Source organism: Myodes glareolus, chromosome 6, assembly GCF_982192425.1.
Source record: "Myodes glareolus chromosome 6, mMyoGla1.1, whole genome shotgun sequence".
Taxonomy (NCBI): Eukaryota; Metazoa; Chordata; class Mammalia; order Rodentia; family Cricetidae; genus Myodes; species Myodes glareolus.
This window is the reverse complement of record NC_142031.1, coordinates 6,668,944-6,810,085: the sequence shown is the minus strand read 5'-3', so window position 1 is coordinate 6,810,085 and position 141,142 is coordinate 6,668,944. Positions and strand designations below refer to the sequence as shown.

The following is a 141,142-nucleotide window of genomic DNA, read 5'->3' as shown; positions in this document are numbered from 1 at the left end:
GTTGATCTTCAGCTGTGCGGAGGTGAAGGACAGCGATTCTCTGGGTACCCGCCCATTTGTAAGTCGGACTGTCTTGCTTCTGTGTGCTGAAACACACTTTATAGACTGGCCATGTCTTGGTCCCTTCCGGTTTAGTCCAGGTGGGTATCAGACCGAGGCAGCCTGAGAGCACTGCAGAACAGGAGAGCTGCCAGACCCCTCCTGAGATCTAGGTGGCATTTAGGTGACCTTGACAGTGTTGCAGAGAGGAGACTGAGAAACTTGAACAGAGTCACCTTAAATGGGACCAAGAAGTGAACTGCAGTTTTGGGTTGTTTTATTTCTTTTTAACTCCTTTTAACAATACATTTTTTTATTCCTTGTTTGAGTGGGGATACCCACGCATAGAAGTTAGGAGACAGCCAGCAGGAGTTAGTTCTGGCCCGCTTTCTATCCAGTGGGTCCTGCTCTGGGGTTCGAACTCAAGTCCTCTGGTTTAGTGGCAAGCACTTTAAGCCATCTCTCTGGCCCAGTTAGTCTCGCTAATGGTGCTAAATCATTACATCTTCCACGGAATTCTTTGAGACAGGGTTTCATGCTGTAGCTGAGAAATCCTCATGATTTAGAAAGCATATTCCTCCCAAGTGCTGGAATCGCGGGCACGAGCCGCCAACGCTCAGCTGTACCTTCTGAGCATCTCCGTTTAACACAAAGAATAAGCTGGGGGCTGAGGTTGCACCTCTATAGGAGAACACTTATCCAGTGTGTGTGAGGCCTTGGGTTCAACGCCCAGCACTAAATAAAGACGAGAAGAAAGAGCAATGGATTGTGTGTCCGTAGTCGTGAGATTCACGGGAAGATGCATGGCAGGCAAGGACTCAGTGCCTTTAGAAATCAACGCGAAGTGGGTGGCCCAGGAGAGAAAGATGCTTGCGACCAAGCCTGCTGTCCTGTGTTTAACCCCCAAGGCCCATGTGGAAGGAGAGAACTGGACTCCCACAACGGATCCCCTCACCTCCACACTCCCAGCGCAGCAATGTCCTCACACTCATACTCAACGGACTAACCAATGAATAAACGTTTGCATCAATGCAGGGAAGAAGGCTGGATATAGCTCAGTTGTCAGTGTTTCTCTAGGGTCAACAGGGATGGAGAAAGGTTGGTGGGCCTTCCTGTAAGCCTAGCATTCGTGAGGTGAAGACAGGGAAGGTTGGCGGTGCCTCCCCGCGGTCGGCAGTCACTGAGCTCCACCCCCAGAGCTCTGTTTATTGTTTCATTTTTATATCTCAGACAGCATCTAGCTAAATGGCCAGGCTGGCCTTGAACTCACTGTGTAGCCCAGGCAAGCCTTGGGCCATGGTTCTCCTGCCTCAGCTCCCTGAACAGCTGGAATTACAGGCTTGAACCATCACGCCTGGCGAGATTGTGAGTCTGAGACCAACCCAGTCTTATATAGAAGTTCACGGCCACTGGATGGTGGCGGCACACGCCTTTGATCCCTGCACTCAGGAGGCAGAGACAGGTGAATCTCAGTGAGTTTGAGGCCAGCCTGGTCTTCAGAATGAGCTCCAGGACAGGCTCCAAAGTTATAGAGAAACACTGTTTTTTGTTTGTTTGTTTGTTTGTTTGTTTGTTTTTGTTTTTTAAAGTTCAAGGCCATTATGAACTGCTAGGTGAGACTTGCTAAGAAGAAAAAAAGCAAATCAGCGGCAAGCTGAGTATTCTACTGTTTGTCTAGCATGCTCAAGGCTTGGGGATCCATCCCCAGCTCAAAGTGTGTGTGTGTGTGTGTGTGTGTGTGTGTGTGTGAATCAATAGCATTGCACTTTATTACAAGAAGGGGACGAAAGACCAAATCTGCTCTGGATGACAGAGATGGGGTAGTCCTGCCCACTCCGTCTTGATCCACATCCTGGGTAGGCAGCGTTGCCGGTGGACAGGTCCAGTCCTGGGGCTCAGCTCCCCTTTGCACAGCTGCGCCCATCCCTGTGGCTTGTGCTCTTGTGCATCTTGCTGTGGGGCTGTCTGCTGGGGGTGGGGCTGTTCTCCTGGGCCTGGTGTGCTTTACAGGGCTCTGAGTTAACAGCAGGATTATACCTGATTGCCCCGAGCTTCAGCTAGACGGGAGGAATGCGGTCCATTTCAATGTTTAAATCAGGCGGGTTTTCCAATGCTGTTTTGACATTTATTTTTGGTAACAACAGCTCAAGTCCCCTAAGATGTGGCAGTGGCCTCAATGTCTCATGTCATCTGAAATACGGTGCCCCCCCCCCATATCCCATTTGTGATCCAAAGGCCACCCAAAAGGTTCAGAAGGAATCCAGTTTACCTTTCTGAGAACCTCTGCTCAGCTTAGTGCCCTAGAGCCTTGCTTGGGTCACTTGGATCCACCTCTCTCTACAAGTTAGTACCTCTGTCTGTCGGGGACACTGCTATTCATTTGTTGTTGGTGAGGAGCAGGGTCCTTCAGGGACATCCCAAGACTGCCACCCCTTCACTGAAAGGAGGGAGGCATTTCTCCTAGGGAGGGAAGGTGGAGAGGTATGCTCCTAGGAGCCCCAAAGCCTTGGAACTGGGTTCACCTTCCTAACTGCACTGTCTTTTTGCTTCTTTAGGTCCTCGTGGCCCAAAGTGGCTTCCGTTCCAGCACGTTCCTGTAGAGCCAGAGAAGCGCAGCCCGGTGAGTGCTCTTATCTCTCTAACTGGGCATCTGGAAGCTTCCTAAGTGCCATTTCTGACAGCACAGCCCCATTAACAGTCTTCCGACGATGGGGTGGGGCTAAGCCTGCAGCTTCCTGCATCCCCACAACTCTGTAGGTCTGTCTGTCAGCAGACAGGATGATAGGGCAGGCAGGACAGAAAGACCTTGTCGTGGGGAATTGTGGGAGCCTTTCCTGGTAGTTTCATGTTGGAAGTATTCTGTCCTAGGATCTGGGATCTGATGCTGTCATCTCTGACTTGCTCTTTGGGCCTCTACTGTCCCTTTGGAGTAGGTTTACCTTGGGTGGGCAATCTTAGAGGAGCTCTATTTAGTGAGTATCCTGTTTCTGTCCTAGGCACCTCTACAGAATCTCCCTCATCCCCCGACTCTGGGGTCTCAATGCCAGGATGTCTCCCTCTGTTCTGCACAATAACCCCAAGTCCCTCCTGGCACAGTCCCCGTTCCGTTCCCTGATGAATGGGTGGAATCCTCAGGGAACATGCATGAGAGATCAGCTGTCTGTACTGATGCTTGATTTAGGAGAGAACTGTTTGCCTTCTGTGTTCCTTTGGTGAAAAAAACAGGGGTGTACAGGGCTGGGGTAGGGTGGGGTGTAGAGGGCTGGGGTAGGGTAGAGTATAGAAGGCTGGGGTAAGGTAGGGTGTACAGGACTGGGGTAGGGTGGGGACTGGGATGCAGCTAGGCGGACAGAGCACTTACCTAGGCTTGTGCAGAGGCATGGGTTCCAACACCAGCACTGACTCAACCTGTATAGAGGTACCCAAGGAGCAGATCCAGAAGGGTCAGAAGTTTAAAGTCAACCTCAATTACATAGTGAGCTTAAGGTCAGGTCAGTCTGGACCACCGAGACCACATCTTCAAAAAAAAAAAAGAAAGAAAGAAAGAAAAAAAAAAAAAAAGAACGCCTAACGTGGTGCCAAACACCACTTGACAGGCAGAGGCAGAAGGGCCGCAGTCCAGGCCAGCCTGGTCTACATTTTCAGCTCCAGGATGCTCACTACTACAAAGAGTGGCCCCTGTCTCAAAACAAAATGAAACAAACAAAAACAACAAAAAAAGGAAAACCTGAGACCCGTGAGATGACTCAGTCTATAACAATGCTTGCCAGGGCTGGAGATATAGCTCAGTGGTCAAGAGCACAGGCTGCTCTTCCGGAGGACCTAGGTTCAATTCCCAGCACCCACATGACAGCTCACAACTGTCTGTAATTGCAACTCCAGGAGTTTTAACACCTTCACACGGCACACATGCAGGCAAAAACACCAACACACATTTAAAAAACGAAAAGTGCTTGCCGAGGAACATGGTGACCTGAGTTCAGGCCCCAGAACCCACGGAACCACGGGGGCTTCATAAACAAGCATTTATGTGAGGGACCTGCTCCTTCTGTGCACTTCTCCGCAGTGCAGAGTCCCTGAGGATGAGGAGGAACCTGTACTAGGGAAGCCGCTGTGGTGGCAGCAAGGTGCGCTGCCCACTCAGGGAGGGCTCCATATCAGGGAATATATATATATCCTTCTATAGTGTAATAGAAGGCTGATGTTACACACACATCATGTTGCTCATGTTACAGATGAGGAAACTGAGGATCAGGAAGAGTAAATAAATGTTTCAAAGGATACCGTGAAGCACCTAAGTGGGTAGAAGCAGAGAACTGACTTCCAAAAGATGCTCTCTGATTGCCACACAAATTTGCAAGTTGTCCTCTGACCCCGCCCTCAACACACACTATAAAAATAAACAACTAAATGTAAGAAGAAAAAAGAGAGGAAGGAAGGCAAATATGTATGGTGGTACACGTTTGTAATACCAGCTCTAGAGGCAGGAGGATCAGGAGTTCGAGGTCATCCTCAGCTACACAGTGCTTTTTAAAGAGAAAGAAGAAGGAAAGAAGGAAAGAAAGAAAGGAAGGAAGGAAGGAAGGAAGGAAGGAAGGAAGAAAGAAAGAAAGAAAGAAAGAAAGAAAGAAAGAAAGAAAGAAAGAAAGCAAGCTTGGAGTGAGTTGGGGGCAAGTTCATCCAGGTTTTGACTCTCGGTGAAATGAGGGCCCACGGGAAGGTTTTCCATAGATGAGTGATGTGAGCTGCCCCCCTTTTATATAAATCACTCCTGGACGCTTGCTGTGTCAAACTTTACCCACTGAGCCATCTTGTCAGCCCAGATCTGGGGACTGCATGGAGCTGGGGAGGGGACAAATGTGATGCAGACACAGAATTGTCTTGACCAGTGGGGCTTATGTATCTGTACGCTTATTGATGAAATAACTGCCCATCTAGCTACTGACTGATAATTGATTCTGTCCATGGTCCCTGATTAGAAAAAGGCAGCTTTAGGAGCTGGCAAACTGTCAGGACCTTAGGGCTGCTGAGTCTAGGTGTCCAGTAAACAGTGCTGGGGGCACGGAGAACACCACTGAAGTTGGCGCAGTGTGCCAGTTGCTTTCGGTTTTTAGTCCGGTGTGATCTGTTTGCCAAGCCAAGCCGAGATGGCTTTGTTATCAGAAGCAAAGCCTGGAGAATTGTACTTGATGGTGGCCATGGATCTCTACGTGCCCTGTAGGCTCCTTGGAGCACCTCTCCCTATGCCACACGTACACAAGCATGCACATATATGGAAACACAAGTATGTGCACACATATGCAAACATAAGTATGACCATATGTATGTTTGAACATACATATGAAGTATGTTCAAACAGTACTCCAATGTGAGGCAGTAGTGAAGAAAACCCCTCTTCCACGTCACTGTTTTTCTGCGATGTCCAGTTTGGGGTGGTATCTCTGGAGTCCTGTCTGAGAGATGGGAAGAAACAGGCTACCTGGCTTTCTGTTGGCTCAGGGCCTCAGATCAGGTGCAGCCATAGGATGCCTGATTTCCTGTCCCCTACCAACAGATGAGAGCCAGTGAACTACTTTGCTAGCACTGAAGCAAGCATGGTGAGCACCCATTTCTCCCTTGAGCGCTGGGCAGGGTCAGAGGCTTCAGGGGTTGCTTACCACCAGGGACCAGAGAAAGAAAAATTCGATGCAAAGTAAATTGGTTGAAATCCCACTGGGATCCCATAAACGCAAGGCAAGCGGGCAGCACTTACTCTTGTTTCAACCTGTGTAGCATGAATAATAAAAACTCAGAGACAGATATTGGGATTCAACCTGAAGGTCAGAAAAGCAAAACAGCCAGTCACTGGCTCTTACTCAGTCAGAAATGGCAATCCTGCCTCCAGGAATCCTCAGAATGAGACTGAGATCTGTCTCCTCCCGTTTTATAATCCTCTCTAAGGCTGAGATTATAGGTGGTTTCTATGGCAAACTAGTGTGGCTACTGGGATTAAAGGTGTGTATCACCACTGCCTGGTCTGTAAGGCTGATCAGTGTGACTGTTTTACTCTCTGACCTTCAGGCAAGTTTTGTTTATTAAAATACAAATGAAATATCACTACAAACCCGAAAAAGTGCAACTGAAAGCAGAGAAAGCGCATTATAGGCTTGGATTTTTGCTACATAAACTTGGAAGCCGTAGGAAACGCCTGGAAACAAGCTGCAGTCTGTTACGAGGCTTGCCGAAACACTCTAGTTTTGCTTAAGCCTTTTTAGGGAAAAATAGTATAGGGGAGTGGGTAAACTCTCAGGGAACCAATTGTGTCAGGAAGAAATAATGCAAAGATGACTTTGTCCCCCTTCACCTTTTGTTGCTAGGGAAAGAATATGGGGCTTCCTGATGCTGGACAAGCAAACTGCTGCTAAGGCCCCTTCGCTTATTCCTTTTCAATCTTGTGCGTGCGTGCATGCATGTGCGTGTGCGTGTGCGTGCGTGTGTGTGTGTACTGCTTGTGCATCCCACAGCACAGGTGTAGCGGTCCAAGAACAACCTGAGGTCCTCACCTCCCACCTTGCTTGAGACATGGCCTCTTGTTTTTGCTACAGGCCCAAGAACTTACAGGGATTCTTCCGTCTCCATCTCCCACGTCACTGTAGGAACACTAAAGTTACAGATGTGTGCAACTATGGTTTGATTATTGTAAGGTTCTTGGGGAGAGGTAGGACTGAGCTTGTCTAACAAAGAACCTCCTTAAAACAGTCATTAGTCAGGTATCTCTGTCAGTCCAGCAAGCAAGGAGCCGAGGCAGGAGGACCATGAGTTTAAGGCTAGCCTGTGCTACATAGCCTCAAAAGCAAAACAAACAAAATCAAGAGCTTGGGATCTGCTTCTTAGCGGGAACAAGGCCCCGGGGGTGTTCCCGACATGGTGGGGGGACCTTATTTCTACAGCGACGTTTTTAAGAGGAGAAGGGGGGTCTAGACTGATGCAGCCTCTGAGGATGGGGGAGTGAGTACGAATTGGGCGTTTTTAGTTTCCTCTTGGTGGAATCTGGTATCTAGACAGTGTGTCTATCTTACCGTTAGCTGCTCACATCCAGGCGTTTTGGTAGTTCTCGGAGAAAAGTAGGGTACAGAAAAGCCAGTGGGGATGGAACACCCAGATATGAGTGCTCCCATGGGTCTGTCCCTAAGGAGAAGAGATGGAGGGTGCTCTTCAAGTCCATGACATAGTAGGTGCTCCCCAGAGGCTCTTAGATGAGCGGAGGGATGCATGGGGATGTCCTCTGTGTGCCAGCACTTACTGTTGTCCTTATGGCCCTTGGCCCATCCCAGGGGAGGGCTCATGTGATCATTCATTCTCTCCCCCACTGTGACAAGAGCAAGCTTTACTTCGCTGGTCCTCACCTGTAAATGAGAAAGAACCAGGGGCTGTCTCAAAAGAGTCTTTGAAAAACTGACCAAAATCCAGGAAAGAGTTAAGATGATGCCTAGTGCTACAAGAACCTACATGGGGAAAGGTATGCATGTGCGTGTGCATGCGTGTGTGCATGCGTGTGTGTATGTGTGTGTATGTTAGTTTATTAGTGCTGAAGGTCACACAGCGAGTCAGAAAAGGAACCCACTTTGCCTGTCCACATAACCTTGCCCTAGCTGCATGTGGCAGAACACCCATTTAATCTCAGTGCTCAAAAGGCAGAAGCAGGCTGATTTCTGTGTATTTGAAGTCAACCTGGTCTACAAAGTGAGTTCCAAGCCAGTCAGGGTTCCATAGAGAGACCCTGTCTTAAAAGACATTCACCTCGTTGAGTGCTGCCTCTATGGCCCACCAGCCTCTTTTATAGGGGCCCTGAAGACCTTCACAGAAGGTGAGAATGGGAATGTGGAATTCCTACCCCCCCCCCCCCCCCCCCCCCCCGCCATGGTTGGGCCTGCTTAGCAGCCATTCATCTGTGCCTGGCATCTGTCCTGAGTGTCTGGGCTCACTCTAGGCCTCTGAGATATCCCAGATACTAGAAGCCTGGGAAAGTAGAGCACACAGACTCACCCCAATGTGCCTAGTATACCCGTCTGTAAAATGGAGACAGCTCAAGTGGGCACTGCCCACATATCCTTGTATGCCTGGGCAGTGTTTTCTCTCTTCCTCAGACCCCCTTTTCCTCCCATGTAGGAGGAATGGGATCACTCCCTCTTACTACAGAGAGCTTATCTCTGATGACCGGGGACAGCTTCGGTCTCAGTGTCCTATGCTCACGGAGCCTGGCTGAAGTGTGAATTTCAAGTGTGTGAAGGACTGGAGGTGGTGTGCATGGGCATGAATCTGCAAGGAGGATCTGCAGCTGCCGAAGGGGTTTCTGTCATGTGACCACCCGAGACAGAGGTTTTTATAGCAGTAGTCACTGTGAGCCCGTGGCTTCAGTACCTACTGGTCAGTTTGTCTCTGGAGCATGCAGGCCGAGTCTGGGATGGATAATGGCGGGGCGGGGAGGGGGCAGGATGAGAGGTGGAGTTCCCCTTCCCACGCGCAGGGCGGTCTTCAGGACTGTCCACACTGGGCCTCTCTACCAACTTCAAGGGAGCCCTGCGCCCTAGACCCTGGATAGAGTAGAAACCGTGCGAAATGGGAGGCGCGTGCCTGGCGCGCTGCCCAGACTCCTCCCTGCAGCTCTCAGCTCTGTACTTCGGTCTGAGTTCGTACCAAAGCCCTGCCCCATTCGTGATCTCTTGCCCTGCGCTCCCAGCTCAAGAGCGCCATGCACCCGGTGCGGTGCGCCTTCTTCACTCCTGGGACCAGCTCGCAGAGCTAAGAGGTGAGCTGGGTTACCCCAGCGTCTGACGGTGCCAGAACTTGGGGCACGGTGAGTGGGACAGGAGGCAGGCAGGTCAAACGGGAGGTGGCCGCAGCAGGGTGCTTGTTCCTGGCCTTAGAATCTGGGGCTGTGTTAGACATCTGAACATTCTTAGCCGACAATGTCTCAGAGAGGACGCTTCCATACTTTAGTGACATGGACGAGAGACTCTTCTGCCCTCTTCCCGGGGAGCTACCTTGAGAACTGGGCATTGTGGCGAGTGTCCTCGTGGTTTCTGTTTACTTGTTATAGACTCACTCGGGCTTCGGTCTCAACAAAGAGAGATCCCTGGAAGGATCTGTGATGGCCGGGGTGCACACTGATATCGGCCCTAGGGTGGCACGCCCTGGGACTGAGCGGCGAGCTGAGGCAGGCGAGGGGCGCAGCGCAAACTCTGAGCTCTTGCTGGGGAAGAGTCAACCCCAGCAGAGCTGCAGAGCCGCAGAGGAGCGGAGGCGAAGGCCCAGAACCCAGTGTCTGCAACTCTCGCAGTAGGACCCCAGCCCGGCTCCCTGGTCTCTCTGCGGTGTCCGGCCACCTCTCCCCCGGCCTGGCCAGCACACAGACCAGCGTGACCCCAGCCCCCCGCAGTGCCTGCCGGGGGGGGGGGGAGCGGGGGAAGGCAGCACTCGCTAGCACCGCCCTCGCGCGCCCTGCCTTCTGCCCACCTTGCCCCCTTTATTTTTTCATATGATGGAGATGTGGCTGCACCAACTATCTGGAGCGACCCCCAACTCCCGTGATGCCTGGCTGAAAAAGTGTCTTCCATCCCGGGATCCTCGCAGTGCCTGTAGAAGGATTGAGCAGGGGTTGTGCCTGGGCTTGCCTGGGCTTGTTCAGAGCGGGACTGCTCCCCTCTGTGACTGCAACTGGGGGCTTTGGGAGACGTTGCCAGAGTTTGGAAGCCAAGGCCGGGGTACAGGGGCCCAGAGGCTGTGCACCTGCCCGCCGCGGAGCTCAGGTAACTACTGAGCTGGTTGGTGCTCCTATCTGTGTGAAAGTGTGCAAAGGAGGCAGGAACCAAGCCGAATACTTCAGTGATAATTACAGAAAACTGCTGGGTTGTGCAGCCCTTGGAAGGCGAAGAACTTCCAAGAAGTAACAAAATGTCCTTTGCTATCCTCTTCTCTGGAAAGAAAAGATTTCTTTGGGGGAGTTTCGCTTGGGGCAATTTTTTTTTTTCTCCTTTGATCTGTCTTGAGCGTGAGAAAGGCTTTGGTGCCCCTGTGTTGACCAGCCTGGGAGCTAAAGCCGTGACTCCAAGGTCCTCTTCCCCACCCACAAGTGGGACACTGACTCTGTCTCCCAGAATTGTACTGAGAATTTTAATATGGAAAAAAATGCTTGGGTCTCTAAAGTTGTACTCTATATGAGGTTTAGTCTTTAGACTGTGTGTGTGTGTGTGTGTGTGTGTGTGTGTGTGTGTGTGTGTAAGTACTACCTTGTAGCCTAAGCTGGTCTTGAGTTCAAGGCATCTTCCTGTCTCAGCTTCCTGCATGTAGATTAATGTTCTAATGTTGGAGCAGGGGCATCTTAGCCTCCATCCCCAGCCCCCCACGGGGATGTGAGTGCCCCTGCTGGGGAGGAGCACTGCCTAGCCCACAGCCCCCCACAACACAGGGCTCTTTTGTTCCTTAGTGCTCCCTGCCCGTTCCCAGAGCAGTAGGGCCAAGGTCGCAGGTGATCCCCTTCCGCTGACTAGCACTAAAGGTTTTCCTTTGGGTTCTTAGTGTCGTTAATAAATGAATTTAAGAATGGACTCAGAAGGCAGCCCAAGGACGATTTTATCAGAATGTGAAAGAAATCAACAGGGCAGGCAAGCTGTAAGCCTTGGCGGGTACCAGGAGGAGGGAGGCGGAAAAGCAGAAGAGAAAGCCATGCCTTTTGCACTGGAGGTGGCCAGTGGTTGCGTGGCAGGAGTGGAGGGTTTCAGAGAGAGAGAGAGGTGGGGGAACAAAAGCCCAGGGTGCTGGTGAGAGCAGGCTTGGGCCTTAGCCAGCGTCCAAAAGAAAAAGGAGGTCTGCTTTCCCGAGGTAGGATCAGAGCAGCTGGCTCTGTAGTGCTCCTCTCAGAAGCTGTGGAAGATGGAAGCTCAGCCAGAGACGTCACGGAGGAAGAGGAAGGCACTTCCAGGAAGGGCAGCGCATCCTCTCCTTAAGGGATAACTCTTTCTCCCTTCTTCTTAGGGTGTCTTCTGGAGAATCGGGTTTCCTGGATGGGGGGGAGGGGGAATGGGAAAGCAGGTAGGCGTCAGGCCAGGTGATTGACAGGCCCCATTGGATTAACTCTTTAGAAAAGGAGGAGACAAGACTATGCCGTGTTTTGGGGTAGTTTAGGATGTCAGAGCTCCACCACCAGCCAGGGGCAGAACTTCTATTCTGCTGACCAGGAGGAATTAGCTTTCCCTTAATGAGCCTCAACAAACCCAAGGTTCCTTCACCCTTTTATTTCGATTTTACATCTTAAGGAGGTAATTAAATGTTTCCATTTGTAGCATTATGAGGGAAACAGGAAGGAGGGGTTCATCCCCAGCGGCCAATAAGCCCCCTGATATTTAGCTACTTAGTATTAGATGACCATCTAGCAGCACCTACAGGATGTATGCTGCCGTGCCTCCCCTCCCCCACCCCATGTCTGGCAGGCTACAGGAGCAGGGCTCTGCAGAGTCCTGTGGCCATAGCAGGAGCCTGCTTGTTTGTTCCCGGCTGCTCAGCCCTGAAATAATCACACAGAAACCATATTATTTGCAATACTGTCTGGCCAATAGCTTAAGCATATTTCTGCCTAGCTCATATCTTAAATTAACCCATCTCTTTTAATCTGTGTATTGCCACAAGACTGTGGTTTACCAGGTAAAGTTTCAGCGCTGTCTCTGGCTTCTCTGACTCTGCCTTCTTTCTCCCAGCATTCAGTTTAGTTTTCCCTGCCTAGCTCTGTTCTGCCTTGTTGTGCTATAGGCTCAAAGCAGTTTCTTTATTAACCAATGGTATTCACAGCATACAGAGGGGAATCCCACATCACCTCACCTTTTCTGTTTAAATAAAAAGGAAGGTTTTAACTTTAACCCAGAAAAATTACATATAACAAAACAGGTATCAAGCAAGAATTACAGTTACATTATTTATACCTACTTTATCTTTGATCATAATTAAAGAAAACTATAACTATAAATTCTTCAACTCCATCCATCAAAGACTCCAGAAGGATATAATATTCCCTAAGTAAACAGGAAGTACATTGTAAGCAACTTCCAAAACTCTAGAATTGACAAAGACATCTATCTTTTGTCTGGACTGTCTGGACAGTCACCTAAAGTTCTTCTGTAACATTGGGGCATCCATCTTCAGCCTACAGGTCCATATTATCTGGTAGACTTTTCCTAAAGCAGGAAATTTCAAAGACAGTTCTGCCTATATTGGCAGTTTGTCAGTCACTATTTTTGTGTCCTGCAGAATGTCTGGCAGACTCTTTCATGTAGCAGGAACCCCAAAGGACTGTCTCACCTTCTTTAGGCAACTTTAGCAGTCATTTTTCTGTGGGTCCTGCATGTCCAGTTCATACAGCACAACATCAAGCAGTCCAGGCAAGAACAGTTTCTTGCCCAAATAGCTAACAAACTTCATGAGGAGCCTCTTCGATGCCCATCATCCTCTTGAAGTTATTGTTGCTGCCAGGAGCAGATGTGTCTCATTGTCATGAAAAGTCCTAAGTTTTTAAAACATTTTAAATGCCATATTCTGAAGGTCTCTGAAAGATTTGAAGAATACCTATCTAACTGAAATATATCTTTATATATCTAGAAAACCTAACTAACATGACTACAAACTTGACTATTATAGATTATTATCTATTAACCTATATTTCTTAATTATACATTACATTTTTAAATGAGCTGGACAAACACAATACCTTAATCAAGAGCAGAAATATATATATAACAAAATTGACCTTAAATTTGTATCAATAAAGCAAGATCAATACCAATGCAAATCTCTATAGCATATCCCCCTTTAAATGTAAACAAACATTTATAAACAATATTTGGGAATTTGGGTGTAGTTCTTTCCAAACTGCTTTCTGTTTTATGTTGGGTGAAGTATTTTTTGAGGGTGTTCACAGTGACCTTTCAGGGGGAATCTTGGTCCATCAAACCACATTAGCCTGGAAGGATTCCACAGGTTCTTATCTTCTTTGAAAACAAAAGAAAAACCTCTTCTCCAAAGCAACAAATTCTTAGACCCATATTTTGAAATCAAGAAACCTTTAAAGTATATACATTGGCTTAGCTTAGCAGTCCCCGGTATCAAATGTCTCTCTGCAGTCAAAAAATTAAAAGAAAACACAGTAGTATACATAATCCAGACTCTCCGTGTATGTTCCCTCTTTATGTGACTTATTTTTTCTTTACTCTTTTTAATCTATGACTGTCTGTACTCTGTCTCTTTAAAGACTTTACCTTTTTTAAAAAGATGATTTATTTATTACATATATAGTATTCTGACTGCATGTGTACCTGCACTCCAGAAGAGGGCACCAGATTTCATTATTGATGGTTGTGAGCCACCATGTGGTTGCTGGAAATTGAGCTCTGGAAGAAGAGTCTGTGCTCTTAACTGCTGAACCATCTCTCCAGCCCTTTACCTTTTTTTCTTTTTAAACAAAAACAAAAACAAATTTACTTCTTTTTATAACTGTCTATATTATTTTTCTTCTCTCTTCCAAGTCTATGCACATTTATCCAACACTGTGACACTTAGAGGTCTTTTCCATCTGAATATGTCTTTATTGTGTATCTGTAATCCGTTTTTTGACCAGGACAGTTTTTTAAAATGCTAAGCACTTCTTAAAAACCTAAGTGGCAGCAGTGCTAGGCCAAATACAGCCCTGCCTGCTTGTTCTGCCCAGTCTAACATGGTGGAATTCTGTTCACTGCCTCTGAGATTGCTGGGTGGGAGCATCCTCACCACCTCAACTTGGACAACCAGTTGGCCCATGCTGCCAAGTAACTTGCAGCACGCACCCACAAAAACCTCTCTTAAAGAAGCCAGTGTGTTAAGTCATGTTTAACTCTGTTCTTTTGCATCTAGAATTTCTTTTTAAGCTTTGTCAGGTTTTACATGGATACAGTCAACCACGTTGGGTACCAACAATTTGTTGTAAAAGGCCACTTGTTTGTTCCCAGCTGCTCAGCCCCAAAATAATCACACAGAAACCATATTATTTGTAATACTGTTTGGCCAATAGCTTAAGTGTATTTGTGCCTAACTCATATCTTAACTTAACTTATCTCCATTAATGTGTGTATCACCACTAGGCTTACCAGGTAAAGTTCTGGTGCTGTCTCTGGCGGGGCTACATGAATTCTCTGACTCTGCCTTCTTTCTCCTAGCATTCAGTTTAGTTTTTTCTGCCTAGCTCTGTTCTGCCCTTTGTGCTCAAAGCAGTTTCTTTATTAACCAGTGGTATTCACAGCATACAGAAGGGAATCCCACATCATGTGGTCTCTTGACAATCTATGCTTGGGCTCATGAACCTAGACATGACTGGGCCTCTTGTATAAAATGTCACCTCCAGGTACAAATTGGTACAGTGTTAGGTTATGTGCAGCCAGTCCTGCCTCTGTCTGAAGTTCTGAGAGAACTCAGGGACAAATGGCTGCTCCTTGCGCCACAGAATATTAACCTTGGAGGTTCATCTGGGCTGTTTGGCATAGGATTAACTGCTACCCTAGGACCTACTGGATCAGATGCTGAGAATTAGTGACTGGCCATTTTGGCAGACACGAGGATGTGTTTGCTTCTAACCCTGGATCCTTGGTACACATTATCGACTAATAATGCTAAACCTAGACAAGTCGCTAGATTGTCTCCTTATAACATCCAGGCAATGCCTCCTATTGATTCGGTACCCTCTTGTCATGCTGTGATACCTTGGTGAGTGGCCTAGAAGGTGTAACAGCATGAAAAGAGGCCCCTTTGGTTAGAGGACACATGACCTCTGACTTAAGGAGATCAGGTGGATACACCAGAAAATGGGCAGGCAGGACTCATTCATTTCTCCACCAGACGGTCGCTATGTGCGGGAAGTCACTCGGGACAGACAGGAAGGTGGGAGTTCCGTAAACAGAGGGCCAGCGTGGGCAAAGGCCCTGCATGTAGTGGATTTGAGAAACATGAAGGATGATGTGAGACTGGAGGTGGATGCATGACACCCAGTAACAAACACCGGAAGGAAAGATGGATGCGATTAGACAGCAGCCAGCCATGGCTGGAAAACCCAGTCCTCCCAGAGAGCACAGCTCAGCCCTGCAGACTCAAGGGTTCAGCAGATCTGTGGACCACTGTTCTAGTGGAAGCCTGGGAGGCAGCGTCATGCAGGTACCTATGCGTCTCTTGCAGCTCATTTTTCTCCCTTTTGGAGTCTAGCATCCTGGTCTAGACGTGACTTTAGGCTCAAGGACCTGTCACATCTCTCCTTCCCATTTCTGTCGTTAGCTTTGTGAATCTGGAACTAAAAACTGATCTTCTTGGGTTTTCATGGAATCAGGCTTAAGGGCTAGGTGTGATTCCACGTGCCTGTAATCCCAGCACCCGGGAGCTGAGACTGGAGGACCAAGAGTCAGAAGCTGAAGCGGGCTGCAGAGTGGGACCCTGATTCAGAGGGAAAGAGAGAAGATATATTGGGCTTATGTTAAGATGTACTGTGTAGAAGTAGCCGTCCAGCAGGATGCCCCTGCAGGTGTGGGCGGGGCCTCAGTGGTAAAGCTCTATGCATCCACTAAGACAGAGGAAGCCTCCTTGCTGATAGAATCCAGTGCATTGGAGGGTGTTTTTGTTTGTTTGTTTATTTGATGGATGGATGGATGTTTTTAAAATTTTGTGTTGCAAATATTTCTCTCTTCCCCTTCCTAAGAGTTACTGCTTTAGTTATTTTTAGATGTAGTATTGTAGATATTTAAATGAAGTAAAATGCCCTGAGTCAGCAGAAGAAAAAAAAGACTGAGAAGGGTCTATAGAGGGCTCCTTTGCATGTGTGGAGTTGGGAGCCAGTGGTAGTTGACCTTTGAACCGTGTTCATTCTTTGGCTTTGTTCTTTTATAAGATAATTGGCTTTGATTTTATCGCTTGTAGCCATGTGTGTGTGTGTTGTGTAGTCATGTATTTGAACATGTGTGCACACATGCCTGTGTGAGCCTCTAGTGCCCAGTAAAGGTCCTTGCGTCTTCTCTATTATCACTCTCCCTTGAGACAGGGTTTCTTACCTACCCTGGAGCTAGCCTGTCAGCCAGCAAACCCTGGGAGCTTGCAGGTGAGGGTAGCCGAGCATTCGTGTGCCCTGAGCCATCTCCCTAGCCACCTGGTTGATTACTTTCTTCTTTCTCCTTTCTTTTTTGAGACAGAGTCTCTCTATGTAGTAGTCATGACTGCCCTGGAACTCATTATGTAGACCAGGCTAGCCTCAAACTCCCAAGGATCCATCTGTCTCTGCCTCCTGAATTCTAGGATCAAAGGCGTGCACTATACCTGATTTGATTCTTAATCCCAGTGCTAAACTTTCTCAGGTGGTCATCTCATCTTGCAACATTATTAATTAAAATGGATTGGAACGACAGTGGGCAAGATGGCTGTTTCCACTCTGCTATTGTAAAGGCAGCATGCCCTCCACCATCCCACCGACACAGCCATCCCATAAAGCAAGTTTAAGTTCTTGGGTCATCTGACCCCACTGGTCCCCACAGTCACAGTGAAGGTCTGCACACACTTCTATCCCTACCTCACCTCCACTGCAGGAGTCAGGGCCCCACACATACTGGGCAGGTACTCTGTCATCAAGCTACGCCCCCACGTGCCTCTTTTTGCATTTTATCGTTTATTTTTCTTTTCAATTTTTACATGCATGCATACATGCGTGTGTATGTATATATCTGATTGCATGTATAGGAGCACACATGGGGGTGTATATGCATGTGGAAGTCATCCTCAGTGGCTCATCCATCTTTATTCAATGGGCAGGGTCTCTCAATCCACCTTAGAGCTCTCTCTCTCTCTCTCTCTCTCTCTCTCTCTCTCTCTCACACACACACACACACACACACACACACACGCACACACACCCTGTCTCTGCTCTCCAAGCTGGAATTACTGGTGGTGCACCACACCTAGTGAGCATGTGTATGGGTTCTGGGATCCACACTCCAGTCCCCAAGCTTTCTTTCTCACCTCTAATGCCATCTCCTTAGTCCTCTAAGCTGTGTTTTGAGACAGGGTCTCTCTAAGTTCTCCATGCTAGCCTTGAGCTTTCTATCCTCCGGCCTGACTCCTGAGTAGCTAGGGTTACAGACAGGCCCATACCATCTTCCTGGCCAGAGGATGGGTTCTTGAGAACTTGCAGCCCAGGACTGTGCTGAAAGTACAGTCAGGGCCCCTCCTGCTCTCTCCGCTCTGGGTATCAAAGGACCCTGCAGAGTTAGAACTAAGACAGTTGCGGTGGCCTTTCAAGAATCAGGTACTGGCTGTGTTTGGTCCTGTCTCTTTGGTTCTTACATGTAGAATCCCTTGTCTGCTGCCCCAGCTACCCTGTTGGGAACTGTAGCTCTGCAGGGACCCCACTTTGGCATCTGCTGAGGATTTCGTTGTGCTCTCAAAACCCACTTAGGGGCTGGAATTCGATAGATAGAGTACTTGCCTGGCATGCACAAAGCCTTGGGTTCAGTTGATCCCTAACCCTGCAAAGCTGGACTTGGTGGCACGGACCTGTAATCCCAGGACTCGGGAGGTGGAGGCAGAAGGGTCAGGAGTTCAAGGTCATTTTTCTTTATCTTTTTCTTTCTTTTCCTTCCTTTCTTCCTTCCTTTTCTCCCTCTCTCCCTCCCTCCCTCCCTCCCTTCTTCCCTCTCTCCCTTCATTTCTCTCTTCTCTCTCTCTCATTCTCTCCTTTCTAGCCTGGAACTCTCTATGTAGGCAAGGCTGGTCTAAACTCACAGAGATGTAACCACCTCTGCTTCCCCAGTGCTGATGTAGCCACCACACCCATCAGTCAAGGTCATTCTTGAGTGTATAACCCCCAGTACAGCAACATTTCCATTCTTTTGAAGGCACTCACAAGCTACATCACCCCACACTGATGACGGGGTGAGGACAAGCCCTGCCTGCCTTTGTCATTCATTCTCTCTCCCTCTACCTCTCTCTCTGTCTGAAGAATCACGCCTCTCCAAAGTGTCCAGAAATGCACCCTCAGACAGCCCACTTACACTGCTAATTATTTTCATTCTCGTAGACTGTTTTCACATAAGCCTAATGATTGTACTGGGGCTAACACTTCTGTTCCTCCTCAGATACGAGCCAAATTACCTCAAGTCTGTGGAATAATCTAAAAGCACACAGTCTGGGTATGAGATCGTTCCCCATTGTACACCTCATTCCTGAGTGTTCCCGGACCAGAGGTCAATATCTCCTGACTTGTCTTGCAATGATCCCTTCCCGTCTGGTTTCCCTCTCGAAGTTGCTAGTAGGTTCTAATGAGGAGGGCTACTCATTCCCAGATACCCCATCCGTCCACATCCAAGGCTTTGTGCTCCAGGTTCCCAAAAAGCAAGATATTGTGTGTGCCTCACAAACTTTAAAACGTGGTCAGATTGACAGAGGGTGAAGTATGAAGAGCAAGCATTTTGTGAGCTCCTCAACGCTGTCAAGCGTGTTGCAGATATTACCTTACTTAGTACAGCCGTCATGTTCTGAAGTCCCTAATGTGTCCTGAGGACACTGAGAGGTAGGTAGGCTCCATCATCAGGAATAAGTGTGGTCGTAGTAGAGCTGGTTTGGCTTCACGTTCAGTGAAGGAACTGAAATGGGTGTGGCAGTACCTAGAGCCTTAGGTCATGTGATTGGTGGAGACTGTTGTCACTTGCTGTCTGTTGTCATGGTGTCTGTGTGAGTTTTCTATTGCTGGTTATCAGCTCACCACCAATTCAGTGGCGTTAAAAACACCTCTTGTCACCTCATTCCTCTGGGTCAGGAGTGTTGGCACAGCTTCACCAGGTCCTGCTCATGGCTGTCAGGTCTTATCTACGGACTCAGACCCACCCAGGGAAGGGTTCAAGGTCACTCAGCTGCTTGGCTGATTTCACGCCTTCAGTTGCGCTGGAGTCTCTGGCTTCCCTGACTGCTGACCAGGGCTTTCTCCAGCTTCCGGAGGCCTCTGACCCCATGCAGCCCCTTTCCTCTCAAAAATCAGTGCTCCTTTCTTTAAAGTGGACAAGGAGAAGGTCATTAGCATCTGTCTTTCAGCAAGGGAGGGAGCTGTTGCTTGTTTTGGGATTGGGGTTTGCTGAACTCAGATGCAATCCTGCTGCTTCAGACCCCTGAAGGTTGAAATACCAGACATTTACTACCATACCCAGCAAGAGGCTGTCCTTGTTTGGTCCTGGCAGTGCTGGGGGAGGGGTCCCTAGCCTCTTTAAATGCTTTGTGTGTGATGGCTCATGCCCATGATCTGAGCAATTGAATGGTTTGAGCAGGGGGATTACTACAAGCTCAAGGGCAGCTTAGACTGCGCAATAGATTCAGGCCAGCCTGGGCTACAGAGTATGAAGACTATCTCCAAAAAGGAGATGAGGGGTGGAACTGGGATGTAGCTAAGTTTGTAGCATGCTTGCCTAGTGTGAACAGGCCCTGGGTCTGTTCCCAGCACCACATAAGCCAGACGTGATGGTGCACAGTTATAATCCCAGGATGAGGAGAGGGAAGTGGGAGGATTGGAATTCAAGGCCATCCTTGGCTACATATTGAATTTTAGGCCAGCCTGGGCTACTTTGGACCCTATCTCCAAAAAGCCAAACTAAACAAAACATAAGAATTCTATTAGGGTAAAGAAAAAATCACCTCTTCTCCCCTAGCTAGACTGAACATGAGCCGCTCACGGGGCTATGGCGTGGTCATCAGCCTGAAGGCCTGGCCTTGGGTTCCAGAGTTTTGTACACATGCACATGTGTGCTTGGAAACATCTTCATTGCTTCTGTCGATCTCACCTTTGCCTTTGTTTCTTCCTGGGTCTCAAAAGTGAATGTGATTTCGGCGACCCTCTCCTTCCCTTTCGCGGCTGCCTGATTCACTGAGGGTCAGCACTTCCCGGTTGGGTTGTCACTCACCTGAGGTGTCAGGAAGAGGCAAGCTCAGCTGCACAGGAGGCTTGCTTTCATTCCTCAACTGCGCGCTCGGTGGGAAGTGCATTATTTACTGGCTGTCGAGGGTCAGCTAACTGCAGAGTTGGGAAGAATGGGGTGTGTTTGTCCACAAAGAGAGATCCGATAACAGAACACCTTGTGGGGGTGACGACACTCTGTGGTAAGCAGGAACAGGAGTTTGGGCTGACCAGAGACTCTCTCCTGCCTCACACACCCCTCTCCATCACTGCAGTTGTTGAACGAACTCGTTCTAGGCTTCAGGAGTGTGTTCGGACAAACGACCACAAGCCCGACAGTTAAAGCAAGAGAAATGTGTTCTCTCCCAGTTCTGGAGGCCTTCAGTCTGAAACACAGCAGAGTCTGCTCCCTCTGCGGTTTCCTGGGAAGGGGCTTGCCTGGGTCATAGACGCATCAACCGGTGCTGTGCGCCTGCGTTACATCCGTCCCAATCTTGCCTGTCCACGAGGACACTTGTTACTAGATTGGCTCCCGTTGATCCAGGATGGTCTTTTCAGAGCTTAGCTTTATAGTATTAAAGCCGTAAAGCTATCTACATGGACTCCAGGGTCTTTGGGAATGATTTGTTGATGTTGCTGTTGTTGTTGTTGTTGTTGTTGGTGGTGGTGGTGGTTGGTTGGTTGGTTGGTTTATTTAGTTTTTGTTTTGTTGCTGTTTTCTGCATACGGGTGTTCCTGTTTGGTTGTGCACCACGTGCATGCAGTTCCTGTGGGAGCCAGAAGATGGCGTCAGATCTCCTGGGACTAGAGTTACAGATGGTTGTGAGCTGCCATGTGGGTGCTGGGAATCAAACCCATGTCCTTTGCTCTTGTAGCCAGTACGCTTAACTATGCTCTCTCTCTCTCTAGCCTCCTACACTGTATGATTTGAATGTGACCTCTTTAGGCCCATACCATTGTGTTTCTTGATGTACCATTGATGTTAAGGGGACAGAAGCCCCGCATAATGACAGCGCTCACACAGAACTGCCCCGTGGATCAGCCTCCCAGCTCTGACCCTGCCTCTGAGTACCTGGACAGGTGGACAACTGAGAGGCTCTCTATGTGTTTACCCACACTGGCTGGGCTAACGGAGCAAGGAGAGGGTGCCTGAGCTCCCCTGTTGTCTGCCTGAACAATAGAATCATTGGTAAGCATGAAGTCTGAAATTGGGGTGAGAACATGGGTAGAAAGGCAGGGGTTGGGTTTGGAACATGGCAGCAAGTCTGGCAGTTGTGAGAGCAGACTGGGTGACACGGAGGCACCAAGGGTCTGGTAGGCAGAGCACAGTGGCAGTGTGTAATTCTTGTCACCAACCTTGGAGGCGAGCAGGGGATCTAGAATCTCACAAGGCTTCCTCTGTGCAGGTGGCTCAGAATGCAAGCCACTGGGAAGTGGTTTATCTCATTCCTTAATCTCAGCTCCTGCCTCTCTGCCTTGGGAACAAAGGCTTCCCTGATTTGCCTGCACCCCAAAAAGGAACTTCAGGGCCTGTTGCCAGGGCTTGGTAGTGAGCTGGCCCTTCTCAGATCCCCTTCTGCTGAAAGTTCTTGATCTGAGGGGACAGGCAGTGGTGGCAGGCCACTTGCTCACAGGAGATGTGGGGATGCTGAGTGGCCAGCACCCCCTCTCCCAAGTGTCCTTCCGGGTGTATAGGTTCACTGTAGCTAGAGATAGGAGACTTCTCTGCTCCGGGTGCTATTTCTCATCCCCTCTGCCTTTGGTCCTCTCAGAGTCTCATTTAGGGGCAGTTTTCTAGGATCCGGTGAGCAGGATCAACAATGCAGATTTTCTCAGCCGAAACACCCATGGAGACTTTCCTAAGCAAGTGAAGTCCTATAGCCCTTGTTACTTTATTTCTAATGTGTGTGTTGAGGGAGTATTTTGCTTACATGGATGTCTGTGCACCTGTCTGCATGCAATGTCCATGAAGACCAGCAGAGGACCTTGGATATGCTGGAACTAGAGTTACAGACAGTTGTGAGTCTCCATGTGGGTGCTGGGAATCAAACCTCTGGAAGAGCAACTGATTCTCTTAACTACTGAGACATCTCTCCAGTTCCCACTTCTGATATCTTGCTAAAATCATAGAACCAAGTACAGTACTAGTAAAAAAAAAAAATCAGCTGAGGCTGGGAGGTGCAGTTTAGAGTGCACACTTGTAACCCCACAGGAGCAGGCAGGAGGGTGAGAAGTTCAAGGTCATTCTCCGGCCGCAGAGTAAATTAGAGGTGGAGGCCAGCCCGTGCGACCAGAGACAGTAAAACAAGAACCAGAAGATACAGTTGTAAATGAAGGTCACAGGTTGGACCCATTTCTGCCCCAAGTGCCCAAGCCCATTGTCTGTCCTGGATGTCTGTCCTTCCTATCCATAGGTCTTGCTTTTGTGTGCCTTTGCTGAGCCTTTGGTAACTTGGGCAGACCTCTAGGGGGCATGGTGTGCATCTTGGGTTTCTAAACCTCAGTCTCAGTAAGAACTGTCTCCCACTTGAGAGCTAGGCCCCCCATGGCAGGGGCCTGCCACAGACACTTCGGAACTCCATCTGCCCTGGTCCACAGACAGACTGCCGTTGTCTGTGCCCAGTTCTGTGCTTTGAGGCTTCTGGAGGGCGGTCTGACTCTAAGCACCCTGCCACAGGCTGTCCCTACAGGTCCCGAGATTGCTCAACTCCCTGTTTTCTTCCATGCACTGTCTCTAACTGCTGTGAAAGCAGACACGGCTTTCCACCCCAGACAGAGTAGGCACTGCAAGGGTCAGAAGTGAGTAAGAAGAAATGCACACATCTCTTCCTTAAGACAAAGAATGAGTGTTCCTTGTCACCTGGGGTGTGTCAGCCAGCTGTGGGGTCACTAGTGTGTTGGTAGGGAGTGCCATGGATCCTCAGAATTGGGTGACAGGAGGTAAACTGGCCTGGCAGATCACCCCAGGCTGGGGTCTGCTTCCTTCTGGAGACTCTGAGCTTACAGGCTCGGTCTTGCTACAGGGAAGAGCTCTTACTACCAAGGACCCTCCAAACTGAGAGTCACATAAGTAACTGTAGGTGAATTCTACAGAAGGGAAGGGGTTTTCAGAGGATCGGGGCAGTTTCTCCACCGCAGGCTGTTGACATTTAAATCGTAGTCCTTGTTTGTGTGGGACTGTCCCACATGCTAGGATGCTGAACATCTCCAGCCCCCACCCAGTGCAGCAAACACATGTTTTCCGTCTTTGCCAAAGCCCCTGAGGAGACAAATTGTCCTGTGCTGGACAACTCTGGATCTGAGGCTTCAGCAGTGGGTTTCTGGGCCACGGCTCAGTGCCTGAAGTAGCCACTCACTTGGTCCAGCTTCCTTTGTCCTTCCCAAAAAGCTGAACTCATTGCCTCGGTGGGTGTCTCATTGACTCACCAGCTGTAACCACAAGCAGCCTTCCTACTTGGGGAGATCCCAGATGACTTATCATGGGACTTGGTATGTAAATACCTAATTCTAGTTTTTGCTAAATTGAATCTAGTAAACAGCACACACACACACACACACACACACACACACACACACTTCTTTTTTAGCTTAGCCTGTTAAGTGTTTCCTTACCCCGTTAAGGACGTGCTGTGTTGCACCTTTGCCTTGAAGTTTTCTGCAGGCAACAAGCATTTTGTTCTCACTGGTTTGGGCCCCAGCCCCGGGGCTGGTGGATGATGTAAGAGCCAGAAAAGTCTGAAGTTGGTAGTGATTGTGGGTTTTCTTTTAGACCTTTGATCCAGGGAGTGGCGTGAGATGAAGGCAGAAGCCAGACTATGAGAACAGAGGGGTCAGAATCCCAGATGGACCACCGGGACTCTGTCCAGGATACTGACCCAGTGTGGACCACTGACTCCTTGAACGAGGCTTGGTACGTTTGTCAGTTCCTCTTGGGGCAGCAGAGCCAAGGTGTTGGCTTTAGTTGAGGCTTTGTAAAGTGTTCCTTGGAATACAGGCACACCCTGAGTGAGGTCTGAGACCTGTGGGGCCACACCCAGCAGCCGGCAGCTGCCTCCCGTTGCCAGGGCTCCTCCATCGGTGCTTCTCTCTGCTCCTTCCTCATCCTCTGCTATCTCAGGAAAATGGTGTCTGCTTTTCCGGTTTGAGTCTTAAGTTTGGAACCCACCCTGCCTCCGGTGGGAAACCCTGTATGTGTCTTCAGCTTCCCCACTGGACGCTCGCTGTTTCTCTTCTACTGTGACTCCCAAAGACTCCCCTCCTGTGGCCAGCTCAGAAGCACATGCTCAGAACCCAGGAGTCAGATGCCCAGCTGGCTTCATTGCAGACACTGTGTCTGTGACCTTCCACCCAGACGGGGCTGTGTGTTCAGATGCTCCCATTGACTTAGACTTGCCAGGCATAGGGGCCAGAGGGCAAACGGGAAGAGAAGCAAAATCTGCCTGCTCAGGCCTCTTGGTCTTGAGTAACAAGGGAATTGTCAATGACGCTACCAGCCCCAGTGCCCCAACCCCCGGCTATGCCCATCAGCACCCTGGTGAATCCATGAGATGTACCCATGCCTATAACAAACCAGCAGTACCCAAGAACCCAGGCATTTTTATTGAAGGCTAGGAGCAGAGGGATAGGTGGGCCTTGTATGCTCGGAGCAGAGTCTGGGGGAGGAACCCGGCATAGCTAACAGTGGCTCGGTGCTCCTGGAGGCAGCTGCCTCTGCCTTTCCGCCCATGCACAGCTCCAAGTCCTGTGGATTCCAGTGTTTGGGGTAGATGGAGTCAACCCACATACGGAAGGTGAAACTACTGCTCTCTCCAAATAGAGAAAGAGATAAAGAAGACCTGAGATTTAGCCTTGACCATGGCCAGGCACTGCTCCAGCCCCACCCAGCCTCACCGTAACACCCCGCCCCCCCCCCCCCCCGCCCCGTGACCAACTGGACAGGCGGGCTCAGGTGTGAACACTGGGATTTTCCTCCCTCTCCCTCCTTCCCCTTTGTTCTGTTCTTTCTCTGCCAGCCTTTGGGTCAGCTTCTAGATGATTCATGGGAGGTGTTCTAGGGCCTGCCTGCTTCCCTGGGCGTAGAAGCAATGGGGGAAGGGACAAGGGACAGGTGAGCGCACACCTCTGGAGGGGCCCAGGGAGCTCCTGGCAGTGGGCCCAGCTCCTAGCAGCTGTGCCAGGCCTGAGGGGGCAGTGAGCCGAGCAGGTCAGACAGGTGGAGCCTGCAGGCCTGGCTGCCCATCCCCAGCAGCCCAGGGCCTCTGTTGGTTTACTGAACAGAGAACTACCCTTTTCTTTCCTCTGCCTTAGCTCCCTGGCCCCTTCAGGGACCATTTATAGCTTCAGAAGAGGATGTTGGGGGTGGGGGGATGGACCATGAATTTGCTTGGAGAGACGCTGGTTGAGTTCAAGTATGGACAATAATCTTGGCCTTGGAGAAGCACTTCTGGTTTTCAGGCCCTCAGTTCTGAGATGCAGATGTCACAATGAGCCCAAATGTTGAGTGACAAATTGAGGCCACAGGTCTGGAAACCTTAGGGAGATTTGCCTCTGGGAGAGAACTCGTGGGTGCGTTATTGGGTGACGTGGGCGCATTATTGGGTGACGTGGGCTTTTCCTTCTGTGGGGCTGCCTCTGCTCAGCGTCAGCACCTGGCTTCATGGGGTGATCCTCTTGGGTTCCTGTGGGGGGAAGGGCTAGACTTCCTCAAATACAAACATAAATTACAGACCCTTACTGGGGTGGATCCTCCTTCCACCCCTCTTCTGTGAATCCACTCTCTCCTCGCTGAAGGCCGAATCTCACAAACCCTGCTTCTAAACCAGTCACAGTCTCTCTGACGATGTCCAGCTGAGGATGGGGGTGGGGGTTAGTTTCAGTAGGAGACTAGCTCATGGTGCCTCCCCCAGAATCAAATGGCTGTGTCTGCCTGGGAGTCCTGCATTAGGACTGTGTTGATGGTCTCTCAGTGGGTCACATCCTCTTTGCCAGTTTTGTGGGGCATCCACAGGCCAAGCTGTGAGGGAGAACAGCCTCTTTGATGTGATATGTAACACTAAGAACAGGCGTTGGGCTTTCTGTTGTTATTTGACGAGTTGCCATTTTTCTGAGTTTTTTGAGGACCGGGTCCTACTTTGTGTGTAGCTCAGGCTGGTTTGGAACTCTCAGTAGCCTAGGTTAGCCTTGAGCTTGTGACAGCCTTCCTGTCTCAGCCTCCCAGGAGTCAGAATCAGAGTTGTGCAGAACAGTCAGCGAGCGCAGAGATGATCAGACCGTACCAAGCACAGTCATGCTGTAGACAGGGACAGCGGCGAGTTTTGCGTTCTGTTTTGTTTTGTTGTTCTGTTAACCGAGCTCCCTGTGATGAAAGCTTTGCTGACCAAGTGGTCTATCTTGTTAGGTTTGGGTTTTTTTGAAATTGGGTTCAAACTGGTCGATCCTCCTGCTTTAGCCTCCAAAATAGCCACATGGCAAGTAGGCAGGTGACATCATTGTACTCGCTATAAACCAGTTTCTCTCTATCGCCCACCACCCCCAGCCTAAGGCCTCAGGCATGCTAGCTCAGTCACTGAACGACACTCCCAGCCTACACATGAATTTCATAAAACGAGACCCAAAAGTAGGACAACTTTGTGATGGCTTCCTCGAGACATTTTCAGTTCCATCCTCTACTCCTGCCGGCCCCACCTCACCCAGGTCTGTTTTCTCTGGTCTCTCTGTCGATAGGTCTCTCTCTTTCCCCAGAGTCCAAAGACTTTTCCATACATCTCCTTGGCTAGAATTACTTTTCACGCCAGCCCCACGCCTGTCAACATGGAGAGAAGGTGCTACCACAATTCCCTGATTTGTGAGTGTGGGTACAGAGGCAGTCGAGGCGGTGCGGATCTGCCTCTGCTGGGGCTTCGGTTACTGGTGGTTGTGAACTGCTTGACATCAGAGCTGGGAACCGAACTTGGGTCATCTAAGAAGAGCAGCAAATGCTCTTAACCAGTGAGCCCTTGCGTTTTGTTTTTTAATCAGCCAGCTGTTTAGGTTAGCACACAAGGAGACTTTGCTCACTACACATCGTCCCTATGTGTCTTTCTCTCTATTCTCGTTCTCTCTCCTCCCCACCTCCCCCAGCTCCTGGTTTCCCTCCCTTCCCTTTCTTCTTTCCTGCATCACGTGTTCCATGGCTACCTCTATTTCTCCCTTAAGATCTCTTCCTCCCTTACGATCCCCTTCCCAGCTTTGGGGACCCCCTCCCCCAACACACACACATAGACAGATGTATTTTAAGATGTATTTTAAAGATAGGTTCTACACCTACAAAGCATACAGGACTTGTCTGCGTCTAGCTGGTCTTGCTTAATGATTTTCAGTCACATCCCTGTTCCTGCCAATGTCATGATTTCGTCTTTCTTGATGGCTGCAGGAAATCATCCTGTAAAGCCAGGCGTGGGCGAGCACCTTAAATCCAGGACTTGGGAGGCGGGCAGGAGGATCTCTGTGAGTCTGATCTCTCTGATTTCTCTTTCCATCTTTCTCTTTCTTTCCTTCCTTCTTCCCTCCCTCCCTCCCTCCCTCCCTTCTTCCTTCCTTCCTTCCTTCCTTCCTTCCTTCCTTCCTTCCTTCCTTCCTTCTTTTCTTATTGTTGTTCTTTGGTCTTCCAAGACAGGGTTTCTCTGTGTAGCCTTGGCTGTCCTGGAACTCACTCTGTAGACCACATTTCCTTTATCCATTTATTTCTCTCTGCATGGACATCTATTCTGGCCCCTCTGCCCACTGTGAATGGGGGCAGCAATGACCGTGGATGTGCAAATGTCTCTCTGATAGGGTAGAGTCTTTTGGGCAATACCCTCTGGGTATGTATTTGGGTCACATGGGACATCTATTTTTAGCTTTTTGAGGAACCTCCATACTGATTTCCATAGTGTCAGCTCCCTCTTCATATGATATTCAAGCAGCATGGCCTATTCTTAATCTTTCACTGTGTAGAGAGACCTTTCTTTCCTCTCTTCCTCTCCTTTCTCCTCCTCCCTCCTTTCCTTTGCTTCTGCTTTCCCTTTGAATAACCATCCAGTGTTGGCTGCTTAATACTCCATCTCTAGGACCCAGCAAGGGCTGAGACTGGAGAACTGGCTCAGTGGGTAAGAGAGCTTGTTGCTTTTGCACAGGACCTGGATTTGGTTCCCAGACCCCATATGGCAGCTTACAGCGATCTGTAAGTCCAGTTCCAGAGAGTCCAAGTCTTCTGGGCTCCCCAGAACTGCACGGACATGGTACACATACACGCACGCAGGCAAAACACTCAATGCGCTAAAATGTTTGGAAAAGAGTCAGTGAAGGGAAACACAAAATCCTAAAGACTAAGGAGGCTGGCAGCTGAGTGCCCAACTCCCCTAGAGCAGAGGCCACAAGCTGCTGGCTAGCAGCCCCAGCAGCCAGGAAGACGTCTGCCATTTGCCAGGGCCTGCCATAGGGACCAGCAGAATGGCAAGCGTTCCCCACCTTGCTCTTTTCTCCTGGGAAGCAAATATAGCTGCTGCAGTGCCTTCTCTGGGGAGCAGGCAATGGTGCCTCCTCAGAGGGTTCATTCCAGAAAGCAAACCTGAGGGTCTTTTTGCTTCCATATGGGTCTCCTGGCCTGCCTGTAGCTCCCTAAGTAGCCCAAGGTGTCCTTGAACTTGCCTTGATCACCCTGCTCCCCCACCCCCATTCTGAGTGCGGTCTATATATGCACGGGTGTAGGATCATTCGCTGGAGCACAGGCAACCTCTCGGGGACTATGTCCCTGAAGGACCTGATACCCCACCCCGCATCCTCTACAGCTACCCATTGTTTATAACTTGTCAGCAGGGTGGGTCTTCATGAGCCCCTTCCCCGTCCATGCTGGGTTTTCAGTGGCTATCCTTGTACAGGACTTGTGAATGTAGTCACAGCCACTGAGTTGGTGTGTGCAATGATCCTGAGTTCATGTGCACAATTACCCTGTTATGTCCTGCAGACACCGTTTCGCCACCTCCGACTCTTACAGTCTTCTTGCCCCACCCCCTTCTGAGATGATCCCTGAGCCTGTGACGTAGATGTCACATTTAAGAGTTGAACGCCCCACAACCTAATTCTCTGCACCAAGTCCAGCTGTGAGTCTCTTTGTTAATTTTCATTGACCACAAAAGGCAGATTCTCTGATGAGGGTTGAAAGATTCACTAATCTGGGCCTCTTTTGTTTACAGTGCTGGTGATGAACCCCAAGGCTTCAAACCTGCCAAACAAGGGCTCCACCAACTGATGTACTGCCCCGGCCCAGTCACTGGCTCTGAAGGCGGCCAGAGGTAACGGTCAGCTTTCTGTGTAACTGGAGGCTGGAGTCCCAGGTGATCCACTCAAACACCGGCCTAGGAGTGGCTGTGGAGGACTCCAGCTTCCTGAGTCACTGCCTTCAAGTAAGGGTATCTTCTACCCTCTGACTGTGGGCGTGGCGTCATCTAATCAGTTAAGGAGTATATGAGGTTTCCGTGGAGAAGAATCCCTTCCCATTGACCCCAGTGTCAGCTCTTCAGGCCTGACCAGCCACACTGGTTTTATTTGAGTTTGGTTGGGGGAAGGTTTCTATTGTTTTACTTTTCTTTGTTTGTTTGATTTTGGAGGGTAGCGGTGGGCGAGGTGGGGTGGGTGCGTGCGCATGCCATAGCGTGTGTGTGTGTGTGTGTGTGTGTGTGTGTGTGTGTGTGTGTGTGTGTGGGTCAGAGGACAGCTTACAGAAGTCAGTGCTCTCCTTCCGTCTGGGTTCTGGGAATCAAACTCAGGTCCTCATGCTTGGCAGTGCCTTTCCCCGCTGACCTATCTCACTGGCCCTGGCTAATGTGTATAAGTGTGTGACTGACAGATGTACACTGTGTGTGTGCCCGGTGCCCCCGGAGGCCAGAAGAGGGCATCAGACTCCCTGTGACCGCAGTCACAGATGGCTATGGGCTGCCACGAAGATGCTCAAAGCTGAACCCGGGTCCTCTGCAAGAGCAGCAGGTGCTCTTAACCACCGAGCCTCCTGTTTGTGTTTCTTTTAGTCTCGCTGTATTGCCCAGACTGGTGTCAAACTCCTGAACTCAAAGGAACCTCCTGACACAGCCTCCAAGTGGAAGCAGGAAGGAGTCTGTGAAGATCTCCTGGTGCTGCTGGCCCTCAGGCTGAACTCAGACTAGTCAGTGTGTCCTCTGTGGATTTCAAAGTGCTGGGGGAGCCTGTTAAGCTTTGCAGGATCTATTGTACACAGCTTTCTCCATAGCCTCCCCATCTATCCTCCTGCAACTTGGAGCCTGATGGCAGACCCTCACTCCCTGCCGCTGTCCGCAGACCACCAGCCTGGCCGGCCGGCTGTGAGTGCTTCTTTGGCAGTGTCTTAGCTGGTTGTTGTGAGTACTAGCGAAGGAAGCAATCAGCAAGTATACTGCCCTAGAAGTGCTGCACGTTATTGGGCCGAGGAGGAAGAAAAAGATGAGAGAGGCCCAGATCTTCGAGAGGCACCAGGACTTTGGAAGCCGGTGGGAAAGGGCCGCTGGGGGAGGCTGGGGGAGGAGCACCCCAGGAGAAGCATGTTTAGGGATGTTGAGTGGCAGGAGGCAGCGCAGGGACTGGGGTGTAAGTCATTTCTGGCTGAGAGACGTTTGCATGTAGAGGTAAGAATTACAGCATTTATGGAGCATGTATATTGTATGTTTATCCTCCTAGCCAAGCAGCTGCCTTCTTGGGTGATTCAACTGCACCCCCTTGCAAAAGGATTATTCCAGCTGGGATTGTTGACTGTCTGCACTTCCACAAGGCTGTGCACAAGGAGGGTCACAAGACACTCACCTGGGTATCTGTCTGCTCCCTTCCACCTACTCTATGCAACTCTGTCTTGGGCGCACATGGCCTCGGGAAGGCGCTAGGCTCTATAGGCTGGGGAAGGCTAGGGGAGCAGGCGGTCATTTGTGCAGCTACAGGGAGGTCCTCATCCCTGCTAGGAAAAGACTTCCCACATGTGGCCTGTTGGGGAGGTAACCCACACTTAGTTTCCGCAGCAGCAGCAGCTCCCTGCCTTTGTGGCCAAAGCAGTTGCGCCATCACCTGTCGCCAGGAGCCTTTCCGCCGTCAGCGGTTCCTTCCACGTGTGCACCCCTTAAAAGTGCCTGCTGGGCACAGCTTGCTCTCTCTGTCTCTTCTTCCTTCTCTTGCCTCTTGCTCCTCTCCTGTCTCTCCTTTTCTCTCTTGCCTTTCTTGTCTCTTGTTCCTCTTCCCCCTTCTCTACCTGCCTGTCTGCCTCACTCATGATGTCCCCACTCCAACACAGCCTTTCGCTCTCCCCCCTCCCCCAACAAACCTCTTGCACTAACTCTGTTGCACGTGGCGTGTTTGCTTTGTTTGCTTACGTTGGCGGGGCCTGCCAAAAGGTACCCACTCCACCATTTCTTTCTTGATCATTACACACACCCCTGTAAGTCTCCCCTCATCTATGTACCCAATGAACCCATCAGTTCCCAGAGTCAATGCTGGCATAGTCATATCTCAGTTTATCTCTGTGACCTTAGGAGGTGGGGTAGATGTTTGCAGTAATAGACTAGCTGTGAAACCCATGCCGAGTGCCCCAAGTACGTTCCCTAACAGCAAGGGTCTGCTGTGATCTGCATCTTACAGAGTGACCCAGAGTCTCTAAACAGGAAGGGTGGCTAAGGATGCAGGTCACAGTGAGGGGCTGAGTATAGTAGAACCTAAGCCTCCAGCTGTGTCCCTGGAGATGGGTCCGGGGCTCAGATCTGCCTTGCTGAATGAACTCACGTGTTCTCCTCTCAGGGGTGTATTCAAAATGCATCTCAGAAAACCTGCTTGAGTCAGGTGTGGTGGCTTAGGCCACTGGCAATCCCAGCTTTTGAAAGGATCACTAGTTGAAGGTCAGCCTGAACTAGTGTGAAACCCTCAAAAAAAAAAAAAAAGGGTACCTGGTGCAAGTTTTTCTTTGCTGATGGCCTTGAGGCCGCTGGGGTCTAACCTTAGACTGGACACCCTCTGAAGATAGCTACCCCTCTCAGCTTTTGTGTTTTTTTAAAATATTTGTTTATTTATTGTGTATACAATATCCTGTCTACATATATACCTGCAGGCCAGAAGAGGGCACCAGATCTCATTAGAGATGGTTGTGAGCTGCCATGTGGTTGCTGGGAATTGAACTCAGGACCTTTGGAAGAGCAGGCAATGCTCTTAACCTCTGAGCCATCTCTCCAGCCCGCATCTTTTGTGTTTTTCTCTTATTGTGTGCGCATGGGGAGGCGCACATGTGCCATGGCTCCTGGGTGGAGGTCAGAGGGCAGCTGTATGAGCTCAGTTTTCTCCTTTCACCTTTCGGTGGGTTCCAGACCAGTCGGCAGGCTGGTCAGGCTTGTGTGGCAAGAACTTTTACCCACCGAACCATCCCCCATGGCTCTCTGGTTCTAAAGTTAGGCTCCAACTTGTCATGCAGACCAGGCTGGCCTCAAACTTGAAGCAATCCTCCTGTCTCAGCCTCCCGAGTGCTAGGACTGCAGGCACCGATCATCAAGAGGGAGATGTGCAGCCACACTCTTCGGCAAGCCCCTCTCCACAGGAATTGTTCTTGTCCCTAAAGAGACCTTTAGAGAGAGCGCCTTTGTAAGGAGGCCTCTGGGTGGACCGTGCACTGTGCCCACTCCACCACACATGCCCTCAGCTCCCCAGCCCTGGGGAACCAGGCGTGGGCTGAAGTGGGCCCTGCTGAAATGCCAGGAATGCCGGGCAGTGAGCACGAAGCTCCGAGTCCTCCAGGAGGTTTGCCTGCAGCCACAGGAAAGAGCCTCCGAGCACAATCTTCACATTTTTGCAGTTTTCCCGCAAAAGTCAAGAATGTCTGACCTTCCCCTTCCCCCCAGTAATGGACTGACTGGGAACTTTTAAATTAAAGGGACCACACTCTAGTTTCTGGTGTGTGTTATCTTGAAGTCAAGTGAGGTCATTTACAAGAAACTTTTTTTTTTCAATCCAGCTTGGTTTTTATCTGTGTCAATAGAACAATAAGAAAAATTGTCCCTTTTAGGGAGAATTCACCTGCAAAAAAATGTCTGGATTGTTGGCCGTGCTGACGCTAGTCTTTAATCCCAGCCTCTGGGGGCAGAAGCAGGTGGATCTCTGTAAATCCAAGGCCTGCCCGAACTACGTATAGGGAGCTCCAGGCCTGCCCATGCTACACAATGAGACCCTGTCTAAATAAATAAGAAAGTTTCTTAAACGTCTAGATAATATTCAGAAATGGCAGCTTGGTGGGGTGGTTCATACCGTAATTCCAATATCGGAGGGGGTGGAAGCAGGAGGTCAACTAGGGTTACCTGAGACCCTGTCTCAGAAAAACAGGAAAAGTGGACTCAGTGGTCACTGTTTTTCCGGAGCACCTGGGTTCAACTGCCAGCACCCACATGGTGGTTCATCCGACACTCTCTTCTGGCCTCCATGAATATTGCATGCCTGTGTGCACAGACACACAAGCAGAAAAAACTCATGCACATAAAATCATAAAGTAGTCATTAAAAAGTTTTTTTTTAAAGAAATAACAGAAAAGTAATATGTAGTGTTAGTTTATTTAGGGCTGGGTGTTGCGTCCAGGGCCTCAGTTGTGCTAAGTAGCTCTGCACCTTTGTGTGCAAAGTTCCCAGCCCCTGTATAGCATCTTTTTTTTGGTACCTGGAGGGAGCATCTTCATTTTGAGACACAGTTGGTGCTGGTGTAAGAAGGTCACACTGAGGAAGCCGGGCGGAAGGCAGGGGTGCGGTTCTGCACTGTTCTTTGTCCTAAGAGTATTCCAAAATAAAATGTCTATTAAAAGAAAAAATAAGTATCTGTGCATTTGTAAACATACATATTTATACTTGAATACATCTAGATCCCTTGGGTTCTTAAAAATTCCCTGTCTTTAGATCTCTGTGTTTGAGGCCAACCTGGTCTATATAGTGAGTTCTAGGTCAGAGAAGGTTCTTTGGTGCTGGAGAGATGGCTCAGCAGTTAAGAGCACTGGCTGCTCTTCCAGAGGACAGGGGTTCAATTCCAGCACCCACAAGGAAGCTCAGAACTGTCTGTAACTCCAGTTCCAGATGTGACACCCTCACAAAGACATACATGCAGGCAAAACACCAATGCACATAAATAAATAATTTTTAAAAATATACGCCAGGTGGTGGTAGCACATGCCTTTAATCCCAGCAGTCAGGACGCAGAGGCAGGCGGATCTCTGTGAGTTTGAGACCACCCTGATATTCAGAGTAAGTTCCAGGATAGGCTCCAAAACTACAGAGAGAAGCCCTGTCTCAAAAAACAACAACCAAAACAAAACAAACAAACAAACAAAAAACAGGAAAAAGAATTTACTCCTTAAAAAAAAAAAGTCCTTTAAGCTGGGCGGTGGTGGCACATGCCTTTAATCCCAGCACTCAGGAGGCAGAGGCAGGTGGATCTCTGTGAGTTCGAGACCAGCCTGGGCTACAAGAGCTAGTTCCAGGACAGGTTCCAAAGCTACAGAGAAATCCTGTCTCGAAAAACAACAACAAAAGTCCGTTAATATACATTAAACAAGTAAAATCTTTTTTTTTTTAAGGCAAAAACAAAACAAAGCAGGACACCAATTAAATAGAAGCCTGCCCCAATGACCTCATTTTAATCTAATCACCTCTTGAAAAACTCCAGTCACACTGGGAGGCAGAAGTCAGCATCTCAGCTATGGCTTAGAGAGCAGCGTGTTGACACTTGTGAGCTCTGTCCACACAAGAGATTTCTGGACACTTCATAAACGAGATAGACTATCTCTATAGTATGCTCCCGGTCTGAGGCCAGATGCCAACCCAGGGCCTGTCTCCTACTCCAGGAAGAGGCCCTGGTGAGTCTGCGACACAGACAATGGTGGGTCCCAAGGGTGTGAGGCTGCTGGAACTCATCCTGGCTTTCGAATGCCACCGGAAGGGAGCCTGGAGAGTGCCAGTCAGCTGCTTTCTCATTCCTGAGGGGTGGAGCAAGAGGAAATGAGTGGGCAGCGGAGGATTCCGGTCAGACAAGGGCAAAGGGCAGGCTTGGATGCAGAGGGAGACTTTGGGATCACGCTGGGACCCTTGTGTGGAAGTCTGGGAGGCCCGACAAGACTTAGGATGCTCGCTGTCGGATCCTGAGCTTACTGGACCCTGGACAGCTGGAGTGTTCAACAGGCAGGGTGTAGATTGGTTCTCGGCTCCCTGGGGCTCATATGCTTTGTACATGCGTGAAATTCCCAAAAAAAAAAAAAAAAAAAAAAAAAAAAAAAAAAGATCCAGGCGCCCAGCTCTCCTCCCCGCCCCCCCCCCGGAGGATAGTGATGTGTCCTCTGACATGGGGGAAAGCGTCGCCACCTGGTGGTCACCAGAGGGCATTGCCAGCACAAAAGAGAGACCTTGGCACCCAGCAAGGTTTCTAGTGCCAGGCTCCGTGCTAGGGCTGCACCAAGGGAAGGGAAGCAGGTCCCCCACAGCAAGATCTCTTTTTCTTTTTTCTTCTCTCCTCTCCATCTCCTTCTCTGTCCCCTCTCCCTCTCTTAGACAGGGTCTCACTATGTAGCTTTAGCTGTTCTTGGAACTCTCTGCGTAGACCAAGTTGGCCTTAAACTCATAAGGACCTACACGGCCTTTGCCTCTCAAATGTTTCTGCTCCCTCCTCTTTTCTTTCTTCCTTCCTTAAAAACAAAAACTAAGTCGGGCGCCTTTAATCCCAGCACTTGGGAGGCAGAGGGATCTCTGTGAGTTCAAGGCCGGCCTGGTTTATAGAGCAATTTTCAGGACAGGCTCCAAAGCTACAGAGAACCCTGTCTCAAAAAACAAAAACAAAACAAAAACAAAAAACAACAAACAAACAAAAAAAACAGGTTCTCACTATGTAACCCTCTCTGACCTCAATATCATGATTCTTCTGCCTCAGTCTCCTGAGTATTAGAATTTTACAGACACCCACTACCATGTCAAACTTCAAAGTAATAATCATATCCTCCCTCCCTCCCTCCCTCTCCTTCCCGCTCTCTCTCCTGAGATGGGATCTCAATATGTCCCCTTGGCTGACCTGGGACTTCTGGCTCTCCTGGTCTTCCTCCCATCACCTCCCGAGTTCTAGAATCACAGGCCTTTGCCATTGCACCTGGCCAGGGCCAATTCACACTCCTGGCTTTATTTCATGCCCCTCTGCTGGCCTAGCAAATCCCATGGGCCCTTGAAACGAGTGTCAAGTACACAGGAAGCCAGGTGTGGTGGTGCACTCCTGTGTGAGCCCGAGACCACAGGACTGCAAGTTTAGGGCCAGTCCAAGCTATTTAGTGAGATTCTGTTTCAAAACTTATAAATATGTCACAGGACCTGTGAAATGAGATGACTGTGGGTAAGGACCCGTGTGATGGAGAGACAAAACAGACTCCCAAAGCATGTTCTCTGACCTCCGTGTGCACACACAATTGCATACATACACATACACAAATTAATAAATAAATTTGTGGTGGTGCGTGTCTTTAATCCCAGCACTCAAAGGCAGGCAGGTCTCTAAGATCCCGGCTGCCTAAGGCTACATAGTGAGACCCTGTGTCAAAATCAACCGCAAACAAAAGCAACAAAACCCCAAGATGATAGATGAAAATAAAAAAAGAAAAGAAATATATTGCACACCTTGGCCGTTGGCTAAGACCAAGTGTAAAAGAAAAGGTAAAAAGGAATGGCTGGGCGGTGGAGGGCTTGCCTAATACAGGCGAGACTCTGGGTTCAGTGCCCAGAACAAAAAATACATGGGATTGCACAACTGAGCAGTTACAGTGAACACGAGCACTCACATACATGCTGAAAATAAATGTGTGTAGACTGGCATGTGTGTGTCTTACTGACACACTGCTCGCCAGAAAGCAGCCTAACAGTGGTGAGTCAGCGACACTTGGCACGTGGGGTGGGAGGCAGGAGGATCAGGAATTCTCAGCTATCTAGTGAGTTCCAGATCAGCCTGGACCACACGAGATTCTATTTCAAAAACAGCATCAAGCATCACCCCAACACTCAGGAGGCAGAGGCAGGCAGATCTCTGTGAGTTCAAGGTCAGGCTGGTCTACAAGAGCTAGTTTCAAGATAGGCTCCAAAGCTACAGAGAAATCCTGTCTCAAAAAACCAATATGTGTGTGTGTGTGTGTGTGTGTGTGTGTTATATATGTATATGTATATGTATATATATATATATATAAAATATATATAGTGTCTATTGCTTTTTTTAAAATTTTATGTATACTTTAAAGGAATTGCCCAGGCTAACTCCACCTGTAAGTCAAGCTATCCTCCTGGCTCAACCTCCGAAGGAGCTGGGAATACAGGCATGTACCATTACCCTTAGCTTAGGGTGTCTGTTACTAACACAACTGTAAGTATTGCTAAAATACAAAGGAAAACTGTGTTGCTAAAGACAGGAAATGCTCCATGCCTATGAGCCTTGGTAAAAGTGTGCGGCCATCCTCTAGACTGCTGGACTGTAGGTCAGGCCACCAGACAGTCAGGTTGGCATCTGGCTGCCCCACATTGGCTATTTACCCCATAGGTGCTGGCACAGGGTCAACTGACCTAGACCATCGAGGTCGCTGCCCCTACCAACTGTTCAGCACAGCAGACACAAAAACACATGGAATGGGTTCTACAAACCAAATATGCAGGCGAAAGGATCCGATCGGATATACTGTGTGCTGTGTAACAATGTCTGGGGAATAATTAACCATAATTTTTATAACTGAAGGTTTTTATTCAATCCCATTTGCTTTAAAGTCAGGGATTTGGACCTAGTTTAGCCTATGTTGGGGTCCTTTTTTATAAAATACACACACACATGTACACACACATGCACACGTGAACACAAGCACAAAACTCTCCCACATTCTTAGTTTTTATTTTTTCCCCACCTATATTAAAGAGCTAGGCTGGGTGTAGTGTCCTGTAATCCCAGAATTTGGGAGGATCAGGAGTTCAAAACCAGCCTGAGCTACAAGAGATCCAGTCTGAAGAAACTGAGGAGTGTCTGTCCATCAGTGCATGAGCGGAGAGAGAAAATGTGGTCCTCTCTGCACAGTGGCACATCTCTGGAGATCCAGCTACTCAGGAGAACGAGGCAAGAATTAATCCCTGAGATTCAAGCCAGCCTGGGCCACATAGTAATACTTCATCTTAAAACCAACCCAACAGCCGGGTGGTAGAGGTGCACACCTTTAATCCCAGCTCTCGGGAGGCAGAGGCAGGTGGATCTCTGTGAGTTCAAGGCCAGTCTAGTCTACAAAGTGAGTTCCAAGACAGGCTCCAAAGCTACACAGAGAAACCTTGTCTTGAAAAACCAAAAAAGAAAAAAACAAAACAGACGAAAACTCCCACAACAACGTGATCTTGTCAAACATTGTAACATTGTTTGGCCACAAAGGGGCACAAGATTCTGACGCATGCCACAGCAGGGGTGAGCCTGAAGACCTGGCATGATGAAGAAAGCCAGAGGTCACAGGGCAAATGTTACAGAAAGTCGAGCAGGGGAGGGGTGGTGGAGCGCTGTTGCTTAAGGCCCAGAAAGCTTCTGTTGGGAGTGATGAAAGCATTTTAGAAATAGATGGAGGTGATGGTTGCCCAACCCTGACTGCCACTGTACGAAACACTGCTGCACTGTGTGCTGAAGAATCGTTGTGTTACAGAACGGGGTGGGGGTGATGGCGCACACAGGGAGGGAGAGGCAGGAAGAGCAAGGTCATCTTTACCTACATAGCCAGTTTGAGCCCAGTCAGGGATATGTGAGAGCCTGTCTCAAAATAAACAAGTCAAATAGTAGCAGGGGTGTGTGTGTGTGTGTGTGTGTGTGTGTGTGTGTGTGTGTGTGTAGTTTGTTTGTTTGAGACAGGATTCCTCTATGTAGCCCTGACTGTCCTGGAACTCATTCTGCAGACCAGGCTGACCTCAAACTCACAGAGATCCGCCTGCTTCTGCCTTCTGAGTGCTGGGATTAAAGGTGTGTGCTATCACGCCTGACATATTCTTTCAAATTTCTATTCTTTTATTTTAAGCATATGAGTATTTTGCATATACATATGTATACCATAGGTGCCCCTGGTGCCCACAGAACATAACAGGGCATTGGATCCCCTGGAACTGAATACCAAATGTCGGTGGTTGCGAATTACCATGTGGGTGCTGGGAACTGAACTTAGGTCCTCTGCGAGAGCAAGCGCTCTTAACCACTGAGGCATAGCTCCGGCTCTTTCCAGACTGTCTTGATGCTGGCTGCTCACTGCCGGAGCTCTAGCTGAGAAGGGAGGCCCCGCCACCCTCTTCATTCTCCCCCACTCCTGTCCCCCCAGCACCCCATACCCCTCCCCTGAGGAGCTGCAGACACCGCCCCTTTGGCTTGTCTACTAGAACTCTAATGTTCCTGACCTGTTAAACCTGCTTTCTTGAACTGGGCATTTGGCAAACCCTGCAATCCTAGCATTGTAATCCCAGACATCTAGAACCTTCTCCCTTCATGCATCCCGTGCTTATACTCACAAATGATCCTTATAAATCTTATCAGCTGCTGAGCACAGCCTCCCACATTCATGCTTGACTGAATAATCAGGATTGCAGGCTTCATGTCTAAAATCCTGCCCACCAAACATGGACAGCACAGAGGGGCGGGGCCAGAGCTGGAGTCTTCCTCCACACACTTTAACTTTTCTTCGGATACCGACGGTGTCTTAAGGCAGTTTTACCTGAAAGAACGAGACCCTGAATAGAGGAGCAACCTTACCCTTGGTGGATTGGCTGATTTTTAATTTGGTCAGCTCTCCTTGGCCCACACTTGGAGTAACATTGAGGCAGTGACCACTCCCTGCGAGGACCAAGGTTTATGTGCAGGGAAGTATTGGTACTTATCAAGGTGGGAGCAATGGCCTTAAGAGAAGGGTAGAGATAAGGATAGCATCAGGTGCTGGGGGTGGGTACACACCCTGACCTCCCATCAGCCTCTGGATGCTGCTCCCTGAAGACCAGGGACCCCAGTTCCAGAAATGCAATGGCCAGGTTTGGCTGAGGCAGTCTCCGCTGGGGATGCTGGAGGCAGGGGAGAGGGCAGGGGGCTGTAGGTCCTGTTTCCTCTTCCTGAGGTGAGGCATGTGGGGAGAGGTAAAGAAACAACTGCTCAACGTAGGGCCTGTGTCCTGCTCACCTTCAAATAGGGAAGTGGGACAGGTAGCCATGGTGGCTTTTTCCAGGGGCCCAAGGAAAGTCCCTCTCTGTTCTGGTTTTGAGAACCACACATGTGGCCTGTTGTATCAGAACAGACCTCAGAAAAGTCACTCAGCTCCTTCAACTTAGAGATCCTGAGATGTCTCACATATACACTTACGTGCTCACACTCACTCACATGTATGCACACACTCACTATCATGTGCACACACACTCACACACATGCATACACGCACACTCACATGCACGCAACACTCACTCACATGCACACACACGTACACACTCACTAACATGCACACATGCACGCACACACACACACACCCTGCTGCACTGGAGGCAGAGGCTTCTGAGCCCCTTCTCAGGATGAGATGTGTAAGAATGTGCAAAGGGAAGCTGGCCTCCTTCTGGGGCAGCCAGTCGAGTGATAAGGCTTCTCTGGGTCTGGGTCTCCAGCTCTCAAGCCAGACAATAGGATCCAAGGAGCTGGTGAGAGGATGTGGTAGGACATTGGCCGTGGCCCCTGAGGATGCTGGAGGTAGAGCAATTGACAGGGGTCTGCTGGCTCAGCACAGTCCCTGGAGAAACACCTCAGAGTCAAGTCTGAGTGCCTCCGTGACAAGAAGGTAGGGTCTGATAAACTGTCCAGAAGTGAGTACCCAACGCAGCGACAGTGAGCCAGCTCGCCGAGGATTGGGACTGCGGAAGCAGCTGCAGATCTGTGGCTTCTCTTAGTAGACTATTCTGGAACCACAGCCCCTGCAGAGGAGAAGCAGAACCTCAGGAGCACGGTCGTTAGTTCCTGACTCTCGGGCGGAGGCCACACTCATGACTTACCATCACCCAGCACGCTGGGAACCAGGATCCTCACTGGGCATAAGCACTGGTGAGTCTGAAAGGAGATTTGACTTCAGGCTCAGCAGATGAAAGCCACACAGTGGCACATCGCAGCAATCTTCCCTACGGAGAGAGTTGTTGGCCTGCTGTTTCCCCAGACAATCCAGCAACCTCCTGATCCAAAGAGTCAGCTGCGTCCTCAAGGTATCACTTGAGGCGCGTACACCTCCGTAACCCAGGAGAGATGCAGCCAGCATGGACCTGAACACAGGGAACATTCCAATCTCCTGCCCTCCCGAGAGCCATGGCACAGAACTGGTTGCAGAGCTCTTCACACCAGTGAAAACAGCCACAGTGACAACTAAGGGGATTCAGCGATTCAATGGCAGCTCTTAGCCAGACTGAATCTGTGACAAGGAGCATTCAGGGGGAGGTTAGGCGACTTCTGAACAATCCAGAGTGACTGGGAAGGACAGCAGCTGTTCTTGGGCTCCCTGCAGAGCAAGCTCCATGAATAGATTTGCTGACACTACTAAAAGTTGCTTTTAGTAACTTTTTTGCGTTCTGAAAGAATATACACTCATTCTCTCTTAAAGTAACTGAACTTTGGAAACAACCCAAATGTCCTAAACCAACTGTATATCATTTGTCTTAGTCAGGGTTTCTATTGCTGTGAAGAGACACCATGATCATGGCAACTCATACAAGGAAAATCTTTAACTGGGGTGGCTCGCTTACAGTTATAGAGGTTCAATCCATTGTGCAGGCAGATGTGGTGCTGGCTACATCTTGATATGCAGGCCACAGGAAGCCGACAGTCACACTGGGTGGTATCCTGAGCATAGGAAACTTCAAAGCCTGTCCCCACAGGGACACACTTCCTCCAACAAGGCCACACCTCCTAATAGTGCCATTCCTTATGAAATTATGAGCACTAATTACATTCAAACTACCACCAGCCTCTCCTGGGCTCTCTTCATGGTGTCGACCCTCAGCTTCTCAGCCTGACCCGTTTCATCCCAGGCCCTCAACTGCTGCTGAGGCCGCACGATCACCACTGGTCTCTCCTGGCCTCTCACAGCGCCAAGCCTCAGCTGCTCTCCATGATCTCCTCATGCGTTCAAAACCAGTACCACCTGGGTGACTCTTACACTACCAAATTTGGCTGCCAGCTCAAGTTATAACCTAGACCGTATTTAGAACACTTTCTGAGTTCTGACCCTGAGGAGATAGCCAGCGCCCAGAAGAGTTTACCTCCGTGATGCTGGTCTCTTCTTAACCACGGCTAATTTCTTAGCTCCAGCTAACTAACGTCAATTGTTCCAACAAGTCGAAGTAAAGCAAAAATAATACCACAAATATTAAATCAAATAAGGTAAAGGGCTATATTTGCCATAAACAAATAAACAAACAAACAAACAAATAAGAAAATGTTTTATCTTAGTGGTTCTGTTCTCTTGTCAATCCCGGCTGATTCCTCAGCTCCAGCTGACCAGACACTACAGATTTTTACACAGATAGCCCGGCAGAGCCTTTGCTTCCCTCTGAGACTTCACAAGCCAGGCTTCCATTGGCTGCACGGCTCTCACCGTTCTTATCTTCCAACCTCCTACAGAACAGCCCGCTGAGCTCCCCACTCTCAGTGGCTCTTCTAGCCCAAAGTTCCAAAGTCCTTCCATGATCCTCCCTGGGACAACATGGTCGGGTCTGTCACAGCAATCCCCCACTTTCCTCGTACCAGTTTCTGCCCTAGTGAAGGCTACTATTTCTGCAGGGAAACACCATGACCAGCGCAACTCGAAGAGGGAAGGGTTCATTTCAGTTTATACTTCCATCACTGAGGGAAATCAGGAAGGGAACTCAAACAGGGCCGGAACCTGGGGGCAGGAGCCTGGGGGCAGGAGCCTGGAGGCAGGAGCTGATGCAGAGGCCAGGGAAGGCTGCTGCTTCCTGGCTTGCCTCCCATGGCTTACTCAGCCTGCTTTCTTAGAGCTTCCAGGACCATCAACCCAGGGATGGCATCACCCACAGTGGGCTGGGCCCTGCCCCATCAATCACTAATTAAGAAAATGCTTTACATCTGGATCTTAGGAGGCATTTTTCTCAATTGGCATCTCCTCCTCAGATGACTCTATTGTGCCACGCTGACATAAAATTAGCCAGCATGCTAGCTAAATAAATAGATGACTTTTTTAAAAAAAAAAAAAAGAAAGAAAGAAAGGGCTCCAGGATACAAATCTGTAATCTTAGCATCCAGAAGAAGGAGAAGAAACTCAAGGTCAGGTCATCTTCAAGGCCAGCCTGAGCTGCATCGATCCTCTCCAAAACAATATACTGTCCCTGTTCTTCCTGCACCGGGAGTGAAGGTCGTTCAGACACTTTGGACAGAGACCATGCTTTCCTCACAAAGGCAAATGCAGCTTTTTACCTTACCACCAGGTAATTCCATGCCAAGGTACACACCCAAGAGAACTGAAAACATCTGTCCACATAGCGTTTCCACCTGAGTTCCACAGCAGTTTATTCATCCCAGTCAGAAGGTGTTCCCGTCCGCTGGTGAGTGGATCCACAGGAGAATGTGATTGTCCACAGGAAGAAATGACACATTACGTGGAAGGAATCTTGGTGATTGCCCACAGGAAGGAAAGGACTGCAGATACATCACGGGGAAGGAATCTTGCAAGCACACCAAGGGAAAGACGGCAAACACCGAAGACCGCGTGCTATACTGTCCCCCTCATAGGAGATACCCAGAGTAGATAAATCCAGACTATGATGAAAATCAGTCGTTGCCCAATTTCACAAGAACTTTAAAGTGGCCACTTAGTAGTTTTGAATATTAATAGAGGATCATTTCTTGGCTTTCCAAATATTTACTATAAAATTCCTTTTATTGAAAATAGATTTTCTCCTACAATAATCCTGGTTAGTTTCCTCTCCCTCTACATCTAGTTCTACTCCACCTCCCTCCCATCCATATCCACTCCCTTTCTGTCCCTCCTTAGAAGACAACAGGATTTGTACTGTGGTTTTTATTTGTTTTGTCTTTGTTTATTGAGACAGGGTTTCTCTGTGTAACAGTCCTAGCTGTCCTGGAACTAGCTCTTAAAGACCAGGCTGGCCTCGAACTCACAGAGATCTGCCTGTCTCTGCCTCCCTAGTGCTGGGATTAAAGGTCTGCACCACCGCCGCCCAGATGTTCTGTGTATTCTATGTGTGTATGAGAGTGTGCCTGCATGCATGCGTGCTTGCACACCCTGTGTGTGCAGTGCTGGAGGAGTCCAGAAGAGGGCATCCAATCCCCAGGAACTGGAGCTACAGGTGGTTGTGAGCATGTGTGTGTGCGCACGCGCATGCGCATGTGCGCGCACGCTGGATCCTGAACTCAAGCTCTCTGCAGGAGCACAGGTGCTCTTAACTGGGGATCAATCTTTGTAGCCCAAGTCCTTGAGGGTGAGCAAATGCTGTAGAACAAGATAATTGCCATGGTTGCAAATGTACTAAAACCCAGTGACTTAATAGACTTATGACAATTACAAATGCAGACTTTTTAAAAATGATTTTTATTACTTTTAATTATGTGGTGTGTGTGAGTACAGTGCCTCAGAGACCAGGGACATGGGATGCACTCAGAACTGGACTTATGAGTGGTTGGGAGCCACCTAACTGGGAGCTGGTAATGAAAACTGGATCCTCTATAGAGGATTTCCATCCCTGAAAAATGCAAAATGTTCAAACAATAAAAGGAAGGACTCTGCAAACCGGGAACTGATATTTCATTTATATTTTCTTTTCACTTTTACATTTTTTTAAGATTAGATTACATTTTTTATTTTGTGTGTCCAGCGGGGGTGGGGGAGAAGTGTGCTATGCACACATGTGGAGGTACCATGCCAACTTACAGGAATCGATCTTTCTTTCCAAGTGGGTCCTGAGAATCAAACTCCGATTGTTGGTCTTGCTTTGCTAGGGACATTACTCAAAGCCATCACACAGGCACTAATGTTTCATTTCTTAAAAATCTCACCTCTGGAGAGATGGCCACTTGCTGTTCTTCCATAGGACTAGGTTCGATTCCTGCACCCACATGGTGTAGGGGGTATGATGCCCTCTTCTGGCCTCTGTAGGCTCTGCACACACGCGGTACTCAGACATCCATGGAGACAAACTATCCATGCAAGTAAAATAATAAAATGTATTTTTTAAATCGCACCTAATAAGCTATAGAGAATAACTAGGAACTAAAAGTATATAGTTTAGTAGGCGAACACTTCATTGGGATGTGTGCGGCCCTGAGTTCCATTCCCAACTCGACAAAAACAGTATGTTCATTGTAACAAAAGTCAGAAACTTCTCCAAATCACCACCACAGATCTTGGGAACACTTCAAGTAACCCAGGCTTCAGGAATGTAGGTCATGCTCTGGACCTGTTTATGTCACCATTGGAAAGAATGTCTCCTACAACCGCCCCTACCCGCCCCAACACACAAGTAAGCTGGCCTGGCTGACCCCGAGGAAAGTAACATTAGCCCTAAAAATGTCATTCTCCCCTCTCTTCCAGAACGGGATGTCCTAGCTGGTTGCTAGCCTTCTAGAGTAGCTTTGGGAGGCGGAAGGCAGCGACGGGGACCAGGACCGAGAGTAACTGGGGTAGAGAGAGGTGTAGGGACGCAGAGGAGTGGGGAAGCACGTGAGCGTGGTGCTGAATGAGCATCAGGGGTGGAGCAGTGCGCGAGTGGGGGTCACGGGAGGAGCTTAGAAGGAGCTGGGCGGTGCCCTGGAGCCACGGGGCGGAGCGCTGGAGGTCGGGAGTGCGGTTTGTTAGCGCGCAGGGGCGGAGCGCGCGCGGGGCAGGGCTGGGGGGGAGAGCGGAGCTTGGAGAGCTCGGGAGCGGGGCGGGGCGGGGCGGGACGCGGGATCTGGGCTCTGAGCTTGGGGTGGGAGAAGTGGAGAATTTAGGAGCAAGGTGTAGGGGCTGATTCTGGGCAAGGTGATCACAAGAGCGGGCGCCAGGGCTGGGTGCCGAGGCTACTCGGGTGGAGCGTGGACAGCGCTGAGACAGAAGCATAGCGCGGGAGGTAGACACAAGGCGTGGAAAGCTCAGGGGCGGGGATTAGGGAAGTCAGGGAGGGGTGTGGGAGCGCCGAGATGGAACGGGGAGAGCTCAGGGGCGGGATTAGAGAGCTCAGGGGTGGACCCGGGAGAGCTCAGCGACCGGTTTTAGAGAGCACAGGGGTGGGGCGGACGTGGAGGGCCTTGGGGAGAGACGGCAGCTGCACAGCCTATAGCCTGGGCGGGGCTGGGACGCAGGCGGGACCCGTGGGCGCTCGAGCCCCGGGCGTCTAGATGCTCAGACAGAGGCGACCGCGGGCTCGGCTTGGCCTCGACCTCTCGGCACCTTTGTCCCTGTGCACCCTGGCCGTCTACCCTTGGTCCCCAGCCGGCCATGCCATCCCCCGCGCCTCCCACCGTGCTGCTGCCGTGGGAGCGCGCCGTGGTGCTGCTGTCGTGTGTGCTGTCAGCGCTGGGCTCGGGCCTCCTGGTGGCCACGCACGCCCTGTGGCCTGACCTGCGTAGCCGAGCGCGGCGCCTGCTACTCTTCCTGTCGCTAGCGGACCTGCTCTCGGCTGCCTCGTACTTCTACGGGGTGCTGCAGGACTTTGCGGGGCCTTCGTGGGACTGCGTGCTGCAGGGCGCGCTCTCTACTTTCGCCAACACCAGTTCCTTCTTCTGGACGGTGGCCATCGCTCTCTACCTGTACCTCAGCATCGTCCGAGATGCGCGCGGGCCCAGCACGGACCATCTGCTCTGGGTTTTTCATCTCATCAGGTGAGTGGGAGACGCTGCTTTGCCTCCAGGCCCCAGATCCAGGCTTAGTGGTCCCTGGCCTTGCCTACTGCACGGTGGCACTCGTGCGTCCTCCATCTAGGTGGCAAGGTGGATTGTCCTACTGGCGGTCATGTCCCCGGGCATCCCGGAACCAAGGAAGGAAGCCCGGCTTGCCCAAGAGACTGGGGCCAACATGTTAGAGCATCTCTGAAGAGGGTGGTCGGTGGTGTCTGCCCCAGTTGGAACCTTCAGGCAAGGTGGGGGTGGATGCAGAGCTTGCCCACAGGGGTGAGCCCTGCCATTTAGAAAGGAACTGGGGACAACGACACTGTGCCTTTTGCCTCCTACTTCACCGTGACTTGGCAGTCTCTGCTCCTATGGAGAGAAACTCCAACCTGCAGGCTGGGTAGGTGTCTGTCCTGGCCGAAGAGCCCACAACTTCCAATTCTCTACCACAGTGGGTGTGGTACATCCAGCCACTCCCAGACTACAGTGCCTCAACCATAAAACACACAAAGCTATGCTTTTTAAGTTTTTCATGTCGTTTATAGACTTCGGGCCCCAGTCACCAGAATTTTTATTCTAAGTTTTTTTTTAATTTATTAATTTTATTTTATGTATGAGTATTGACTGCATGTATGTATGGGAATCGCATGTATGTATGTGTACTTGGTACCCTTGAAGGTCAAAAGAGGGCATCAGCCCCTCCCCCACCTAGAGTTACAGGTGGTTGTGTACCATCATGTGGGGGCTGGGAATTGAACCCAGGTTCTCTACAAGAGCAGCAAGTGCTTTTAACCACCAAGCCTCCTGTCCAGTCCCTCCTAGGAGGGCTTGACTGCCTAGAATTCAGGATCTTCAAAACTGAGATCAGTGGCGAAGGGCTGGTCAGGATCAGGGCTGTCAGTCACCTGGAGTCTCTGAGAGTGGGGAAATGAAGGCCTTTGCCGGCCTGCCCTGCCCTGTCCTGCCCTGCTTTCAACCATGTCAACAAGAAAACTGTACCCAGAGGCCACCCTCACCTGTGTCTTTTCAGAGTTCCAAATTCCCGGTGTCCTGTGCTGAACCCAAGGCAGGAAACCTAAGGCTGTTTCCTTGTCTCTTTGCCTGAGTGCAAGGCCCCAGAGTCTGCCCTAATTATAGGTCCTTTCTAAAAACTTGAGTGCTTTCCAAGGGCTAAGAGGGTAGTCAGCGCTTCAGTAGAGACAGGTCATCTGGTTGTCACACGCTGAGACAAGCTGGGAAGAGTCACTTGACCCTGCTGCTCTTGCAACTGTTGGAAGGAGACCAGCTGGTCCCAAAGAAATGAAAGAGCCCACTTCTCAGCTGCTCAGGCAAAATCTTTGTACCATGTCGTTCACAGTGGGGGGACCTACTGCAAAGGGGACTCGGTTTCTTTCCCCTGCAACACACATCAGACACCAACTATGTCAGAGACCAGAAGTCTCCCATGGTAGGGGTGGAGTCTGAGCACAGTTGGTCATTGGTACTTGACAAGGGGCCCAAGGCTGAACCTCTCTTTGCAAGAACTTCTCTTGACTGCACTCTTTTCCAAACTGATGAACACGGTTTATTTAAGCAAAGGAACAGGGCCTTCTCTGTAGCTCCTACAGCAGACGATTTTCCTAGCCAGCCTGAGCTGGGAGTGCGCTGCTCAGTTCTCATCAGCGACCCCCTAGGAAGGTTCTGGGATGCTTGGGGAAGTCTTTCTAGGGAAGGCCTGTGTTCCAGAGACTCGCTGGAACCTGCTCAACAGGTTCAGTTATGACCCAGATCCTCCCACACTGGTTGCTAAGGCCTCTCCGCTCTATAGCCTGGGAGTATTAGGTCATCGCTGCTGCCGACGGTATGAGAAATCCTCCTCCCTGGACACAGACTACCTGCCTACCCACTATGTGTTTGTTTAGTTATTAGGCAAGGCCTCCCTGTAACTCTAGCTGGCCTGGAACCTCCTATCTCTGCCTCCTGTAGGTGCTGAGATTAAAGGTGTGTGCTGCCACGCCCACCAATGGTCCACTCCCCCCCTCCTCCACTCACTACTAAAACTCAAGCCTCTTCTTCAAGCCTTCCAGCCTTGGAAAGGATTTTAAATGTTAGCAACACACGTGGTGACTATCTCTCCGTGAAGGGTTCTGAAGGACAGTTGGGGTTGATGGCACATTCCTGGAATCCCAGGGGAGGTAGAGGCGGGAGTATCAGGAGCTCAAAATCTGCTTCAGCGCTCTTTAAACTTCAGGTCAGTTTGCCATCCTGGGCTGCACGGGATCCTGTCCCCTCCCTCCACTCCTCCCCCCCAAATTAGTTACTGGGAACTGATCAAATAATAGAGTGGCATTTTCTCATTAAATTAGAAGAAAAAATAATGAGGATACTAATTTGCAAAAGTTAGCGAAGTTGAAGCACCTGCTTTATATTGGTTTTGTAAACAGAATAGTCCTTGTAGAAAGCACTTGGTTCATAACTTCCGGTAATCCTATTGACTGGAGCCATAACTTCCTTCCGGTAATCCTACCGACTGGAGCCATAACTTCCATCCGGTAATCCTACCGACTGGAGCCATAACTTCCATCCAGTACTCCTATTGACTGGAGCCATAACTTCCATCCAGTACTCCTATTGACTGGAGCCATAACTTCCATCCGGTAATCCTAACCGACTGGAGCCATAACTTCCATCCAGTACTCCTACTGACTGGAGCCTCGTCTAAGAGGAAAGCACAAAGCACACGAAAGCTGTGTGAACTCAGGACTTCCTGAGGTGGCTGTTGCCATAGTGAGAATCAGAACTAATTTCAGTGTTCAACAGTAGGGGAAACAGTAAGTTAAAGGACTTCCTCTCCTCCCTATCCAAAATGCCATCCAGCTGTTAAACACCGGTGGCCAGTGCTCTAAATCATGTTTTTAATGGTATAATAGAATGTGGCACGGAAAGGGAATCTTTATGGCTTGCTTTCTGGAAATGCCGGGGATTGAAGCCGGTGCTACCTCCCCAGACCTGAGAAATCCCAGCTCTAAAACCAGCTACAGGCATGAAACACAGAATCCCAGAGAGGCCGTGCACACACAAGTTCCCAGGAAAGCAGCCATGAGGCCCCAGCGCCTTCCTCTTAGGGTCCCATCCCTGGGGACCTTTCTCCGTGACTGGAGGAGGACAGCTGAGACCCCATCATCTGGCTCCCGACGCCTTCACAAAGAGCTGGCCCATTATTAGATTGTAGACCACCAGTGCTGCAGCCAGATGGACAGGGCCGTCACCCACCACCCACAGCAGACAGATGGCCCAAGCTACAGGAGCTAGGAAGTCGGGGGCTCAGGGGTAGACGCTAATTCTGACCCCAAGTCTGTGCATTTCATGATTCTACCTGGCTGGGATAACAATGACTTTAAGAAGACTTATTTACACTGTGTAGGTTTCCCAGTTGTTAGCACTTTGTCTTCTCCCATTATTTTTCTTGAGTAGACGCAATACCACCTCATGTGTGTACGCTGTGCCCTTACCGCAGAGATACACACACCGACACATAACCGTCAGGGTGGCACCGCCACCTGATTGGTGAACCTCGTCTCTGAGGAAAATTCTGAATTACGTGTTAAGCTATTTTCCATGTCTTCTTATCCCCTTGCCAATCTTCCATTTCCCCATCAGCCTTCTTTATAACTCTGACTTTAAATTTTATTCTTACTTAGTGCTTAGGGGGCTACGTGTGTCATGGCACCTGTGTGTAGAGGTCAGAAGGCAGCAACTTTGTGGACTTCGCTCTTGCCTCCCACCTTTATGTGGATGCAAGGGATTGAGTCACCAGGCTTTACGCTGAGCCATCTTGCTAGCCCAGCCTTGGCTATTTTGTTCATTTACTTTTGTTTCTGTTTCTGAGTCTAATTCTCCTGCCCCCACCTCCCTAGTGCTGTGATTACAGGGTTGTGTGCCTCTCTCACTGTTCTCTGTAGTGCCGAGGGTCGGGATGAGACCCAGGCAAGTGCTCTACCCACAGAGCTAGGCCCCACCTCCTAGTTATGTTTTGTTTAGGCGGAGCCTTTGTGCGTAGTCTAGGCTGGCCTGAAATTCATCATGTAGCCCAGGTAGCTTCAGACTCAGCCTCCTGAGTGCTGAGTTTACAGACACGTGTCACTATCCTGGCTCGTGACATTGGCATTAGGGAGAGTACAGCATGGTAGTTTATAGGGTACCCCTCAGTTTTTGTATCCAATGCCTCTTCACAGGGTTTCAAGCCTGCACTCTGGCAGGTTTCAGAAGCACTTTGGTATTGACTTGACCAAGGTCACGTCTGCCAGGCATGGTGTAGTTATTTCTCTCTCTCACACTCTGTTTGGATGTTGTGTCTGCATGTATGTTTGTTCCACATGTGTGCAGTGCCCAAGAAGGCCAGAAGAGGGCGTTGGAACTCCTGGGACTGGAGTTACAGACAGCTGGGAGCCACTATGTGGGAGCTGGGAATTGAACTCTGGTCGTCCGGGAGAGCAGCCAGTGCTCTTAACCGTCTCTCCAACTCTGCTTTTGCTTTGGTCATTCCTGTAGTGCATCTGTGTGCATGTGTCTCTGTGGTCATTTGTGTAGGGTGCCCACCCAAGGCCAGGGCTGGAGCTGCCTGAATGGGTCATTTCCCATTCTTCCTCCATGGCAACTGTCTCCACCCTCAGAGGGGCCAGCTAGCCACCCTCACCCCTGTCTGTGTTCTACCAGATCAGTTCTAGAGTCCTTGAATAGGGGTGGGAGGTAGGGTGTTGTCTCTTGGGATCAGAGGTAAGGGTCCTGACTGAGCTGGCCATCAGCAGTCTGGACTTCTGGCTGCACTTCTGGGTGTGACTGAATGCGAAACAGCTGTATTGCTCGCTCTCTTTCTCTCTCTCTCTCTCTCTCTCTCTCTCTCTCTCTCCACACACACACACACACACACACACACACACACACACACACACACACACACACACACACCTCTGGAGCTCCCTTGCATTTATGGAGGAAGAAAGAGTCTTATGTCCCAAGCTGACCCTAGGACTCTGCTATGTGGGGAGTGGGAGGTCCCACCACAGTGAAAAAGAAGCAAAGATAGGGTCTAGCCAAGCCTAGTATCCGACTGAAATCCCAGGCTAAAGCAGGGAGATTGTCATGAGTTCAAGGGCAGAGCTGGATTTCAGGATTCTTCCTGCCATGTCTCAGTGTTCTCTCCAAGACTCATGCTGGAGAGGGGGACCAGGGGAGGAGAATGAATTCATCTGTATTTTTAGAGGCAGAGTCTCAGCTTAGCCTGGCCTCAACCTTGTTCTGTAGCCCAATATTCTCTCAGACTCTTGACCTTCCTGTCACACTTCCCAGAGCAAGGATTACAGGTGCCACGCCCATGCCCACCTTGACATTTGTTTTAGACACAGTCTCCTCCTGTAGCGAACTCAGTAGGCTAATCTGGATCAGCCTTCCTTGCCTCCCGGGCAATATGCCCACCTCCTGCTCAGCTGCTGTTGTAGGGGTCTGTAAACTGGGGGCTTTTAGAGCTGGTAAATACTGATAAGGGAGGAGGAGCCCCCATGAAAGGGTGTCTGACCTCCACATTTTCTTTCTTGTGGCTTGTTTTTTGTTTGGTTGGGTCTTTTGTTTTTGGGTTTTTTGTTTGTTTGTTTGTTTTGTTTTTGTTTTTGTTTTTGTTTTTGTGAGATAGTTCTCAATGTAGTCTTGACTGGCCTGGAACTCACTACATAGATCAAGCTAGGCTTGAACTCATAGAGAAACCTGCATGTCTCTTGACTTTCTTGGCCTCGAAGTGATAGGATTTAAGCCATGTGCTACCAAGCCCTGCTCATCCTTAAGTATTTTAAACAACAAAGATTCTTTCCAGGTTTGGTAGAGAGATGTTGAGGGAGGAGGATTGGGTGAAACATCCTTTGGTTCCATTCATGGCAGGGTTGGGGAGATTGGGGGAGTGGGGGTAGACAGGGAGATGGGGGGCTGGTATAGGCAATTCAATAGCAAGCCACAGGACAAAGGGAATTCCTTTATAGACTTTAGAGTGGGGGATCTCTGTACTTAGAGGAGAGCAGTCTGCGTTTAGTCATTCTGTGAACCTGCCAGAAAGGCTGTAACTTAGAAAGCGGGTCCTATTGCCCCACCCTGTCTTGGGGCTGCTGCTGCAGGCTAGGAATTTAGCTGCTTAGGGAAGGGCCTGGATGGAGGTAAGGCTACTATGGTTCCTTCCACAGTCCACAGGGCGGCCTCCGATCTAACACTGGGCAGGCAGTCTCTTGAGCAGCGCGCCAGGGCACCAGTGCCCCCCCACATTGGAGCTGGTTTGTGTCTATTCTACTCAGTGTCTTTCCCCAAGATTATATGGTAAGATCTTACCATGGGAAACCCAGGGCAAGAGCCTCAGGGACAGCAGAGGTTACCCTTGATTCTTCCCAGAGTATCAAACTGCTTCTCTTCCCCAGAACCTAGGTGAGCAGGGGTGTCTGCTGAGGGCTACAGTGTCACCAGGTGGGTCCTGCATTGCACAGGATACCCCTCCCCCTCCCACAGCTGAAGTCACAGAATGACCTCATGGTGACCTTCCTAGAGGCTGACCCCCTGAACCTCTCCCCCGTCCTAGCTCTGCCCCATGAGAGGAACAATAAGTAACCATTGTCCTGGGGAAGCTGCCTCTCTGCACCCTGGCTCTGTTCCTCTGGGCTTCCCTCTGGCTCCTCCCCAGAGCTGTTCTTAACTGGAGCTTTGTTGCCAGACAGTCTCCTCTACCCTCCCCTTCACCCCTGTTCTGTTAACACTTTAAGGCTGTCCATAACCACCAGGTCCTTAAACCAGGAATTGCCATTTGGCGCACAGAGCGGGTGAAGGAAGATCCCACCCACACTTTGTTTCCTACCCAGAAGTTGCCAGCCTCCAAGGATCAAGAGGAACCGAGAAACACAGGAATCTGATTGTGGGAGTAACTGACGGCATAAATGATGCCTGGGACCCACTTACAACGGGGCCCTTCGTGGGACGGACTGGGGCCTGGGCTATTGGTTCAAATGCTCTCTGGAAAGCAGTGGGCATCTTTTCCATTGGACTCTGTGAAGAGGGAGGAATGCCCCACTCTATAACAGAACGTCCCCAGATGGGCAGAGCTGGGATCCCCAAGGGGCCTGGTTCCAGGGGTCATCCAGCACGTTGCTATTCTGAGGACAGCCGCCTGCCTGAGGCCATCACATGAACACCAGGGGATTCCTAGTGTGAGGGTGGCTTGCGTCTTCCTGTGTTACTGCTTCCAGTTTCGCTTCCCTGGGGATTTAAAGCTAGGCTGGTAAAGAGTTCCCAGAGGGGCTCGACCAGACCAGACCGGAGAGAGCCAAGTGGCTTTGTTTCAGTTTTCTCTTCCCTAATCCCTTCTAGTTCATTCCTTTGACTCTGGAGCCCTGCTCCCCAGGGGCTGGGATAGTGACCCCACCCAGAACTCCTGCCTCTGTCCTGCATGGGGTATCAACAACAGCCGACAGCCTGGCAGCTTGAATGTCTTCCCTCATCACTCTGAAGCTAGAAGTTTAACGTGTGGCCGAGGAGATAGATGGTTGGCTCAGAGATGGTGCTGTCTTCCTGGACCCTCACAAGTTGTCCCTCTGTGCTTGTCCGGAGTCAAAATCTGCTCCTACCAGAGACCTGCTCTTGGGTGCAGACCCGCGGGCAGCCACCTCATTTGAATTTAGTTAACTCTTGAAGGACCTTGTCTCCAAACAGTCGTCATTTTCTCAGGTTCTGAGGGTCAGGGCTTCAAGAGACAGATCTGGAATGGAGCACAGTTCGGTCTGTAACTGCCTGAGAAGGGAGGAAGCCGAGGCAGAGCCTGACCTTGGGTTCCAAGCGAACACGGACTAGGAGCCCAGGCACTGCCAGGAGGTGCTGTTGGTGCCACCCCAAGTGAGAGATCGGCTCGGGTGGTGTGCCAGCTTTCTTCCCCCTGGACAGACCCTAATCCATGAGGGCCCCTGCTTCAGAATCAGAGATTTGGAAAGGTGAGGCGGCATCCAGTCTTGTCAGCCCGGCCCACATAAGACTCTGTCTCAAAAAAAATCTTAAGCGATGGAGGTCACTTTAATAATACCAAGAACTGTGGGGCAGAGGCAGGCTGAAGAGATGGTTCTGTGGCTAAGAGCACTTGCTGCTCTTGCAGAGGACCTGGGTTTGGTTCCCAGCACCCACAAGGCTACTAACAACCTCCTGAAACTCCCATTCTGGGGGATATGACGCTCTCTTCTGGCCTCCGTATGATATGCATACATACATGCAGGTAAAACCCGCTCACATCCAAGAAATAAATAGATCTTAAAACATAAAGAGTAAAAGTGTCATCAGCCCCAAATTGAAGCAGAGACAGTGCCCTGTGGGCGCAGACAGGAAGCTGAGTATCCAGTGGGGAGGCCACAAGAAGAATGGGGGCAGAAGGAACAAGGAAGCATTTGAGCAACCTGGGAGCACCACGCTTCGTCTGGCGAAGAAGTTCCTTAGTCATGGTCTGGTGAACTTACAGTCTGTGCCGTATTCTCTGTGTTTTCTGTTTCTTCAGAGAGGGTCTCACTCTGCAGCCCAAGCTGGCTTCGGACGCCCAGCAATCCCCCTGCTTCAGCTTCCCTAGTGCTGGGGTTACAGGGCCTAGCTTTCACTTTCTTCTTAGATGCTACAATTGAATGCTATAAATTGAAAGTTATGAGCGCGCTTTGTGTGATGGGATTACTCTTAATTCCTGAGCATGACTGGTCGGGCAGAGTGGGGCTCCCTAAAAGCATCCCTGGAGAGCCCATCGGCTGTATGGGCTTGACACATACTTGGTGTAAAAACATAAATATGTGTTTTTGCTTGTAATTACATTTATTTATTTTTGAGGGGCGGGCACAAACATGCCATGGCACACATGTGGAGGTCAGAGGGCAACTTATGGAAATCGGTCTCTCCTTCCACCACATGGGTCCCAGGGATGGAACTCAGGTCATCAGGTTTAGTGACAAGTACTTTTACCCGCTAAGCTGTCCCAGCAGCCCCAAGTACTGTGTATTTTCATATCACATACAGGCTGCTGTCGTGACTGTCCTCTGAGCCTACTTATCCCAGCCGGGCCTGCTGACCGTTAGCATTCCCTCATGAGGAGGTCGAGAGGTCACAAGACCCTCACCTGGGTGTCCAGCCACTTCCTGCTACCTACTGTTTGTCCCTTACTTACTCTGCCTTACTTGCCTGTGTCCTTGGGGAAGGGCTGGAGTACAGAGGAAGACTAAGGGGTGGGGGCCTCTGTCTAGGTGACCCCCGGGGAAGCCCTCATCCCTGCTGTGTAAAGGAATGGTTTTATGATATGGCCTTTTAGGAGGGAGCATCCACACCGCTATAAGTAACCCTCCACCTATGAGATATAAGGAACCCCCAATAAATTCATTGGTTCTCCAGAGGGAACTCCAGCAGAAATGTGTCTCAGTTTGGGACCTTAGGGGAAGGAGTAGACATCGCTTATGTACCCTCGCCCCCAAGGAATTTTAGCTAGAGCTGTGTTTCCCATCCTTCTGTCAGTGACATGTATGATAAATGTACGTCTGTCTGTATGTACGTATGTATGTGTGTATGTGTGTGTGTAGACACACTCCACACATCCACCTGCTTTATTCTGATGAACACTGAAACATTACAGCAAGATGGGGTCTCGCCTCGGAGCCCAGGTTGGCCTCCCGAGTGTCTACCTTCCCAGTGCTGGGATTACAGGTGTGTACTGCCAAGCCTGCCTCTAATCACAGTCTTCCCGGCTGCTGGCACATGTGTGGCTGCCTGGGCTTGTGGGAGCCGCATGATGGTGCCATCATCACCCCCACCCTGTGAAGATGCTGGCGTGCCGAAGCTAAGCAGCTTGCCTCAGTGACCACAGAGAGTTTGGACCCAGCCCATTGCGTCAAAGTCGGAGTACTCAACCCATGACACCTCCATAAGAGGCGTCCCTTTGATAAGGTGTCTTGGAAGGAGACTGGGCAGGGATTCTTGGAAAGGAGACTTGGGACTTGGGCCTAATTCCAGTTGTGTCACGGTGGGGGCGTTCTCTAAATGGCAGAGCCAGGTAGGGTCATCAGCCATGCACCACTTGACCAGATGTTCTAGAGGGTCACTTTGACCCTTGCCAGGCTACACTCCCTCCACATGAGAAAGGAGGCCTCAGAGCCAAGGGGATTTGCCTACACACAACCCACGATTCTAGACCCGGGATTCTCCCAATTCCTGAAACCCAAGATCCCCCAGGTTGCCAGGGCACTGACTGAGGGTGTGAATGTTGAAGCCTAGACAGGCAGGCAGATGTTTGTGTACTGGCCACACCCCTGTGGGTGCAGGGAGAGGAGCCGGCTGGGGCGTGTAAGAGCTGGATCTGTCTGGCTACACCCCTCTCTGAGGAGCGCTGGACCTTTATTTTTTCATTATTTTATTTTTTATACAAGTGTTTGCCTGCATTGGTATCTAGGTCTAAGTACTCACGACCTCAGCCAGTCTCCTGGCAACCTAGGGGAGTCCGGGGTACAGAAGTTGGGAGTGGATTCTCTGGGCCTGGATGGGAGATCATAGGCCGTGAGCAGGCAGGTGCCCTTGGCCCCAAACCTGCATCTTTTGCAGGTTGTGTTGTTTGGGAGATTGTTTTGAGAGTGTCTCCGTCTGTAGCTCAGGCTAGCATTTTACTATGTAGTCCAGGTTAGCCTGAAACTCACTGTGATCTATCTGCTTCCCCCTCCCAAGCACCGAGGTTACAGGCATAAGCTACCGTGCCCGGTTTCTGTGGCGTGAGAGATTGAACCCAGGGCTTCATCCTTGCTACACAATCAATCGCTCTTCTGACCAAGCCACAAAGTCCTGAAATTCTAAATCAGAGCAGGCTCCCCCGTGCCCTTCCTGCCCTCCCTTGATTTACAGGAACACACTATCTGATCCTGGTTTGGGGAGCCCTGTCCTCTGTAGGGAGGACCCCCATCATTTTTGCCCGCGATAACACTGCAAGGTGCTAGGGATAACCTTGGCACCCCTCTTTTCATGTTATTCTTCAGCTGGGGTGTCCCTCTGGTCATCACAGTGACAGCTGTCTCTCTGAAGAAGATAGGCTACGATGCCTCCGACGTGTCCGTGGGCTGGTGCTGGGTGAACCTGGAGGCTGAGGACCGTGTCATGTGGATGCTCCTGACGGGGAAGCTGTGGGAGATGCTGGCTTATGTCTTACTGCCTCTACTGTACCTTCTGGTCAGAAAACACATCAACAGAGCGGTAGGTGTCTGATGTGCTGGCCCTTCGGGGACAGACTAGTTCTCTAAGGGACTAGTGCCAGGCTATAGGAACTCTGTGCTTGGACTAAATACGGGATCGTGAATAGGCTTGTTGGCTAAATAGTCCTGGTATAGGTGAGACAGGTAGCTGGGCCACAGAGCTGCATTCTCAACCGCGGTCCTGCACTGCCACCATGTGGCCTTCCCAGTATTATACCAAGGAGTTCAAAGTCAAGGATGGTGGCCACAGGTAACTTCACCTCCCCTTGGTGGTCAAAATTGTGTCCCAAGTGTCAGCCTTTTCAGGAGATAATAAATCAATAGGGCTATCCAGAAAGAGAGGCTGGTCCTCAGAGAGGGGAAGCCTAAGCAATCAAGGTCAAAGATAAACTGATCGTGGTTGAAGCAGTCATAGCTTTGCCCTGAATTTGGACTCCAGCCAGTGAGAATCCCATTCATTTATTTTATTTTATTTATGTCCTTTTTTTTTTTTTGAGACAGAGTCTTGTTTCGTTTGTTGAGATGGGGGTCACATGTAGTTCAGGCTGGCCTGGAATTACTATGCTGTCAAGAATGACCTTAAGCTTCTGATGGTCCTCCTGTCTCCACCCCTCGGGTACTAGGATTGCAGGTGTGCACCACCACGCCAGTTCCTGCAGTGCTGGGAATTGAACCCAGCGCTTCATGCATGATGTGAGGGCTCTATCAAATGTACTGCATCCCTTTGCCCCAGACACGGGGTCTGATGTGGCCCAGACTGGCCTGATACTTTGTAACCAAGGACAGCTGTAAACTTCTAGTCCTCCTGCCTCTACTTCTCACTGAGTGAAACTATAAGCTGCCTGGCTCATTTTTTCCCCCATGTCTTACTGGGATGTTTTGTTTTGTATTACTAGAGACTGAACTCAGGACTTTTGCTTGCTTAAATACTCTTATCACCAAGCCACACCCATAGGTGTGGGTTCTTCTGACCTAGCAGTTGTTTCGTTTGTTCTTTTCTTTTCCTCTCTCTCTCTCTCTCTCTCTCTCTCTCTCTCTCTCTCTCTCTCTCTCTCTCCTTCCCTCCCTCCTTCTCTCCCTCCCTTCCTTCCTTCCTTCCTTCCTTCCTTCCTTCCTTCCTTCCTTCCTTCCTTCCTTCCTTCACTGGCTGGCCTTGAACTCCCACAGAGATCCACCTGCCTCTGCCTCCCCAGTGCTGGGATTAAAGATGCAGCACACCTGGCCCTGAGCAGCCACTCCTGAGTTAGGATGCTCCTTGCGGGCATCTGTGTTCTTGGGACACCTCATCCCTGCACAGCACTTACACCACTGTCTGCTGAGACTCCAGTTCTCAGTTTAGCCGATCTTCACCTGCCCTGTGTCCTCGCTGGGCCCTGGACTGTACTCCAGTCTGGAGTCCTGACTGGAGAGCGGAGCTAGCAGTGCGTTCCCACACAGACAACCTCTTCTGCATGCTCTTCTTCCCACAGGCCTGGGAAGATGGGGGCTGCTCCTGGAGAATAAAGTCCCCCACACCCCCTCCAGCTCTACCAGGCTCTACCCCGGTGTGTGTGCTTTTTGTCCTTCCTAGATCAGCCCCCTGCTTGACAGGCTGACCCTGACATGTGACAATTAGCTCTTGCGATTTGGCAAGGGTTTCAGAAAAGCAAAGGTATGGGGTGGGCAGGGAGGTGAGGACATAGAATCATCTCCGGCCTGGAGATGGGGAGGGGAGCTGAGAATGAATGGGGAGGCAAGCTTGGTTCTGAGGAGCAGCCCAACTGGTCCAGCTTCTCCAGGCTGCACCATGTTCCGCTGGCCTCTCTGCCCAGCCGCTCCTCATCTGTGGGAGATGGGCTGCTGTCAGGGACTCTTATGGGAGGAGGAGGTGGGTCCTTTAATCAGGTATGCTGTTGAAGCTTGCCACTCAGATGCCGGGCATCTGAGTCCCTCACCAGGCTTCATTGTCCTCAACACATGGCCAGCCTCAAACCTCTCGTCGGCCAGTTCAACTTGCTTTAGCAATTTGATTTTGATTTGAAATCGAGCATTCTTTCTGCCGTGACAAACGTTCCTCAGGAGTGCAAGAGTCAAGGCTGGCTCGTTCCTTTTCTCGGGCCTCAGGGATCTCATGTTGTGGAGCGGGAGGGGAATAAGCTGAGCAATAAGGGTGAGCGATGTCAGGGGATGGAGGTTGGGAAGAATGGTTGGCTGGAATGGGCTTGAGGCTATTTGCAAAATGGCTGCGTGTGAGCTTCACCTAGAATGTGACCCTGGGGAAGGACTTGCAGCTGAGGGAACTGCAAGTGACTGAGCGCTCCAGATGCAAAGACCCGCTAAGACCTGGGGCTGGAGGAGACCCAGGTGGCTGGAAGAATGAGCAAGGGAGAGAATGGGACTACGGTCCAGACTGAGCGGGCTCACCCTCATGGGCTAGCGTAAGGAAGGATTGAAGTGGAGCCACCAAGGGCTTGCTTGGAATAACGGGCTTGTCAGACCTGCCGTATACCCCCTGAGAATTTGTCTCCTGCTTTGGGGACGAACTGCCATGGGAAGGAGGGAGACCAAGTAGACATGGTGACCATGCCGCGGTGGTCGGTCAGAGTACCCAGTTTCTGGGTCTGTTCTGCAGGTGTGGCCTTTACGACTTGCCTATAGGTCAGGTGTGCCTGGAGAAGAAAGGACTAAAAGACGATGCCCAAGTCACACGGTTGACAGGAAGGATGAAGTGTCATTTGTCTGAAATGAGGGTGCAGTGGACCTGAGGGTTGAGATGACTTGTTTATCTAGGGCAGGGTTTATGACATCTCAGAGACACTCGTGTGGAGATGTGGAGTAGGCAGGGGGTCCGATCTGAGAGTTGAAGGTTGTGGGGAATGGCTCCTGGTTTATCTGATAGACTCCAGACCTCCTCAGCGTCCAAGTGGAAAAGGCCACAGTGCCCCCTCTCTTGCCTCCCGAGGCTGGTGGGTTGTGTGGACGTGGAGATGTGCGTGGGTGGCTCAGGTCTTTGCTCCCTGTCCTTCACACAGCACCAGGCCCTCTCTGAGTACCGGCCCATCTGTGAGGGGCGCCACCTGCAGCGAGGTTCCTCCACCTCCATGGCTGATAAGAAACTGATCCTGATCCCGCTCATATTCATCTGCCTCCGGGTCTGGAGCACCGTGCGCTTCGTCCTGACCCTCTGCGGCTCCCCGGCTGTCAAGGCTCCTGTGCTGGTTGTTCTGCACGTATGTCTGTCCCCGTGGGCCCTGCTGCCCCACAGTGGCATGATGGCCAGATCCCTTCCCTACAGACTGATGCATCTAAGGTCCCAGTGCGCTGGCCGGGATGGGCCTATGGGAAGCGGGGTAGCTCAGTGTCCTTTTCCTGTCCCCAAACAAGCGTGGCTTTGCAGGTAGGGATGGGAAGAAATCTGTGTGGTTGTTCTGAGCAACTTAGAGAAGTCATTGTAGAGTTGACTGATCCCGGATCCTTCTCACTGCAGAAGGCCTAAATGCAAGTCTGGCTAGGGGGCCAGCCAGTTCTCTGCTTAAGACCACATATCTGAGCTCATCCGGTCACAGTGTAGAGGCTGGGACTGGAAAGGTCATAGGATTCATAGCAGCCCACTGAGTCCCGACGACTGTATTTCTGGGATACTCCCAGCCCTGTGTTTATGCCTCTCCCCTCCCCCCAGGGCGTTGGGAACACTTTCCAGGGAGGGGCCAACTGCATCATGTTCGCCCTCTGCACCCGCGCAGTCCGCACAAGGCTCTTGTCTGTCTTCTGCTGCCGCTGCTGTCCTCAGCCCTCTACCCAGAGCCCTCTTGGGGCTCCTACTCCCCCCAAGATGAGAGAATCTCAGGAATCCAGACGGACTCCAGAAGTTCCCAGCACCTGATTGGTGGACTTCCCTCCTTGTTCTCACCGGAACTGCCTTCCTGGTTCCTGCTGCAGTCGCCAGATACAGGGTCGCCCACCGGAAGCTCCGCCCCGTGAAGGAACAGCCATAAGGGCAGCCTCTTCTACCTCCTAGACTCTCAGGCAGGATGTGCGGTCCCTGCACACCCGTGTCCTGGTTCAGTGGGGTTTGTTTGCGTAAGCCCAAAGATGTGGGATGCAGGGAATCCAGCAATGCAGGATCCTGGCAGGGCACTGGTTCTCAGTGTCCTGAAGCACTGTTTACAGTTTGAGGAACCCATACCTATGGACCCCTCCGAGAGATGCACCCTGACCCAGACATCACAGTATGGGGTCCAGGTTTGTCACAGTGTTGAGGTTCACAGAGAACCTGGAGTAGTGAGAGCCCAACAGCAGAGCCCATTTCCCTTAAACCAGGTCCCAAGTCCGCTACGATCACAGGAGACGATCATTGACCCAAACCACCCAGGCACACGCTCGTGGGCATCTCACGGAGTCTCTGCTTGGCTCATCAACCCTCAATATTTATTGCATTTGAATTTCAGCACAGGCCAGAGTCCAGAGTCTTGCCGGTGAGTCAACCACACAACACTCAGGTCCTTTCCGGGACCAAGACAGAAGGCAGCTCAGCTCCAGTCCCTATGGACGACATATAGTTTCAGCCTGCTGTTTTCATAGAACCTTTGTTCTCAGTGATTCTTACAGGGGTGAGGCAGGAGGGTGTCTGGCTTGGCACCTTGTTTAGTTGGTTTTGGTTTGCTTGTTTGGTTTTTTTGGTTTTTTGTTTTGTTTTGTGGTCAGGGGGTTGGGGAATGGTCCAAACACTGACACTGACTCCTCCCCAAAGGGGAGCCTTTGGAGATTCAGCCTTGGGCTGGGATGTACCTCATTGTGCTTCCAGGTTGGTCCCTGTGCCAAAAATATTTAAAAAGCTTTTTTTTTCTTGGTAGTTATTTATGGGATAAAGAAAGAGGATTCTGAGGTGATTATATTTTATTTAATTTGTTTGAGATAGGGTCTCATTATATAGCCCTGGTTGGCCTGGAACTTGCTGTGTAGACCAAGCTGGCCTCGAACTCACAGACATCCACTTGTCTCTGCCTCCCGATAATTACATTTTTTTTTTAAAAAAAAGGTTTTGTTTGTTTTGTTTTGTGTTTCTTGTACTAGGGCCTTGCTCTGCCACTGGGTTCTACCCCAAGCCTTCCTTTGGTGTTTTGAGCAGAGTCTCACTAAGTTGCCTCAACTGGCCTTGAACTCTTTGGCCAGGCTAGACTTGAACTTGCTTTTCCCTACCTCAGCCTCCCAGGAAGCTAGTACTAAAGCCCTGGGGCAGCATGCCCAACCAAAAAAGGGTGTTAGCGAGCTGTGTTCCCGCTTCCACTCAGCGGCTCGTCTAGCAAGCCTTCCCTCATTTCAGAGAGCTAGGTACTCCGTGTCTCAGGCGCTAAGAATGGGAAGTGTGACCGCCACTTTGCAGACAAGTCGAGGAAATGTTCTGCTATGCCTATAGACAGTGCCCTTGGATTATGTCAGTACCCCCCAAAGCAGAGCGGATTCACAGAGCCTGGTAAAGTGGCTCCGGATGAGGACAAAGCCACACTGGGCCGTCGATTCCCCTTTTGTTCTCAAGACAACGTCTCTCTCAGAAAAGGAATCGTCAGAGGACTGTGTCCATATACTCTTTTTCTGGTTTCCTTGGGAAGTGTTTCTTTAGGAAAATCTACACGAGGTGGGTTCCCTCATGGGCATCAAAGAAAGCTCCTCAGCCGGAGGGCTGTCTGTTTACAGAAACAGCCTACGTCAGGCATTGGGCGCGCTGAGGTCCCGTGAAGATATTACAGCCGATTTGTGCGCTGTCAGCATGCTGCCGGTAATGATCTCCTGGCTTCTAAAATAGAACGGAAATTCTAGGAACTTGTTTCCTGCAGAGGAGAAAATGTTCTTCAGAATACCACAGAGGAAATGATGTGGGAATAAACCCAGCTGGGCAGGGCTTTGGGGAGCCCTGGCTATTGGAGATCCAGGAGCCTGGGGCTCACTCAAGCTCTCTCTGATAACTGATGCCATCGTCCAGGATTGCTGTCTGTAAATCCCTCCGCAAGATAAACACTTTGACTCTTTCCACCTGTTTCCCACACTGCCCTCTTGCTGCAGGGGAATGGTGGCGACCCCAGGCTTGGTGCCTTGCCTCTAGCCCTGTGAGCTCACAGACTGATCTCAACCTTAGCCCTTCTCAGAGCTGGTGACCAAGTGGTTTCAGAACTGAAGACAAAAGGAAGGTGAGCCTTCAGTTTGTCCCAGGGGGAGGCCCTAGAGGCTGCCAGCTCCCATTACACCTCGGTCAGCCTGGTGGCTTTTTTATCTCTCTTAGTTAGCATTACTCGTATTTATCTCCCCATACCTCCTTGGTCACCTAAATGTGACCTCAGCCTTAACGGGTGCTACAGTCTTTACTCCCCCTTCTTCAGCACTTTGTGGTTCTTGTTCTCCCAATCAGTTGTCAGCTGCTTCCTGCCTCTGTCCGTCTGGACACACACACACACACACACACACACACACACACACACACACACGACACATTAGTTTTGGAGATACCAGGGGATTAAACCTAAGCCCTTGTGCAAACCAGACAAGTGTTCAGCATTTAGCTCTTCCCTCAGCCCTTTTATTTTCTACGTTTTGAAGCAAGGGATTCTCACTAGCTGTCCAGGAAGGCCTTGAACTTGAGATCCGCCCATCTCAGTTTCACGGTTTCTGGAATTACAGACCTGTGCCTTCGTTTCCCGACCGCCCAGACCCGAATAATCACACAGAAAGGCCAGGAAATGAACGAGCAGTCTCCGTTTACACAGGACTCTGCCACCAAACTCAGCCAACTTTCAGAAGCCTCGGTTCGTTCTTTCTGTCTCTCTCTTAAAAGAATAAAGGAAACCCTTCATTTGTCTTGGCTCTGTTTTTATGTGTGTGATTGCACTTGTGTGTGTAAGTGTACCACACGTGTGCAGTACCCTTGGAGGCCAGAAGGGAGTCTGATCACCAGAACCTGGGGTTACAGGTGGTTGTGGGCAGCAGATAAAGGGAACTAAACCTGAGTCCTCCGCCAGAACAGCAAATGCTCTTAGCTGCTGAGCCACCTCCCCAGCACCCTCTTATTTTGTTTTTGGGAACTCACAGTTGTGGAATGAAGCCTAGCGTGAGATTTTTTTTTATTTTTTTGGAAGTGTGATTTTTTTTTTTGGGCTGGGTGAAAGTCCAAAAACTCTTTGCTGCTTTAAATTAGATGAATCATTTCATTTTCTCCTGTGTGTTTGCTAAACTAATTAGCACTGATTTGAGGAAGGGAAGATGTCCTGAGGTGTGGCAGCTGAGGCTTGGAGAACCATTTCTTTAAAGATATGTAGCCACAGGTCACATGCTTGGGCTTCGCAGATAGACACTTGAGAAGGTGTAGGTACACATTTTTCTTGGCTGCAGCCACCTACCCTCTTGTCTAGCTTCTGTTCTTAAGTCCTGGGTAAGTTGCACTCTGTAATTCTGGATCATACACCCGCCTCTTCCATCCATCAGAACCTTCTACCTTTGGTAGTTAGTTCTCATACACACTGTTTTCTCCCTTATCTGACCCTCCACCCCGCCCATGACCTTCCCTGATCCTCCATGACCCTCCCTGGCACTCTATGACCCTCCATGGCCCTCCCTGGCCCTTCATGACCTTCCCTGACACTCCACGACCTTCCCTGACCCTCCAAGACTCTCCACGGTCCTCCACGACCCTCCCTGGCCCTCCACAACCTTCCACGACCTTCTCTGACCCTCCATGACCTTCCTTGACCTTCCCTGACCTTCCCTAATCCTCCCTGGCCCTCCACGGCCCTCCATTCTTCACTGACTGTCATGCCACTCTTCCTTTCTCCTGCCTAGCCTGACTGTCAGTCTCACTCTGACGCTACCTCTGTCTTCTTTTCCTGCTCAGGAAGTCCTCTGAAGCACCCAACGCCAACTAGACCATAAGTCCAAACCTCAGCTTCTCATTGCTGGGATCACAGGCCTTGCACATTAGTGCCGTGATTTACTGGGGTTCATTTATGTAAGCACAAAGAGGTGGGCTTCCGGGAAGCCAGACATGCAGGAGCCAGGCATCCAACCCCTGGTTGTGAGAAACCAGTCATGCGGGAGCCATGCATGCATCCAGCCCCTGGCTGTGGGAAGCCAGTCATGCAGGAGCCATGCATGCATCCAGCCCCTGGCTGTGGGAAGCCAGTCATGCAGGGTCCACACATCCAGCCCCTGGCTGTGGGAAGTCAGCTGTGCAGGGTCCACGCATTCAGCCCCTGGCTGTGACATTCCAGGCTCCTTTTACCTGGTACTTTTCCCTGTCTCCCAAGCTCTCTCTGACCTTCTCCCTGAAGGAAATGCAGCTTGCTACTTCTCCCTGCTCCACATTGTCCCTATGCTTGGTGGCCTCTGTCTGCCCTTATCCAATGGACTCCTAACAGGATGACTGCTTGTTCTCACAGATTTCCCAGCAGACCTCTAAACAGTACCCCTTTAAACCCAGTGCCTGGGTGGTAGAGGCAGGCGGATCTCTGGGAGTTCAAGACCAGCCTCGGCTACATAGAGAGTTGTAGGCAAGCCAGGCTACATAGTGTCTCCAGAAAACAACAAAAAGCAACATAGGAAAAGGTTTATTTTAACTGACAACTCAGGTTACAGATGGTCTATCATTTCAGGAGACTCACAGCTGCAGAAACTCAAAGCAGCTGCTTATAGCACAACCACAGAATAGCAGAGAGTGATGCTTGCAAGCGTGCTTAATAATCTTAGACAGTCCAGGGTGCTGCTCGCTTTCGGGTTAGGGCTCCTATGTCTTTTAAGGCAAGCAAGATAATTCCCCATAGGCATGCTGTCTCAGGGGGTAAATCACTCAGTGCTTGCTGAGTGACTCTGAGGACCAACGTTCAAGTCCCAGCACCCACTGAAAAAGTAAAGTGTAATGGTGTGTGTTTATAATCCCAGCACTAGGGAGGCAGAGACAGCAGGACTCCTGGGGCTTACTGGACAGCCAGTCTAATCAGCGAGGCCCAGGTCCCAGTGAGAGACCCTTTCTCAAAAGGGTGGGGTGGATAGCACTGGAGAAATGATACCTGATGTCCTGTGCCCCTACATGTGTACACACACATGCACATGAGCACCCACGTGTACACACACACACACTCCTATACACACACACACACACACACACACACACACACACACACAAAGAAGCAAGTGAGGGCTGGCGGTGTGACTGGAGCAGGGTTTTTTCCTTGAGTGCATGATTGCAGGGCCCAGGCCACAGAAAAGGAAAAGAGAAAAGAGGGTGTGTCCCTGCTACCAGGTCTGTGAGCCTCGAGCTCTGGAGAGAGACTACATCCAAGCACGTTTCCCTCCTGCTAATTATTAGATCACTGTGTATCAGTGCTGGCCTCCCAAGCTCAGGTGTTGTAACTAGGTAACAGTGAGACCAAACTGATCCCAGGACCTCACTCAGAGACACCTGAAGAAAGTCTGTGACCCAGGATGTCACCTGGCTGTTACTCAGCCTGCCTTGGGCAATTGAAGTCATCCAGAAGATTTCAGTTCTTGCCGCACCCTGCACAGAAGACATCACAGTTGAGAGCCCAGGAACAGCTGCAGGCACCGGTGGTGACCCCAAAGAGACATTTTTTTTCTTCCCCTAGAACAAGGTGTTATCATTTATAAAGACATGGCGGATTGGAGGCCTGTGCCACGAGGGGCAGTGGCGGGTCACTAGAGGTCTCAGAGGGTCCCTTGGTGGGTGGGAGACTGCGGCAGGTGAGAGACAGATGTGCCATGCAGAGTGAGTTTGGGTATAGAGTTTATTTAGTGGGTTATGGAGGGGAAAGGGAAGGGAAGAAGGGGGGAAAGGGGAGAAAAGGAGGGAGAAGGGAGAGAGGCAAAAGCTGCCTCTCCAAAAGAAGGAGAGAGAGAGAGAGAGTCAATCCACTTGCCAAAATGGGGGAGGTTGGGAGTGGGTGGAACTTGTCTCTTAAAGGGTCAAGGTATCCAGGTGACAAACCAGGCCATCAGATTATAACACAAGGTCTCATTCTGTAGCTTTAACTGTCTTGGAACTTGCTCTGTAGACCAGGCTGACCTCGAACTTGCAGAGATCTGCCTGCCTCTCGAGTGCTGGGTTTAAAGGTCGGTATCACCACACCTGGCTAATTAAAATATTTTATTTACTTATCTGTGTTTTGCCTGCTTGTATGTCCAGGTGCATACCGTGTACTCTTGGAGGCACTCTTGGTAATTTAGCAGATCACAGACCTTAGTACAATGGATTCCATGATGGAACTGCCATTCAGGATGTAAAACTCCGCACACAGAAGAGAGGTCAGATCCCTGGAATTGGAGTTGCAGGAAGTTGTGAGCTATCGTGTGAGCCTGGGTCCCCTGAAAGAACAACCAGTGCTCTAACATCTGAGCCATCTCCCCAGCTCCAACAAAGGCTTATTTTTAAATTTTAATTATTTATTTTTATGTGTGTGGGTGTTTTGCCTACATGTATGTCTGTGCACCATTGCGCACCTCTGCCAAGGGGAGGCAAGAATAAGGCATTGGATTCCCAGAGTCTGGAGCTAAAGAGAGTTGTAAGCTGCCATGTGGGTGCTGGGAATTGAACTAGGGTCCTCTGGAAGAGCAGTCAGTGCTTTTAACCACTGAGCCATCTCTCCAGCCTAATACTTACTCTTGTTGGTGCCTCTATTTATACAAGAATTCCTGGCAATTTCTTATACCCATGCTGCCAGAGGAGGAGGCAGGCCCTCCCACTCTCTGGCCCTCCCTATCACTTTTCTTCCTGGCAGAGAGCAGAGCCATGAGCTTGCCTGAGCACATTGTGCCAGGGTATAGTCACCAAAGTTAAAAGATTCCAAGGTTTGCTAGAACAAACTGACAAAGACAAATTTGTTACAGAATATACAAACTCACTGCATCAGAAAGGCAATCCGTGAAATTACCCACTTGGCCAGCAAAATTCATAACTTGTGTGTTTCTGTTTGTATAGAGGAGAACAGGGACGTAGACAAATTTCAGGGGTGAAATTGGTTGTGGGGGGATAGTGACCCCTGGAGGCAGGAGTTAGCTTGTAAACACTGTATTGGTGGCACTTCTAAGTCTGGTATTATGGATGGACCCCAGGGCCTCACGTGCTGGGAGAGTGCTCTCTGAGCCACACCCCAGACCCAGGGCTGCTTTGTTTAGCTTGCTGAGGTTTTATTTTGGTAATTTAGCAGACCACAGACCTTAGCACAACGGATTCCATGATGGAACTACCATTCAGGATATAAAACTCCGCACACAGCCCTACTTGCCACAATGAGAACAAAGAGCTAAACCATCAAAGTTCATAGTTCTGGGAAAGTCTCTAAATGTATCTTGCTTTTTGGCTTCTGCAGTTCAGAGTCTGGCTAACTGCTCTTGTTCACTGTAGAATGTCAACCCAGAACATGGTTTTTGTGCTTAAAAGCTCACCCTGAGAAAGACTCGGTGCTTCACGAGGACCCCCGGGCACAGCAGTGTAGTCGCCAATGGGCTAAAAAAGACTATCGGCTTACACCTGTGCCCAAGTAGCCCACTCGGGTGGATACCTCCCACGGTAGCTGTCCTGATTAGTTACTTTGTTTTGTTTGTTTGTTTTCCCAACTTGACACAGGCTAGAGCCATTTGGGAAGAGGGAACCTCAACTGAGAAAACGCCTCCATTAGATCAACTACTAGGCAAGCCCTTGCAGTATTTTCTTGATTGATTGTTGTGGGAGGGTCCAGCTCAAGTGTGGGCGGCGCCAACCCCCGATGGGCGGTCCTGGGTTTAGGAAAGCCAAGGGAGCAGCTAAGTGGTCTCTGCCTTAGCTCCTGATGCCAGGTTCCTGCCTTGAGTGTCTCTGCCCTGGTGTCCCACCACGATGGACTGTAAGCTGAAACATGAAATAAATCTTTCCTCCCCAAAACGCTTTTGGTCAGTGTTTGTCGCAGCAGTAGTAAGCAAACTAAGACATGGTTATTGAGACAGGCTCTCATGTAGCTCAGGCTGGCCTCAAACTCACTATAAACCTAAGGATGACCTTGAACTCATGTTCCCTCTGCCTCTACCTCCCCAGAGCTGAGATTACAGGTGTGCACCACTAGCCCCAGATGACTTTTTTTTTTATTGTGTTGTCTGGACTTTAATCAAGCTTCACAATCAAGTATCCTCCTGCCTCTGTGGCTGGGATTGCAGCCCCCCCCCCCCCCCAGCCTCTGGCAGCCTTCCTTTGTGTAGACCATGAGAGCACAGGTACAAGGCGGCCATGTTTCCTTGCTCGGGGCTGCTTTTGTGAAGATAAGATGCCAGAGAGAACCACTCACTTGGGCTCTCCCCTTCATCACCCCCTTGGCTGCCATCCCAGGAGGAAGCACAGAGCGGCCTGAAAGTCCTTGTATGATCAGCTGAAGAAACACTGAGGGGAGCTTTGAGGGTGAGTTGGCCGCAGGCTGGGCATAGATCTGGGAGGAACTGCTGTGAATGTTTTGAGTCAGGTCCTCATTCTGTAGAGTTCAGGCAGGCCTAGAACGCCTGGTCATCTTCGTGCCAAGGCCTCCCAGGGTTGGAAGTACCAGTTTGTGCCACCATACCCAACCTGAAATTATCGATGGGTGACCTTCAGGAAAAGCAGAGGGCAGTGCTTCTCGATGTTTGCATCAGTCTTAACCAATCAGAGATCTGCAGAAATCCGTTAGCATCCTGGTGCCCCCTGGGAACCTGGCACAGTCACCTCCCTGCATATGGCAAGCAGGCCCTAATTCGTACACAGGTGCAAAGGTCCCTTTAAGAGACAAGACCCACCCTGAGCTCTCTCTTCCTGGCCAGCTGAGTCAAGCAGGTCTCTGCCTCTCTCCTTCTTCCTCTTCTCTCCCTCCCTCCCTCTCTCCTTCTCTCTCTATCTCTGTGTCTCTCCCTTCCCTCTCTCCTCCCTCCCCTCCTAATACCCTCTTTTCAATAAAATCCACATTCAAGTTCTCTCTGCATGACATAGGCTGTCAGCCACTGTGGTCCTCACCCAAACTGCCAAGGTTCCAGATTGCGCCATATCTTAACACAGACTTTATAGGTCTGTGTGCCTCTGTGCCTAATAATCAAGATTTCCAGTACTGGAGGATCAAATCCAGGTTCATACAGATGCTAGGTAACAGCGCTACCACTGAGCGGCAATCCCACCTTCTCTTTATTTCTCTCGCTCTATTTCTCCCCCCCCCACACACACACACACACTCATGGCCTTACTATATAATCTAGGCTGGCCTCAAATTCACTTGCCTTCCTAGAGGTGGGATTCCAGGCATATTTGTAGTACTGGTGAGTGAACCAAGAGTCTCCCCCATCTAGGCAAGTGCCCACTGCTGAGGGCACCCCCAGCCCTCTTCTAATGTCTGAGACAGGGTCTCACTAAGTTACCCAGGTTGGCCTGAAACTCATCCTGTAGTCCACCCAGACAGGACCGGAACTTGTTTGCTCCTCCTACCTCAACCTCCCAAGGGGTTAAAGGTATGCATCGCTGTGCTCAGCTACAAGACTGCCTTTCCTACGATCCCCTGCGCTGCTATAGCCCACAGTCTCAGCTGCCTGGGGGAACTCCCACCTCCAGGAGCCCTCAGGGTGTGGGCTGTTGCTCACAGTCTGGATGCAAGGGGGAGCTGTGTAGCCCCCACAATGCCGATGGCTTCCACAACACAGTCCCCAGGCCGTGAAGGTGGGAAAGGGACTTATCTGGCTATAGCTCTGTCCTGTGCTGGTGGATGATGTATGGCTCGGCAAGGCTGTAGGGTTGTAGTGCTTGCTGATCAAAGTACTCTCGGGGAACACACGTGCACTCCCTGTCTTGCCCTCCTGCGGCCTTGAAGCACACACCGCAGTTAACTCAGGCTCTCAGCGCTGTGAGGACCCCTTCCCTGAAGAGATGGAAACCACGTCTACCTCCGCCTCCTAAGGTCCCACTTAAATGGAATCATGTGACAGTCTTCTAGGTGGATTTTTTTTTTAACTTAGCATCATGCTGTTTTAAAATATGTTTTCATTGAAACAGAATTATACCACTTTCCCCCTTCCTTTCCTCCCTCCTGACCCTCCCAGGTACCCTCGCTCCAACAGCAAATCACGGGGATTTGCTGCCTGTTTGGAAATGCTGGGGATCGAATCTGGGCACCATGAATGCTTAGTAAGTGCTCCGCCACTGGGCAGCATCCCCACCCGAGACGAACCCATTAAAGGGGCTAAGATGGGGTCACATGGCCAGCTCAGAGGGTCAGAGCACCGGCTGCCCGATCACCAGCACACGGCAGCTCACACCACGGATAACTCGCGTTCCAGGGGATCCAGGGCCCTTCTGACCTCCTCAGATATATACTTACGCGGCACACAGATAGGCATGCAGACAGAACACCCTTACACATAAGAAAAATGTATAAAGTGTTTCAAGATGGCTGAGAAGGTACACACCTGTTATCTCAACACTGAGGAAACACACCAGGCTGGGGTACGTTCTGAGGCCCTGGCTCAAAAAACCAAAAACAGCAGCAATATCCCAGAGACAGAACACGTGCTTAAACATGCCCAAGGCAGTCCTGGGTTCTGTCCCCCAACATAACCATCACTAAAGGGCTAGAGAGAGATCTCAGTCATTAAGTACTCGTCTTGCCAGCCTGAGTACCCGAGTTCAATCCACAGAACTCCTGTTAAAAAACTGGGGAGGTGGAGAAAGGAGGATTGCTGGGGTGGCTAGCCGGCCTGTCTAGTCTACGTTGTGAGCTCCAGGTCCCAGGGAGATGCTTCCTCTCAAAGGAGATAGGCAGTGCTTCTGAGAATGACAGCCCAGGCTGTCTCCTGGCCTCTGCAGGCATGTGTACACACACGCGCGCGCACCACACGTGCATTCAAATAAAAAAGTAAATAAATAAATTAAGTAAATAAATATAACTCTTTTGTATTTTTTTAAATATATATTTATTTTTTTATTTTGTATACAATATTCTGTCTGTGTGTATGTCTGCAGGCCAGAAGAGGGCACCAGACCTCATTACAGATGGTTGTGAGCCACCATGTGGTTGCTGGGAATTGAACTCAGGACCTTTGGAAGAGCAGGCAATGCTCTTAACCACTGAGCCATCTCTCCAGCCCTCTTTTGTATTTTTTAACCACAGATTGAAAAGTGATAACCTTGGGAGGGAGGGACGGCTAGCGAGATGGGTCCTCTGTTAAAAGTATTTCCTGCCCTTCCAGAGGCCCCGAGCTGGGTTCCTAACACCCACGTCAGGCATCTCTCAGCAATTTGTAATTTCAGCTCCAAAGCAAAGCTGATATGTCTGGCATGCAAGGGCACCTGCACACACCACACACAAATAAAACTAAAAATAATAAATCTTAAAGAGTTATCTATAACAAAGAGGCTGTGCTTAATCATCAGAAAACATGCTGGTTGCTGAGGAACTATGACAACATGGCTCTCATGCCCCAGGCCCGTGATTCTGAGGAACGCACCCTTCTATACTGTCCACTGAACTCCGGGATAGATGAGGTCAAATTCTGTTCTTGGTAGAAAAAGAACAGAGCAAGCTGATCGTGACATGGGAAGTTCCCCTCCAGGGGCTGAGTCAGAGCGTGGACAGCAGCCTCCCTGCTTCAGAGATGTTGATCAAAAGCGTGGACAGGTGCTGAGTGTTTGGAGCAGACTCCCTTCCTTCCTTTCTCCTCCCTCACTACTCAGCGTTTTGGCCTTGGGTTCTCCTGGCCCAGGGACACACCCCTGCGAGGTAGAGCTGGGGGTAGGGCACAGGTGAGGAGATGCCTGAGGCAGGCATTGGACTTTAGACATCTTGTGTCAACCCCTCTCTAGACAAAGTGCGACCCAACAGCGCTGCTGAACAGAGTGTGCATGATTGGACCTCGTCGTCATGATCCTTTCCTTATCGTGACGGCTGCCTGACCGACCGACCGCTACCAGTCCCTGCCTCAGAGCAACCTCTAGCACACGCCTGCCCACCTCAGTTTGTACCCTCAGGTATCCAGGGCTTTCCACAAGGCTGTGTCTGTGTATACATGCTGCTGAATAACCTGCCATGCCAGCCCTTGACATAGAAAGACAACGGCTAAAGGAGAGATGTTTGTGCTTGACTAGAATGCTATATATAATTTGAATGTAAGCAAAAGTGATTGCAATTGTGATAAGGTAGGAGCCGGGGAAACCTCCAGCGGCATCCAGCAGCATGCTGGGGTCCTCAGGCCACTCACTGCCAGGGAAGACTATACCATTGGCTTTAAAATCTGCAGGGGTGGCAGTGTGGCACAGTGGTAAGAGCTGTGGCTACCTTCACAGGCATGGAAAATAAAACCAAACCTGATCACATCTCTTCCCACCCCCTCCAGTTAGTTGAGACAGATAATCCCATCTCTGCAGTGGAGGCAGGGGGACCAGGAGTTTAAGGTCGTCTTCCCTACATATAGCGTTTTAGGCCAACCTGGGTGACATGCGATAACCAACCACCAAGGGACTGGAGGTATGACTCCGAAGGACTTGGGGTCAGTTCCCAGCACCCACATGGTGGCTCGCAACCATCTTTAACTCCTGTCTGAAGGGTCTGATGTCCTCTTCTTGGCTCCTTCAGGCACCAGGCATGCACGTGGTACACATATATACATGCAGGCATAAAAGTTAAATAAAAAAAATTAAGTTTTTTTTTTTCAAAAGAACAACCTCCGCCCAAGGTCACACGTTGTATCCTTTTATTAAATGCTTTCTTTCCCATTTGCAGTGCTGCAGGGGAACCCAGGGCCTTTTTCACAGTGGGCATCTGAACTACACGCCCGTTCCTTTTTCAAACGTTCCTCTTGGAGACCGAGTCTCAGGATAAAGTCCAGACTGGCTGCTACTCAGATCTTCCCACCACAGCATTCCCAGTCTTGGGATACATATATACATATATGCATATATACATACACACATACATACATATATACATACATGCATGCACACACATGTACATACATACACACACACACACACACACATATATTTGTCACACTGCCCAATGTGATAGTTTTAAATGTCAACTTATGTCAACCTAGAATCATCTGAGTCAAGAACCTCGGCTATAGAAGTGCCCAGATCAGGCCTGTGGGCATGCCTTTAGGGGACTGTCTTGACTGTTGATTGACATGGGAAGTCCCAGTCCATTGTGGGCATTCCCTAGACAGGAGCTCCTGCACTGCACCAAACAAGAAAGGGCTACCTGACAGCAGTAGATGGCTTCGGGCCGCTTGTTTCTTTCTGCTTTTGACCGTGACTATGACGTGGCTGACTACTGACTGAATGCCTGCCCTGATCTCCCCTCGTGATGTACTGTGACCCAGAAGTGTAAGCCAAATAAATCTTTCCTCCCCCAAGTTGCATTTGGTCTGGAATTTTTAACAAAGCAACAGAAAGGAAACCAGGACTCCCAGCTTCTCCAAATTCTTAATGCCTTCCCTATGTTCCTATAGAGAAGCAAGCTCCTGAACTCAGGAGACAGAGGCAGTTGGATCTCTGTTAGTTTGAGGCCCAGCTTCATCTACATAGATTCTGGACAGTCAGGACTATATAGAGAGACCCTGTCTTAAAAACAAACACAAAACAAAGCAAAAAGGTTCAGAAAGCAAGTCTATAAGCCCCGCCAGTTGCCTGCCTGCCCATCTTGCTAGTCTCCTCCTGTTCCCTTTTTGCACTTCAGATAACCTGATTTTGCAATTCCTTCTTAGCAACACACACACTTAGTGTATTACCAATAGCTTAGAACATACTGTCCCCTTCCAGCGCCCACCGCCACCAGAGAACTCTTCACTTTCCCCTACTTCCAGCTCAACTCCTACCCCGACTTCCCCACCCCTGCCAAGGGCCATTAATAGCCCTGAGTTGCTCAACGTGTTGTGTTGACGTGTTGACGTGACTACACTCAGTACGTGACTATACTCAGTACCCCGCTTTGTTTCTTGTCAGTTGACTTGGGAAGAGTGGCCTCAACTGAGAGATCGCCTTCATGGCTTGTGGGCAAGTCTCTGGGGCATTTTCTTGAATAATAATTCATGTTTCGAGGGCCCGACCCATTATAGGTGGAGCCACCTTTGGGGCGGTGGTCCTGGGATGTATAAAAGAAGCTTGCCATGGAGACCAGACAGTAACCAACCATGATCCTCCATGGTCTCTGCTCAGCTCCTTTTCTACGTTTCACCTTGAGTCTCTGGCTTGGCTTCCCTCAAGGGCACTGGTTTCAGGAGGTGTAAGATGAAATAACCCCTTTCCTTCCTAAATTGCTTTTGGTCGTGGTCTTTATCACAGCACTAGGAAGTAAAGTAGGACATTCTGTTTCCCCAGTGAGAGTCCGAGCCCCAAGAGGCCAAGCCTATTTTTTGTACCCATTACCTCTCCTCTCTGTGTAACAAAAGGCCCAGTAAACACCAACATTGACTTACAGGAAAATCGTACGTAAACTCGCAGCCCAGGAAAATCAGCTCCCAAATTCTAAGTTTTCCTTCTCCACCCCCGCCCTGCCCTGCCCCTTCCTTTCTTGCTTGCTTTTTGTTTTCGATCTGGTCTCACACAGCTGTGGATCCAAGGGTGACCTTGATCTGACGGCCTGCCTCCGCCTCCCCAGTGCTGGGGCTACAGCTGTGACCACACCAGGCAAGACAACCGTGCACTGGCAGTTTCTAGGTTGTCTTACTAATGATTTTGGAACTGAGATCTGAGACCTGCTTCTTCATCCCAGAAACTCTTGGCAAAGTTCTTTCCTCATTTAGAAGCAACTTGGGCCGGGAGGTGGCTCAGCAGTTAAGAGCACTTGCTCTTCTTGTGGAAGAGCCAGGTTTGGTTCCCAGCACCCACAGGGTGGCTCCGAACCTTCTGGAACTCTAGTTCCAGGGGGTCTGTCTCCCTCTTCCGACCTGAGCCGGCACCAAGCACACACGTGGTACACACACATACATGAAGGCAAAATATTCACGTACATAAAATGAAATTAATCTTTTAGAACATTTTGGAAACAGAAGCAAGGGCAGGATGGCCAGGGAAGGCTCCGTCTGCCGCTGATCATGGAAGTGGGGGGCAGGGAGAGACAATAGGGCAATCTGAAAACTATGAAGATCCACACACTTCCGAGCCAGAAGTATCTAGGGCACTGTGTCCCCAAGAGTGCCCACTGCCCCCCTTCTACCCCTTAGCTGTGGCACAGCTGAATCCTGAGACTCAAGGCAGGTCTTCAGGGAACACAAAGGACAGGACTATAGAACGGCCTCCGGGAGTACCTAGACGTGGCCTTGGGGCAATGGCCCTGGTTTCTGTGCCGCAGGTAGGTTGTGCTTGTGGCCAGAAGGACCGTTCAAAATGAGGAAGACGAGACAGAAGCGCGGTTCCGTCCCGGGTACACAGAGTCTTGCGCAGCTGAGCCCCTCTCTTCCCAGGCTCAGCTCCGCCTCCTCTGCCACGTGCCCTTGGGACTGAGGATGAGCGTTGGTCGAGCAGAACAGCGACTGCGCAGGAACCAGATACCGGCTGGATATTCTCTCAGGGTCTGAACACAGGCCTGTGCGTGCCCTGTTGGGGAAGTCGAGGCAGGGATTGAACCCTCACCTTTCAGATCCCTTCTTACCACAAAATGGGCAGAGAGAAGCGAAATAAGAGGAGCTAAGAAGCCGGTCTCAGGCCTTTGCACGCCCCAGACTGCAAACTTGACCTTTCTTTTCGTTTCTATATCCCCCACTTCTCACCCTCCCCAAGTAAGTGACACCGCCAACCGCCCTCAATTTTCGTGCATTTTTTTTGGGGGGGTGGTCTTTTTCAAACTCTGTGAGATACATGGAAAGCTCTGGCCCTGCCACGCCTGAGTTGGAAACCCTTGTGTTGAAGTTGTGTGGGGAAAAAACAGCGAAGTTTTGCTGAAGGGAGATAACCCCCGACTCCGTCGCCACCTGAGAGGACCTACATTCCTGGACTCATAGTGGGCACCGAATAAACTGCTGAGGGGTGAAGGAGAGAGCAAGATGTCGGCTGACTGGACTTGAGCCTCAGCAATAGATCAAAGAGCATGTCTGACAAGGACGAAAATCTACGGGCCTGGTGGGACTTTGCTCTGGGTTTTGGCCACTTGGCCTGCTCAGCACCCTGGCAACTGCACACGTGTTGAGCACAGGAGCGGGCAGTGGGCAGGCTGTGGGCAGACTGCTGGGCCCAGACCCGCCTGCGGCGACTTACCCTGCCCTGCAGAGAAAGAGTGCAGGTATTTACTGCTTTCCCAATAGTGATGAGCCTATCTCTCTGGACCACTCAGGGTTCCTTAAAAAGACAAAATAAAAATTTCTCCTCAAAAAGTGTACCTTGGGGCCAGGACATAGCTCAGCATTAGACCGCTTGCATTCAATTTGGTCTCCAGCACCAATAATAATAGTAATAGTAAAGATGGTGATAATAATTGATAATAATAATAGTTTGGGCATGGTTCCTTGGGCAGTCACTCACTCTCCACTAGGGACACTCGGCTGTAGACCTCGTACTGGGGACCACTCTAAGTTTCTATGGTCCCATCTGTCACCCTTTATCTAACGTTAGGTTTGCTGGGCTGGCGACAGCTGCATGTGTCCATGTGTTCCAGACAGAAATAACCCCTCTAGTCACTCTGTGAGAGCATGGCTGGGGAAACCTGAGCAGTGGGGACACACTGAGGGCTGTTTCCTCCGGGTCCCATGCTGAGCCCGCAGTTTCAGGGGGACATGCTGGTTTAGCCAAACTCTAGAGGTTTAACTCAAAAAGCAGAAGTGAAAGGAAGGGCCAGTTTCTCTGTGCCTGAAAGGGTTATCCTGATTTAAACTGGCAATAAAAATGCAATTGGCTGGGAGTTGGCATGACCAAAGTGCATTCTAAATGTCTTCCCTCCGCACACGGCACAGCTGGCACTTTGAGGAGCTGAGCCGCAGGCTGCCCTTGCGGAACAACGATGGAGAAGGAAGATCAGGAGAAGAAGGAAGGGGTGAGTGTGTGGCTGCCGGCAGCCAGAGCTGTGGGCCTGCCCAGCCATCCTCAAGACTCCCCGGGGCTCTGGTGGTGCAGGTCCAGCCTTTGGCGGGCTGGTCTCTAGAAGAGGACGCTTGCTCAGAAGCCCGACCAACAGCTGGACTTTTATAGTTGGAGGCGTGATTGGTGTTAATAGACAGATGCCTGTTAGGAATCATGCCCCTGGAAGAGCTGTTGAGAAAGTACCAGGAATTGGGCTCGCGGGGGTGGTGGGGGGTGGATTTCAACTTGTGGAGTGCTTGCCTGGGATGCGTGAAGTATGAGGTCTAACCAGGTGTGGCGGCACACTTGTGTCTCCGCAGTTGGGAGGTAGAGGTAGGAAGACAAGGAGTTTGAGGTTAGCCTCGGCTACAGAGGGAATTCAGAGCCAGCTTAGGATAGAGACCCTGTCACAAAAAAGGTTTGGGGTTTTGTTTTTTGGGTTTTTTTGTTTTTTGTTTTTTTGTTTTTGTTTTTTTTGTTTTTCCTGTTCCAAACGCACAGTACAGCTGGAGGCTAGGTGTAGATTCCTTTGACTGAAGAAAATCTACTGTGCCAAGAAGGTAACATGAATCAGCGAATACTTTCAAGGAATTTGCATTCTAATCCTTCCAGGAGCATTTGCTCCTAAGAGGATGAGAAACATGCATTTGTGTCAAATAGTGTTTATTGAGGCCCATAAGACATACAGTTGGGAAGCCTGGCCTGCAGCATATAGAGTGGGAGTGGGCTTGGGAGGGAGAAGTGTCTGTTATTGGGACCAGCTCCTTCCCGTCTGAGCTGTGGCTAAGACTTTGGCAAGGTATTTAATTACAGTAATTTAGTTACTGAGATAGTTGTTAGTACAACCGAGGCTGGCCTCAAACTCCTGATCCCCCTGCCTCTACCTTTTAAGGGCTAGGCTTGTAGGTGCGTGTCATCTCACCTTGTTTAACTCTTTTAGTATCTTCTCACCTATAAAATGCCCTGATAGACACCCCCTCTCCTGGGTGCCAGAACAGTTAGATAATGCATGGGAAGCATTTGGCCAGGAGGAAAGGCCCCTCTTGATATTACTGCTCGGTTTATCCTATGGAGCTAGTGACCTCACTAGTGACACAGGGCACCAGGTATCTCTGGGGCTGTCTAGAGCTACAGGGGAACATCGGGGCCTCTGACATATTTCAGGTATGATAAACATGTCCTCTAGGGGGCAGAATCAACCCCTCCCTTCACCCAGGGTCACTGTTCATCCAGGGACCTCACTGGGATTATCTTGTTTTGTTGGTGGTTTGTTGATTTCCCAGTGCTGGGGACTTAACCCAGAGACTCACGCATGCTAGGCAAGTGCTCTCCCACTGAGCTACACCCCGGTCATTTTCTCACTTTCAATTTAAAATAGGGGCTCTCTAAATTGCCCAAGCTGGCCTTGAATTTGCAATCCTCCTCCCTCAGCCTCCCAGATGGCTGAGATTACAGGCTTGTGCTGCCACCACGCAAACTTCTCTGGGATTGTCAGGGCTGAGAAAGTGTCTGACAGGTCAGATGCCATCATCTGTATCTGGTAGGAAGGCACCTGAGGCTAAGGACTCGAATGTTCAGGGTCACAGAGATGCTGTGCCCACCGCTCAAGGAGAAAGGAAAAGAATGGGGACGCCCGCGCGTGGTGCCCTTTGCAGATGAGCGCTCGGTGAGGGAGGGAGACAGCTCAGACAGCCCCTAGCCTGGGGCATGGGTTAACCTCGGCTGCCCGCCCCTCACTTGTCCAGGTCTGAAGCCAGGCACGGAGCCTGGGGATCAGGAGAAACCAGGGAGGCACAGGCTGCGCAATCTTCTGGGAAGATGCCAGACAGCACTTGGGCCCAGCTGTCCCTCAGGAGCTGTGCAGCTCAGGCCTCAAAACCACTTAAGAACTGTTGGATACAGTTTCCTCTTTTCCCTACAAAACAGCACTTTGGACAATGAAGACATGGTCTGTGATGTGTCTCTGACACGGCTGCGTTTCTGTCCTGAAGGGAATCACTTGCCCTCTCTCCTCCCCAAGGCCTCACTGTTGTGTTGGTACTAACTCACTAATGAGCTCACCCACATGTGACACTTACTATGTATAGATCAGCTGGGTGAGGTGGGGGGGCTTCTTCCCTTCCCTGTACTCTAGAATCGCACCCAACAGGGTCAACCCCAATGGTGGCTGTTTTACTGAAGCTTTAAGATGTTTCCCCAGTAATTTGGTTAAGAGTGGTGTGCACAGGAGGGAATCCAGGGCCTCGGCTGTGCTCAGCAAGTGCCCTGTGACTGAGCCACGTCCACGTCCCAAATTCTTTTTCCTCCCTCACCTTGAAAGGAAGAAAAGAGAGAAAGAGAGGAAGTTGAGGTGAGACTGTGACTCGCGTGACACAGGATTCAACCAAGTAAAGATACACAGTTAATTGCTCTCAAAAGATGAAGGAGTCCCACTGCTTTGCAGCCTGGATGCTAAGTGGCAGAGGCAGGAATAGAAAGACACAGCTGCATTATCAGACTCGGGCACCAACCCGAAGAGCTGTTGCCAGGGGCCTGGGGAAGAGGTACCGGGTAATGCCGCTCAAGAGTACAAAGTTTCTATTGGGATGCGCGAGCCCCGGAGCTGCGCGGCAGGGTCTGTGGTTGCAGGGAGTGTCGCAGTGACCAGCAGCAGACCGACCGTGTTGATTGGAGCTAGTCCTCCTTGGTTGCTTGAGATTCACTGAGTACATTTTACACTCACCACACACGTACGCAAAGATAACGATGTGAGGTGGCAAGCGTACTGATAAGCTAAACGGTGTTAATCGCTTCACAAAGCGTGTGCAAACACCATGGTACACACTGTAAAGAAAAGCCAGACCTGCCTGCTGCTTGGAAGGCCGGGGCACAAGGAACACAAATTCAGTGGAAGACTGGGCTGCAGAGAGAATTCAAGTCAGTCCAGTCAGCCTAGGCAACTTAATGAAACCCTCCCTCCATCTAAATAATAATAATAATAATAATAATAAAAAGGTAAAGAGGGGGTTTCATTTGTAAATCTTTCCCCCACTACTATTTTTGATCAAGAATAAAAGCCTCTTTCATTGTTAGTTGGTGCTCAATCTTTTTGGCCCTATAGTTCCAGGCAGGGAAGGAAAAGGACCCAGCTTGGGGGCAAAAACTGCAGTTTTGGTATTGCAGGTGGGATGTAGCCTCATGAGCCACACTCCTCATCAGAGGATTAAAAAGCTGCTGAAGAGATAGCTCAGCATTAAGAGTGCTTGCTGCCCTTCCAAAGGACACAAGTTCAATTCCCAGCATTCACACTGGGCAGCTCACAGCTGTCAGTAAGTCCAGTTCCAGAGGCTCTGACCTCTGGCCTCTTGGAGCACCTATATTCACGTGCACATAATTAAAATCAATTTTTTTTTTGAGACAAGGCTTCTCTGTATAGCCCTGGCTGTCCTGGAACTCAGTTTGTAGACCAGGCTAGCCTCGAACTCACAGACATCTGCCTGTTTCTGCCCCCCAAGTGCTGGAACTAAAGGTGTGCTCTACCACTACCCAGCTGTAAATCTAGTTTTTAAAAGCTGCAGGTCAGCAGCGAAAGAACGCTCATGGGGCTGACTCAGTAACTTGTTCTGTTGGTTTGTGGCATCCGTTGTTAGGCAGGGACTATTGGGGACCCCCTTCTGAGGAAGTGAGAGATACCTCTGTTGTGAGGGCCCCCCGCCCATGCAGCTCTCTTCTTGGAGATGGAGAGAAATCTCTGGAGCTGGAGCGATACGTGAAAGCCTGGAACTCTTCTAAGAGCTTTTCCATCATGAAGACCTGTTCTTGACAGTCCACGGATTAAGTGTGGTGTCTCACGCCTTTAGTCCCAGCACTGCAGGGGGAGAGACAGACAGATCTCTGTGAGTTCAAGGCCAGCCTGGTCCACATAGTAGAGAGACTCTGTCTGAGAGAGAGAGAGAGAGAGAGAGAGAGAGAGAGAGAGAGAGAGAGCAAGCTAGCCAGCCAGGCATGTAGCTCACACCTCACACATCTACAATGCCAGGATTCAGGGAGACTAAGGCAAGATGATCAAAAATTCAAGGCCAACTTGGGCAACTTAATAAGACCTGCCTCAAAACACAACAACAAAAACAAAAAACAAACCTAAGTGATGGTGGGAAGCTTGATTAGCGTGTACAAGACCCAGTCAGTGTCTAATACACCTTCCCATCCACTCATCCACCCAGCCACACAGGCATCTACCTATCTACCTATCTATCCCCCATCCATCCATCCACCCACCCATCTATCCACCCACCCATCCATCCATCCATCCACCCATCCACCCATCCATCCATCTATCCACCCATCCACCCACCCATCCATCCACCCACCCACCCACCCATCCATCTATCCATCCACCCACCCACCTACCCATCCATCCATCCGTCCACCCACCCACCCATCCATTCACCCATCCATCTCTCCATCCACCCACCCACCCATCCATCCACACATCCATCTATCCATCCACCCACCCACCCATCCATCCATCCACCCATCGACCCACCTATCCACCCAACCATCCATCCACCCACCCACCCAGCCAGCCAACTAGCTACTAATTGTAGCATGAAAAATAAAAACCCAAAGACAGATATAGGAGTTAAAAACTGAAGATCAGAGAAGCAGAGCAGTAAAGCCACTAGAGAAGACCGTTTACCTCTACCAATGCTCAGACCAAAGGGGTGATCCTCAGACTGCCTAGACTGCACTATGTCTCCACCAAACCTCAGACTCCAACTCCAGTGAGTTCCTGTCTCTTTATATTTCTCTCTCCACCCAGCCATATCTCCTGCCTCCACCTCCTTAGTGCTGGGATTAAAGGTGTGTTACTCCCAAACACTGGGATTAAAGGTGTGAGCCACCACCACCTGGATCTGTTTCTGGATAGCCCAGGGTAGCCTTGAACTAGCAGAGGTCCACCTGCCTCTATCTCCTGAGTCCTGGAGTGTGCCACCACTCCCTGACCTCTGGTGGGTTAGCTTTGCACTCTGATCTTCAGGCAAGCATTATGTATTAAAATACAAATAAAATATCACTACAGTCAATGAAGCCAGGCATCAGCCAAGCTGCTGGTTGATACAGTGGTGAGCAAAAGTGACAACAGTCCTGCCCTGGCTGTTGATTTTGTCTGGAGAGAAGAAAGAGATCAAGCTATGGCTCAGAAGGTAAAAGCACTTAGCAAGCAAACCTGCTGGTCTGAGCTTGATGTCTGGAACCCATGTGATAGCGCAAAAGAAGAACCAACTCCTCAAAAGCTGACCACATGTATCTCGGGGGCACACTTGCACACATGAACATACACACTTGTGCCCCCCGAGATACCCCACACACACAGACCCCACACACATTCAGGAGTTTCTGGTGTACACACACACACACAAAGTACCCCTGGTGCACACACACATGTACAGACCCTTTGCACAGGTGCTTCTGGTGCACACACATACACACACACAACCACATACAGGTGCTCCTGGTGCACACAAGCACACAGACACACACACACACATATGCAGGTGCCTCTTGTGCACACACACACACCCATGAACAGACCTACACACAGATGCCCCTGGTGTACATACATGCACAGACCCACACAAGGTGCCCCTAGCATACACACACACCTACACACAGGTGCTCCTGGTGCACATAAACACACGCAGACCCACACACAGGTGCCCCTGGTATGTGAGGAATCCTTGGGAAACAGTACAGCTTTGGAAAGCACTTGAGCTGAGGAGTTGGAGAACAGTCTGAATAACACGGGGTTGGAGGGGTGCCTGGCTGAGAGCCTGTTTTCTAGCCTCAGTGAGTCAGTCTTTGGGTAGAGAGTAGATGGAAGACGAAGGGTGATGTTTAAATGGCTGTGTGCACGCTGGAAGTCCAGCAGGAGACCTCCCATGCCTGCTCCCTGACATCCACCCTACCTCTCACAGAAGTTGACCCTGGTGCTGGCCCTCGCAACATTGATAGCTGCCTTCGGTTCATCTTTCCAATATGGGTACAACGTGTCTGTTGTCAACTCACCATCAGAGGTAGGTAGGCCACTGTGGTAAGTGAGTCACAGCTGCGGACATAGTGAGGGGTTTAGAGATGCATGTGGTCCCCAGAGAGCAAACACAGCCTATTCCTTAAGGACCCTTGGCCGTCAGGACCCAGGCCAAGCGAATGACCAAGTCCTCAGACCTCAGGTTCTCTTGAAGATACCTTCTGGGATGGCAGTGTGCAGAGTCACCTGGACGGCAGCAGCCACACCATCTGGAAGGCTGCAGCCATTCCAGGGTGTGAGAAACCCTGCAGGGGTTGGCCTGTCAGAGTTCTTCCCACACACGACCCAGGCAGCTCTGTCCCTGTCTCCAGTAGGGCTGTCCCCATCCGGCTAAACACCTCCATTAATTCTTTCTGCAAAATGAGCTCATCTGTTTCTGTCGGTCTGTGCTCTCCGCCTGCAGTTCATGCAACAATTTTACAACAACACCTACAACGAAAGAACCGGGGAGTCTCTTGATTCCTTCACCCTGACGCTGCTGTGGTCCGTGACGGTGTCCATGTACCCCTTTGGGGGCTTCCTGGGCTCTCTCCTGGTTGGACTCTTGGTGGATAAATTGGGCAGGTAAGAGATGAGTAGGTTGGCTTGGGGTATGTGTGTGCACCTGTGTACATGCGTGTGTGCGTACATGCATGTGTGTGTGGTGTATGTACTTACTGGTGTTGGTGTGTGCATGTAAGCATAGTTGTGCAAGCGCAAACATGTATGTGTACTTGTGGAAGCTAGCAGTAAACGTTGATAGTACACAAGCATACATTCAAACAAAATATTCATACACAGAAAATTAAATATTTCAGTAAATCTTTAAATTTTTTTTCTCAAGTATACAACTTCTGGTTGGGGATCTGAGACCCTGAGATTGTCCCGTGAGGCAGTGTTGAACCCATAGTCTTCCCCGTGGGCCCCAGTATGGGCCATATCTGCCGAACACAGGTCAACTAGTGAGCGCTTGCTCAGGAGGGCCCAGCGTTCCTCACTGAGCTGTCCATTTGGAATTTAATCAGGGTGGGTCATATGTTTACAGCTACCTTAAATATTTGCAGGTATTTTAAAAACAGCAACAGTGACTTAGTTTAAGGATGGTTTCTCTGTTCCAAACACTACCCAAAGAACTTCAAGAGATACATTCATAGCTGAGCAGGGTAGCTCACTCCTGTGGTCCCAGGACTTCCGGGGCAGCAGAGGTTAAAGTTTTAGGCTAGCCTATATGGCATAGTGAGATTGTTTTTAAACACCTTTAATCCCAGCACTCAGGAGGCAGAGGCAGGTGGAGTTCTGTGAGTTCAAGGCCAGCCTGGTCTACAAAGAGTTTCAGGTCAGCCAGAGCTGTTACATAGAGAAAACTTGTCTCGAAAACAACAACAACAACAACAAAAATGTCTTAAGTAGTACGTATGTGTGCACGCGCACCGCTCTTTCTTCTTCAGTGTAAACAGCGGTTCTTACTCTCTCGTGTTATGCTCGGTGTCATATGTAAAAACGCCTTGAGAAGCTACCTAGATTTTTGTACTTCTATAATATTCCAGTTTTACTTTTTTGTCTTTTGTCTTATTGAATTACTATTCGTGAAGGGTACAAAATCCATGTCTAGATTCATTTTTATTGTTTGTTTGTTTAATTTTTATTCTTCATTTTATTTTATGTGTCTGGGTGTTTTTCCTGAATGTGAATCTGATGCCCAAGGAGACCAGAAGAAGGTTATCAGTTCCTCTGGAACTGGAGGTACAGACGGTTGTGAGCTGCCATGTCGGTGCTGGGAATTGAACTCGGGTCCTCTGCAAGAGCAGAGTGGTTTTAACTGTGGTGCCATCTCTCCAGTCTGCATGTTCTGCTTTTGGTGTTTTGATTGTCATGCTGTCAGCACAGGCTTGGCAGTTACTCTCCCGCCCAAGCCACATCCCCAAGACTTGCTTGTTTTTGAGACAAGCTCCGCAGTGTGTCACCAGGTTTGGTCTGAACCACTGGGCTCCGGGGATCCATGTACCCCAGTCTCCCGAGTGCCACGACCGCAGCCCACTGATGCCATAGCAGATTGATTTTACTGTATCTTAGGACAAGTCTGTTCCCCTCTGCTCCCGTCACCAACGCCCTCTTGGCTCCCACAGCAGGATTTCTCTGTCAGTCTCAGGTCCCGGGGAAGCTCACTGCTGTCACCAGGGGCCACTGCTCTGAGCAGACATTACGGAGTGTGTGTTGACTGTGAATTCGTGAGGAGTGAATCAGGAAGTGAATGAACGAGTCCTCACGCTGAGCTGACTTCTTTCATACTCGCTACAGGAAAGGGGCTCTGCTCTTCAACAATATATTCTCCATCGTGCCAGCCATCCTAATGGGGTGCAGCAAAGTTGCCAAAACCTATGAGCTTATCATTGCTTCCAGACTTCTGGTTGGAATATGTGCAGGTAAGAAACCCTGCCCGGCAGTGCCGTTCAGCACGGGGGAGGCAGAACCGACTCCCAGGGATTTGTTGCAGTCTGGGGCTTCAGGAACACAGAGGTTGAAACGGACCCTACACAGGCACTTGAGTCTGTGCCTCATCCTCGTGAGTGGTCACTGGGCAGAGCCTCACCGTAATGTTTCCTGCAGGGAACACTGTCTTTGGCTTGTTTTTCCAAGGTGGGGATTGAACCCAGGATCGTGATAGATAGGTGAGCACTCTATCCTTGAGCCACAATTCCCAGCCAAAGAAAGTTGTTCTCTGTAAGAAAAAACTACAAAGCCTGAGTTTAGAACGGTCCTTCCAGTGTCGTCCCTTTATCAGTATCTCAGCATCGGCTATGATAATGTTCAGACGGAGGGTAGCGTCGGTCGGAGGGCAGTGTCAGTCGGAGGGTGGTGCCGTCTACTTAGTGAGCAGCTCCTTTGTTTGAGAGTAGACCGTCCTACGTCACAAGAACAGAAAGGGCTAATAAAATTTTGTTTCAGTCATTGCTCATCTGTGCATCTGTGGGAGAACCAAGTTGAACAATAGATTTCTGTATTTTTTTAAACTATAGTTAAATATAGTTTTAAAAAGTTGTGGAACTTGGACTGGGCAATGGTGGCGCGTGCCTTTAAACCCAGCTCTGGGGAGGCAGAGGCAGGACAGTCAGGCTTCCACAGAGAAACCCTGTTGGGGGTGTGGGGGCGGTGTGTGAAACTGGTTTGTAAACCCCACCTACCACCTTCTCAGCCAAGGCTGCCTGGGATCTGCTACATTGGTTTCAGAAAGTTCTTCCCTAATTGTCTAGAATTGGAGACACTTTTAGGACACTTTGAAAGTCACATGTGTGGCTTCCCCAACTGTCAGCCTTTCCCAGTGCCCAGACAGGAGTGGCTTTGCCAGTTCTCAGGGTGCTTCAGAAGCAGGGTAGGCACCTCCTGAACTCTACCCTCAAGCATCTCCTTCCAGAGGATCTCAGAGTAAACTTTCCTTCCAGATGTGGGGTAGGGATGACTGACAGAAGAAAATCCCTGCACCTCCTCAGCAGAAGTTCACAAGCTGGTGAGGCAGAGGTGGCACACCTTTGATTCAAGCGCTTGGGAGGTGGAGACAGATGAATCTCTGTGAGTTTGAGGCCAGCCTGACGTACAATAGTTAGCTCAGGCTAGCCAGAGTGAAGAACTGCCAGACAGTGTGGCGGGGGAGAAATAACCACATTAGGAGCAAACTAGCCATGGGGCAAACTTCACTCAGCACTGAGTTCTTGCTCCTCAGCCCCACCCCTAGCCCCACCCCAATCCCCGAGGGTACCCGGGGAAGCCATCCCTGCAATCATGGCCTCACCTGGCTTGGCTCTGCCTTTGGTTTTCCCTGCAGAAGCTTCTAGATGTTGTCAGCTGTAAGCTAGTGAAGTTTCTTTCCCACTGATCATGAGCATCCAGGATGGGTTTCCAAAAATAATAAGAAAATATAAAAAACGCTGATCAATAAATCAGAGCTAAACATCCAAACCTAGGACTGGTAAAGATGGTTCATCAAGTGAAGGCCCTCGCCACCAAGCCTGACCACCTGAATTTTATCCCAGGAACCTGCGTGATGGAAGCCCAGCTCCCCAAAAGCATACACACACACAAATGTAATTTAAAAATCTTAACCTAAGCTGAACCTGGTGGCATGTACCTGTGATATCAGCCACCTAATAGGCAAGGGTTAAGAGGATTTCAGGTTCAAGGTCTGCATTACTCCGTCTCAAAACAAAACAGAATGTAAAAGGGCACCGGGAATACAGCTCAGTGGTAGAACACTTGTCTGGCAAGATCAAGGGCCTGGCTTCATTCACAGCACAGACACAAATAAATTCCAGCCTGTGAAGATGGGGTCTCCTCACTATACTCTAACACGTGACATGCTGAGGCAGGAGGATTACCAGTCTGAGGTAGCCTGGACTGTGTTTGTGTAGCTAGACCTCGATTGTTTTGTTTTCATTGGTTCGTATTTGCTTTTGAGACAAGGTCTCCTCTGTAGCCCACGATGACTTCAAACTTTCAGCAATCCTCCTGCACCAGGCTCGGAAGTACTGGGATTATTCGGCATGTACCAGCACACTTGGCTAAGACTTTGGGGGGATGGGAGGGACCCCAACCTTTACACTTTAAAGCAGACTTTTAGTCAACGTTTGTCTCGTATTTTTTCCATCTGCGTATTTCCTCGGGGCGTGGCCCGCGTGTAGAGGTGAGAGGACAGTTCATGGATGTCCATTTCTTCCGTGGTTTGTGACCAGAATCAGGTTTCTTTCTAAACAAACCCAGGGCTTCAGCCGTGGCAGCCTGTCGCCTTTTCTCCTGAGCCACCTCGCTGGCACCTCTCTCAGATTTCTGGTCTCAGGACTTCTCTTCATTTTTAAGATTATTGAAAGTTCAATGGGACGTGAGCAAGGTCAGAGGTTAAAAGCACTTGCTGCTCTTGTAGCGGACCTGGGTTCTGTTCCTGACACCCCCATTAGGCAGCTCGCAGCCGGGACCAAGGGGACCCAAGGGCCTCTTCTAGCCTCCCTGGGCACGGCATGCATGTGGGATGGACACACACACACACACACACACACACACACACACACAGAGAGAGAGAGAGAGAGAGAGAGTTTCTATGAAAGATAATCAACCACAAAACAAAACAGCTACCAGGCATGCTGAGTTCAAGACCTCAAGACCAGGCTGGTCTACCTAAGACTCAGTTTCAAAGAGAAATTGGACGTTTATGCTTTACGACAAGTTTTGTAAGAAGAAAGACTTGCTCCACATGCTCACAATTCCCTTCAATGTCTGCCTTAACAGCAGGCAGTTGGATTTTCTTTTTGTTTTCATGAGACAAATGATAGATTATATGTATACAGGAAATAAGTCAGCAAAAGTACAAACCCGACCACCATCCCCAGGATTGAGAAACATCTCATGAACTCCTCCGGGGAGTTCAGGAAGGGCATGGTGGCGTGGGCAGTACACACGGCAATGGCCAGTAGTCATGGGTAACAGGGATGTGTGCGGTTGGCCCGTGGGAGGAAGGAGTCCAATGGCTATGGGATGAGGCCGCAGTTAGAAGGCCTCTTGTAATCTGCTGCCTAATCACAGGCCCAGGTGGATTTTCAAATCTGCCCCTGTTCAGTTAGTGGTGTCAGTAGATGGCTGCGGTTTCTGGGAAACCCACACTGTGCTCCAAGATGGAAAAGGGTAAAGAACACCTTGAGACAGTAGGAAAAGTAGTTCCAACCTCAGAGACAGCCTGGGAAGGTCCTCAACTCACACTTGGACCCAGCGGTGCGGTACCGCTCTGTTTGGGCTCCACTTCTCACTCACACCTGGACGTCAGTCAGGTGATCAGGCGTCCTGCCCCTTGGACGCACCAAGCACATAGCTCACTGAGAATGAAGTACACAGCCCTGTTGTGGGTGAGGAGCAAAGGTAGCTGAGCCTTGCCTTCTGGAGGCTCACGGATCAAGGATTCGTTGTTGATCAACCGCTTGACAAGAAGACGGAAGGCTTTCCCTGGCCAGAAGGAATGAACGCAGCAGACATTACAAACCCCCAGCTCCGACTCTAGGGTCTTCCCAGCTCGGTCTGGAGAGTCTGCCCCAGCAGAGTTAGCCATGGGCTAGCCCTGTCTTTGTAGCGCTGGGTGCCTGAGGCAGAAGGCGCTCTAGTGTGAGATTAGCCAGACCCCTTCCCCAAAATACACAAAATAGAGATTGCTTCCCACCTTGTAAGTGTCCTTAATGGAGATACACCTACCCAACTTCAGTTTGTTTTCACTTTGTTGCTTTTATTTTTTTTTAACATTTATTTATTGAGTGTATATTGTGTGGATGTGAGGGGCACGTGTACGCCACTCCAAGCCTGTGGAGGTCAAAGGATATCTTGGAGGGGTCATTTCTCCTTTTCCACCATATGGGTCCCAGGAAGCAAATTCAGGTTGTTAGATTTTGCATCAAGTGCCTTTACCCAGTGAACCATCTTGTCAGCCCTCCTTTGGCTTTTGTGACAGGGTTTATTTACTATGTGGTTCTGGCTGACCTGGAACTTGCTATGTGGACCAGACTGGCTTAGAACTTGCAGCAATCCTCCTGTCTATGCTCAAGTGCTGAAGTAGAGGTGTCCACCACAGAATTGGACAAATTTACAAACCTACTTACTTCCTGTTGGTGATGGAACAAGGCCTTGTGCAGACCAGCAAGCACCCTACCACTGAACTATACTCCCGTCATTCCAGCCAGTCTTTTTTGTTTAATATTTACTTTTATTTTATGTACATTGGTGTTTTGCCTGCATGTATGTCTGTGTGAAGGTATCATATCAGATCTTGAAGTTACAGACAGTTGTTAGCTGTTGTGTGGGTGCTGGGAATTGAACCTGGGTCCTCTGGACAAGAAGTCAGTGCTCTTAACCACTGAGTCATCTCTCTAGCCCCCCACCTATTTTTTTTTAAATATTTATTTTATTATTGAGTGGAGGGGCTAGGGGCTGGCTCTGTGCACATGAGTGCAGGTGCCTACAGAGGCCAGAAGAGGGTGTCAGATCCAATGAAGGTGGAGTTACAGGCTGTGAGCTGCCTGGTGTGGGTGCTGGGAACAGAACTCAGGTCCTCCGCAAGAGCAACCAGCTCTCTTAACTGCCAAGCCACCTTTTTTATTATTATTATTATTTCTCAGGGCTTTATTTATTTATTTTGTGGGGGAAGCCGGTGTGTGCCTCTCTCTTTCTACCATGTGTGTCCCCAAATTGAACTCAGGGGTGGTTCCCTGAGGCAGCTTGTCCCATCCTCATCCTCTCTGAGACCCCAGCCAGTCAGAAGCAAGGACACAGGGCCTGGCCAGGCTGCACCAGTCGAGAAGCAAACATTCCTGTTAGAAACAGATGCTGTGCGACTTCCCTCCACGAAGTTTAAGAAACTGAAAATCAGAGGAAGCATTCTCAAGGGCCGTTCGTTCACTCGTTCGTTGTGTTTGTGTAACACGAGTCTAATTGTTCTTAATAAAAACTCAGAGGTAGCTATCAAGGGCTGAGAGCTGAAGGATCAGAGAAGCAGAGCAGCAGCCACTAGAGAGTTCTTACCTCTGCCGATGCTCAGACCTGAGGGGCCATCCTGCCTCTAAGAAACCTCAGGCAACATCCTCAGTCTGCATCTGAGCTCCTGTCTCCTCCCACCTTGTATTCCTCTCTCCACTCAGCCATATTGTTCCTGTCTCCACCTCCCTAGTGCTGAGATGAAAGGCATGGGATCCCAAGGGCTGAGATCACCTTTGTGTGAGCTCTGTTTTACTTTCAGACAGATTCCGTCTCGTGTAGCCCAGGGTAGCCTTGCACTCACAGAGATCCTTCTGCCTCTGTCTCCTGAGTGCTGGGATTAAAGGTGTGTGCCACCACCACCTGGCCTCTATGGCTAGCTGATGGCTTAGCTCTGCACGCCGAGCTCCACACTCTAATCCTCAGGCAAGCTTTATTTGTTAGATCACGAACAAAATATCACTACAGTTATGGAATACAGTTATGGAATGTGAGAGGTGGGGTGCACGTGTACATATAAGCATGAGTGCACATGTGTGTGGAGGTTCACACGTGTGTGGAGGCTGCAGGTCCACCTCGGGTGCCATTCTTCAGGAGCTCTGCACATTGCTTTTTGAGACAAGGTCTTTCATTGAACCAGGCTGGCTGGCCTGCAAGTTCCGCGATCTGCCTGCCTCCCCAGCCCCCTGCACTGGGATTACCAGTATAGATTCCCCATATCCAGCTTTATGTGGGAATTGAACTCAGGTCCTCATGCTTGCACAGCAAGTACCAGCTGAGTTCTCCCCCATTTTAAGGGAGGGCTAGGCTAGAGAGCATGCTTGGTAAGGTAGGGTGGGTTCTTAAAGACAAAATCTGTCTCCCCACTCTTTCCTGGCTAAATTCTCATCTCAATTCTCCTTCAGGTGTATCTTCCAATGTGGTCCCTATGTACTTAGGGGAACTGGCCCCTAAAAACCTGCGCGGGGCTCTTGGGGTGGTGCCCCAGCTCTTCATCACCATCGGCATCCTTGTGGCCCAGCTGTTTGGCTTTCGGGATCTCTTGGCCAATGAGGAAGGTGAGAACAGAGCCCTGCCCCCGCCCTCTGCTCCCCCACCCCAAGCCTGTTGACTTCCCCACTCTGTCTAGTGAAGACAGTCCTGCTCCACGCTCCGTCCATAGCCTGCAATGCACTTTGTAGGCCCTGAACAAGCACGTGGTGACACATTCCTTTTAGGAAACGGCAAGGTGTCTTGACTGAACAGGAAGGGCCTATGTCCCGTGAACTACTAAGTGACTGTCCACACTCTCAGAAGCACACAATAACTTATAAATGGACCCATTACCTCCTCTCTCTCTGTCTTGAGTCTTGAACCACTTTTTTTGTTTGTTTGTTTTTGAGACACGGTCTCATGTAACTCAGGCTGGCCTCAAACTCATATTGTAGTCTCCTCTCCTCTCCTCTCCTCTCCTCACTTCTCTCTTCTCCTTTCCTCTCCTCTTCTCGTCTCTTCTCTTCCCCTCTCTTCTCTTCTTCCCCTTCCTTCTTGTCTTTCTTTCTGATTCTTGGGCTTCTAAGAGGGAGACCAGTCTCACTGATCACACCAGTCAGAACATAGCGCTCGCTTGCGATGGCCCCAGACACCATGTCTCCTGCAGTAGCTCATTTGTTCCTCCCAGTAGCTCATGAGATCATGGACTTTAAATGTGCCCACTTTACAGATACAGACCCAAGATTCAGCGGACTGGAAACTTGTCCAATGTCCTGGACCTGGCTCTGGGTTACACTGCCATCCCCTCCCATCTTTCCATCAGTCCTGTGTATGTCCAGAACACCCCTGTCAAGGGACCACATTCTCCCTAGGAGCTCCTAGGAGCTGAGACCCCAAATGAATGGACTAGGGTGGAGTCTCAGGTCACCACAGCCAGCAGGACTCAAAGCCAGGAGCCAATGTCTGCACTGCACAGCATTGACAGAGGACAGGGATAGTCCTATCCACGGATGGAACATTCTAGACCTGGGCAGAGACACCAAAGGTGTCAAAATCCATTTTACTCTTAGGGGACTTCAAAAGGGTGGCATGCTAGCTCTCTGCCCTTCTCTGTCACCCTACTGTAGTACAAGGCTGGGTCTTGACCATACCCACTTTATCGTCCTTGGTCTGATCCCTGGCATAGAGCAGCGGCTTTGCTCAAACAGGGATGGCAAGGAGGCGCAGGCGAGGCACCCCAGTATCAAGGCTGCACAGTCAGATCTGGATTACTGTCTGGGGATCTTTGGTGATTCTGTACAGAGAGCTGTAGTGTAGGGCCCGGGAGGAGGGGCCCAGAGGCTGGTGACTATGGCTCGCATGGGAGACAAGACAGCAGCACTTGCTGCAGACAGGGCAGGGGGATAGGCACAGGGTCCCAGGATCATCTGGGGCCTGGTTCTGATCAAGGGGCAGCAGAGGGATGGTGGGAGGAGATGCCCTGGCCTAGGGAGTGGTGAGGCTGAAGCTGAACTTACCGTTGGATGGAATTCCTAGTCAAGAAGCTAGAAGCCAATTTCCTGGCCAGGAGCCATGGATTTGGGATGGTTCACACATGCCTTGAGGAAGACTGCAGCTAAATGAGGGTGCCTCTGACCTGTTTCTCTTATATGAAATCAAATACTAAAAACCCAGGGAAGTTTAGACCTAGTGGCACATGTCTGTAATCCCGGAACTCAGAAAGTAGAGAAAGGAGACCCAGGAATTCAAAATCAGCTTGAGATACAGAGTAAGCCTGAAGCCAGCCTGAGTTACATGCTATTTTCTTTAAAAAAAAAAAAAATCAGTTAGAGGCACTTGTTGTGAACTCGATGACCAGAGGACCTGCATGGTAGAGGAAGAGAAACAACTTCAGCCTCAGCCTCCAGCCTCACTTTCTAGGCCGGAGCCTCTCCTCCTGCCATCCCTCTGCCGCCATTGTAGCACATCTTACACACACAGCTCCAGTTCCAGGGCTCTTACACACACAGCTCCAGTTCCAGGGCTCTCATGGCCTCTTCTGGTCTCCGCAGGCACCAAGCCTACACATTGTACACAGACAGACATACGTGTAGGCAAAACACCCATGTGCTTAGAACAAAATAAGAATAAATGACCGAAAAAGCAAACAAACAATTCTGTCCCCCGCTTGAGTTTGCTGTTGTTTCTCTCTTGAGTATTATGTTGTGACGCCATGTGGGTGCCAGAAACCAGGCTTTTTGTTTTAGGCCACCAAACAGCTCCCAAATCATGACACAGAGTCTTCTTATTAGTTATGAATGCTCAGCCTAGCTTAGGCTTGTTTTCTGGCTCGCTCTTTTAACTGAAATTAACCTGTTTCTCTTTGTCTGCCTTTTGCCTCGGGGCTGATTACCTTTCTTCTGTATGTCTCACTTTCACTGCTTCTCATGTCTGGGGGCATCTCCCTCCTCCTCTCCTTCCTCCTCTCCCTCCTCCCTCCCCCCTCTTTCTTGTTCCTCTCTCTTCTCCACTCCTCCTCCTTACTCTCTCTGCCTGCCAGCCCTGCCTATCTTTCTGCCTGACTGTTGGCCGTTCAGCTCTTTATTAGACCAGTCAGGTGCCGCAGGCAAGCAAGGTGAAACAAATGTACCACATCTTTACATAATTATACATCCTTACATCCCTAAAGAAATGTAGCATAAACAAACGTAACACGTCTTTGTCCAGTTAAAATAATATTCCATAACAAGAAACTGAATCCAGATCTCTGCAAGAGCAGCAAGTTCCCTTAACCACTGAGCCATCCCCCAACCCTTTTATTTAGCTATTTTTATTGTGAACATATCATGTATGATTCCCAGTAAACATAGAAAGAAACCAGACACCGTGACCGTTCTCCAGGTCAAGAGAGCTGCATCAGACCCCAAGGGCTGCTGTGTGCCCATCACTAACATCTTCCTTCCCAAAAGCGGGGTGTGTGGGGGCGTGGTGCTGACATATACCCTTCTTTTCTTTCTTTGAGTCTAGACTTCTCTCCTTTGGAGACGGTAGGGTTGATTTTATCTGCTTCTGAACTTGATGTAAGGGCATTGGACATTAAGTTTTCCTGTTCCATGTCACACTGGACAGCTGTTTCCATTGCAGTGCTGAAGAACATTCTCGAAACACAGAACTGCTGTTGTGTCCGTTCTATGAGGACTATAATGGGCATTTACACTGTTGCTGGGCTTGTGTCTGAGTTTATAGGGGCCACTTTGGCCACCCCAGTTGAGGTGTCCTTGTGTCCCCTGCACAAGCCTCTCTGGACACACACCTGGGGTGGGATCACAGTGTTAGCCTCAGTCCGCTCCAGCCAGCTGGTCCCTGAAGGACAATGCAGGTCTATATAAAACACATGGAGACGTTCCATCGGCATTGCAGTCTGGCCCACATTCAGCCTCATCAGATGCTTTGGTTTGCCCAACTCAGAGGTGTGCAGTGGCCGGCCACGCCTTAGCCTCTGTGTAAATAGCCACTAGATGGTCACTGGAACATCAGGCTTCGTCCTCACAGAGGCCTTTCCCTCAGGCACCGTGTAGAGGGTGGAGGAAGAGGGCACAGGTGCCCAGGCTTCTGTAACAGTAGACCTTGGCTTGCAGGCTGGCCGATCCTCCTGGGGCTGACTGGGGTGCCTGCAGCCTTGCAGCTCATCCTCCTGCCCTTCTTCCCTGAGAGCCCGCGCTACCTGCTGATTCAGAAGAAAGACGAATCCGCCGCCGAGAAAGGTGAGGGCTGCTGTGGTTTCCTCTTGACCCCTGATCCCCAGGCTCCTCAGCCCTGAGCTCACACCCTCTGTTCATCTCTCCCTCAGCCCTGCAGAGGCTTCGAGGTTGGAAAGACGTGCAGTGGGAAATAGAGGAGATCCGGAAGGAGGACGAGGCTGAGAAGGCCGCGGGCTTCGTCTCTGTGTGGAAGTTGTTCAAGATGCGGTCCCTGCGCTGGCAGCTCATCTCCATCATTGCCCTCATGGCCGGCCAACAGCTGTCGGGAGTGAACGCGGTACGGTACCGGTGGGCATCCCGCGGGCACAGGGGCAGCAGCAGGCAGTGTGTGACCAGGTGCTGAAAACGAGTCTTGCCTATGGCTCTGAGGGGCTGGGGTTCAGTGGGTCACTGGCCACCCTCCGCCAAACCCACGGTTGCCTTCCAGATCTACTACTACGCTGATGAGATCTACCTCAGCGCAGGTGTGAAAAGCAACGACGTCCAGTTTGTGACAGCGGGGACAGGGGCAGTCAATGTGTTCATGACCATTGTCACGGTGAGTGTCCATGAGGCTGCGGTCCCATCAGCCTCCAAGGGGGGAGCCATATCTGGGGGCTGAAGAAGAGAGCTGGGGCCTGAGGTATGCTACGTGCCCCTAGGGCTCTGAGGCCTCAGCCTCAAAGCTCTGGCATGAGGCTGTGCCTGACTCCCGTGAGGAGCAGTCATGGATCCCTAGAAGCAGAGGCCCAAACCCAACTCCAGATGCTCCCACTGTGTGCGGTGACTCTGACCTCTTAGAGCTGGGGCTGCTGAGCACGGCAGAAATGGGGCGGGGTCTCTGCACGCAGGGCGAGGCAGTGGCCCTGCAAGGGGCTATTGCCCGTGACTCACCTCTTAGGTAGTACCTGAGTGAGACTTGCCCTCCTGTTAAGAGCCAGCCAGGCCTCCACAGGGGCAGGATCTCTCAAGTTTACTCCAATGCCTGGCTTTTTCCTTGCAGAAGGCCTGAGGCTTAGAGCCACAGGAGTGGGGCCCTTAATTTAGGCTCTCATTTACGAGTGAACATCTGGGACCATAGTGACTCAGCTGGATCTCTCTGCTGACCTCCCAGGGACACATGTTCTGTGCATGCGTTTACAATTGTGTACACATTGGTGGCCGGGCACACACTCCTCCTGACCCCTCAAAAGTTGGTTGAGGGATAGTGAGGGTTCCCATGATGGCAGCCCCAGGCAGGGGTTCTCTGTCCCACAAAAGCACTGGGCACTGGCTCAAGCACCTCACTTCCTCCCTCCCACACCTCCAGGTATTTGTGGTAGAGCTTTGGGGACGGCGGCTTCTGCTCCTCCTCGGCTTCTCTACCTGCCTCACCGCCTGTATCGTGCTGACGGTCGCACTGGCCCTGCAGGTAAGGAACGCTGCGATTATTACCACTTAAAGAAGCCTCAGAGAAGGCGCTAAAACACACTGGTGTCGCATCAAGAAATGGAGAGAGGGAGAGAGGGAGAGAGAGGGGGGAAGAGAGAGAGAGAGAGAGAGAGAGAGGAAGAGAGAGAGAGAGAGAGAGAGAGAGAGGGAGAGAGAGAGAGAGGACTTCCTCTTGGGATGCTTTGAACTAAGAGTGAAACCCAAATTTGAATTCTCCACTTCTCTTCCTGTGTCTTGCTCCTGTCTGCAGTTCGTGACCTGATGTCTGTGTCTGACGTCTGATGTCTGTGTCCCTAACATAGCCCTGGCTGTCCTGGAACTCACTATGTAGACCAGGCTGACCTCAAATTCCCAAGTGCTGGGATAAAAGGTGTGCACCACCAACGCCTGGCTATTTTACAGAAAATTTTATTATTTACTGACCCCAACTGGCCCAGAATAGCATTCAAAGTCACACGTAAATATTATTCACCTATATCCACATGTTACTTCCAACACGTGAGATATTTGTTGTTCAAGTGTGCTTGCTGGCTACTTTCAGCAAGTGATTACCAGCACACACACACACACACACACACACACACACACACTGCTCATATGGACATGCAAGGTCATGGAAAGACAAGGCATGGAAGATTAAAGCTATGCATCTAACTTAGGTTGTAAGAGCTGATTGTATAGGAAGTTAAGGAAGTTAAGGTATATTCAGGTCTGTTACATGACTATATTAATGGGAAAATAAGCTTTTACAGGCTGAACACACAATGAGAGAGCAGGTTAGCCATCAAGGATCTCAAGACCTATTAGTAATAAATAAATTTTAAAAAGGACTGGAGAGATGGCTCAGAGGTTAAGAGCATTGCCTGCTCTTCCAAAGGTCCTGAGTTCAATTCCCAGCAACCACATGGTGGCTCACAACCATCTGTAATGGGGTCTGGTGCCCTCTTCTGGTCTGCAGGCACACACACAGACAGAATATTGTATACATAATAAATAAATAAATAAATAAATATTTTAAAAAAAAAGATCTGTTAGTAACTTAGCTGCAGGGTATTTTCAGAAAAAGACCACCACAGCAGCTACCAGCCATGCTGGTGGCCCCACTCAGGAACAACACTATATTGTTTCCCACCTATGTTCTCACCATAGTAAAGGCACTAGACACCAAAAATGAACTTATTTTAACAAGTATAGTCTTTGTCAGATGTCTCAGAACTGTGTGCCCCTCCCTCAGCAGATCCAGCCCTCTCTCAGACAACTTCTAATATCTCATCAAGTGGCATAGCAGAGTCACCGCTGGCTCCTTGCAGACCCAGCAGTACCACCTCTGCTCTGAGGTCCCCAAGGCCCCTGGTCCCAGCAGGTCTCAGCTTTGCCAAGTACTAACTGCCTGTCCTCACACCCCTACAGAACACCGTCACCTGGATGCCTTATGTCAGCATCGTCTGCATCATCGGCTACGTCATCGGACATGCCCTGGGGCCCAGTATGTACCCCTAAACTGGATTCATAGCTTCAGTGCCCCATATCCTGGTCCTCCGTGAGCTTCTCTGAGAATCCCCAGGGACAGTGGGTGCATCCCAAGTGGCTTCTCCATTGCTCCTTTTAGCCTGGGACGGAAGAGGCTGCAATTAGCACCATGGGTTGAAGGCGCTGCCGTGTTAGACTGGCAGAGCGAGCGCCACAGGCAGCCTCCTCCATCCACCACACCCGATATCCTTATGACTTCCTCTCTCAGCCACCCCCTCAAAGTCCTGTGCCTTAGAGATACGTACTGCCCTCGTGGCCAGGTAACCAGGGTGCCAAAACACCCATGGGCTCAGGGATCCTTTGTGAGTCATTCTGCCTTCAGGGAGTGGCTCCCCCTAACCTAACTGTCGTCCCCTCCCTTCTCTCCCTCATCCCTCTATCTTCCCTCTCTCAGGTCCCATCCCTGCCCTGCTGGTCACTGAGATCTTCCTACAGTCCTCCAGGCCTGCCGCCTACATGATCGGGGGCAGCGTCCACTGGCTCTCCAACTTCGCCGTGGGGCTCATCTTCCCATTCATTCAAGTGAGTGGCACCTGAATCCCTTCCAGCGCCTCCTGATGTGCATCACCTCCCTCACCGGTCCCTCCTTCCCGCAGGTGGGTCTCGGCGCCTACAGCTTCATCATCTTCGCGGTCATCTGTCTCCTCACCACCATCTACATCTTCATGGTCATCCCGGAGACCAAGGGCAAGTCGTTCATTGAGATCAACCAGATTTTCGCCAAGAAGAACAAGGTGTCGGACGTCTACCCAGAGAAGGAGGAACTCCAAGACCTCCCACCTGCCATGCTTTAGTAGCCCCTGAGCCAACAGAGTCGGTCTGCGCGGACCTGTCTCCTGGACTTTGGTTCTGGCTTCTTGTTGTCTGTGACCTTGGAAGTGAGACGAGCCTGGCAGGGAATGCCAGCCCCGCCACCAGCCTCCAGCCAGGGGACATCTGACCTCGCTCTCCTTCTGTGCTCTTCTGATGCCTCTAAGCATGGAGGCCGGTCACCCTCAACGCCATCCCTCACCTTTGCTGAGCTGACTGTGGTGGGGGTCCTGTAACATAGCCTTTCTAACAAAAACAGATGTGAGGGTCACGTTATACCAGCAAAGGCGACGCTTCTGTGGCCCCCATGTACCTCGTGGGGGTCTCTGGCCTTTGCTTGGGAGTGAAGTCGTCCTCTCTCCTGACCCAGCATTGTCACTGAGCTCGGGAAGAGACCAGGGGAAGACACTCACTGAGCATGAGTTATTAACTATAAATGATAGTATTTGTGGAACATGGTGTCATCTCCATATAGCCAATAAAACACATCTGATCACTTTTCACCAAGACATACCATTTCTCTGTTGAGCAGAAGAGGGCCGTAGGGGAGACACACACACACATACACACACCCGCCGCTGAGGGTGGCTGGTCTCCCAAGCACAGGATCGGGCATGGAGAGGCGCTTGGACACTCTCTGCTGGAGGGTAAGAGCTGCAAAGCTGTGGAATGTTATGTATAAAGTTGGGGGAGGGGCTCTGCCTGTTCGCAGTCACGGGGTGAATGCCAAGAAGGCCTAAGGCTGCAGGAAGGGGATGTGGGAAGGATGGGCTGCCCCTTACATCAGCATGTCAGAAGTGGAGTCTTATTGACATGGGTGTGTGTGTGTGTGTGTGTGTGTGTGTGTATTACACAAGTATGGAGAGAGCCTTGAGTTGTGTGGAAGGAAGTGCTGAACGGGCTACGGGCTGTCATGCAGTGGTCAGGATGACAGGGAACAGCTATGGGAGGCAGAAGCAGTTTCTTCAGACATGGGCTAGAGATTCTACTGGCATTGAGTCATGCAACCGGCAAGAGCAGTCTTGACACATGCTCTGATTGAGCCATCCTTGACCTACCACATGTGAGCAACACAGAAAGACGGACTCCATATATGCTGAGTGGTGACGTCAGAACTAGAAGGCAAGGACCAAGGACCGTTGTGGGCGCGGTTCACAGGAACAACACCTGGAGCCAGGGGAGCCCTGAATCCACTCTCTGGTCCAAACCTTGGTTCTTCCACTTACCAACCATGCAAAATGTCAAGTTACTCAGCCTTTCTTTACTTCAAGTAAAAGCAGAACCAACAGGGCATGTCCCAAGTGGCTGCCGCAGGAATTAAATGACTTCATACGTCTGTAGCCTGGAGGGTGCATGCTTGGTACTCTCTGCTGTGTTGATGTGCTTGGGAATGAACCTTCATCTTGAGACAACAGAAACCCACCCGTGGAACCTACTGGGAGAGGACAGTTACACAGCAGGTGGCAGACGGTGAGAGTCGTTGGACTATTGGCGTGGGGAAAAGACAGGTGGGATCCTCGAACACGCCATGTGGAGACAGATCAGAGACCTTGCTGTTTAAGGTCTTAATGCAGCAGTTTAAGACTCGCAGTTATACCTAGAAATGTCTAGAATTCTGCTAGCGTGGGTGGGTTATATAACAAGAGGAATGAGGCCTGGACGTAGGGTGGTAAAGACTTAGAAAGTATGGAGGGTTCTCCAATCAGTGAGCATTCAATAGAAGTAGGACACTCTGTTCAGGGGAGCCCTCAGTAGTTTGGTCTAGAAGGAAACCCAGGAAGTTAAGGCCTATAAGAGAACCTAGAAGTCTTTTTGAGGTGGGGACTGGGTCTCACTATATATCCCTGACTGGAATGGAACTTGCTTTGTAGACCAGGCTGGCCTTGAACTCACAGAGATCTGCCTGCCTCTGCCTCCTGAGGACTGGGATTAAATGGGTGCTCTGCCATACATACCCAGTGACCCTTTAGTCTTGAGAGCCGCTCTGATAATAACCTGGTTCCAGGCTGAGTATGTAGCTCAGTGGTAGAACCTAGCGTACACGAGGCCCTGGGTTCCATCCCCGGCACTGCAAAGCGATGAAGGTAACTTTGGTGCTGGAAGAACAGAGTTTCCAGAAGTTCCATGTGGGGCTGGAGAAGGGGGAGACTAACTGGTAAATACAAGGGTCAAAGAAAAAGGAGGTTAGTGGGACAGACAGAGCAGGAGACGGGGAGGAGGGAAGAGGGGCCGCTGAACACTTAGGGAGGATTCGAGGGTGATGGACAGTCCATGGGCTATGCAGACAAGATCCCCAGGCTGGTCGCTTGCCCCACAGAAGAGTTGGGGAGCCCTGGAGGAAGCTAGTCCCCCGAGCTTTTCTGAGACTGAGCTCAGACTTCATCTGTGTGAGAGTGCCTTGTATGTTTACAGAAGTTAGGGGCTGCATGGAAGCCACACGGAATTAGAAGGCCTAGGAGACGTGTCCTTATTGGAAAAAGTATGTCACTGTGGGTGGGCTTTGATGTTGCAAAGCTCAAGTAGGCCCAGTGGTGACTCTCTCTTTGCCTATGGATCAGGACAGAACTCTCAGCTACAGCCCCAGCACCTGCCTGAATGCACTCACGCCTTGATGATTGTTGACCGCACTCTGACATTCCCAAGACTGCCAATTGTATCTGGAGGTTTCTTCCTTTCCATCAGTTCCAGAATAACCACTCTGAGGTTTAATATTAATTACAAACAGTTTGGCCTATTAGCTCAGGCTTCTTATTAACTAGCTCTTACAACTAAATTAACCCATTTCTATTACTCTATATTTTACCACAAGGCTTGTGGCTTACTACCTCACATCTTGTTTCTTTGGCAGCTGCTGGTGTCTCCCTCAACCCTCCCTTCTTTCCCCTGTATCTCTTTTTGGATTTCCCCCTGGCTCTATGTTGCCTGGCTATTGACCATGTCAGTTTCTTTATTAACTAATGGCGATAAAAACATATTCACAACATACAGAGGGGCATCCTACATCAGTCAATAAAGTTTACTTTGAATCAGAGAGTAGAGTTAGCTACTAGCTGACCAAAATTATCTATAAATGTTTTGGAGAACCAAGGACATATAGAGAGAGACAGGAAGCAGTATGGAGGGGCTTAGAAAGATTCTTGGCTCTTTTGGATGAAGGAAGGAGAAAGATAAGTCACTAGTCACTTCTATACCATGTCTCTGATCGATCAGTATCTGACTCTCGACTTTTTATTGATAGAGAGTTAGATAAACACTTTATTTGGCATCCATCACAAGCGAGTCACCATCATGGCAGGCCTTCCCTCCCTCCCCCAAGGCCTCCATAAGAGTCTGGGGTTTTCCCATTGCAGCCTTTCTAAAGCAGCCTCCAGCTGCTGCCCATCCCCACTGGGCCCCAAATGCTGCCAGCGTTAGCCACCCACCACCAGGCAGCTCTGTCATCCAGGAAGCCCCCATGCCCTCGTTTCCTGCCACACAAACTTCTTCAGCACAGCTTTCTGTGTCCATGGTTTATGTGACTTGATGTGGGATTCCCCTCTGTATGCTGTGTAAACCATTGGTTAATAAAGAAACTGGCTTGGCCTGATAGAGTAGAACAGAGCGAGGTGGGGAAAACTAAACTGAATGTTGGGAGAAAGAAGGGTGGAGTCAGGGAGAAGCCAGGGAGTCATCGCCAGAGACAGACACAGTGAAATCTTGCCAGAAGGTCACGAACCTCATGGTAAAATATAAAATAATGGAGATGGGTTAATTCTAGATGTAAGAGATAATTAGCAATACACTTAAGTAATTGGCCAAACAGTAATTTAATTAATACAGTTTCTGTGTGGTTATTTTGGGAGTCTGGGCAGCCAGGAAATGAACAAGCAGCCAACTACAACAGTAACTCACTCCCTCTCCCCTTGGGTTGCAGGATTCCCCTAGACCTCCTCTTCAGGACAGAGAAAAATTTGCCTTCATGGTGCCTATTTATAATAATTCCCAGCCTATTAAAAGTTATCAGTGGAAAATTCTTTCACGAGGATGTTAAACAGCCTCAACTTGTGTCAGTATTTTGTACAGCAACCACTAGAAATAATTTATATACAGTTTCCTCAATCTATAATTTACCATTATATGGATGATATCATACTAGCTGATTCAGATCCTGATAGTTTAGAAAAAATGTTTGAAGAAGTAAAATTTCACCATGTTGGGAATTATTAATTACTCCTGAAAAAGATGTAAAAGGGAGATTCTATTAAATACCTGGAATATAAGAAAAGTTTACAAATATTCAACCCCAGAAAGTACAAATGAGTAGAGATCAATTACAAACTCTTATTGATTTTCAAAAATTGCTGAGCGATACTAACTGGCTACAAACCACACTCAGATATGCTACTCAAGAACTAAGTAATTTATTCCAAACCTTACAAGGTGATAAGGCCTGAAATAGTTCAAGAAAACTATCAGCTGAGGCTGAGAAAGAATTGACTCTGGTAGAAAAGAAATTACAGGATGCGCACGTGTATTGTATCTTGGTCACACCACCCTCTACTCAGTCTCTCCAAGAATGCTTACGCAGAGAGAGGACAGCATCTTAGAATAGATATCTTTATCACACAAACAGAATAAAAATTAAGGTGCTATGCAGAAAAAGTTTCTGAACTGATTCTGAAAGGAAAATTGAGATATCATCAATTAACAGGAATAGACCCAACAGATTTTGTGGTACCTTTTACCAATGCTAAAATTGCCTCCTTATGGTCAGAAAATGAACATTGACAAAGAGCTTGCGGTAATTTCTTGGGAGAGATTAGCAACAAATATCTTCAAAACAAGAGACTTCAGGGCTGGAGAGATGGCTCAATGGTTAAGAGCACTATCTTCTCTCCCAAAGATCCTGAGTTCAATTCCCAGCAACCACATGGTGGCTCGCAACCATCTGTAATGAGATCTGGTGCCCTCTTCTGGCCTACAGGCATACACGCAGACAGAATACTGAGAATACTGTACACATAATAAATAAAATAAATAAATAAACAAGAGACTTCAATTTTTAAAAAGAAATAATTAGATCCTTCTTCACACTGTATGGGAAACACCAATATCTGGAGCCCCTACATTCTATACTGACACAAATAAATCAGGACAGGCAGGTTATAAGTCAGGAAATTCAAGAAAAAGTGGCTTAAATCCCTTATGATTCTGTTCAAAAGTCAGAATTACATGCTATTCTCACAGTATTATTAGATCTTCCAGATCCTCTTAATATAGTTACTGACTCTCAATATGCAGAGAGTTGTTTTACATGTTAAAACTACTGAACTTATTCCAAAAAATTCATAATTAACTTTTACTATTTACTCAGTTACAAGAAATAATCAGAAATAAAAATCATCCCTCACATAAAACACATACCAGATCCCATATGGGCCTACCAGAACCTCTAACCCAAGGTATTCATGAAATTGATCAGCTACAGGTGGGAAATGTACTAGCAGAATCAGAACTTCATAAGAAACACCATGTTAATAGCAAGAGTTTGAAGAAAGATTTTTCTATTACTTGGGAACAAGTCAGGAAATTTAAAAGTAAAGGTTCTACTTGTTCTTTGTACAACCAAACTCCACTACTTGGGAAGTAGCCCAAAGGGCACTCAAAGAAATGAAATTTAGCAAATGTATGTTTTCATTTTAACAGAGTCTGGGAAATTAAATTCAGACTGACAATGCTCCAGCATATGTCTCTAGCAAAATGAAACAGTTTTTGCATATTACAACATAAAACATATTACTGGCATATCACACAATCCTACATGACAAACAGTTAAAGAAAGATCTAAACATACTTTAAAAGCGGGAATAGATTACAAAGCTTTATTAACTTTAAAATTTTTAAATGCTAATGACATTGGAACAGCTGCAGAGAGACATTGGATAGAAGGGAAAAACTGCCCAATCAAACCATCCTGTATAATTTGAGAATATATTGACCTCAGAATGGAAACCAGGATATGTGTTACATTGGGAAAGAAGTTTTGCTTTTGTTTCCACAGGAGAAGAAAAGCTATGGATACCATTAAAATTGATAAAGATTAAATGCAAACAGGAGAGACTTTTTCATTAGGAAAGGCAATAGTTCATAAAACAGCATGGCAGTTCAATCTAAACTAACTTATAAGACTGACAAATGCCTTTGATTAGAAATAAACTGCCCAAAGGGAGACTCCCCAAAGTTAGGGTTGGGTCAGGGCTTTGTCTTTTGCTTTCCAAGAGAATAAAAGTGTCCAATTAGGGAATCTGAAGAACATGGAACAAATAAAACATTCAGAGAAAATGTTTCAAGGAAAAGAGCCAGTTGGTCTATTGGTATATCACATTTCCAATAGGATAAAATTTCATAAATCTTCCCAAATATTTGTTTATGCTGTTCTCCATAGACATAAGGAAAATAGTCCTTTTTTGTAGCCCCAGTGCAGTTAAAGATTAAAACATGCTTTGTAGTTGGAGTGTAGCTCTTTCCTTCTCTAAACCCAAACGTACTTGTTAAAGGAAAATCCAAAATCTCTGTATCAGAAGAGCCACTTGGTAAGACAGAAGAAAAACCAAAATTATGGGACTATTCTGTAGTGATATTTTATTTATATTTTAATAAGTAATGTTTGTCCGAAGATCAGATTGCAAAACTAACCCACTAGAGACCAGGGAGTGGTGGTAAACACCTTTAATTCCGGGACTCGGGAGACAGAGGCAGATGGATTTCTGTAAATTCAAGGCTGCCCTGGGCTATACAAAATCAATCCAGAAATAGATCTAGGTGGTGGTGGCTCATGCCTTTAATCCCAGCACTAGGGAGGATGGAGACAGGAGTGATATGGCTGAGCGGAGAGAGAATATAAAAGGGAAGAGACAGGAACTCACTGGAGTGTGAAGTCTGAGGTCTGATGGAGATACAGTTCTGTCTAAAGCAGTCTGAGAATCGCCCCTTCAGTCTGAGCACTGGTAGAGGTAAAAGGTCTCTCCAGAGAAGCTCTGCTTCTCTGATCTTCAGTTTTAACCCCTATATTTGTCTCTGAGTTTTTATTATTCATGCTACACTATTCTATTGCCACTAATCTCATAATCCTTTGGTTTTATTATGACTCCTTAAAACTTTTCTTTAGGTATGAATATTATCTCAAAATGTATAAGATTTATATATATTTACATATATATATTTAAACTTTCTGCTGTGATATTAATGATCATATAGAGTACTAATTCTAGAAAAAAAAGCTTAATCTAGCTTCCTGTACATGATTTTATGGAGCTGTTGTTTTTACTCTTTGGCTCTATTAGGGGGTGTGCCGCCCAGCCCCAAAATAAATACACAAAGGCTTTTCCTACTTATAAATGCCGGGTCTTAGCTTGGCTTCTTTCTACAGACTGCTCAGGACAATTTCAAGGTGGTTGGCTAAAATGGTCCAGCTTCACAGACACCTCCAGCCAGGACTTCAGCAGGCCCTGCACTTTCCCATCACACAGAGACTGGACAACAAATGATACAACTGGCTTTCCCAGGACTTGACCACTATCCCAGTTTTCTCAGAGTCCCCTAAAGATGTTGTCACCCACAGAGAGCAGGAAGTAATTTTAAAAACACAATGCCCACATTCCCAAGAGGTGGGTGGATGGTTTTTGATCATTTGGTGGGTTATGGATGTTTCTTATCATTTAGGGGGTTTGCTTGCAAGTTCTTACTGGTTATAGTCAGGGAGGAAACTAAGCAAAGAAAGTTAGATTCAGGGATCTCTTTCTGAAAAGAAAATGGGGGTATAGGAATGATCGGATAAAGGGAAAGATCATTTAATCTATGTTTAAAGTAAAGAAGTAACTAGTCTCCACCATTTTACACTGGTAAGAATTTTTGTATATTGATACAAACTTAAGGTTATTTTTGTAACACTGTATATGTTTTTACTCTTGTTTGAGGTACTGTATCTGTGCAGCTTGTTTAACAATGTAATGTAAATCTCTAGTCCTTGAAAGTTATTATTACAAACTATTTAGGATAATAATTGCAAGATAGTAATTAGTCATCTATAATAATCACACTTGTAGTCATGCTAGGTATGTGTTGAGGTCAAAGATATATTTTAGATAGGCAGCAGTCTTCAAACGTTTCAGAGATCTGCAGAATATGGCATTTAAAACGTTGAATCTCAGATAGGCACGGCCCTGGACCACAGACTGCAGAATGTCTCTTGCTTCTGCTGGGCCTTCACATGCTTTCTGTGCCATCTCTCTCTGGCATCTGTCATGGTGTGAATGGGTGTGGGGAGATTCCCACTGTCTGTAGTGTGGTGTGCTTATCTCGTGGAAACATCAGTTCTTCTGGGCATTCCTACCTGTGGATTATTATGAAGATGGTTAAGCGCTCCCCTTTCTCCACCAAGAAGGCCTTTTCCCTTCATTTATTCTTTGTCTCAAGAGCCATTTTATTTGTATCTTTAATATTTTCAATAATTGTGCAGGCAATGATTTTCCTTTAACAAGTATTTTAGCAACTGCACATTTTGTTGCTCCTGATACGCGGAATTTAAACTCCCCACGTCCCTACCAAATCCTGGAGTCCTCCCTTGTGAGCACACATTTCACGTCCAGTCCTGCTGTGTGCAGATACCTTCTTCTCTGAGCACACCAGCTGTCAGTGTTCCCCGTTGCTCAGATCCCGTGAAGAGAGTCACTCAGGCTTAGCAACAGCAGTAGCTGGGCGCCAGCTTCTGATGAACTCGCTGCCCAAAGCCTCTTTTGCTCTTATACAAATCACACCTTGAGCCAAACTCTTCTCTGGCCTTGTTTGAAGGAAGGAACCATTCGCCTAAGCAATTCTCAGCCGTGACACCTCCTGGTTGGCCAGGTCCTTCAAGATTAAACTATGCAAAGGATCTGTAATTCCTTCAGAGGAGCAGCTCAGGTAACAGTCCCTGACTTTAAACCAAAGGCAGTTCAAAGCCTAGGTGCTATCTCCGGGGAATTCAAGTCAGGAGCACTGGCTCCATGGAATCTCTTTGCTACACTTCCCTAAGTTGCTTTTGGTCAGTGTTACCAGAGCAAGAGAAATAAACTAAGACTCCTTCCTCCCTCTGCAACTTACTCCTCTCTTCCTTCCTCCCTCCCTTCCTTCCTTCCTTTCTTCCTTCCTCTCTCTCCTCCCTTCTTCCTCCTTTCCTCTCTCTCCTTCGTTCCTCCTCTCTTCCTCTCTTTCCTCCCTTCTTCCTCCCTTTCTCCCTTCCCTCCCTCCTTCCTCCTTCCTCCCTCTTCTCTCTCCTCCCTCCTTCCTTCCTCCCTCTCCTTTCTTCTTTCTTTTCTTTCTCCTTTCCTCTCTCCCTCCCTTCCTTTCACCCATTCTTCTTTCCTCTTCCTCCATCTCTTCCTTTTTTCCTCCCTCTCCTCCTTCCTTCCTTTCTCCCTCTCTTCCTTTTCTAACAGAGATAATTCTAACATGAATATCGTTCTGTTACTCAATGTTTTATTGACTTATTAAACACGTGTATTAGTCAGCTTTTACCATCCTGATAAAGAGGGTCCGTTCTCTCCCTCCATCATGTGGGTTCCTGGAATTGTACTCAAGCCACCAGACATGGCAGTTTGCACCTTCGCCCTCTGATCCGTTTGCCAGGCTCGTAACCAACTTTAAAACAGGCATGCAGGCATGCGCTTGTTTCTGTTTGGGAACTGTCACTGGATGGCCAGTTTGTCCTTTTGTTTTTGTGTCTTAAGTCAGCATGTCATGGTGAGAACACACTCATTCACCTCATAGCCAGAAAGAGAAGGGAAAGGAAGACACAGGCATCCCACAATCCTCTTCAAGAGCACATCCCAGCAACAAGCTGAGAAATGGGTTTTGGGGTACCCAAACCCAAACCACAGCAATTACAATCATTTACTAATTACTTGTAGTCATTATTCCTGATACTTTAATTTCTCCTTGTAATTAGATATAATAAGGCTGTAGGCTAAGGGAGATGGCTCAGTCAGTAAATGCTTTCCACACTGAGTTCTTCTAACCCATGTCACAGCTGGACATGGTAGACTGGATCTGAATCCCAGTGCTCCTATGTCAAGATGGGAGCAGAGACAGGAAAGTTCCCAGAAGCTGGCAGCCCCTTACCTAGCAGACAAAGCACCACATTGTTATAGACTTTATATCAAATAAGGTAGAAGCCGATAACAGACCCTGAAGTTGTCCTGAGACCTCCATGTTCATGTCTGAAGTCACACATTCACATCACTCACACATGCGCACACACACACACCATAGTGGTTTGAATGAGAAGTGTCCCCTGTGGCTCCAGTATTTGCACACTTGGTTTCCAGTTGGTGATGCAGTTTGGGGAGGTCTAGGTATCGCTGGGAGTGGACTGTGAGAGAATGTATCCTCCCCCGACTTGTAATTTACCCTCTCTGCTTTGTCCTTGCTTACAGAGGTGAGCGCTAGACTTCCTGTCCTGCAGCCTGCCTCGTGCTTCTGGGCCTCCCCGCCTTGATGGACTCTCATCCCTCTGGAACCATAGTCAAAATAGTCTCTCTGCTTTAAGTGGCCTCTGGTCATCATGTTTTATCACAAAGACAGCAAAGTAACTAATTCACACAGAGCGAGAACCAAACACAGAAGGCCCAGGAGCGGCTCAGCTGGGAGACACTTGTCAAGGTCCACAGCCTCGGTTCCAGCCCAGTGACCAACATGGTGGCAGGTGAGAATTGTCTCCAGCAGGTTGTCCTCTGACCTTCACTTGTGCACCATGACACATGCATACTCCCACACATACACAACAATAATCATGATATTAATGATAATTAATTAAATAAAAATGTAAAATTATTAAGGTTGCCTTGTCTTGTCTTGTTTTGCAATGCAGAGGATGGAATTCAGAGTCTTTTTATGTTCTGTTTTGGTTTGGTTTTTTGAGACAGGGTTTCTCCGTGTAGCCCTGGCTATCCTGGAACCTGCTCTGTAGACCAGGCTGGCCTTGAACTCACAGAGATCCTCCTGAGAGCTGAGATTAAAGGTGTGTGTCACCACTGCCTGGTTGAAATCCAGAGTTTTATATACATTAAGCAGCTGATTGATTGCCTCTGAGCCACCTCCCCAGTTTTTGGATTTTGTTTTTTGTTTGTTTGTCCGTTTTTTTTTTCTTTTAATACAAGGCCTTACTGTAGTTCCTGGACTGACCTCAAGCCCATGGTCCCCTTTGTCCCTTCCCCCCAAGTGCTGAGATAATAGGAGATTGCCACTCTGGCCAGCAAAGTTGCACTAGAAAAAATTGGGGTGCTTTCCCTTAAATAGACAATTTGCCCAGGGCATGAGGAAGGCACATCTGGAGAAGGAACACAAGAGAAGTCTGCGAGGTTGAAGTTGCAGCTTGCTTTGATTTCCAGAACTCATTTCGGGGGACCAAGCGGTGTCTTGTGGCAGCTGGGAGGCCACTGGCTGGGAGCTGCCAGATGCGAACACATAGCCCCTCTGCACGTGGATGCCAGGCAAAGCGTCAACATATATCTTATCAAGGAGAATGGACTCCTGTGGAAAGCAATTAAGGTCCAGAGGGCAAGAGGATCGTATGCTAAGCCAGCCTTGGGGAAACTCAGCAGATCAGCTGGCAGCCAGCACAGAGCAGGGTCTGGTAGCCTCGGAGAGGCAGAGTGCACCTGCTCACCTACCTGACGAGGATGGGGAACAAGGGGACAGAGACACCTCTGCCCAAGCCACACACGAAAGGAGTAAGTGCCAATTTTGGAAACCGCCTGTCCCACCAAGCTGGAGACCTTTGTATGTAGATGAGGGACCTGGAATCAGTCTATAAGGGAGAGGTTGGAGGTTAGAAGACTGCAAGGGGACTGCCACACCCAAATGCCGTGGCTCAGAGCAAGCATGCTCCAGTAAAACTTTGGGGAGGCCAGATAGTGCTGCTTTATAACCCTCATCTACCCTGTTCTCCACCCTTAAGGACAAAGGCAGGAGAAATGTGCGCCTGGAAACAGAAAGGAAGGCCCCAGCTCTGGCAGCACCTGCTTGGGTCTGCCTTCCCAAACAGCCCCCTTCTTCTCCTCCCAGGATCATAGTCTGCTCCTATCCAGACCTTCCTTTCCATCTAAGGAGGAAATGGAGGCCTACCCTCCCTACCCCACTCCCAATCCTAGAAGCTTCAGGAACCAGCCCTACCAGAGTCCCTAATCTTGGAAATCTCTCCTACAGCGCCTCCGGCCCACACTGATCCTGAGTACCCTAAGCGCATCCTTTGGCTCAGCCTTCCAATATGGCTACAACATCTCTGTGATCAACACACCTCACAAGGTGGGCACAAGGCAAGTCTCATGGGTAAAAGTCAGTTGCTGTTTCCCTTCTGGAAGCCTCCATCTTCTCCTAGGACTCCCTAGATGTCCACCTCTGAGGGCCAGAGGCAACTAGAGGCATTTTCCCTGGAAATGTCACCTTTTTTTCACATACCAATCCCAGTTCTCCCTTTCTCCTCTCCTCCCGCTTCCCCATCTTCCCCCAACCCCAATCCCCATCCACTCCTCGGAGAGGGTAAGGCTTCCCTTGGGAAATCAACTAAGTCTGTCCCATCACCTCTTTGAGGCAGGAACAAACCTCTACCCCACCCCTAGCTATACCAAGGCTGAGCAAGGTATCTCTCCACAGAGAGTGGGCTCCACTCTCTTCATACATTAGGGTTAGATCCTGGTCCCACTGCCAGTGGCTCCACAATGTCATCTTTTCTAGTCACATCAGTGCTAGTGAACCTGGATTCCGTGCCTAAGCACCTTGGGCTCTGACCCCACTTTGCTCACCGGGTGGAGGGAGGTCATGTGTAGATGACAGAGCCTCTGGTTAGCATTTAGGGACTTGAACTCTGTTAGCAGGGATTGCATTGGGGGCAAGGAGAAGCAACTAAGATAAAGGCTGACTGGAGTGAGTTCAAGAGGGGACAGACGGTGTGAAGCAGAAACCTGGGCCAGGCAGACTTGTGCAGTGATTTCGCTGTATGGGATGTTTAATAGGGGGGGGCAATGAGGGGTCTAGTCTGGGTTTCACACAGTAGGTGCCATGGGTAGACTGATGGGAGACTTGAGGTCCAGAGGGAGAGACCAGTGAAGCAGGCCTCCCAAGGACCTATGCAGAAAGGATGTCCCTGGAGGGGCAAAGGGGACAAGAGCCTTAGCTGGCATGGTCTGTTCACTTCAGTGTATAAATTCAGCAGTGTTTATAAGACTCGGTGTCACAGGAGACAGGCTCAGCAAGGCTCACCTGTCATCCCAGACGCTGAGGATGAGATGAAGTATAGCATTGCTCAGAGGAAGGAAAGCAAGCAGTTCCCCACAGTATATATACATAGGTGAATATGTATGCATGTGGACTGAGCTTATATACACTATATAGTATCATTGCTGAAGCTTCTTTGACCTTATGAAGGTTTGGGTGGTATTATATTTTGCAATACTGAGAATCAAACCCAGGGCCTCATGCACACCAGAAAAGTGTTCTACCACAGAGCAACTTCCCCAGCCAGGTGATTTTTTAAAAAAAATATTTTATTTCACCAGGCATAGTGGTGAACTCCTCTCATCTCAGCACTGGAGAGGCAGAGGCAGGAGGATGTCTTGTGAATTCAAGGACAGCCAGGTCTATACAGAAAGCTTGACTACATAGAGAGACCCTGCCTCAAAAGAACAAAGAGGAAAACACACACATGGATAATCACATTTATTTATTTGTATTTATCCAGTCATCCGCTTTGGCAGTGACCACTGAGCCACCTCACCAGTCCCAGTCCTAGGTTTATTGAGACATTTTGTACATTAAGCTGGCCCTGAACCATCCTCCTGCCTCAACCTCTCCAGTGTGGTGATTAGAGGCATGAACCACTGCCCGTGGCCCTGCCAGAGAAGCCACAGGGTAGTAAGTGAAGTTCCAGGTGTCAGCCCACCAGGAGGAGAATCCTTGGTAAATCTCCAATAGGCAAGGCCCCGAGACCACAGACTCCAGAATGTCTTTGGCTTCTGCTGTGCCTTTACAGGTTGGCCGCTGCCATCTTTCTCTGGTATCTGGCATGGTGTGAATGGGTGTGGGGAGATCTCCACTGCTTGTGATGTAGAGTGTTTATCTCATTGAAATATCCCATTCTACTGAGCATTCTTACTTGTGGATTATTATGAAGATTTCTTCCTAATCTGTGCTGTCTAATTAATAATAATAATGTTAGTTTAAATACAGTTTTGATGATTGAAAATAAATGCAAGAAAACGCCACACAGCTAGGGCCTTAGAGTTTTACTTAAGGAGCTGCATAGACGGTTAAGGATTAAATTAAGTTCAGGTTAATGATTAAGGAAAACAACTGAGCCCCAGGAGCCTGCTTGGCTCAAATTCAGAGTGCATCACAGCTGAAACAAAGCTGCACCCGGCCTCAGGGCAGATTGAGATGTTTTGATAATCGCTTAGAGATGGAAAACCCTGGAAAACCATCTAAAGTTCACAAGGTCCAGAGCTGAGGGACAGCAGATTCATTAGGTCAGGGATCAAATCACAGAGCAGCCCAATTATTATTACTTGATGTACTTTCTTTGCTAAAATTGATCAGTGACCAAAGACGATGATTAAGTCCTTGTACCCATTTCTGCCCTCAGTCTCCTAACATAAAAGGTTATCGCTGAGTGGGTATGGACCCTAAAGATTTAAAGTAGAGCTGACTGTTTTTCATGCATGAAAGTTTAGGTTTGCAATTTCTTTAAGATTCCTTATAAGATTACCTTTCAAGATACGAAATCAAGTGATTGATTCTTTCTTCGAAATGGAAATACCCAGCCTGCTTGCAAAAGTACCGGCTGAGAAAAATACCCCTGCTTGCTCTCACTCTGTTAATCTGTAACAAGTTGCTCGGGTCCAAGTGAAAGAACAATCGGGTGGACGTGGGTTCCTGGGACAGCTTGTTTTACACCTGTAAAACATAAAATGTTTCATTGTATAAGAAAAACATACTGTTTTTTACTTGTATTCATTGTAATCATTCGTTTGAAAAATACAATGAAACCACATTGAAATTTTTACATTGCTTAAAAGATTTTGCTGGGGTCTATAAGCTGTAACAGAAAAAAAAAACAAAAACAAAGAGAGTTAGAAGGAAGACGTTAAGAAAGACAGAAGGGATGTTTCTGAATAGAGATAAGAATGCAGAATGGAAAAAACAGAATGAGAAGGAGAGTGTGTGAGTGTCTTTCCCCTCAGATTAAAAAAAAAAAGTCATAGGCCAACTCAGGGGATCCCTTTAGAGCCCTACCCCGCTGGAGGCTGGCCCCCAGGCACCAGAAAATCTCTTTGCCCAGTGTTGTGGCTTAGTGGTTTTTGTGGTGTCAAGAATTAAGCCCAGGGCCTAGAAGGATAAGCAAGTGCTCCACCACTGAGCTACACCCCCTGTTTGGGATCCGATTTGTTTTGTTTTTTAAATCTCTGGGTGTGTGCCTCAATAGAAGCAGGTGGTTGTGAGCCTCCTGACATGGGTGTCACCTGACATGGGCGCTAGGAGCCGAACTCCAGTCCTCTGCCAGAGCTGCAAGTGCTCTTTCCTGCTACATCTCTCCAGCCTCCCCTCTCCACACCACATTTTAAGGCAGAATCTTGGTAGTTGAGACTGGCCTTAAACTCTACGTGTAGCTGAAGCTGACCTTGAAGTTCTGATCGTCCTGCTTCTACCTCCCCCAAGTGCTGAGATTAGAAGTGTGCACCACCATAGCTGATTTTACTCAGGGTTGGAGATGGAACCAGGGCTTTGTGCACACTGGGTAAGTGCTCTACTCTCTGAGCTGCATGCCCAGCCCTGAACATCTCCTCTAAGTACGACACAGGCTAAGTGCTGCCACTATTATAATTAATGTGCTGCCTAGTTTTATGTCAACTTGATACAAGCTAGAGTTATTCTGGAAGATGCTGTAGAATATTATTTTAAGGTGTGCTGCTTTTGTTTGTGCTGATTTGCTTAACTCTGCGAAGCTGTGGTTCTTTGCATGTCTAAAACACCCGATGGTCTAATGGAGAGCTGAACAGCCAATAGCAAGGCAGGAGAAAGGCTAGGCAGGGCTGGCAGGCAGAGAGAATAAATAGAAGCAGAAATCTGGAAGAAAGAATTAGCCAGAGAAGGAGGAGGACTCCAGGGTGGGAGTGGGGGGCTAGCTACCCAGCTACACAGCAAACCATGGAGTAAGAAACAAAGAAAGGTATACAGGGATAGAAAAGGAAAAGCCCAGAGGGAAAAGATAGATAGCTAATTTAAGTTAAGAAAAGATGGCAAAGGCCAGGCGGTGGTGGCGCATGCCTTTAATCCTAGTACTGGGGAGGCAGAGGCAGGCGGATCTCTGTGAGTTCAAAGCCATCCTGGTCTACAAGAGCTAGTTCCAGGAGAGGTTCCAAAGCTACAGAGAAACCCTATCTCAAAGGGAAAAAAGAAAGAAAGAAAGAAAGAAAGAAAGAAAGAAAGAAAGAAAGAAAGAGATGGTAAGAAAGAAGTCAAGCTAAGGTCAGGCCTTTATAGTTAAGAATAAGCCTCAGTGCATGATTTATTTGGGAACTGGGTGGTAGACCCCTAAAAGAATAAAATCAACATCAGGAAGAGGGAACATAACTTGAGAAAATACTCCCACTAGATTGGCCTGTGGGCGAATGTTTTCTTGATTAATGATTGATGTGAGAGAACATAGCCCTGGGCAGGTGGTCCAGGGTGCTAGAAGAAAGCAGGCTGACCAAGCCAGAGAAGCAGGCCAGTGAGCAGCGTTCTTCCACGGCCTCTGCTTCAGCTCCTGCCTCCAGGCTCCTGCCTTGAGTTCCTGCCCTGACTTCCCTCCGTGATGAGGTGTGACCCGAGAATTGTCAGGTGAAATCGGTCTTTTCTTCCCAAGCTGCTTCCGGTGTTCTGTCGTAGCTATGGAAGCCTTTCTCGACCACAAGCTGATCACTGTGGAACTGGTGAGGAGCTGAAGGCTATGGAGGTCCACTCGCTGCCCAAGGTCACCGACTCACTGCCCAAGGTCACCCAGTTAGTGCGACTCATTCCCACATTGCCTCCAGCAGAACAAGACTCTGAAAGCTAACTTTTAGCAATTTTTGTTGAGTCCAGCTTCCCATCTCTACCCCTCACACAGAGTTTTATTTTGCTCTCAGACACCAGCAGAACACTGGTTCCACTGTGTCCCGTGGGTACTGGCAGGAGCGGTCCTCTATGAGACAGCCAGGGACAGCTAAGAACACTTAGGTCGCCGTTCTGTGAGTGGCACAGTAGCTTGAGCAGCGGATGGGGCCCTGTCTTCCAGATCTTCAAGTCGTTTTACAACGAGACGCACTTTGAGCGGTATGGAACGTACATGGACGAGACTTCGCTGCTGCTCCTGTGGTCCTGCACCGTCTCCATGTTCCCTCTGGGAGGCTTGGTGGGGTCCTTGATTGTTGGCCCAATGGTCAATAAGTGGGGCAGGTAAATAGTAGATGTTATTCCCAAACTTGGAGTTCATCACAAGCCACAGGCTCTCCTGAGGATTGAGCTCCTGCTGAGTAGCTGAGACACCCTGAAATCAGATCTGCAAGCAAGCTTCAGCATGGCTGCAGACATCAGGGCTCAAGCTAGCCAGGCAGATGCTAGGAGCAGCATCCTTCCACCTCCTGCACCAGAGGGGCTGCATCCTCTGAGGTGAAGGTGCTGATGGAGCTTAGCTGGGTGCCTCCTTGTAAGTCCTGTGGTAAGAACTCAGAAAGGCCATTCCAGGAGGTTCATTCTGGGTTCAGGTGGCTTCCGGTCCTAACAGCGCTCTTCACATGGGATCAGCAGGTGTCCTGAAGTTGGGGACAGGGCTGAGTGAATCACCACATGGGCCTTGCTTGGTCTCATATCTCCAATGGAAGTGAAGCCCATGTCTGTGCACTTTGCTTGACTACTCACAGGCCCAGGTTACAGAGGCATGACTGAAGATAAGGGGAGTGTGCAGGTCAAGGTCCCCAGGGAGGTGAAGCCTGAGTTGAGGTCACAGGGTGAGGCACAGATGCCTTCTACTTGGGCAGGCCACGCTCATTTGAACTTGTCACACCGAGTTAGGCTGTGTGAGGATGCTCGGAGTGGAGAACCCATAATGAAAAACAGCTCTAAAAACAGCGATTTCCTTTCCACGCATTAGACAGTTGGAAACTCTGTTTATGAAAACTGGACCCAGAAGCCTCTCCTTGTAAATACTTGGTGGAGAGTGAACTTCCCTTTCTTGTGCAATTGAGTGAAGGAAGAATTCAATGGATTCTAATCGTGCTGCGGATCAGGCTATGCACGCTGATTGCCTTGCCAACACCGATTAGGTTGTTCTAGAAACCCAAGCTTTCCTTCCTCCTCCTCAGTTACGAAACTTTGGCTGTAGAGGAAACTTAAAGAGGTTTTGTTTTGTTTCGTTTCGTTTTGTTTTGAGAGTATCTCACAATGTAGACCAGGCTGACCTGTCACTCACAGAGATCCACCTGCCTCAGCCTCCCAGGAGCTAAGATCACACCCATGCTCTTAGACGGTCTCCCCAGACTCATCTTGCAAATGAGAAACCAGGAGGTGGAGTGGGGTCAGCCTGCCTGGTAGGGGCCCATCAGCCTCAGCCTCCCTTCTTGGGGATCAGGAGGGGGGGTATCAGGAATATAGGACTACTATTTATCCTCCTGGGTCTTCAGGGGCTCCAGGGGGGAGCTGCGGGCTGTGGCAGCCCTAGGGAGAGAAAAGCGGCCAGAGAAATCCAGAGTGCACATCTGTACGTTGACTAGCAGAAGACATTTTCATTAGGACCCTATCAGCCCTGCTTAACCTACAAGAGTCAGGAGCTGGGCCCCAAACAGGTCTGCGCTGGGGAGCCATTAGCAGCCCCTGGAGGGGTGTGGCCAGACACAGTTGTAATCTAGCCCTCTGGAGGCAGAGGCCAGAGCCCTGGCTACAAAGCAAATCTAAGGCCCGTCGGGGATACATGAGTCCCTATTTCAAAGAAACTAAAGCAAGCAAGCCACAAAAGGTGGCTTCTGGGGCCTGGAGGGCAGACACCCAGCTTGGTGCTACTTTACAGACCTCCCCTCCCCCCTGCACAGCTCATTGGGTTTCATGGCAGAGGTCCTCTGGTCTCATTCTGCATCCCATCTGTTATGGGAATCTATCTGGTCAACATCCCTGACCAGCATCAGGGAGGGAGCTAGACATCACCAGTGGGGCTTGACTACCCCCAGCCCCCTCAAGCTCCAACCCAGTGCAGCTGCCCTGTTTGGAACCCAATGCTCCCCCTCCCCCCACTCCGGCTTGTGAGCCCTCCTCTCCTAGAACTCTGACACATACTTTCTTTACTGCTTTCCCGTTCTTGGTCAGCTTGAGCTTTCTTCAGTAAACGTGGCGAGAGCGTCATGTTTTATAAGAGCGCTAGTCCCGTCGTGAGGAGTACCCCTCCAACGACCCAGTCATCTGAAGGCCCTGAGGGGCAGAGATTGCTGCACACGCATGACCCTGGGGGACACTCAGGGGACCAGCCCCATCCACCAACCCTCCTCAGGCACAGGGAACAGCCTGGAAGACTGAGTTTGATGTGGGAAAACCTGTGCTGGTCACCATTGTCCCCTGCCATCTTGCAGAAAAGGAACTCTGCTGATCAACAATGTCTTCGCTATCACCCCTGCCATCCTGATGGGAGTCAGCAAAGTGGCCCAGGCTTTCGAGCTGATCATTTTGTCTCGAGTGCTGGTCGGAATCTGTGCAGGTACCAAGAGTGGCCAGCTCAGTCCCTGGGCTGGAGAAGCCTAGAGTAGGAGGCGGCACAGGCCAGCCAGGAGGACCCTGTAACCAGTGGGGATGCTGGGAGAATCTGGTCGCCAGAGTCTGCTTTGATATATTAAATAAGCACCTCAGCCTTTTCTCCTGGGTTTGAGACCTAACTATCAGGAGATCTTGTCTGGAAAGAAAGGAAGGGAGGGAAGGGGAGGGAGAGAGAGAGAGAGAGAGAGAGAGAGAGAGAGAGAGAGAGAGAGAGAGGAAAGGGAAAGGGAAAGGGAAAGGGAAAGGAGGGGGGGATGAAGGAGACATTTTATTGTGAAGAACATAAAACAACCCAGTTTTGCAGGAATCTTCCAAGGACAGCCAACAGTTTACACTGAGGATGAATGACTTCAAAGGAAAAGACTACAGAATCTAGTGCCTCTGTCTCAAGCAACAGTTAGCATCTCCCTACCCCCAAGACAGAGTTTCTCTGTATCCTAGCTGTCTTGGAACTCACTCTGTAGACCAGGCTGACCTCAGACTCACAGAGATCCTCCTGCCTCTGCTTCCCAGAGTGCTGGGGTGAAAGGCGTGCACCACCACCGACCGCTGGCAGTTAGCATTCTTAGCTATAGTGCTTTCTCTTATTTTTTACAGTGGAGAGATCCAGGGCTGGCCATGTGGCTCAGTGGTAGAGTGCTTACCTTGTATAAGTACAAAGCCCTGGGTCCAACCCCCAGAACCACACCCACAGGAAATAACAAAAGAAAGGGCTGAGCCTAGCTCAGTGGTAGAGGACTTGTCTTGCATGCATCTATACCACAAGCAAGACAAAACAAAAAAGACTATGTAAGAGATGTGTGCTTAAAAAATAATAGAAAATCAACCAAAATAAGACTTGAGTATTTAAGTTCACATAAAGAGTTACCACACAGCACAGACCCCTTCACTCAACAGCAGTCTGGCGCAGAAGCCGGGAAGGTAACAGTATCGTTTTTTGAATGCTGCCATAAAGAAACCAAAATAGCTACTCTGTGGGTGAAAAGGAAAATTTGCTCCAAACTGCCGAGGCTTTCTTTCAGGGAAAGCAGAGAGAAGCAACTGGGGTGGGGGTGGGGGGGCTGGTGGGGGTGGCAGCAGCGGCAGCAGTAGGGGTGGTGGGCGGTGGTAGGTAGTAGTGGGTACTGGTGTGGGGGGTGATGGTGGTGAGTGGAGGTGGGTGAGATATTTCTAGGGTTTTAAGGGGACAGGTACCCGACCTAGGGTGGAGGGGAGTCTGTGAGCCAGTGTGGATGGCTTTGAAGTCTATAGCAGATACTTGTGAGTAAGGATTGATGGAGCCTAGAGCCGGCAGAGACCCTGATATGCTAATAGGTATAGGTTAATGGAAGAGCCACAGGTCCCTGTTCCCAGAGAAGAATCACTCCTTTTAGCGGGTAGGGACTATTTTCTCATGCTCCGGAGGGACTGCTGGCTTTTGTCTAAATGCCAGACTTTGGAGAAAGGGATTTCTTGGCAGATAGCTTTCACGCTCTAGCAGGGCTGAAAGGGGAGGGTTGGGAGAGGCGGTGGTAGCGGGTTCAAATGGAATGATCAACATCACCCTCTTCCTGTCCCAGCGAGACTCAAGGATTAAGAGATGGGTTGAGTCAACCTTAGGCACTGGGTTCTGAGAGCCTGGGACCGGCTCCTGGTGACCCTGATTCCCCTGTTGTATGAACCAGGAGTCTCCTACAGCGCTCTTCCCATGTACCTGGGAGAACTGGCTCCCAAGAACCTGAGGGGCACCTTAGGAACAATGACTGAAGTATTCGTCATCATTGGAGTCCTCCTGGCGCAGATCTTCAGTCTGCAGGCCATCCTGGGCAATACCACAGGTAACCAGCAGAGTCCTAGAGAGAGAAGAAGGCTCAGATGTAAGTGAGGCTAGGCTGGCCAGTCAATGAGCTCCCTCGATCTGCTTGCCACAGCTCCCCCACCCCAACCCAGCCGCCAGCAGGAATGTTGGGGTCATGGGCATATACAGACACAGTTTTTTAGGTAGGTGCTGGGGAGACAGTTGGGGTCTTCATGCAAGTGTTCTTACCCACCGAGTCCACTCCTCTCTTTTAACATGTATGCCCTTTGTGGGCAGCCACATTTTGGCAAGGACTAGGTGCCCACCACCCTCGATTATCACCTGGTTGGGCAAGGTGGGGGCCGAGGTAGGAGGGGACACAACCGTGCCCCTGTGGGGCCCCTGCAGCAAATTCAAGTCTGAAGCCTTCGTGTTTGTCCCGTCCAGGTTGGCCTATCCTCTTGGCTCTCACGGGGGTCCCGGCACTGATACAGCTTCTCTCGCTGCCCTTCTTCCCCGAGAGCCCCCGTTACACACTGATCGAGAAAGGAGACGAAGAGACAGCAAGACAAGGTACTGGGACACTGGTACTGGGGGCTACTCACCCGCAGCCCCCAGTGCACAAAACGGCACGAAACGGGCAGATGCCATCTGGCGAGATCGCGATCGGGGTCAGGGTCACGGTGGACAGGGTTTGAGAGCTGAGAGCGTGTGCTGGGTGGACAGAGCGATTGGGGCGAGGCCTGGGCTCTGGAGAAGGGCCTGGCTGCGGTACAATAAAAGCAGAGGGTGGATGTGGCATGCTGCCTCTCTGCCCTGTAGTTCTAAGGAGGCTGCGAGGCAGCAACTACGACGTGGAGGCCGAGATGGAAGAAATGCGCGAGGAGGAGCGCAAGGAGCAAGCGGAGGGTCGCCTATCGGTGCTCAACCTCTTCACCTTTCGGCCCTTGCGCTGGCAGCTGATCTCTATCATCGTGCTCATGGCGGGCCAGCAGCTGTCCGGGATCAATGCGGTGCGCGGGACCACCTCTCCCAGAGTCTGGGTCCCCTTGGGTCTTTTTAAAAGGAATTCACAGAAGGCTCAAGAGTAATATTTTGCATTTTGACGCCTGTGAAACTCAGTCTGGCCTTCAGGAGGGATGAGCTGCAAAGATGAGGCTGGGTGGAGGGGTTCAGGGAGCACAGTGCACTCTGGGTGTTTCCTGTGTGAGAAACAGGACCTAGGCTGCAAGGTGGTTCAGTATTAAGGAGCTTGCTGCCAAGAGGGATGACCTGAGTTTGGTCCCTGGGACCTACACAGTAGAATGAGAGAAACAACTCCTCTGACCTCCACTCAAGTGTCATAGAATGTGTGTAGGCTGCTGCCTGCTGCCCGCCTCTGCCACCCTGATTCCTGCTACTGCCTGCTGCCTGCCACTGTCACCCTGCTGCCCGCCACTGCCCTGCTGCCTGCCACTGTCACCCTGCTGCCCGCCACTGCCCTGCTGCCTGCCGCTGCCCTGTTGCCTGCACACACATACGCAGACACACACACACATATACACAGGATGGCAGCAAACGGAGGGAGAGAGAATAAATGAATGCAATAAAGATGGAGAGACTTGGCCAAGCTGCTACCAAGCTGCACAGTGGTCTGTAAGCCGACAGCGACAAGACCCCAAGGTCGGCTCTTGTCCACCGCCAACAGCTAATGGCAGGAGACAGAATCAAACATTATGAGCTGGACCAAGAGAAATATGAATGGTTCGTGGTAACATGAAGGTCTTCTGCTGGGGGACAGTGCCGTGGACACCTCCAAACTCATGTAGAGGTTTCTCCTGGGTGAATTTCAGCCACAGCATCTGTCCATGTATGTTTTGACTCCATATAAGCACACAGCCACAGCAGACGGAAGACGATCTTGCGGACTTCTGGGATACAGCAGACCAGGAGCAATTCCAGAGACGTGTGCCTTCTCCTACCCCAAGGTTCATGTAGCATGGTGGTCTTCGCTGTCAGAGGAAAAGCACCTAGAAGAACCTGGGTACCTGGTATGCAGAACTTCAGGAGTTCAGGCTGGAGATCCCATGCAACCTGGTGGCCAATAAAACTGATGCAGATGTGGAGATGATTCAAACGAACTTTGGTTTTGCCAAGACGCTCTCCTTGCTCCTGTACTTTGCCTCAGCTGCCGCGGGTTCTTGTATTGTGAAGCTCTTCGATGCTGCTGCTTGATGAGCCACGGTTTACAAAGAAAGTCCTGGGGGACTTCATGGATGAGGCCAAACAGGAACTGAAGAGTTCCAAGTGGGAGCAGAAATAAGAGGCAACACCAGGTAGCACAGAGCGGCATGATCGAGAACACATCTTCGTTTTGCTTTGTTTTTCGAGGCAAGATTTCTCTGTGTAACCCTGGCTGTCCCAGAACTTGCTCTGTGGACCAGGCTGACCTCCAACTCACAGAGACCCACCTTCCTTTGCCTTCTGAGTGCTGGGATTAAAGGAGTGCCGCACACCACCCATCCCTGTCTCTTTAATCAGAAGACATCCACCTAGGGCTAAGTTGGGGTGTCTGGGAGTCATTTGCAATACCCTATGTCTGGAGAACCTCCCCAGGTTACCCCTGATCAACTTCCTGCAATCCCACCGTTCTGTGGTCCATGATGAGGTGACCATGCTAGACAGGTGTGACACCCACCGACCTCCTGCAGCAGAATGAGGGTCCATGTCCTTCACATCTCCCCAGCCCACCCGCAGCCTGGCAGTGTAGACTCAGTGCGCATGTTCACGTCTTCTTAGTAGACATTTAATGTTTGCTGTCATCCCAAACTGACCTTAGGGACTCTGCCTTGAGCTCCTGCTGATAGGACGACTTTTCCTCTGTGTTCTGCAGAATCTGTGACACCTCTGTCCCTTTTCCTTCTGAGTCTCCCAACCAACTTTTTCTTTTTTTTTAAACCCAAACACTTTTTTTAATATTTATTTATTTATTATGTATACAATATTCTGTCTATGTGTATGCCTGCATGCCAGAAGAGGGCACCAGACCCCATTACCGATGGTTGTGAGCCACCATGTGGTTGCTGGGAATTGAACTCAGGACCTTTGGAAGAGCAGGCAATGCTCTTAACCACTGAGCCATCTCTCCAGCCCCCCAACCAACTTTTTCAACAATATTTTTGACAGACAACAGTGAAAATTCCGGGGGTTGTCTGTCTGTTATCTGAGGAGCTCTTCTAGGTCTGGGTGAGAACACAGGAGCAGGACTCTCCTGCAGTCGAGCAAAAACACCACAGGTCTGGCTACATTTGGTCACACACACTTTTCTATTCCCCACTGTATGAACAACAGCCGCTTTTAAAGCCTCTGCCTCAGGGCAGAAAGCATTCCTCCTCCTCTCCAGAGCAAGTTAAACCTGCATCTTTTGTGAGTGACAGAAAATGACAGAGGAAGAGCTGCCCTGCTGCCTGTCCCTGCCCCGCTGCCCGCCACTGCCCTATTTCCACCTGCTGCCCCACTACCCGCCGCTGCCCTGCTGCCTGCTACTGTCCCACTGTCTGCTGCTGCCCTGTTTCCCGCCGCTGCCCTGTTACCCACTACTGCCCTGCTGCCCGCCGCTGCCCTGTTTCCTGCTGCCAGTCTTCTTTACTGATGGTCTGGAGCATCATTGGCTTTGACTTCATTGTTTTGTTAGTATCGTTTCCTTTTGTACAATGGAGATTAAATTTCATAAACAACAAAAGATGGGTAAAGAGATAGATGTAGATAGCTCATCAGTTAAGACCACTGGTTGTTCCTGCCCAGGATCCAGGTTCCATTCCCAGCACCCAGCGTGTCTAGTTCCAGGGGGTTCCAACACCCTCTTCTGGATGCCGTGGGCACCACAGGCACATAGCGCACAGACATATACATGCAGGCTAAACACCTATGAACATAAGATAAGAATAAGTACATCTTTTAAAAAGAGAGGAGAGAGAGAAAGAGAGAGAGAGAGAGAGAGAGAGAGAGAGAGAGAGAGAGTCCTACCAGAAAGAGAGGAAACAAATCAGGCCTTATTTACAAAACTGGTGTCTGCACTAAGGAAGGTCAGCCACATGCATGGTCCTGGGAGCTGGGACGGGACATCCAGGACGAAGAGGCAGCCCAGACACTCGGTCTCTCCCTATCCTTTACATTTTTCTTGCGATATACCTTTTTTTTTCTTTGCTTCTTAGTCCCCAAAGAAAATCTCCTGCCTGTAGTTTTGGTTTTGGTTTTGTTTTGTTTTTAGCCCTCTCCATAAGAGGCCCTGCAGAGAATGCCTGGCCTCTGGTCCCAGTCACAGGCTCCAGGGAAAGGCCATAGACTGTCCATCCTGGGTCAGGAGGTCCTGGTGGACTCATTTGCTGTGGAACTATGATGTCACGTTCTGTGGATGCCGTTTTTACTCTCTCTGTGGATGGGCAAATAGCTTGACCCGTTGGAGAAAGGACAGGTGACCCTGCTGGTGTCTAAGAGAAGTAACAGGAAGAGGTGACACCTGGTCTTCAAGAGTTGAATTGTTTAGCAAGTTATCTTGGGTGTCACCCAGTGGGGACCATCCTAGGACTGGGCCAGGGTTGGCCCCAAACAAGGGAGAACCTGAGTTTGCAAGGTATAAAGTCACATGGGGAAAGATGCCTAATTTCACTGATACCTCTGCCTCCATCCTAAACCAGACTCCCCACCCAGTCTTCCCTACCCAGACTCCCCATTCCAGGCTCCCCAGTGCAGGCTCCCCAATCCGGTTTTCCCATCCCAGACTCCCCAAACTGTTCACCATTCAAAGTGAGAGCAGGAGCCCAGTGGCAAGTCTCAGGCCTCTGATTGCAGCCCTGTCTGTATTTTAGATCAACTACTATGCAGATGTCATCTACACATCGGTTGGCGTGGACCCCACCCAGTCCCAGTACGTGACAGTGGGCTCTGGCGTCATCAACTTAGTGATGACTATCGTCTCGGTGAGTTACTGGAGAGCAGCCTCTCTCTCGCTGCAGGGTCTCCAAACAGCTCCCTAGCTGGAATACAGAAGCCCCCTTAGGCCAGTTAGCCTGCAGGGGACCCTAGTCCTGGAGGCACTATTTGAGTGCCCTTGGTCAAGGGTTGGGGTACAGCTCAGTTGGTAGAGTGCTTGCCTAGCATGCACAAGTTCCTGAGTTCAATCCCCAGCACCACTGTCAAACTGCACACCATGGCTCAGACTTGACAGCTCAACACTTGGGAGGTGAAGGCAGGAGGATCAAAAGTTTAAAGTCATTCTTGATGATATCGTGAGTTCAGTCCCAACCTGGGCAACATGAGACTCAGAAGCAAACAAATGCTCCAAAGCCAGCCATGATAGCAATTCTTGGCCCTTGACTACATCTGGAATTAACTAAAACCCAAGCAGATGGGCATATGTGAAGGATTTTCTTTCTTAGTTAAATCATTTTAAATCATTTGAAGGGAAAACCTATTTTTTGTTTGCTTTGCTTTTCGGTTTTGCTGTTGTTGTTTTGTTTGTTTGCTTCTGGGTTTTTGTTTTTGGTTTCGGTTTTATTTTGTTTGTGGGTTTGTTTTTTGTTTGTTTATTTGGTTGGTTTGGTTTGGTTTTTCGAGACAGGATTTTCTAGTAGCTATGGAGCCAGTTCTGGAACTCGCTCTGTAGATCAGGCTAGCCTTTAACTCACAGAGACCATCTCTGCCTCCAGAGTGCTGAGATTAAAGGCATACGCCACCACTGTCAGGCTGGAAAACCCATTTTTAATTCAGATCTTTTGAGTCAGGAAGGTCTGCCTCTAATCTGGGCCACACCTCTGTTGGCAGCCTATATAAGGGACACCGAAGAAGGAAACTTGCTCTCTCTGCCTGTTCACTCTCACTCTTGCTGGCAAGTCCATTTCTTTCCTGGCGTTAGAGCCTATTTCTTTGGGACTCCAGCATAGGCTGAAGATCAGCTGAGACATTCGGCCCTATGTACTGAACAACTGCTGGATTCTTGGACCTTCTGTTGGTAGACAGTCATTGTTGAACAAGCTGGACCACAGCCTGTGAGACTTTCTAATAAATCTGTGTGTGTGTGTGTGTGTGTGTGTGTGTGTGTGTGTGTGTGTGTGCATTCATTCTATATATCTGTTCTTCTGGAGAACCCTGACTAATATAGACTTTGGTACCAGAAATAGGGTATTGATATGACAGACCTAAGGACTTTGGGACTTTGGGCTAGGAAGGCCGTTGAGTGTTCAAAGCTTGGTGAGCTGTGTGGGAGCTTGGGCGATAAGGATAAGAACAATGAGAGCAGAGCAGATGACGGAGGCCTGACGCGTGCATTTCCAGAGAGAAGCTTGAGAGTCGCTTAATGACTCTCTCAGAGTTGTTGCTATTTTGGGTTGAGAATCTGTGGTTCTGGTCTGCTGAACCAATCAGCTGTGATTAAGGGAAGACCAGCATCAACGAGGTGAAGGTCTTCTGAGAAGTGTTTCCTCAATGTTGGCACGCAGAGGCTGTGTTCCACAGGTGACCAAGGTTGTACCTCCTGCTGGCGTTGTAAGAGTCACGCAGTGGTACTGGTTTTGAAAGCATGAGGGGGTCATGGAAAGCAGCTGAGGCTTGGCACTGGGCAAGATCGGGAGAGGCCAATGGCAATAGTGTGGCCTCAGTAGCAGCTGGAGGCCCAGAACTGAAGCCATCATGCAGAGAAGTCGAGACTTGGCACCATGAGGAGAGCCTGGGAGAGGCTGCTGATGAAGGCACAGCCCAGTGGCAGCAGAGACCCCAGCGTTTTGGAGGCACCAGTACCGTCGTATGATTGCCAAGGACAGTATAACTGTGGAGTGGGGCCCGCCCAAGCTTAGAAGACAGGCTGTGTGTTCTACAGAGAACGGAGACAGAGAAGTGACCAAGTCTCAGCTATCAGACACTGGGTTATTTACAAGGTTGGAGTTGGGGGTGCTTTGTTCAGATTGAGATTGTGACCCGCTTTTTTCTTTTTGAAGGAATAAAGTACTTAATTTATTTTTTATTTTACTGTATCCCGTAGTTGAGAGACTTTACACTTTTTTAAAAAAGACATTTTGAAGTTTTACAGAGACTTTGAGTTCTAAAAGAGACTGGATATATGTTTGTTTTTTGAGGCGGGGTTTCTCTATGTAGTCCAGCTGTCCTGCAATTCACGCTATAGACCAGGCCGGCCTTGAACTCACAGAGATTCACCTGCCTCTGCTTACCGACTGCTGGGATTAAAGACAGGCACCACCACGCCTGGCTGAGACTGGATATTTTTAAAGAAACTTCTCAAGTGTTTGAGTCTATAAGACTGGGGCTTTTCAGGCTTGCGAAATGTTTTATAATGTGCTGTCTTTGTCACTGTGCCCTCCGGGGAATGAACAAGAAGGAAAGGGTTATGGTTTAGCGGTGAGGCGTTTGTGTGTCAAGTTGACAAGGGGTCAGTTGTGCTGGAAAGTGTTGTGTCAACTTGACATGAGTAGAGCCATCAGAGAGGAGGGCGCCTCCGTTGAGAAAGTGCCTCCGTAGGGCTGGGCTGTAGGCAGGCCTGGAGGGCAGGCTTACCTAGAAAGATGCTAACTAGGAGGCCTGTCTGCAGTCCCGTTGAGGGGGCTGGAATCGCTGGCTGGCTGGGGAGGATAGACACAAACCAAAATGTTTCTAGGGATGCATATGATGCCACAAAAAGAACGTGTTCGTGTCTTATTAGCTTACTATTGCTGCGGTGGAACACCATGACCTAAAGCAAACTGGGGAGGACAGGGTTTATCTCCCTCATAGTTCCACGGAACAGCTCCTCATCAAAAGCAGTGAGGGCAGGAACTCAAACAGGACAAGAACCTGAAGGCAGAAGCTGGTGCAGAGGCCATGAAGGAGAGCTGCTTGCTGGCTAGATCCTTATGGCTTATTCTGTCAGTTTCTCATAACACCCATGAGCCCAGGGACCACAATGACTGAACCCTCCCCCACCAATCGCTAATTAAGAAAATGCTCTACAGGCCTGTCTCAGGCCTGTCTCAGGGAGATATGTTCTCCACTGAGGCCCCCTCCTCCCCTGTTGAGCCAGCACAACAAAGGTGATCACTGCCACCCAGAGAAGGCCAGACTGGAGCACGGTGACAATCTCAGTGTCCTACAGAGGATGTTAGAGAGTGAGGCGGACGCTCCCAGACTCAGTCTCCACAGACAGACAGAGCCGTTTTTTCCGTCTGGGATTTCTCCAGGTCGGGGGGCGGGGGTGGGGGGGGGGTGGGGTTGCTGGACATGGTAGCTGACTGGCAATGTTTAGGATGATGGACAGATCTCACCCAGAAGACTAGGGAGGGACAAAGGACCCTGCAGTTCACACATTTGCTCTCCTTGAAGAAGAGAGATGAACTCTTAGACAGCGGCGTTTGTTGGCCGCCTCCTGGCACCTGCAAAAGGAGCAGCCCCTCCAAGCAAGAGAAGCCCAAAGATGCCAAAGCATTACATGCAGAGACTGGAAACCTCGGCTCTTGGTCTCGAGATGACTCAGCAGTTACGCTCCTCTAGCCCAGGGAGGCTCACAGCCCACGGTAGCTCTAGTTCCAGGAACTCCAGCTCCCTCTTCTGTCTTCCCAGGGTACTGCATGCACATAGAGTACATTGTAAGTCAAATAGGCTCACACATCCACATAAAAACATAATGTGGTTATGATAAGGACAGCGTAGATATCCAGGCGTCTGCAAATGACCAAGACAGTGGTGTGGAATCTCAAGGTGTAACTTACACCAAATAGGTCACCTGATGTAGCAGGGGTGAATAAGAAGAACCTAAGGAGGGTGGAGGTTCAGGGTTCAGGGTCAGTCCTTAGTACTAAGAGCCTCCTCCTCATCCACTCCCCCGCAGGCAGTCGTTGTAGAGCGTCTGGGGCGGCGGATTCTCCTGCTGTCTGGCTATGGCATCTGTGGCTTGGCCTGTGTGGTGCTGACCGTGGCTCTCCTCCTCCAGGTCTGTTCTCACGTCCTGCCCTGTGGGCTGGGGTGTCACCATAGGGTTTCAAGGTCCCAACTGCCTCCTTTCATGGACAACTGCTTCATAAAACCCATTCCCAGTGTGAAGTTCATGAGGGATTTTGCTCTACTGGGCCCACAAATACAGGCATGTAACTCAGTATGATACTAGAATCGCAGGCAGCTGGGAGCCACCTGATAGATGCTGGAAACGGAATGGGAGTCTTCTAGAAGAGCAACAACAGTTCTGAACCACTGAACCATCTCTGTAGTCCCTATACTCTGGTTTATAAATGCAGTCTTGAGGTAATCCCCTGCAATGGGGACAGCTGGGCCCAGATCCCCTCTTGGGATCCTGCCAGATGTCAAGAGCACCAAATCCCAGGGTTCAAAATATCTTGAAGACTAGAGCTGGATAAACCTGGAAAGGAAACAGTTATAACAGGAGCTATAAAATACTTGCAGATACCAGGCAGTGGTGGTGCACGCCTTTCACCCAGCACTTAGGTGACAAAGGCAAGTGGATCTCTGTGAGTTCAAGGCCAGCCTGGTCTACAAAGCAAGTTCCAAGACAGCCAGAGCTACACAGAGAAATTCTGTCTCAAAAACCATAAAAAGAATACAATTAATAAATAAACAAATACTTGAGGGCTATGTTGCCCTGGCTGGCCAAGAACTCACATAAACCAGAAGGAAATAATAGAAAGAAAGATTCTGTGAGAAGCCTTGGTGACTGTCCATCTTCTGACCCTCCATGGCATCCTACCCCACCACCAGTGGCTCCCATGCAGCATCCCATCCTACCCCGCCATCAGTGGCTCCCTTCAGCATCCCATCCTACCCTGCCAACAATGGCTCCCTTGCAGCATCCATTCTAATTCTCACTAGCTAGCTAGCCACTTAGCTTGGAGCCTGCCATACAGTTCAGTTTAAGCCTGTTAACCTGGTTTTGTATTGGTCATCGAGAGCAGGGAACAGGTCTGGCACTCCCTTGTCCTTGGGACCCCTAGAAGGAGTCTCCCCAGACAATTGTTAAATGAGTTGAAATCCCCACTTAGTCCCCTCAAGACTGTGACCACTGTTGCTCTGTCCCTGTGGGACTGAGGTTCTCCTGGTCTGTGTTCAGGGATCTATGGGCTCCAAGTCCACATCGGTGGGATGGAAACAGTGCCAGCCACACTCAGAGAGGGTAACAAGCAGATCTGTGGGATAGAAACAGTGCCACCCACACTCGGAGAGGGTGACAAGCAGATCTGTGGGATAGAAACAGTGCCACCCACACTCAGAGAGGGTGACAAGCAGCTAAAACGCAGTCAATCTGTGAACACAAAGCTGCCTGACTCAAACATGACGGAAAGGCAGCTCTCCCTTCAACCCCACCACTGACAGGTAAGGCTGTGCAAACCTTGATGAACGGGAACGTTCTAGCTCCATCCTATCTTTGCGGCCTCCATGGGGCTCAGAATTCCCGCAGCAGGAGGGTGGGAGCCACAGGTAGACTCAGCTTCCCGTGAGGCTCTTGGCTTGAGTCCCACAGCGCTGCTTCTCCCACAGAGCACGGTCCCTGAGCTGTCTTACCTCGGCATCGTTTGTGTCTTCGCCTACATCGTGGGACATTCCATAGGGCCCAGTGAGTTCTTGCACATCTCGATGGGGGACATTCCGTGGGGCCCAGTGAGTTCTTGCACACCTCAATGGGGGACATTCTGTGGGGTCAAGTGAGTTCTTGCACACCTTGATAGGGGACATTCCATGGGGCCCAGTGAGTCCTTGCACACCTCCTCTACCTACACCAGTCTCTGCAGCCTGACACACATATAGTGCTGGACAAATGCTCGTTGCCTAGGTGACTGTCCTCAGTCCTTCCTCTACCACTGCCTTCAAACCGCTCATCCTCTGACCTATGCAGCTCCGGTGTTCTTTTTTCTCTTTGGTTTTTTGTTTTGTTTTGGTTTTTGGTTTTTTTGTGCATTTGTTTGTTTTGGCTTGGTTTTTGACTTTTTGTTTGTTTGTTTTGGTTTTGGGAGGCAGGGTTTCTCTGTATAACAACTCTGGCTGTCCTGGAACTCTTTGTAGACCAGGCTGGCCTCGAACTCACAGAGATTCACCTGCCTCTACCTCCCAAGTGCTAGGATTAAAGGTGTGAGCCACCACCACCTGGCCTGTTTTGTTTTTTTGAGTCAGACTCGTACTGTGTATCCTAGGCCAGCTTTGAACTCACAGCCCTCCTGTCTCAGCCCCCAAGTACTAGGAAGACAGTAGTGTGTTCCCCTGCCCAGTTCTAGACCCACTCCATGTTTAAAAACGTAGCATCTATTTCATTCAGTGGTATAGAATGAGTTCCAGGCCAGTCAGGACACATGGAGGTAACAATTAGGGGAAAATACAGTTATAGACGTTTGAGACAGCTGAGAAAGAGAAGGAGAGCTGGCACCACTGTGCCCATACTCACGACAAGGGACAGCAATGTGCAAGCCAGGAGCTCACGGGGCACAGTCACTCCCTGACAAGCAAGAATTGCACAATTGGGCCAATATGGAACCAGGGCTGGAAAGGATTTGCACTATGAGGACCCGAGAGGCTTTCCATCTGCTGGGTTGCCACAAATCTTTGCTGGCATCCAGCTGAAGCTCTCCAACCCTCTGCCGCAGTTTGAGGGTAAAAATGGAGTTTCCTTTCAGACCCCAGGCCCGGCAGGTGATCCACACGGGGAGGTAAGGTGCTCCGAGGGTCTGAGGTTCGAAGTGAGGCCCTAGCAACCTTCAGGGACATCTGAACCTTCCTTCCACCCAGGTCCTGTCCCCTCAGTGGTGAGGACAGAGATCATCCTGCAGTCCTCTCGGACGGCTGCGTTCACGGTAGATGGAGCTGTGCACTGGTTCACCAACTTCATCGTCGGTTTGGCATTCCCATCCATCCAGGTGAGTGGCCCTTCATGCCATCCTTGGCCACTCTGCCTTACCTCAAGACAATGAGTAGTTCCTCCTTTCTGAAAAGCACCTCCTGGGCCGGGGGATGTAGTTCAGTTTCTGCCGAGTGCACCTAAAGGCTTTGGGTTGGATCCCAGTACAACACAAACTGCCTACGGTGGTACAGGGCTGTAAAACCAACCCTTGGAAGGTGGATACGGGAGCATCAGACGTTCGGAGCCATCTTTAACTACATAGAGAGTTTGAGACCCACCTGGGATATGTGAACTTTCATCTCAAAGCAGCAACAATCCCCCCAACATCTACCAACTCAAAGCTACCACAAGGAGTCTCAAGTGAGACTCACTCTAGGCCCAGTTCTTTTTATTTGCTTGTTTTCCTGGGCTGCCAATTCAACCCAGAACCTACCATGCATGATACGCAATGCCTCCCCATTGCATGGTATCCTCAGCCTGAAACTCTTAGCCCTCCCACCTCAGTATCCATAGTGCTGGAATTAGAAGCGCACACCACGGCACCCAATTGGAAATCCTTTAGTATGCTGTGCCCCTCTTACAGAGGGGATTGCCCCCCAGAGTTGGAAATGGTTCTCTGTTAAAGATCAAAAATGGTAGTGCCAGAAGAGGAGCAAACCCCTGCTACTTCCCTCCCCTGAGTCAACCAGACCTCGGCTTCCAGTGCAGGAAGGACCCAGAGCCTGTGAAGTCCATGGGAGCCCAACACTAAAGGTCCCTTTTGGAGCTTAGGGATGGACCCAGGTTGCCTGCTGTCTTTCCCTCTAGGAGTAGAATAAAAGTGACCACTAAGAGCATCCCTGTGACTTGCTGAGACACCAAGCGTGTTGTCTGAAGGGTCTCCCTCCCCCTCGTCCCCTCTGTGCTCTAGGCGGCCATCGGGGCCTACAGTTTCCTCATCTTCGCTGCCCTCTGCCTCCTCACCGCTGTCTACATCTTCGTGATAATTCCTGAGACCAAGGGCAAGACATTTGTGGAGATCAACTGTGCCTTCGCCAAGAGAAATGGAGTGGAGCTTCCAGAAGAGAAAGGAGGAGCGACGGCCGAGCCTCACACACCCTCTCTGCCTGACCAGCAAACGTCCTTTTGATGGCTCTGCAGCCCCACGTGGAATCCAACTTCTTTCTTGGAGAAGGACACTTGGGGACCAGGCCTTCTGAGGCTCTGGTGTTCCCTTGGCAACTGGAAGACTTTGGAAGACACAGCACTGATTTACTCGACAAGCGGTTAGTTTCCAAGACTAGCCATGAGAGGGTGGTGTCGATGAATCGGAGTTGATGCTCTGATTCTACATCAATTCCAAAACTTACATGAGGTAGGGATGCATTTTTTTTTCAAGCTAAGGCTTTACAAGTTCTGGGTCTTAGTTTCATATTACTATAATAAAATAACTGGGCCAACTAGCTGATTTAAAGAAAAATGATTTGGGCTCCTGTTTCTGAGGACTGGGCAGACCCCACAGCTTTGTAGCAGAGCAGACTGCTTACGACATCATGATCCAGGAAGTGGAGAACTACAAAGTCCCCTTCCAGAACACAACACAGTATTCTAAGATCCCCTACTAGATCCACCTCTCAGGAGTTCTGCTACCCCCCAACAGCCAGCGCCGTGGGCTGAAGACCAAGCTTCCAACACGTAAACCTTTGGGGACATTCATGCAAACCACAGTCTTCAGTGTGCTCTGGAAGGGTGGGAGACAGCTCAATCCGTGACGCGCATGCCATGCAAGCCTAAGGAATGGAGTCTGATGTTGCACCTGCATAAACGGCCAGGTGTGGTATGTGCTTGTAATCTCAGCATGGGGAAGCAGAGACAGGATTCCGGAAGCTCACTGGTCAGTCAGCCTAGCTTGATCTGGGAGCCCGAGGTTCCAGCGGCAGACCCTATCTTCAAAACCAAGGTGGACAGTGTCTGAGGAAAAATGACATCTAAGGTCAGCCTCTGACTTCCACATGTGTGCACACACAAATGCACATGCACTTGCCCCTTCATGAACCACACACACATTTAAAAAATAAATCAATGATTGATATAGAGATCTGAATTCCAGTGTTTGGCTAACAAATGAAAGGAAATAAAGTCAAAATTATAGATGTCACTACCTTCCCTACAAGGTGGCTCCCTCTCCCATCTGTGACTGGAGATCACATAACTACCCTAGCCAGTGTTTCCAGCTGTATACTATAGATCGTAGCGGCAGCTAAGCGATGGAGCAAGACCTACAGCCACTGTTTAGTGTGTGTGTGAGTCTGCAGAGACCAGAAGAGGGTGTCAGATCCCCCAACTGCCCAACACAGGTGCTGGAACAAACAGCAATTTCTGTTCCTCACTGATGAAATGTCTCTCCAGCATCCCTCCCCCAAGGCTCACCCATACACATGCACAGACACACTCACAATGCTCAGACACACACAATGCGCAGACACACACAATGCACAGACACACACACAATGCACAGACACACTCACAATGCACAGACACACACAATGCACAGACACACACAATGCGCAGACACACTCACAATGCACAGACACACACAATGCACAGACACACACACAATGCGCAGACACACCCACAATGCGCAGACACACACAATGCGCAGACACACACAATGCACAGACACACACACAATGCGCAGACACACTCACAATGCACAGACACACACACAATGCGCAGACACACCCACAATGCGCAGACACACACAATGCGCAGACACACACAATGCGCAGACATACACAATGCACAGACACACACACAATGCGCAGACACACTCACAATGCACAGACACACACAATGCGCAGACACACTCACAATGCACAGACACACACAATGCGCAGACACACACAATGCACAGACACACAAATGCGCAGACACACACACAATGCGCAGACACACCCACAATGCGCAGACACACACACAATGCACAGACACACACACAATGCACAGACACAAACAATGCACAGACACACACACAATGCGCAGACACACACACAATGTGCAGACACACACAATGCGCAGACACACACACAATGCGCAGACACACATAATCACACACAAAAAGACACACACAGCCAATTTTAGAAAACCATCAGTCCGAGGAGATGCTCTCCCCATGGTGGGCCAGTTGATTTTGTCCTTAAAAATAAGGTGAGCCCAAACACGCTAAATGTTGACAGCCATAGTGATAAAAGACTAGACTTTCAAACAATGTCCTGGGGACAATTATATCAAGTTGTAAAAAATAAAGAACTTTTAAAAATTTAAAAATTCTGTTGATTATGAGTGGCATGGGTGTGTGTGGAAGTCAAAGAAAACCTTTGTGGATCAGTTCTCTACTTCCACCTCAATGTGAGTTTCGGGAATTGAGCTCAGTTTCCCAGGCCTTCACAGCAAGCCCCCCACCTACTGAGCCATCTCACTGGCCCAGAAGGTTAACTTTTTTAGCCCCAGATAGAGGCTGTTGTTCGTTTCTCAGCTGCTTGTAGTAATCACACAGAAGCTATATCAATTATAACACTGCTTGGTCAATAACTTAGGCTTCTTTTAAGCTAACTCTTACATCTTAGATTAACCCATTCCTATTATTTTGTATTTTACCTTGAGAGTCATGGTTTACGGGTAAAGTTCCCAGGCATCTGTCTCCTTCAGTGACTACATGGTGTCTCTTTGATTCTGCCTATCTCTGCTTGGAATTTCCACCTTGTTCTATTCTGCCCTACTATAGGCCAAAGCAGCTTTATTCATTAAGCACTGGTAACAAAACACATTCACAGCATATGGAGGGGAATCCCACATCACTATGCAGTTCTGGCTGGCCGGGAACTCACCTGTCAGGCCGGACTCAAAGTCATGGAGACCCACCTGCCTCTGCCTTTCAAGTGCTGGGATTAAAGACGTGCACCACAGTGCCCAGCAGAAGATGAACATTTTTATCTATCCCCACATCACATGTTCCCATTAACTCAAGCCAGACCACACACATAAATTAAAACGTTTCTGTTGTTTTTTTGAGATGGTCCAGACTGGGCTGCAAAGTGAGTTCTAGACTAGCCAGGTTTGCACAGAAAGGGGCGGGAGAGATGGCTCAGAGGTTAAAAGCACTGGGTGCTCTTTCAGAGGACCTGAATTCAACTCCCAGCAACCACATGGTGGCTCACAACCATCTTTAATAAAACCTGGTACCCGCTTCTGGTGAACAGGCATACGTGCAGGATGAACACCATATAAATTAAATAAATAAATAAAATCTTTTTCTTTTTAAGAGGAAGTTAAAAAAAATCTGCATGGTGGTGGCACACACCTTTAATCTTAGTACTTTGTAGATAGAGGCAGGCAGATCAGCCAGGATGGTTACACAGAGAAACCCTGCCTCAATAAATAAATAGAGAGAGAGAAAGGAAGGAAGGAAGGAAGAAAGAAAGAAAGAAACAAAGAAAGAAAGAAAGGAAGGAAGGAAGGAAGGAAGGAAGGAAGGAAGAAATGTTGGGGAGAGTGTCACTTGCCTTTAATCTCAGCACTCTGCAGGCAGAGACCGATCTCTGTAAGTTCCAGACCGCTCAAAACAAAAAAAAAATTAAACAAAATTTATATACTATATTATTTTAGTTATATAAAGTTGTAAACCATGTAAGGTAATCTGTGCTGACAGAAAACAGGTGTGTAGTTCCCAGGGGACCTTTTGGAGTGACAGGAACATTCATTACTGAGGCCATCAAGATGACTCAGCTGGTAATGGCCCTTACCATGCAAGGATGACAACCTGAGTCTGGTCCCTGGCAGTTACATTGAGGTGGAAAAAGATAAGTAACTCCACAAAGGTGTCCCGCCCACCACCTGCCCCAGAGGTGCTGATGGTTCTTAGCTCAGCGCCTTATAAACACCGCCAGCAGGTCTTTCCTAAGTGTCTCTCATGGGATTTCGTTCTGGGGTCAGGAGGCTCCATGATCTAACAGCTGCAACCTCCCCTCACACGGACTCAACAGCATGGTGTCCTGAGGTTGGGGACCACGCTGGGTCAGCATCCATATCTCCTTTGGAGGGGAAGCCCAGGCCTTTGCACTTTGCTTAGAGACTCAGACTCTCTGCCCTTCTGCCCAAGTCTGGAGGCTACAGAAATGTGACCGGGTACAGAGCTTCCACAGGTCAGGGGACCAACAGCCTGGGCCTCACTGAAGTCTGCAGATCTCCTGGGTCAAGAAAGGTGAGGGACTGGGAATTGAGGCTGGCTGGCTGCAGTGTCAGTAGGTATGGTAGCCACCTGCCAAGGATGGATGATAGCCCCTGGGTCTGTGGGAAGCCAAGAGTCCCCCAGAAAAGCTCTCACTGAAGTTAGTGATGAGCCATCCCAACGCCAGTCGGCACAACAGCATGTTGACGAGTGTCTTCAGCATGTTCCACACCAGGATTGCTGCAGGCAGTTCCATTTGGTAAAATGCTCTTTGGGTGGTGCCCCAAACCCCCTGTATTAGTGTCCTTTCCTGGTGCTGTAGTGAAAATACCCTGATTAAATCAGCTTAAGGAAAGGGCTTTGCTTTGGCTCAGGGTTTGAGGCTGCGGTCTTTGCTACTGATGAAAAGCAGGAAGTGGTTGATACAAAGTGTCCAGGTCGGGAAGCAGAGCCGGCTGCTGGTGCCTCATGAGTCTGGCAGTAGGGTCCATCTTCTCACCTCAGTTAACCTAATCTAGACACTCTACCACAGACATGCTCAGAGGTGTGTCTCTTAGGCGATTCTGGATCCAGCCAGATCATGAGTGACAGTCAACATTAGCTGATGTGGGAGGTCCTTCTGTATATGTGCTGTTTTTAATTGGTTGATGAATAAAGCTGTTTGAGCTAATGGCTTAGCAGAGTAAAGCCAGGCAGGAAATCCAAATTGGGGGGGGGGGGGTATAGTCAAAGAGATACCATGTAACTGCCAAAGAAGAAAGACACCAGAACCTTACAACAGCATTGTGGCAATACACAGATGAATAGAAATGGGTTAATCTAAGATGCAAAAGCTATCTAGGAATATGCCTAAGCCATTGGCCAAACAGTGTTGTAATTAACATAGTTTCTGTGTGATTATTCTGGTCTAGGCATCCAGGAAAAAAAAGCACAGTCTCAGTTTACAAATGGTACCTCTGTGTGTTTCTTTGGAACTGAACAATTGTAGGACCAAGCAGGACAGAAACTCTGTTTACATAATGGTGCCCAATGTGGGACCACATAAAGTCCGAGAAAGTTTAAAAAAAGAGAGAGAGAGAGAGAGTCTAGGCAGACAAAAGAACAGAGTCAAGCATGGCTTTTTGTTAGCAGCATTGTCTCAGGTGGGCTCTGTTTGCTGGCAGCAAGTAAAGGCATGGCTCCTTTTAGAGAGGCCTGACTCAGTGTTAGCAGAAAAAAAATCATGTAGCTCTTATAAGAGGCCCGGCCACCAAACACTTAAATTGTGTTTTTGTGCAGAGTGCTACTAGTTGATTAATGGCG

At 49.5% G+C, this 141,142-nt stretch overlaps 3 protein-coding genes, 1 long non-coding RNA gene and 1 pseudogene across 8 annotated transcripts; 4 read left to right on the top strand and 1 right to left on the bottom strand.

The window, feature by feature from the left end:
- Positions 1-10,632: 10,632 nt before the first annotated feature.
- Positions 10,633-24,255, bottom strand: LOC146894073 (uncharacterized). 2 transcript variants are annotated; one of them, XR_015002145.2, is made up of 2 exons: positions 23,618-24,255; positions 10,633-11,077 (listed from the first exon to the last, which is right to left on the bottom strand). It is a non-coding gene; the product is annotated as an uncharacterized LOC146894073 (long non-coding RNA). The 2 variants fall into 2 exon arrangements; XR_015002146.2 differs by lacking the exon at positions 23,618-24,255 and adding an exon at positions 18,576-20,756.
- Positions 24,256-46,277: 22,022 nt separating this feature from the next.
- Gpr157 (G protein-coupled receptor 157) lies at positions 46,278-64,993 on the top strand. 2 transcript variants are annotated; one of them, XR_007227962.3, is made up of 5 exons: positions 46,278-46,906; positions 57,952-58,165; positions 61,176-61,373; positions 61,823-64,328; positions 64,816-64,993. XR_007227962.3 is itself a non-coding variant. In XM_048415377.3 (4 exons), exons 1-4 carry the CDS (start codon positions 46,524-46,526, stop codon positions 62,024-62,026), a joined length of 999 nt encoding a protein of 332 aa, XP_048271334.3. In that variant the 5' UTR covers positions 46,278-46,523; the 3' UTR covers positions 62,027-64,993. The 2 variants fall into 2 exon arrangements, 1 of the variants encoding a protein (XP_048271334.3); XM_048415377.3 differs by having other exon boundaries at positions 61,823-64,993.
- Positions 64,994-78,370: 13,377 nt separating this feature from the next.
- On the top strand, positions 78,371-101,673 carry Slc2a5 (solute carrier family 2 member 5). 2 transcript variants are annotated; one of them, XM_048415401.3, is made up of 13 exons: positions 78,371-78,389; positions 79,057-79,136; positions 85,120-85,218; positions 85,636-85,796; positions 87,510-87,634; positions 93,614-93,766; positions 97,298-97,423; positions 97,510-97,697; positions 97,848-97,958; positions 98,709-98,810; positions 100,241-100,316; positions 100,755-100,882; positions 100,957-101,673. In XM_048415401.3, exons 2-13 carry the CDS (start codon positions 79,104-79,106, stop codon positions 101,152-101,154), a joined length of 1,500 nt encoding a protein of 499 aa, XP_048271358.1. In that variant the 5' UTR covers positions 78,371-78,389; positions 79,057-79,103; the 3' UTR covers positions 101,155-101,673. The 2 variants fall into 2 exon arrangements, with proteins under 2 accessions (XP_048271358.1, XP_087762970.1); XM_087906844.1 differs by lacking the exon at positions 78,371-78,389 and having other exon boundaries at positions 78,946-79,136.
- Positions 101,674-112,632: 10,959 nt separating this feature from the next.
- Positions 112,633-137,910, top strand: Slc2a7 (solute carrier family 2 member 7). Of its 2 annotated transcripts, XM_048415414.3 has the most exons (12): positions 112,633-112,917; positions 113,393-113,491; positions 118,497-118,657; positions 120,817-120,941; positions 122,662-122,814; positions 123,222-123,347; positions 123,597-123,787; positions 127,622-127,732; positions 131,626-131,727; positions 133,284-133,359; positions 134,523-134,650; positions 135,545-137,910. In XM_048415414.3, exons 1-12 carry the CDS (start codon positions 112,867-112,869, stop codon positions 135,761-135,763), a joined length of 1,542 nt encoding a protein of 513 aa, XP_048271371.3. In that variant the 5' UTR covers positions 112,633-112,866; the 3' UTR covers positions 135,764-137,910. The 2 variants fall into 2 exon arrangements, with proteins under 2 accessions (XP_048271371.3, XP_085546371.2); XM_085690245.2 differs by lacking the exons at positions 112,633-112,917; positions 113,393-113,491 and adding an exon at positions 117,930-118,152.
- Positions 124,248-125,557, top strand: LOC125387703 (rab-like protein 2A pseudogene; annotated as a pseudogene).
- Positions 137,911-141,142: the final 3,232 nt, after the last annotated feature.

Coding starts and splice junctions, on each gene's coding strand:
- Slc2a5 (XM_048415401.3), top strand. CDS start 79,104: ATGGAGAAGGAAGATCAGGAGAAGAAGGAAGGG. Junction 85,219..85,635: donor TTGTCAACTCACCATCAGAG/GTAGGTAGGCCA, acceptor CTCCGCCTGCAG/TTCATGCAACAATTTTACAA. Junction 87,635..93,613: donor TCTGGTTGGAATATGTGCAG/GTAAGAAACCCT, acceptor ATTCTCCTTCAG/GTGTATCTTCCAATGTGGTC.
- Gpr157 (XM_048415377.3), top strand. CDS start 46,524: ATGCCATCCCCCGCGCCTCCCACCGTGCTGCTGCCGTGGGAGCGCGCC. Junction 46,907..57,951: donor TGGGTTTTTCATCTCATCAG/GTGAGTGGGAGA, acceptor GTTATTCTTCAG/CTGGGGTGTCCCTCTGGTCA. Junction 58,166..61,175: donor GAAAACACATCAACAGAGCG/GTAGGTGTCTGA, acceptor TCCTTCACACAG/CACCAGGCCCTCTCTGAGTA.
- Slc2a7 (XM_048415414.3), top strand. CDS start 112,867: ATGGGGAACAAGGGGACAGAGACACCTCTGCCCAAGCCACACACGAAA. Junction 113,492..118,496: donor TGATCAACACACCTCACAAG/GTGGGCACAAGG, acceptor CCTGTCTTCCAG/ATCTTCAAGTCGTTTTACAA. Junction 133,360..134,522: donor GGGACATTCCATAGGGCCCA/GTGAGTTCTTGC, acceptor CCTTCCACCCAG/GTCCTGTCCCCTCAGTGGTG.